Genomic DNA, 144,179 nt, shown 5'->3' on the forward strand with positions numbered 1-144,179 from the left:
TGAATTTTTATAAAGATTCATCATCTTTTGCTTCGCTCCCTGTGCCCCCCTAAGGCGGTGCGTTACTAAAATAACGTGCCAGATGTGAAAAACGCATACTTTTTTGCTAGAATGACGCCAAATTTCACATTAATTAACAAAAAATACCTTCTTCTCGTATGTCCCTACGAAGGATATTTATGGTTATTTTTTTATTTTTTAAGGGGGCTGTAGCCCCATTATCAGTCACTCTTACATCTAAGGAGCATTGGAGCATTAACTCTGTGACATTTGTGATTAATCTGACGCTTACTGGCACTCCGAAAATAAGTTTTGGGATTTTGGTAACACATCACCCACCACCGTTTTACGCTCCTTGCCCCCCAAAAGGGGGGGGCTTTCCAAAATAATGTTTGAGACGGCTTTACTAGCTTTGTGAATGAGTGTTTTTGCATTTCGTAACAAATACAACTCATTTGCCCCAAAATCTTTACGAATAATTATTGGAGAAAACTACTTCCAAAATTTAACATTGAATCTCCCATAAGGAAAATGAAAACTTTTGTGTTTACACTTCTAAAAGGGGGGCTAAACAGCAATGTTCCCTTATTTCCTTTACAAATTCGAAAAATTCAGATATTTCTCAATAAGACTGCCAAATTTTATATTAATAATGTGAAACCTTCATCTTCTCCTAGTGCTGTAGAAAATTACACGAATTATGGAACAGTCTGTATACGTGTGTGTGTGTGTGTAAATTTGTTTCACACTAAGAATACTGCATTTCCTTTAGAGAAATATAAAATTTTAAGTTCGGATTTTTCAAGTTTCGAAATTCGGATCACCCAATTTTCTTCAGATTCATTTTGCTCGTGGTCTGATTTACAAAATATATGAAAATCAGGTTGGTGCAGTCTGCTTCCTTGCATCCTATGTTTCTTACGTTACTGCAGTTGGCAGTTTATTAAATAATGTATCCACAACTCAGACATTAAAGCAGTGTGCGTTGTGTCTTTTTGTTTGATGTATGTTTGTATATCATATGAGATAGTAAACAGTATTTGTTTCCACTTGCTTATATTACATCTTGCATAATATTAATTGATATAGAATTAAAGTTGCATGATAAGACTATGATTTAAGTATGTGTATTCTTGCGATTTGTTATTTATGATAAACAATGCTCTTTTTTGAGAATTAAATCGTCATAGTAATAATTTTTTTTAAAAAAAATACAAAATATCTAACTTTGAGGTTTTAACCAAAAAGAGAACGACTGTTATAATTTGCTAGAATATTTACTTCTATTTTCAAAAATTCGCTATATCTACTAAATGTCTTTTAACATGTGAAGCAGTATGTTTTCGTGTGTAACACGCAGCAAAGAAAAGTAGTTAAGCTAAACAAAATCCAAACTAAAAAAAGAAAAGAAAAACTTTTCTGACTTTCGGACAAGTGATAACGAATTAAAATATTCTGCTTTATTTCCTATATATTTATTTATTTACTTAATTTTGTGTGTTTGGCTTCTACATTTGAAACGAATCTAATGTAAACATGGATATTTTTTTTAATGTTAATTGGAGTCATATGTAACAGGAAAGTTGAAATATGTATAGGAAAATTACGTTTGCACAAGAAAATCAATTTGAACGAACAAATCTTGGAAAAACCTCTATTTCCCCCCTTTGAGAGAGAGAGAGAGAGAGATTTTGTAAGAATATGCACATGCACACTCCACTGATGTTTCATTCACTTGTTCCTAATAACCGCATAATTACTGAAGAAAAAAATCCGAGGACGTGTCGAAATGGGATCGTGTTCTAAATGTTCTTCTACTTAGATTACACTCTCGAATGGTCTTGTAAGGCAAGAGTAGCAATAAACTGTAGCATGTAGGGATATAGATTAAAGCTTAGATTAAAACAAGGTGTTATTTAAAAGATAACATTAGCATCTTGGTTTACGTTAATGGGTATTTCAATGAGAGGAACAATTTTATGTCACGAAAACTATTCTTATATCCACTAATTCCATCCATTTTAAGAAATCTTTTAGGCATAACTTACAGAATGCTCGTGACAAGAGTACATATTGGGGTATAAACCAGATTAATTTAACCAACTGCTCCGGAGTAATATTTCGGGGATAGCCAAGTCTGTTCGAACATGCATCTCAATGACTTAACTGTTCACGGGTATTTTGCTCTAGATGTCTATCACGTTTGACGTTACTTGACCCTCCTTATTTTCCTTATTTTTTGACAAGATGAATGCCAAGGGCCTTTACTCATCTTTATTTATTCTACTCACAAGAAAACCGATTCAAGTGTGACACGAAATTGTGGACGAGTTTATGTGCAATCGAAGTGTTTTTGTGAACAATGAAATCCACTAGAGAGAAAAACGCTCGACTTCAACCGTTCTGAAGATATAAAGAGGTAATGAGAAAGCTGGAGCTCTGGTGTTTTGAGAATTTTTGGCTATGTTGCGAGTGAATATGATTGAAAAATTGCATTTAAACGTTACGAAAGATGCACCAGAGCGAATAAAAGTGATGTTGAATGTTGAGGTGAGTGGCATAACTTTTACCTGGCGCCGGAAAAAGTAGGGGCTATGAGGAATAACAAGTGCCATTGATACGAAGAACAAAATTGTATATTACTTGCAAATATATGATGTCTTTAGTTCGTAGAAAATGAGAAAATGTAATATGAAAATGTATTAATTATATTCCCAAAGGAACAGAGACATTGTTATGTGAACAAAAATACAGTCTTATTCATTGCAAAAGTACTATAGGAAAACGAATCAAATAATATGGAACATAAAGACACATTGTTGCAAACTTAATTTTTTCGATGGATCGTTCTGATTTTCACCCTCGGCTATTATATAGTAAAACGCATTTTTTGGAGCCACTTTTCTTTCCGATCGGTTAATAATTTTACAAGTTATAAATGTTTCATAAGTTCGGACGGCCACCATTTTTTACACTTTTCATCCTATTTGACCTGACGATGTATTTTATCATGACCAAAATCAGTGTTTCATAGTTAATGAAATATTGGAATCATAAACGTTTCCAATTTGCTACATAGACGAGTGTTTCTTGACTCTTACTTAAAAGAGCAGTCTTAGAGTAGTGGCTTGAGCATTTGCTTCGTGAGTTACGGGTCCGCGGGTCGATTCCCTCCGAGAAAATTCAAGAAAATTTTATAATTTAGAATGTTGATATTTTTATGTATAATAACATGAAAAATAGTCAATTTTTCTCGTTCTTACAAGTTAGAGTTGAAACGACTACCTTTACAGGGAAAAGACTAACAACATGACGTCACGGTCTCCAATCTCGATTCCTACTGTCTGAAAACGTCGCGTGTTTCGCAAACAATTCTTAAATACAAAAAGGTCATCCTTAAGGCCTAATATGAGTCATAAATTTGTCTGAAACGTCATTGTCGAATTGTTTCTAAGTTCTTCCATTCTTAATAGAAATAATAATAATATTTTCGTTCTCCATTTTCAACACGTTCGATATATTCGTTCAACAAAAATTGATAAATAGGAACTATTCTTTTTTATATTTGTATGTATATTTTGTTAAAATATCAATATAACGCATACATAATCCAATGTTTTTTACCCAAAGAAAGGGTGTTACTATGTACCGTGATGAAGACAAATCCTACTTTTTTCTGTTAAGGAATCGGAAAGTACGATTTTCATATTGTCCAGTAGCTGACACCTTCTTTTTCTTCCTCTTTTCTTTCCAAAGTATCTTTTATAAAGCAATTCATCATTATAGAGTGCCCAAAAATTCTTTTTTATATTTCTGCAAGGCACACCTTGCTGTATATTATATAAATAGACTATTCCAGAATAAATAATTAGTAGATTAAGAGTACCAGGCCTGGTTAATAATTTACGTAAGTGTATATATATTGTGTGTGTATATAGTCTATGTAAATTTGTACTAATTCTTATTCATATTTCTTTTAGCTTTGTAAATTTCTTGTATGCAATTAGCGAAACTTCTTATAGTTGGATACACTTCTCAGGGGAACGTGAGTCGTTGTAGTTGGAAATAGGAGAAGGAATATTTTTTGCCGAGGTAAACTCATAGTCCCCGCTACCCGCAAGAAGTTCCTGCGGCCGAGTTTTGCCTAACAGCTATAAAAAGAGGTGGAATTTGCAGTTAGGTCATTCTGAAAGGAATCCTCCAGAGTGATGGAGACTTGTTTCGTTCCTTTATGTTTCTCAGAATAAAGGAAACCGTTTCACTAGAAAATATAGGGAATTAATTTCTGACTTAGAAATGTTTGTTTTGTTTTTTCGGTTAGAGGATAGGACTCGCGAATTAAGATATAATTTGAGTTTAATAAATCGGTTTTAAGATGTTTTTGGAATCGCGAAAGAAACTATCGTGAACATTACTGGTATTTGAATATGGGGTTTTTGTATAAGTAAGGCGCGAGGAGAAGTGTGTAGGAAAATTAGAGAATATTTCAGTTAGGATTAAATATTAAATAGTTTTGGATCTCTCGTTTATATAAGAACGAAGAGAGAATTGATTTTAAGTGAACTAAGAGTTGTTCACAGGGTGATAAATGGGTACCCGGTCTATTGATTGATATAAGATTCTTTTTCAGGATCTTAATACTTATTTTGAAGCGGAGTCTTGAAATATAGACGAAGCTGATAGAGTTTCCTACCACTTGATTTACCCTCGGATCCAGGTTACGGGTCCAAAAATACCTTTACCTAACCATATTCAAACCTAAGTTATTAGCTAGTTTTTCCCAGTAAAGCAGTTCACATAAGAATGTTGCTTTACGCTTAGGGCAACTAGGTGAAGCATACTATGAATAATTAGTATAGCTGATAGAAAGAATTAAGGAGTAGATTTGTCAGCTTGGAAGAGAACGCGAGGCAAATTACTCCGCAGTCCAATCCCTTATTAGTGATAACATTATATATTCTAGAGCATTTTCATTTAAGGAATTAGGTAGGAATTTTTCTTGAGTGGGAGCAATTTAGAGAAAAGTAGACAACTTACTATTATTATTGAACCAAATCCAACTTTCTTAATAATTATCTAATAAATGGTTAATTATATAAAGAAAGGCTATGTTTTTCTAATTCCTAAAAAATCGTTCCCGGGAAGGGAAATCTCTAAAGTAGTCTTACCCTAGACGAGACTAATTAGATTATAATCGAGCTAATTTGAATGCAACCTCGCTTTCTCGATAAGTTAAAGGAAAAAGAGAAAGGAGGACAACCAGGTTAAGGGTTGATAAAAATCTTCTTCTTAGTATTAATTTTAATTTATCCTTAATTATCCTATATTATGTAAATAGGAGGAAGGAAAATTAGGGAGAGTAAGAAGGAGGGTTGCATTTCTTAACTTCAGTATGCTTATTTGCATTGAAATAGGACGTAATATTGAATTCTCAAATATTAAATAATAATAATAATAATAATAATAATAATAATAATAATAATAATAATAATAATAATAATAATAATAATAATAATAATAATAATAATAATGTAGAAGCCAAATTCCATATGAGGACACATTGTATTAAAATCTGTAAAATCGTCCCTAGTTAGGCAAAAGTTACAAAATAGTGTGGATTGGAGAGAAGTGTCAGGACCATCAGGACATACCCTCTGCATATGTCCCTACAACTTGCTAAATGTTAAAACGGAAAGTTTCCAGGCAAATTTCATGTAGAAAGTAGGGATACTGAACTCACAAGAGCCGTAAGATAATTTGTTTTTAAGTAATGGTTATACCGGCAAAACTACAGAAGACGTCGATGATGAGAATGAAAGAAATATTGGAATAAAGAAAGAGGAAGGAAGCGGAACCCGGAGAAAACCTATACACAGTATTTGTTCAGAATAATGCCCACTAGGCAGGAGCTGGTTGGAACAGGGTGAACCATTAAATTAACAACACTTCAGTAATAATAATAATAATAATAATAATAATAATAATAATAATAATAATAATAATAATAATAATAATAATAATAATAATAATAATAATAATAATAATAATAATGGAATTAAAAGTTTTAAAGTTGCCATAAAATTTGGCAAAACTTACTTAAACGTAGGGATTTCGGGGAAGGGGTTCCGTACCATCAAGAGAAACCTCTGCAACTACCCAAATTTAAACGAAAACTTTCCACTAAAGTTTCATGTAGAAAGTATTCTACTGTACGTTTTAATTAAAATAACTGTAATAAAAATAGCTGAATATTACTGAACAGTAAGGTGTATAATAAGCTAACTTGTAGAATATGTAGATGTAATTATAAAAGCTTTGCTATAAATATATATATATATATATATATATATATATATATATATATATATATATATATATATATATATATATATATATATATATATATATATATATATATATATATATATATACAGACGATAATTCAGTGAGTTCTGAAATACGAAGTAACAAAATAACGTACATGATTCAGTCTACAAGGCAATTGTTAGTTAACGAGTGGCATACACTATTTCGAGAATCAAGATAAGACGAGAAATGTTTACGATACTTTTCGCCTCGTCTCGATTCTGATCTCCAAAGAGAGACGATAATTTGAGTTACCCTTGTCCCGAGTCGAATGTAAAATGTTAAGCCTCATCCGATCTTGTTTGGTTTGTTTTAGAATCAAGATGAGAAATTCCTCTTTTCATGGGCAACATTAAACAAAATCAAAATATTTTTTGCTTAATGTCACGTTTCTGCTTGTAATCCCCATGCCGTAAGCGTCGGTGGATCACCGATGGGCAACCAGCGACATCTCGCTAAATATTGGCGGTCCCGCAACGACAATCCGCGGTGGCCCCACTTCCGTTTTGTAAATTATACCATCAGCTGGCCACCTTTGGCAGAGACGCGGCGAAACGCCAATAAGCCACAAAATTACTCTTCCAAAATATCTTAAAACGCTTATATGCATAATTTGTTTACATTATAGTGAGTCTAGAAACGCTAAAAATAAGAGAAAAAAGAAGTACCCCATGGTGAACTCGAACCATCAGCCTTTTGATTACTAGACTTGTGTCTTCCGACTTAGTCACGGAGCCAACAAGAAGTAACGTCGCTTGTAGAGGGATAAATGTTGAGATCTTTTTACTTTGGCTAATCAGAATGCTCCTTTAACCGCGTATATTCGACGATAACCGTTTGGGATGAGATAAAGTCCGCTCACCATATAATTTTATAACAAAATGACGCGCATCTCTTTATTTTATTTCCTGGTTCTCCCATATTCACTTTTAAATGATCGGCGAAAGTTGCCGTCTAAATTCATACAATTAGAAGCACTCATCTCAAGATTTTTCACTTCATGATGTAGAGGCAGGTGTTATTCTTGAGCCCTGGAGCTCACTTTAGGAACAATTCGTCAGGTAATAATAATATATAATATTAACTGCATGCACATGACTGTCAATATTTCGTGTTGGTTCCTTTTCGATTCTCCGCGATTAATCGAAGGAGTACAGACCAAAATGAAGTCCTCGCTGCTACGCGGTGGTAACTTCAACACCCTGACTCGTGATATCTCTTTCGTGATATCTCGCTATATCGACGATCGACATTTACCGGCAAGTGGGCCACTAGGTGTTGGTGACGTTAACGGCATGGGGATGGTATGACCTGAGTGATAATATGTTTCTAATTTTTAATCTTCTACGAAATAATAATTATTATTACTACTACTATTATTATTCCTGAAGATTTGATACTTGAAGTATTGAAACATCCGAGTATTCAAATATCTGAATATAATAAAACATGTGTCATCGCCAATCAATTGCCATCAAAATTCCTAAAGAAAAAAATGCCCGACATGGATTCGATCCAAGAACCTCCAGATTACAGGCCAAGCGCCTTGACAGCTGAACCACGATCACTACGCTGTAAATTATTCGCCTTTATTCTGGTTACGTTAGGTTTCATTGCCTCCGCTTGCAAAGTTGTATCTTATTTTTTCTTCGTTTCAAAACGTCTTTCGTGTTTCTTTTATGGCAATATAAGTGAATAATCTTCGGCAAGGTTTATATTAATAACTTGAGTTGTTCTTAAACCTTTGGTTCACAAATTTGTTTCTTCTCCACACGAAACTACAGATATGACAGATTTAATTCTCATTCTCTGCATTTGTTTCAAAGCAGTCGCCATTACCTGGTCAAAGACTTATATCCGCTACGATACATAGGCACCTCGTGTAGTACGAGGAATGTCAAGCCGATACTCAATTTCATGCCATATGTCGCGGAACATGTCTTATGAGAGAGTTTATGACAACTCTTATGCACTGTTTCAAGTCCCGTAAGTTATTTTCTCTTGTACCATATACTGTCTTTGATGCACCACCCTCACAAGAATAGTGGGGTAATATAGGGAGAACGTGGAGGCCAAGGAATTGGACCGCCACGGCCAATCCGAAGACTTGGGTGTGTTTCACCCAAAAACTGTCGGTCTGCATGGCTCCAGTGGGGTTGGGCACCATCCTGTTAAAATATTTATGTTGGCTGCATGTCTGTTATCTGTGAGACGGCAAACTTTTCCAACATATCCAAGTAATTGTTACCAGTGACAGTCTCCTCGTGGAAGGAAAACGGCCAAACAATTCGATTTTCCATCACACCACACTACACATTCACTTCCGGACTGTTACGCACGTGTTCTATGAATGTATGGGGATTTTCTGAACCCCAAATACGCACATTGTGGCGATTCACTTTACCTGAAACATGAAAGGTAGGCTAATCTGTAAACATCAAACGCTCTCGCTTTGGTCGCTTATTAAGCTTTAGTTCTTGTACAAGTTGTATCTTGTATGCATACAAGCGCAGTCGATGGTGAAGCACTTTGTGAACTGTCGAACGTTTCATACTATGTACTATAGTTGCTTGTCTGACTGACATCTGTGGACTTCTTTCGAATGACCTTCACACATATTCTACAACCTGCTTCGCATGTATTCTAAGTTTACCACCACCGCAACGTGTCCTTTGATAACATTGGCGGTCCCCAAAAGCTGATCTCACCATTTCTTTATAGTCTTGAATCCTTTTGTACACACGATGAAAGTTTCGTTGTACTTGAATAACTGATTTTGTTTCAGCATACCACCACATCACCTGTGCACTCTCTTTTACAGTCTCCATATTCAAACAATCGATTTTGCAGCACCATTAGGGCTATTGCGCGCACTAAAATATTACCACATAAACTTTGTGAGTTGCTGCATCTGCTCCTTCACGAATCAGAGCTGTGCAATCTGAAATTAAACAAGTATAGACTTTCAAGACGTATGAATCCCATTGTGGACATGCTGTATTTTTAAAGCAAGGTTTTACTTTTAAACGTGTAATTACTTTTAACTTTATATTTCAAGTATTGTGAAGTAACCTCAGTATCTTAGAATATTGGGTTCTCTTTTTCTTCTGGAAGAATTTCTTGGAAATCCAGCAAGGAGCCAAGGAAATATTGATAGGACCGGGACCCTCGGCACCCTGGGATCAACACCTGTAGTTGACAGACGTCCTGTATGTACAGAATTGTACTGCACTTTACAATCTAGTTATCCTGTATGAAGGTTGAACATGAGATAGAAGAAGCTTCATTCCCCACACTCCTCAGCGATTCTTTGCTTCCTTTTTTCCTTTTCAGTGTAAGTTGAAATACTTTTAGCATTGGATAACAGAAGAACTATAATTTCATGTGTGATATCAATCTCTAACGCTTTTGTTATGCTAGCAGAAGTACCTGCTATTCGCACTTCTTGGCAATACAACCTGCGACAGAGCAGAGTAATTTGGGTCGTCTAACTTAGGGCTTCTGAGATACTCCATACTTTCTGATCCGCCAGAAAGTGACCCCTTATCTCCCTGAGTCGAAAATCAAAAAGAGTCTTCGTACGCGATGTAGCTCTAGGTGACTCCTTTATATGCGAAAATCTGATGACAGACACATACACACGTTCTTTTATACATTACTAACAAGGAGACTTACGGGAGTGTCACTCACCGATTTGATTGAAACTTTGAATATTTTTAGAACATCGAAAAATAATCGACCCGTATTTTTTTTATTTGTTTCGGCAATGGTGAAGATTTAAAGGTAGAAACCACCCTTTGAACGTTAGGGGTGGTCATCAAGCATAGACAGAAAACAACGATTAAATATATTAAAAACCATACTGCCAGGGGCGTTTTAGCACAGATGATTCAGAATCTGACATCAAAATTACAAAATTCAAAATGGCGGATCCAATATAGTGATTACAATTGCAAAATGTCTTCCGGTTTGAAATTCTCTGCACTTAGTCAAGAACAATTATAGCTGACAGGAGTTACTACGAGAAGGTTGCAGACCGATTTGAAATCTCTTTCTATTGATTTGAAACTTCTTTATTTTAACGGAATGCTTGATTAAATTGAGTCTCAACACTTCTTCCTATTCGAGGTGCTTATGTATAGTAAGTCCCCTCGCCTCTCACTATATCAGAACGTCACATATCCACAATTGTTATAATTATGAATTTATTGAGAAAACTCTTCACAGTAATGATATTTCGTAAAAGAAAGTTGGCATAAGCATTGGAAAACGCTTTACAGTAATGATAGTTCGTAAAAATAATAATAATAATAATAATAAAAAAAATGGCATAAGGATGCATAAACATCGTTTACACCAAGCTCATCTTATTACAGCAACAACTGTGACAAATCGCAAACTTCGACACAATCTTTTTCCAAATAACTGTTTTCGTATCGCATATATCTAGTAAGATTTACAAATCTGAGAGAAGAAAACTGATTATGAATCAGTGATTTGGATCAAAAGTATATTACTACGGAGTTGTAAATTTATGTTATAGTTGTAGAGAACAATATCAGTAAAATGTCTCAAGAAGTTTCTCCATGGCCTAAAGACAAACACATCAAGAGGATGAATCCTGCCAGTTGTTAGTACTGAATGGGTTCTACTTTGAGATACTCTTTTGTTCGTAAAATAGGTTGAAAAGTTGATGAATTATGACCACTCTACGAATCTAATAACAAAATAGACTTTGCATTAGACGCTGGGAGAAAAACCTCTTGAAAACATGATAACACGAGACCTGATGTTAATTTTCCAGAATTTGATGGTTTCACAAGGACATTTTCAGATTAAAAGAGGTTGTTTTGGACTATAGGGCCAAATGTTCCATTCTTTTCCTGCAAAATAATTAATAACGGCGATAACAGAACATCATTTTCAGAAATTAAAGGTTGTATGGTGTAGCTGTGAATCATAGATTTATTGACTATGTCACACTTTCTACTGTTTGTGTCTCTGTAAACGCTATAGTGAGAGATACAGAGACTCACTTTAATCAAGCATCCCATTAAAATAAGTACAGAAAGGGGCTTCAAATTGGTTTGCAACCTCCTTGCAGTAATCTCCGCCAACTATAATTGTTCTTGGCTAACTGTAGAGAATTTCAAACCAGAAGACATTTTGTAATTACAACCACTATATTGCATCCCCCATTTTGAACTTTGTAATTTTGATGTCAGATTCTGAATGAGCTGCCCTAAAACCCCATGGCAGTATGCTTTCTTCTAAATTAAATGATTGTTTTTGGTGTATGCTTAGAGACCACAACTGACGTTCAAAGGGTAGTTTACGCCCTTAATCTTCACCATTGCCGAAACAAAAAAAAAATATACGTGTCGATTATTTTTCGATGTTCTACAAGTGTGCAAAGTTCCATTCAAATCAATGAGTGACACTTCCGTAAATCTCCTTGTAAGATGGCTATAGTACTGGCAAATTTAATATATTTTTAAATGCCAAAATAACTCTTTAATACGTCTACGAATATTTCAATAAAAGGTTCCATTGTCTATTTGATGTAACTTGTTAAAAAATATTTTATAAGTACACGATGAACCCCAACAACGTCTACACTAACTTATGTGAGATTGATATTAAGAACTAAAATGTCTGTACTAATCTTTAGACTAAATGTTGAAGCTTTCCGGGTTCGATCCCCGCCTCCGCCAAGTGAACTTTGTGGTGGACAAACACCGTGTGCGTGGGTTTTCTCGGGGTTCTCCCGTTTCCTCCCACTTTCTTCATTCCACCATTTCATTCATTCTTCATAATCACCGTCTCCTTTAGCCTAACCAGCATAACCGTGGGACGTAAAACTCAAAGATTTCATTTCATTTTCATTTTTTTTAAATGTTGAAGGTGATCTTTATCAAAAGTTAAACACTTGTGTGCATAGTTTAAAAAATCCAAGTATCTTGCGTCAATTCCGCCAGGGGTAATGCATCTGATGCACATGTTGATATTCTCCTTACGTTCATCGATTGTTGATAATTTCTTTGATATACTCATTTCCTCAACATTTCTCTCAAACAAAAGTCACATGTAGAAAAGTCTGGTAACTGCGAAGGCCATGTGCTTCGTTTCAAGTAGTTTATAAACACGAGCAAGTAATCTCTCACATATGTAACAAGTTGGCTTATCCTGATTGATATAGCAGTACTGAAGTTGGGACAAGACATGTGCTAACTAACAAGAGTCACTTCTGGTCTGGGGAAGAATAACTAGACTATGACCGTTAATAAAATTATATTCAGAGACATAGGAAAAAATCTCCTCCCCTAGACCGGAACTAATCCTAGCACTTCCTCATCGACACTAATATTTTTTCTGTATATATACATTGGGAAAAATGGAAAGACGTGATGATAACTGATGAGAGGGAGAATCTTTTAAAACATATGGCACCATCAGCCGCCATCCTGAAATGGTGGGAACTTTTTTAAATGGGAACTCTAACATGTGATACATCAAATACGACTGAAAGTTTTCCAGGAATCCAGTGGTGAAATATTTTCGTTTCTATGACCAATCGTTGCAAAGTTTTAATCGATTTTCTTATGTTTCAAGCGGCGTAACACGGAATGACACTAACAAGGGATGAGCGAATATAGATCTTGTTGATCTTAAGAGAGTGCAGCAGCAGACAGATTGCAGACGATTTCAACGCTCGTCACCCAGAACAGAAGCCCATTTCTCATAGTGCAGTGTGGAAAGTTATAGTGAAATTTAAGGAAATTGGGGTCGGTGGAAAAGAAGCCAAAATCAGGCAAGCCTCGCACAGTGACAGACGAAGCAACATCCATTGCTGTGTTTGCATCATTCGCGAGAAGTCCCACCTGCAGTACCGGTCGCCTGGTCCAAGAATGTGGCGTATCCTGTACGTCCATACTGCGAATCGTATCTGTGCATAAGTGGCACCCATACAAGAAACAGCTATTCCAACATCTAACCGAGGATGATCCATTCCGCAGAGTCGAATTCTGTGTGTAGGTCGCAAGACAAATCAGACAGTATCCCTGATTCGCACATGACGTGCTGTTACGTGAACAAGAAAAATAACCGATATTCGTATGACAACAATCCACACTCTTACGACGATTCTCGAGTCGTTGGCTTGGACAAAGTAATGGGATGGTGCGGTGTATAGGGTAACTGTGTGGTGGGCCTATTCTTCATCGAGGGCAATTTAAATGCAATTACCTACCGTAACATGCTTGAAGAGGAGATCCTGCCGTTCGTCGTATAAGAGGATGGCTCGATGAGCAATTTCCACTGAGATGGATAGGCCGGCGGAGACCTGTGGAATGGCCACCGCATCCTCACTCCGTTGGATTATTTTTTCTGTGGGACCACGTTGTGTATGCTACCAAGTTCAGAGACATTAACCACCTTCAACGCAGGATAATTAACGTGTCAGTCAGCGTTCCTGAGGACATGCTGGGCAAGGTAGTGGATAGCTGGCAGGAGCGGAAACATTTAAAGATTGTTCAGGAGGGACGGCACATTGAACAATTGCTGTAACATTGGTCAGTGGGCCACACATTGCCCTCAACGTTATCTCCAGGTAAGTCAGAAAATCGGTTAAACCTTTGCAACGATTGGTCGTTGAACCAAACTGGATTCCTGGAAAAATGTCAGTCCTATTTGATGTATCACACGGTAGGGTTCCCATTTAAAAAAGTTCCCCTTCCCATTTCAAGATGGCGGCCGATGGTGCCATATGTCTCAAAAATTTTCCCCCTCGTCACTTATCATCACTTTTTTCTTTTTCCCAATTCTGAATGGTTTGAATTTTATTATATATATATATATATATATATATATATATATATATATATATATATATATATATATATATATATATATATATATATGGCGCTGTCGTCAGTAGGCGCTGGGGCAGTATGAGTAGGAAATGTTGTACGGAATAATTTTTGTGATTCCTTCAAAGAATAATTTCTTATGTACGACTCTACAATAGTCACTCCTTCTGATATCGAATACATCACTAACGCAAGCACAACATACCTTACCATCTTCACCTTAGACAACTGATAGTCGCAACAGGGAAGGAAGTTATGATCACGTGATTCCCCCATGCTGTAAACATCGCCACACTTAGCGGTCCACTTGCCGTCGATCCGGTAAATGTCGGTGGTCGTAATAGCGACGCGTCGAAGGACTGCCGCTGGTGTGCCACTGGCGACAGGGTTTCGTGGAGTCGAAATAGATACACTATGTGGTCAAAAGTATCCAGATACCCCCAAAAACATACGTTTTTCGTATTTGGTGCATTGTGCTGCTGCCATCTACTGCCAGGTATTCATTATCAGCGACCTCAGTAGTCATTAGACATCGTTAGAAAGCAGAATGGGGCACTCCGCGGAACTCACGGACTTTGAATGTGATCTGGTGATTGGGTGTCACTTGTGTCAGAAATCTGTACGCGAGATTTCCACACTCCTAAACATCCCTAGGTCCATTGTGTCTGATGTGATAGTGAAGTGGAAACGTGAAGGGACATGTACAGCACAAAAGCGTACGGGCCGACCTCGTCTGTTGACTGACAGAGACCGCCGACAGTTGAAGAGGGTCGTAAAGTGTAATAGGCAGACATCTATCCAGACCATCATACAGGAATTCAGGATCCACTCCAAGTACTATGACAGTTAGGCGTGAGGTGAGAAAACTTGGATTTCATGGTCAAGCAGCTGCTCATAAGCCACACATCACGCAGGTAAATGCCAAACGACGCCTCGCTTGGTGTAAGGAGCATAAACATTCAACGATTGAACAGTGGAAAAACGTTGTGTGGAGTGACGAATCACGGTACACAATGTGGCGATCCGATGGCAGGGTGTGGGTATAGCGAATGCCCGGTGAACGTCATCTGTCGGCGTGTGTAGTGCCAACAGTAAAATTTGGAGGTGGTGGTGTTATGGTGCGGTCGTGTTTTTCTTGGAGGGGGCTTGCACCCCTTGTTGTTTTGCGTGGCACTCTCACAGCGTTGGCCTACATTGATATTTTAAGTACATTCTTGCTTCCCACTGTTGAAGAGCAATTCGGGGATGGCGATTGCATCTTTCAACACGATCGAGCACCTGTTCATACTGCACGGCCTGTGGTGGACTGGTTACACGACCACAACATCCCTGTAATGAAGTGGCCTGCACAGAGTCCTAACATGAATCCTATAGAACACCTTTGGGATGTTTTCGAAAGCCGACTTCGTGCCAGGTCTCACCGACCTACATCGATACCTCTCCTCAGTTCAGCACTCCGTGAAGAATGGGCTGCTCCATTCCCCAAGAAACCTTCCAGCACCTGATTGAAAGTATGTCCACGAGAGTGGAAGCTGTCATCAAGGCCAACGCCATATTGAATTCCAGCAGTACCGATGGAGGGCGCCACGAACTTGTAAGTCATTTTCAGCCAGGTGTCCGGATACTTTTGATCACATAGTGTATCTAGAGTCGGGGTGTTGGAGTTACCACCGCGGAGCAGCGAGGATTTCATTTTGGTCCGTGCTCCTCTGACTTGTAGCGGAGAATCGCAAGGGGACCAACACGAACCATCGCCAGTCATGTGCATGCTGTTATTATTATATATTATTTTTTCCTGATGAATTTTTCCTAAAGCGAACTCCGGGGATCAAGAGTAACCCTTGCTTCTACATCTTGAAGTGAAAAATCTTGAGATGAGTGCGTATAATTGTATGAATTTAGATGGCAATTGTTGCCGATCATTAGAAAGTGAATATGGAAGAACTATGAAATAAAGTAAATAGACGAGCGTCATTTTGTTATAAAATTACATGGTGAACGCATTTTATCTTATCCCAAACAGTTATTGTTGAATATACACGGTAAAAGAGCACTCTGATTGGCCAAATTAAAAACACCTCAACGATTTATCATTCTACAAGCGAGGTTTTCTTCATCGCCTCCGTGGCTTAGTTGAAAAAAAACACGTGCCTAGTAATCATAAGGTCGGTGGTTTGCGCCCACTCCGGGCTACTGTTTTTCTATTGTTTTTTAGACTCACCTTAACGTAAACAAATCACGCATGTAGGCGATTTAACATATTTCGGAGAAGTAAGTTTGTGATTCGTCGCGTCTCGGCCGCTGGTGGTATAATTTTCAAAATGGAAGTGGAGCCACCGCGGATCGTCACTGCGGGATTGTCAATTTTTTGTGAGGTCGTTAGTTGTCCATGGGTGGTAAGCTTACGGTATGGGGTCACGGGAGAGAAGTTCTTACGTAATAATGTACGTCCCCTTCCTTTGTTCCGATTTTCAATATTATTCAATTTCTATATTCTGGTGGAGCTACTGTTCGTGGCTCACACTGTATAAAGTAAAAGCCGCATTATAGTGAATAATGCTTATTGCAAAAGCAAGCCTTAGTATGTCAGTAAAACTTCTAATAGTTCACAGCCAGGCTAAGTTGTCGCTTGCTGCGCTGCCTTCTACTTGGTGCCAAGAGATATCGGTAGCATGCAGATAATTTGAGTTGAGTTGATTTTGGGTTTAGTGTCAATTTCAGCGGCGGTGCTATATGAGACGGGATCTACTGATTAACGTAGAATGCGAACCACAGGAGCTCCCGCCAGGTACAAATAATTTACCTAAGGTTAAGCGAGTCCAGGATTGGGCAGATCAATTAAAACGTGGGGCTACGCGAATAAAACGAAGGTTGTGACCAGACGTTGCCATGTGGTAAATAGCTGTTGCTAATCAGACGCACTACAGTGCGAGCAGGTGACAGATACATCTCGTTCTCTGGCAACACTGCAGCTATCTCATTTGCTAACAGCTTTTAAAAGGCATTCGGAGCACCGCTTGCAAACACTGTTCCTTTTCCTTAGCACAGTTTAAAGAACTGTTTAACTGTTAATTATTAACTATACGTTCTCTTCCGTTATCAGTCAAGACAGTTAATAAATGTTGAAAATTGTTTGATATGTGTATATTTTTATTTAACAATGTGACGATATTGTGACGGCGTGTTGTAACAAATTAACAATACAACAATTCATATTTCTTATCTTCTAAAAATTTCACTTCCATGAGAACAAAAAAGAAGAGCAAAATATTTTTTCTATCTTTATTGTCAAACACTGCACTCTGATTCATCCCTAGATGACCCAGGATTTTACCATAATCCACGAATAGGCCTATATATCTTTGGTGTTCTATGTATTTCCTTGGTGTATTCTATAAGTACAAGAATTTTGGAGTGTCTAGCAACGCTAACAAAAATATGAACAGAATGATACACTCAAATTTAAAATTTTATGTTGCTGATAACGTCACAGCAAAGATAAATTTTCTTGAAGATATTTTAATTTCGTTCATCGTATAAAAATTTAAATTTATCGTTACATTTCATGTTCCTTCATGTCTTTTCCAGTTTAATCTACTTGAACTGTCAACAAAATTTATTAAATCAACATCGACATCATCCTATGTGAAGCCTACTCCTGGAGAAGGGAAGTAGAACGCCCCTAGTCACCGTCTATGAACTAAGTTTAGATTTATCACTACAGTGTCTCGAAAGATCCAAAAACTAAGGGATAAAATGCAAAATCTTCAGCTAAAATATACTGGAAACACCTGCTACAGGATAAGGGCTCTGCTTCAAACACAGAATAAAGTTGTATTTCTTAGGAAGCAATTTCCAGCACAGCAGCCAGAATATATGACAAAACACTCCTCCGGAAAGTGATTCAGACGACCAGATGAGAAATTGTCCCGGAGGAGAAGACAAGAACGTTCCGGACCACCAAAAATAAACAAAGTTTATACTTCTCACAAAATTAATTCCAGAGCAGCAACCAGAAGATGTGATAACCAAAACAGTCAGAAGTCTGTAGAATATACCTCAAACGCTCAAATGAGTGATACCAGATAAGAACACTACAGATCACAAAGAATGACCAAATTTAGATTTGTCATCAATTAGCTGCAGGACAAGAACAGGAAGATGTAACAACTAAAAGACTCAAAATCCCGTAGAACATGCCTGATACCCTCAGGAAAGGAGTGGTCCCAGGGGAGAGGAGGAGGACGCCCTGGACCACCCACAGCAAACCAACTTTGCATTCCAAGAGAGAGAATTTAAATACGTAGTCAACAAATGAAGACTTCAAGCCTCTAGAAGATGCCTGATACCCTCAGGTGAAGAGTGGTCCCGGGGGAGGGGAGGAGGACGCCCCGGGCCACCAACAGCAAACCAAGTTTACACTTCAGAAGATAACAATGTCCAAGGAGAGCAAACAGGAGGCGCTGCAAATGAAGACTTGTGGAGCCTCTGGAACATACCTCATATGTCTACGTGAGCAGTAGATCTAGTCCCGAAGTAGAGAAGGGGACTTCACTGGACTTGTAATACTTGTAAATAGTGTACATATGTCATTATATGTAATATTTGTAAGTAGTGTGTATATATATTGAATTATTTGTAATATTTGTAAATAGTGTATATATATATATAATTATCTGTAACATTTGTAAATAGTGTATATACCTTTGTAATTATGTAAATACGTGTAGTGATTGTAAATATTGTATTACATGTACATAAAATTGTAAATATGTAAATATAGCTATTGTTATATTTATTAAAATTATTGGTAAGTTTAACACATTGCGGTTGAGTTCCGTTTACAGATGACAATAGTAATTGAAATTGAATGATAAAAGTAATTAGTTGGCTATAACTGTGACAGGAAAGAGTAGTGTTATGAGTTGAATGGCGTATTTTGTACAAATTATTCGTTTCTAATGTGGCCTAAGCTTTGATACCACAAAAGATCAAATGGCTGTAGAGAATAGAAATTTTTTCGTGGTGCTGCTGGTGGTAAGCATGAAAATTTGTGAGGTTGCAAAACTTATGGGCTATAACAGGAAATAAAACAAGTATACGTTGTTTTCGGTGAAGTTTAGCATCCCTTTACAGAACGGATATATGAGACATAGACCTACTATATCGGATCACATGTTAAGTTTCTAAGCAAGTTTATTGTTTATAGTGATTTCTTCTTCTTTTTTAACATGGCATGAATACTTGATTGGAATTGATTTAGCGTCTCTTTTTAGCATATTTCAATGTAAGACGTGATCCTACAGTGCCATATGCTAAATTTCTAAGTGAGTTTATTGTCCATAGTAATTCCCAATATTTTAAATGGTACGAATCGAATATGTGATTGGCGTACTATCTTTTAGTGTGACTTGGGAGATCATAATTCAGAGGACTGTTTATGGGTTGCTATAATAATGGACTGCGTTTACATAGATTCAATTTTACGGTAGTGTCGTTCTGACCACTTTACTTAGTAGTATTCTTTAAGTCTTTACTCATTACATTGTGTACAGATAGTGGATCAAGACAGTATCATTTAAACATGCAAACGGAAAAGTAAAGATCTCATGATGCTACTCGGCTGTATTCTCTACACAAGAGCAGACATGTAATGAAGTGTATACCTACCTAATATTGTTTTTATAGTCCAACGTATCTCACTTAAATTTATAAAAGAACGAGCGTATTCGGATTTTGTTAGGGTGGGGGCACAGATAAATTTTCTTTCTTTGTCTCAAATACACAAGACCCTTCTTAACCGAGTTGTTAACACGTGTTTGATTCTCATTAAAGAATTAAGATTTTCGGTGTTGAGGTAATTTAAAAGCTATTTATAAAATGAATTAACTAATTTCAGTCCAGAATGCTAGAAACTAACAGCTTAGTAACTACAGTTATTTTAAAAACCTATATTTGATTTTCCGTTCAGTAAAAACTTGTTTTTATTCAGACAAAAAATACTCTCGGAAGGAACTGTCTTAGAGAATCACCAGCCTGCTGCATAGTTTTGCGGGTCTTAAAACCTGTTGTGAAGATGAACTAAGAAAATTATTGAATAATATTTAATATTAGCACATACCTGACCATCAAATTTTGGTTTCTCACTGTTCCCAGAATTTAGGGATACAAAAACCGATCACCGCATTCGCCACAATTTCCAGAGCTGTTTACCTTTAAAATTGCAGAAGAAATTTTATGTAACCACTGTCCTATATTTTTTATCTGCCCTTACTGGAAACTTACACTGAAATTAGAACAAAGACGTCTTTTTATACTGTCGGGTGAACTTGTTATAATTGGATGGCGATATCTCGAAATTCGTTGTTAGAGACATGAAATTTAGTGTTTGGACTTTTTATTTCAAATAATTAAAGCCATGTTTCAGCGTTTTGTGAGTGCGTGTTTAACTTAAAAGGGAACAAAATAGATTTAGGTTGCAATAATTGCCATAAGATGGCCATGGTCATAACATGAAATCCCTGAAGATTATAGATATGTTAATGACATGAGAAGTGTGAGGCCAGTGGCCCAGCAAATTTCGATTTCCTTACACGTGTTCTTGTATCTTCTACAAAAATTGAATATTTAGAATAATAATAATAATAAAATAAAATGTGCTATTAAATGGTGAGAAATGTTTGACGAAAGTAGTACATGTAGTTAGACCAGAGTCCACGAGAGAGCACAAGTCTCCACAGTTCGTGAATGCGTGAACTACCGCTTTCTTTTGAGCATTGTAACACTTACGTACGTTTCTCAAAAAAAAATAATTGAGAGGGATTGCAATTCTTTCTTTCTTTTTAACCGACATAAAAAAACGGAGGTTCATAATTCTATTACCTTCCATGATTTATTTTCAGTCTTTAAATATATATGAGGACTGGTAAAAATTGCAACTTTATTAGGCAGCAATTTGTTAGGTTAAGCACTGACTTGTATTTTTTTCTTTTTTTATCGTTAATAGTAACTTTTTAGCACTTTCTATTTAAAAGTTCTTATAGCGGTTTCTTCTATTAGTAATATGCACGCATAGCACTGCCAGTCTAAGAGCCAAATGGTGTGTGTAAGTCAGGAACAATATTAAGTATACGATGGAACTATCATTTCTTATACCTCCAACCTATACTTAATATTGTTGTGACTGGTGCAAGATTGAATTTTGGCGCCCCTCATATCGGGTGTTTGGAAATATGGAATTCCCTCAAGCAAAAACATGGGGGACCGCGGTGCCTGCCTCGGATTTTGTTTAAAAATTAATACTTGGAATTGGCATTTCAAAGCTATTTGGACCTAAAAACTAAAGTGAAATATGTTTTTTTTTTTTTTTTTTTCGATATGCAAATGTATATAAAAGGCCTATCACATGGACCTTTGAAACACGTTTCCTAAAAGATCCTCAAATAAAATAACTGATATACCATAAAATGTAATTTATTATTAGTATTTTGTTAACAACTTAATTTAATGTTTTTTTCTATAAAGCAGACTTCAAAATTAAGTCATAGCTCACTGTAGCGCACAATGTGTTCAATGTATTGAAAACAAAGCAAATAAATCGTTGACTATTACAATGTTTGACAATTTTGCCATGGTAGAAAGTAGAACTGCCAGTATCTTTTAGCATAACATTTGCTATAGTTTGAGTACAAAATCTCGCGGCGACAACCTCGCGCACCAAAACCTCGCCGACCAAAACCTCGTGGCCCAAAATTTCGCCGGGCCAAAACCTCGCCTGTCCAAAACCTTGCGTCCCATAATCTTGTCATACCCAAAATCTCGCTTGGCCAAAATCTCGCCGTCCTGATCTCGGGACACAGAATCTCGTCTGGTCTAAACTACGCGGAACGTAATCTCGCCTGGTAAGAAATGTCGTCAGTATAAAACGTCCTCACAACGATTTCTTCGATGTAGAATGCTCTATATATTGCTATAAGTATATACTGTATATATTTTTAATAACACATAATTGCATTAAAATAATGAGAGGAAAAATCTAACCCGTGCTTTGAAATTCTATCCTATATTAAAATGAAAATGACTATGTTTGTGACATCATACCTCTTGAGCCACCAACCAATATCGATGAAATTTTTAACATAGATGAAGTTCTGGCCTGGCATGTATTTTATAATTTCAATTTGATGGCACAACGAAGGGGAGGGGGAAATAGACCCCTTTATAAAAATAAATAAAACTTAATAACTCTTGAACCACGAGACCAATTTCGATCATATGTTCAACATATATGGGGTTTGAGCCTGGGATGGTTTTTAGTTCACTTTGACGGTGACCTTAGGAAATTCTAACAAAATCGAATAATATTTATGAAAGTATGAAATAATATCTGAGATTTTATCTTGCTTGATTATGTACTGTAGGCTAAGGGAGACGTAGATGATCAGGATGAAGGAAATAATAGAATGAAGAAAGTGAGAGGAAACGGGAATACTCCGAGAAAGCCCACGCACACGATATTTTGTATTATTATTATTATTATTATTATTATTATTATTATTATTATTATTATTATTATTATTATTATTATTATTATTATTATTATTATTTGTAATATGGAATTGCATATTAAGAAACTCATTCGGTAAATTTTAAGGAAGGGTTTCATTCTGCAAGGTTTTGGTCAAGCGAGATTTTGGTCTGCGAGGTTTTGGGAGGCGAGGTTTTGGGTGGCGAGGTTTTGACCACGCGAAGTTTCGGCCCGTGAGATTTTGGGCGGCGATGTTTCGGCCGCGAGATTTTGTCTGTATCCCATTTGCTATTTGATATACATGCGTAGCATTTGCTATAACACTTATGTAAGTTAATCTAAATATGTAAAATAAATTAAATATATTTTAGAATAGGATCGACCCTGTTATTTGTTTTAGTTTACGAAGTAATAAAGACAAAATGCATACAGTTATTTCAGTAAACAGCAGACTTGTAACAGGCACGTAGCCAAGGGGGGTCCGGGGGGTCAGGACCCCCTTCCAGACCAGAAATGAAAAAAATTAAGGAAGAATGAAAAAAATGAAATGAGAAAAAGAAGGATCAGTGTTAAAAATTTAAAAAAAAAACTACAGGAAGCTTTTGGTTACTCTTTCTTATGAAGAGATTTGTATTACTTGCAATACATCGTGGCGAGGTGAGCGACATATCCTGGAAGAGTCAGGGAATTTGAAATTGCTAGAAAAGTTACAGAATTCTCAGAATTTCTGCTACTAGTCAAAGAGATTTCAAGCTTCTGAAAGCATAGTGCCGTTGAGTAACAGTGTGGACATTTTTATCATAATTTTTCGTCATCGCATCCTTGCAGAATCAAACATGTTATTTCAAAAACAATTTTCTACTGCTCCTTTAACCTGTCATTTGGAACCGACAGTAGTTGACGGAATATTAAAAACAAAAATTTATGTGGAAAAGGAGTTCTATTAGCATTTGATTCAACAGAAAAAGGAACGCAGATATTGTAAAATATTTTACAAGACATTATTGAGTATGTACTTTTTATAATAGTGAATATGTACTTTTCATAATAGTTAAGATCTTAATGAAAGAAAAATTGTTATATTCGAATGAACAAAGAAAGGAACGTAAATATTGTAAAATCTTTTTCAATACTTTTTTTATTCTTTTATTACTCGAGATTTCTTCATAGTTTGTTATTAAAATACTTACTAACACATCCTCATTTTATTCTCGTAACAAACCAATATATGTTGTTGATAGTAAAGTAGTTTACATTGATCAAGCTCCTGAGCCTTCAGAATTTCATATCACTCCCCCTCCCCCTCCCCCGTTACGAAATGCTGGCTAAATAAATATTCCAGTAAAATAGTTTAGAATGATCGAGCCCCTTGTGTGATGATCACAGTATTTCATGTCATGGACTTCCCCCCCCCCCCCATTCACGAAATCCTGGCTATGTGCCTGCTTGTAAGTAGAGAATATATACAAAATATTAGGTAGGCCTAGAAATTACTTTAATATTACAAAAGCATTAAAAAGGTATTTCATGAAAAAAGGAAAATAAGGTTCGTAAACCTACAAGTAATAAAAGTATTGTATACTGCAAAACAAATTTGCTCTAAAATTTGTACTTTTCTTTCCCTCAGTTCACCCTTTAAATCAAAAAATTTACTTTCTTTACAAATAATTTCTGAAAATGCTGAAAATGTCTTTTACACATGGCCGTCCGCAGCAGCAGGCAAGGGGGAAATTCTTTCCCCCCTCACCAATGTTTTCGAAGGGTGTTCTGATCTTGGAAGTATATGTCTTGGAAGTACTTTCACATACTATAGTACTTAATATATTTATATTAAATATTATAGTACTATTGGGGCCGCGGTGGCTCAGTGGTAGAGGGTTCACCTCTGGTGCATGGAGTCCTTAGTTCGATCCCAGCTCCCGCCAAGTGAGTTTGGTGGTGGATAAACACTGTGTGCGTGGGTTTTCTCGGGACTCTCCCGTTTCCTCCCACTTTATTCATTTCACAATTTAACTCATTTGTCACTATCACCGCCTCCTATAGCCTAGCCGACAAAATCATGGGACGTAAAATTTAAAGATTTCATTTCATATGGTACTATAGTATAAAAATATATTTCTATTCTATCAGGCCTTGTTTCCATCTTGTACTAATACACAATAATACACTGAGCAAGGCTATGTGATAATATGTAAAAAAACAGTATCACGACGTGATACTGTTTTTTTTACATATTATCACATAGCCTTGCTCAGTGTATTATTGTGTATTAGTACAAAAACATATTTACTGTAGTTAATGAGGATATGTGCGTAAACAATTGTTTTATACGTTGCATTTTGTACACGCGTGCGTCAAAGTGTGTGACTGCGCTTCTGTGTCGTTTTTTTTGCCATCCCCCTATGGAATCAGTCTTTTGCCCCCCCCCCCCTTGGAAAAAATCCTGCGGATGCCCCTGCTTTTACATATGAAATTTTCTTAATCTAATGTTGATGAAATGTCATTTTTCAATGTGTCTCATTTAAACAAAAGAATCCGGGGGCACAAAACATAACTCTGTCTTCATCATGTGCTTAGTCAATTCACTCATAAATATCACTGATTCGCAAGTAGAGAAACTAACGAATCGGGTACTATTAAAGACCGTCAAACCAAAACAAAACCTTCTGTCGCCGGAGGCAGTGGAATGACAAAGTGGGAGGAGGGATGCGTCGAAAAAAGATGACCCTCTTCACAACCCCATCTAGAGATCTGCGCGGATGTGGATATTAAACATTGCAGTGGCGGATGTAGCCCGCGATCGAGGGGGCCTAGCCTCTCCAGTTTTCCGAGTGGCAAAAATAATTTAAGGTATTATTTATATATTTTTGAAAGTTTATAGTAAACTCGTGATATACCTATCATAGTCTATGTTCTGTCTCCACCCCCCCCCCCAAGTGTTTGCCTTCTAAATCCACCACTGCCGCAGAGTATCGGCGGATATCCGTACAAATATAGCTTTTCTCGGACGAATTTAGTCTTTTCTTTTGATGGTGTGTACATTCACGCGTGAAAAGAGAGGTTTTATTGCATTTCTTCTAAACACAATTACTTGTTGACGTATTGTAAAAACTGGGATTACCTTTCTGGGACCAATCACAAAACAAAAAAGAATTTAAAAGATCAGATCCATTCAAAGATATGAATATTCAAATTTAACATGATGCTTCCTTGTTTAATTAATTCTCACACATTTCCATATATTTATCATAATATTTTTAAAAGCAAACTTGAAAGTAGAAGATATAACTTATTAGTCTTGTATCAAAAGTTAATGTTTATACTAACGAGTTAGACAGATGGAAGCGTCTCCACATTTTGGAACTTTAAAATATGGTAACCCAACCTTTACTGAAACAGGAAATTATAGAAATTTCTTTTTTATTTCTGCCTCTAATCTTGAGTTTTCATAGAGAAAAAGTGTAAGAGAAGCAAGGAAGTCGTTATTGATACAGATATAGTATCCCAAAACTAGATTCTCTGCCTTCCCTCCTATCCGCATATTGAAAACAGGAGTAAGAAATCAATTACTTCAGCTTTTAATATTGGCAGTGGCGGATCTAGAAGGTGAAAACTGGGGGGGGGGAGCGCAGCCAGAATCCAGACTATCATGAGTTTACTACAAACTTACAAAAATATATAATAATAGCTTCAATTGTTTTTGTCACTCAAAAAAGGGGGACCTAGGCCCCCCGGCCCCAGACTAAATCCGCCACTGAATATTGGTCACTGGTACTTCATAAGTCTACTGCAGTTTTACAATGAAAAGCGAGATTCACTTGTTAAATGCTAAATTTACGAATTTCTACTTATTTTCCAGAAATAAACACTCGAACAGAATATATTTAAAAATTAAACCGTAAGTTGTAGGGAAATTCCATTACTTCTCGTGTTAGTAGAGAGTCGAGGATGAAGGTGAAAGATATTCTTGGAACGGCTAATCAATTGCAGGAAACCGCCCCTAGCAATCTGTTATAGTTTTTGCTCTATAGTTGAGAGGCAGAATCTGCAAAAGTCTTGAAAATAAGGAGTTGGATCAACCCGAGAGAGTAAAATCAACCGGCGGTTCTAAATCATCAAGTCCACTACCCTGATCATTTCTAGACCGCCGGTTGCTTGATGTGAGCAGAAGCTCGCCCCGTATACCCCCTCCCCCTCTACTGAAGTTAAAAAAAAATGAGCGTTTCAAATAAAAGACCATATCTCCGAAACTAATCAAGATATTAATGTATTTCTTTTACCAGTTTTATCTCTAAGGTGTGCTTTATGATTTTGTCTATTCATGCTTTGGATAGACTCAACGGGTTTTCGAAAAATTTAACTCAAACATTAAAAACTGAACGGGATTTCGGAAAATTTAACTTAAACATTAAAAACTGACATATTTTGTCCTTAATATTTTCTTTTTTGCTCTGTATCTTCCCAATGAGTTGAGATATAGAAATAACATCTCTAATTAAATTTGTAGAGCATTAAATTATCTTTCCGACGGTACCAATATTGTTAGGTTTGCTTCCAAAAATAGCCGTACAGCAAGGTAAGTTTGAAAGAAAGTGCACTTTGATTCGAATGCTGATGCTCCGAATGGCACCATTGAATTTCATCTCACGTCAGTCAATAAAGGTTTTGTTTCTGAGATAAAAGCTGATTTTTCCCTAATATTTGAAGAACAATTCTCACCTTTGTCCCTTGAGCTCTCCTGCACTGTCATGATCATTTCTAGGTCTGTGGTCACTTGATACGACCGTGCGTTAAGGATCACAAAATTTTGAGACAAGTAAAGATGTCTTTTATAGTGTTAAAATCCATTTATAGTTGATATTCAGATTGATTCAGATTTTTCAACTCTATTTGTGTGCAGTATTTCCACCGGTCGTGGAAAATACTTCCCATACTGAAAAAACAGAAAATATAAATAGCTAAGGCGAAAATATAAATAGCAAGATAAAGAATAATTATAACGATGTCTTAAGTGAGGGCAGACACCATTTATAGGTGATATATAGGGTGATTCATAACATCGTTGTACACCTGAAGGGTATTTCTAAAATCAGGAATGGTCTGTATTTTCTCAATGGTCACTTAAAGAAAATTTTTATGCAGAAATCTCAATAACTCTATTGCATGTAATTTATGAGAATATTACACAGAACTTCATTAAATATTTACTAATTACTGGAAACAAACAAAACTATAATAATATTCTACATTATCGTACCAAATCTGCGCAAAAATCATATTTCTTTAATCTTTTGAATCCTCATCAGATGAATCATTTCCTGGTACAGTACATAAATGTTTATAAGTAGGTAAGTTATAACATTTGTTGCCTTTACAGCTACAGGTTTTCATGCACTCCACTGAAGCCCGCACACACTTGCAATTGTTTGTGTACCACGTATGTTTACATTAGTGATGTGAGGTGGAAAATTTTCCGTGGAAAATTTTCCATTTCGGTAAATTTTCCACTATATTTTTCCGGAAAATTTTCCGTTCTAAAAAAATATCAGCAATCAAGTAACAACTTCTCAGCAATCATAAAAGTGATTGAGTTCATGTACAGAAATGTAAAAAAGTGAAAGATCGTTTAAAGAACCTGAAAACTTTCATGGCACAGACAATTTTCAGTACTATGTAGGAACAAGTTAAACAATTTTTCATGAATCGAAATATTTTCCGTCTTATATGGAAAAATTGAAGAAGTTTTTATGAGTCGGAAAATTCTCATAATTTTGAAGCAAAAAGTAAAACAACTTTTTGTGAATCGGAAAGTTTTATTGCTCTGTAGAAAGAAGTGAAAGGAATTTTCATAGATCGGAAAATTTTCATCAAGATGTAGAAACAAGTGGAAAAAACTTTTCATAAGCCGGACAATTTTGGATATTATGTATAGTGATGTCAGGTGGAAAATTTTCCACTATATTTAACTGCACATTCAGCTACAAAATTGAATTTCTGTAAAGGAAAGTTAGTCAGCAACCAATTATAATTTTCGAATTAGCTTTCGGGAACGGGAAAATGTTCTAATATTTCATGTTGGGAAGTAAAATTTTACAGTGTTTCTCTCCCTCTCTTCACCTGCGAGCTCCTTCGTTGCTAAGCGGTTAACATACGCGCCTTTAACATGGAAGACCTGGCTTCGATTTCCAGCGGGAGCTCATGTAGTAGGGATTTCACGTTAATCAGTTGGTCCCGTCTTATATAGTCTCGCTGCTGAAAGGGACGTTAAACTCAAAATCAACTCAATTCAACTCCTCTCTGGAGGGATGGTATCGAGACGAGACGAGACGAGACTTTGTACAGTCTCGGTCTCGTCTCGATTGATAAATAACGGTCTCGGTCTCGTCTCGAGTAAAAAATCACCGTCTCGGTCTCGGTCTCGTCTCGGTCAACAGATGCTTGTCTCGATCTCAGTCTCAGTCTCGAGTACCAAGTCTCGGTCTCGTCTCGAAAGTCTCGAAATAAATAGTGTGAAATTAAAATAGTGAAAGTATTATTCTCGTACAGTCTGTCGTTTCCGCTTATTTTTTCCTTTCATTTTGACTTAGGGCCGCGGTGGCTCAGTGGTAGAGCGTTCACCTCTGGTGCATGGGGTCCCGGGTTCAAACCCTGCTCCCGCCAAGTGAACTTTGTGGTGGACAAACACCGTGTGCGTGGGTTTTCTCGGGGTTCTCCCGTTTCCTCCCACTTTCTTCATTCCACCATTTCATTCATTTCTCATAATCACCGTCTCCTTTAGCCTAACCGGCATAACCGTGGGACGTAAAACTCAAAGATTTCATTTCATTTGACTTAGAATTCTGGTATGGTGTACCTCTTCATACCTAATTTGCAAGTGCTAATGCTTTCCATGCGCGTAAATCAGGTTCAGTGATCAGTGGGTATATCAACCTAAAACCTAGAGGAACCCATATTTCACTTTCAGCAATATACTTTGTCTCATATAGCCTCAAAACTGCCTATACAATTAAACTCTATTAAATTAACTCCAGTACTATACAGTAGTATATTTCCTTCGTTTGAATCAGAATTGTTCAATACCTCTTAACGAATAACGCAACACGTAGCAGCACGAATGTATTTAATCGTTCCGAAATTGAAACTACAATTTCTCATTTATTATTCAATACATTCTGCTTTGACTGTCATTTTAAAAACAGAATATAACGTTTATTATCTTAACAAATAGGGTAAATTATTAATAGGGTAAATTATTACTACAATATACGTATTTTGTTTGAAATTGATGAAATGCTTTATTACCATTTCACATCTCCGTGTTTAATTGACACTTTATAACACGAACTTCCTGAACCTTGTGGTGGGAGCTACTACACTCATCTTTGCTATGTGAGGTCTCGAGTTGGATCACAAAACAAGTTAGATTCAAAGTCCGATGTTTCGTATAATTCGCATCTCATTTCAAGTGCATTCTGTTTCTTATACAAGTTCATAAGGTCGTAATGCATTATGTAAGCACATATCCAGTGCCGTAACATAGATTAATCTTATTCCTGAGCTCTCAACGGTGCATGCAATCTCTATTCGAGAAAACTAATCTTGCGTTCATTACGTTGAAATTTTATATTGATTAAAAGTTACTTGCGAAACTTGGACATACATATTATATAAGTATATAGGTAATTCGAGTTATCTGTAACTATTTTTTTCTCACTCGCCAAAACAAGTGATTCTTAACTTTCTAGTTTTCTTTTGTATTAATTTTCGTAATTTTGCAGCAACATGATGGATTGAATAGTCAAAAATACTTTTTTCGCTCTATGACTTTCATTAAATTTTGGATCCATTTTTACCCTACCTTACCTAGTAAAAGATATATATATATATATATATATATATATAGTCTTAGTTGAGGAACCAGTATTTCGCTTCTATAAAATTACGAAATTATGACTTGGTTTAGTTTATCTCCGATGTTTAGATATAATAAAATCATCACCATCATCATAATCAACCATTATCAATCCATTACTGGATAAAAGTCTTTCCAAGTCTTCACAACTATCTAACTTGGGCAATTCTTTTCCAGGTTACTCCTCAGTGGCTCTTGATTTCATCACCCCTTCTTGTATGCGGAGGTTTCCTAGTCTGTTTTTGTCTTGTGGTGTCCAGTCTAAAATTGTTTTCGTCCGTCGATCATAATTTCTTCTTGCAATACGTCCAGCACATTTTCCAGCTCAAATTAAATTATTTCATTAGCATCATCAGTATTCAATTATATATATTTGGGCCACAAATAGTTCGAATTCGCTACTTTCGCAGTACAGACACGCTACTTTTTAATCTTCGGATTTGGCAACACTGACTGAATGATTTAAATCAACATAATGTGAGAACCCCCATTTGGTCTAGCGGCTAGCACTCTTGATTTCGGTTCGCGTGGTCTCGAGTTCGATTTTCGGTAGGAGTAAAGTTGAACGACCGAAGTGGTTCGGATTCCACTATAATCATTAGCTCCACGTCTCCTTTAGCCGCCCTAGAATAACTGTGGGATTATCTTTACACTGGATAAAGCGGCAAATCATGGTTTAGCCCCTCCCTTGATCATATACTGGGTCCGCAGCTATATATATATATATATATATATATATATATATATATATATAGGATGGCCCATTTTAATCTTTCCACGGAGATATCTCGAAAACGGTTGAACATAAATGAACCGAACAAAAACTCAAATAGGAAATACCATGGGGCGCACTGAATGGTGTTGTCGCGGCGCCTCCCTGGGCCGCCCTTCATGGGGTACCAGAGCCAAACTTTAAAATTTTAAATGGAAACATGGGGCGAGTAATATCTCGTTCCATAGATCTTTAAAAAGTAAAAAGCGTTGTGGAAAAAGGATTTCATATTGGTCACCGTATTCAAGATGGCCGCCATGACATGGTGCCTGTATCTGATAAAACGTCCAGTACCACTAATATGAAAACAGTTGGAGATAAACGAACAGTCAGAAAGTGAAACAGGAAAGGCATGGGGCGCGACGAGTGATGTTCTCGCAGTGATCCACGGCTGCCTTTTAAGGGGGCCAAACGTAGAAATTTTGAACCGAAATATGGGTCAAGTGGTACGTTGTTGGATAAATTTTGAAACACTAAACAGTATTGTATCAAAAGATTTTTCATATGGGTCACCGTTTTCAAAATGGCCGCCAAGACATGGTGCCTGTATCAGATAAAACGTCCAGTACCACTACACCCCTAATATGAAAATAGTTGGAGATAAATGAACAGAATAAAACTCGTATAGGAAAGCAAAGAGGGTATTTATCATTCCACGGCTCGAATATAATGGAACGGAGAAAAAGATGATAGAAAATTATCTTCCCGATCTCTGTCCGTAAGTGGGTGAAGCGGGAATGAACGGTAAAATCTCAAATGAGAACTTCACTTTTATTTGCAATAGATATGGTTTGTCTGAAACACTTGTGTGTACAAATAACTGGTACTATAATGAATAAAAATAAAGTGAAATAAGGTGAATAAAAATAAGGTGAAATTCAAGTTTAACAACATTTTGCCCGCCCCTTCGCCCCTGATAATTTAACGCAATGCGTGCAAGATTTTTGGGACATATCTGCATCAGTATGTACCGTTTCGTTACTAAGGATCACAACTGAAATTACCGTTGAAAGTTATTCGGAATGTAACTGTGGACATCTCAGTGAAACTCATATTCTATCACATGCAAGAAGACATAGAAGGAAAAGAAGCGAACCAACATCATGCAGACGACTGTTGGACAAAACCTACAATTTGCAAAAACTAAGGCTCTCATTTGCAATTTCACCGATCCTTCCCGCTTCACTCACTTACGGAGTGAGGTTAGGATAAATTTCTAGGAGTTAGATTTCTTCCTTTCCATTATGGCACTTTCACTCTAATCATCTTTTCGACTGTTGCAACATTCCCGAGCTATAGAATGATAAATATCCTCTGTGATTTCCTACTCAAATATTTGTTCTGGTATATTCATATTAGTGATACTGGAAGTTTTACCTGATGTAGGTACCATGTCTTGGTGGTCATTTTGAAAACGGTGACCCATATGAACAATCTTTTGCAACAGCACTATTTAGTTTTTAAAGATATGTTGAACGAGGTATCACTCACCCCATGTTTCCATTTACAATTTTGAGGTTGTGCCCTGTGCCCCCATGAAGGGTGGCCCTGAGAGCCTCCGTGAAAATATCAATCGATGTGCCCCATGACATTTTCTATTTGAGTTTTTGTTCGGTTCATTTATGTTCAACAGTTTTCATATTAGTGGTACTGCACGTTTTACTGTATCTGATAGAGGCAGCATGTCTTGTCGGCCATTTTGAATACAGTGCCCGATATGAAAGATCTTTTGTCACAACGCTTTTTATTTTTTCAAGGTCTATCGAACGAGGTACCATTCACCCCTTGCTTCCATTTAAAATTAAAGTTGGGCTCGGGAACCTATGCAGGGCGGACCTGGGTAGTACCGCGACCAGATATATATATATATATATATATATATATATATATATATATATATATATATATATATATAGAGAGAGAGAGAGAGAGAGAGAGAGAGAGAGAGAGAGAGAGAGAGAGTGAGAGAGAGACAGAGAGAGAATTCTATTTGCATCAGCAGTGGTTTTTGTTTCTGGAGAGGCTTGAAGAACGAGTAAGAAACATTTGCGTTGTACGTGCAATGCAAAAAATTATCACAAATGTATTTCGGGAGGGGTTTGAGCCCGATAACCACCCCCTAAATACGCCAATGTACATCAGTCAACCGTTCTCATATTAACTAACAGAACAACGAAACAATTTTTGAGTGAAGGCAATCTTAGTATCTATCAATATCAATATTCGAGACGAGACCGAGACTTTCGAGACTGACCTAAGTCTCGTCTCGGTCTCGTCTCGATTTATAGAGGTCTGTCTCGGTCTCGTCTCGGTATTTAAAAGTCCGTCTCGGTCTCGTCTCGATATATAAAAGTCCGTCTCGGTCTCGTCTCGATAATTCGAGACGAGACCAAGACGAGACCGAGACTAGTCTCGGTCTCGGTACCATCCCTACCTCTCTGTCTGTCTCTCTGTCTCTCTGTCTCTCTCTCTCTCTCTCTGTGTGTGTGTCTGTGTGTGTGTGTGTGTATGCAAAGTGCAGAGAACATGCTTTTGTAGAGTACAAATATCCCATTCTATTATTTAAAATTTCAATGTTTTTATGAATCGGAAAATTTTCCGTTTCAAAATTTTCCGGAAAATTTTCATCACTGTACAGGACAGAGAATTTTTCGATTCATGAAAAATTGTTTCACTTTTTCCTACATAGTACTGAAAATTGTCTAAGCCATGAAAAGTTTCAAATTATTTAAACAATCTTTCAATTTTTAACATTTCTATACATGAATTTAATCAATTTATGAATACTGAGGAATTGTTACTTGATCACTGATATTTGTTAAGAACGGAAAATTTTCCGGCAAAGTATAGAAGAAAATTTTCCACCTCACATCACGGCTATACAACGCTGTAGGAATAAGTGGAGTATGTTTTTATGAATCGGAAAATTTTCCGGAAAATTTCCTCACTGGTTTACATGTACAAGACCATAACTCTGGGCAAGTTTTATCCATAGATTCTTGAGTGGTCCATTTGGGCACAATTACTACATCTTGATATATGTGTTTTACTGATTGCCTAAATTAATCTGGAGAAAGAAAGAAGTGTCATAAATCCAAAAGCAGTACAAAACTAAATTGATATCCTTTAAAGGAAAAGCATTTCCAGTTAAAACCAAAACACATTATGGAAATGCGAGGTGGAATATTTCAATTGAATAGTGACGAAGGCTTGCAGTAGTTGTGTGAAACATATGAACTTGCCTTGAAAAAGGTGTTCGGCAAAACGGAGGACCACAGTGAAACATGATACAGGAAAAGAAAAACTTCCCATGCACCACTATTTATTTTATAGGCTAATAATGTGCATACATAATATTTAAAAATAAATTTTAAATCTAAATTCCAAATGCGTAAGCCCTTCGTGTGTCATCCTGTATAAGATCTATATTCTGCAATGTTATTAGTATTTAGCAAAAAAAAAAAAAAAAAAAAAAAAAAGCCCAAAAATAAGACAAGCTGAACACAAAGCTATGTGGAGTATAAATCCTCATGCGTAGTTTTCGATTAAACCTATGTTGTACATTCACGGTACTAAAAATACACCATTTATTACGATGAAATAAATACTGAAATGTAACATCATGAAGCTTTTCATTATGACAGTAAAGAGACCACAGTACAGAGTATAGTCCAAAACTATGATTAACTCTTCAATTTTAATTTTTGTTCAGATTTAATTTTGTAATGTATGGTAGAGACGGTACACTGGTTATTTCTTTTCCCTTACCTTTTTATTACAAGTTCTTTGTACACTATTCTACTGTACAAATAAGTAGTTTCCTCTAAGTAATAGGTAGTTTCCTCCTTGCTATATGAGCTTGGACTTCTTGCCTGTAGCAACACGGAGGTCTTTGAAGTTGACGGTTAGGAACCTGCTGCCCAGTGAGTGTGGAGATGGGTTGGTATATCATGCCCAGTACAGCGTGGAGACGAAAGGAAGCTCCTACCAGTAGCAGCGCGAAGGTATGTAATATATCCTGCCCAGTGCAGCGCGGAGATATGATAGAAACCTCTTGCTCAGAGCAGCGCGGATATAAGGTTACGGAATCTTTCCTGCACAGAGCAGCACGAAGAGAAAGGTAGAATTAGCAGCTGGAACTGATGTCTTCTCGACGTTATCTTTTATAGTCGATTTTTGAGGCTGAGCCTGTGAAGGAGTTGTAGGGGTCCTTCGTAGCTCTCCGTGTCCTTCTTCGTACTTCTTCGTACGTGGCTTCTACCACCTGCTTGAAGATCCTTTTGCACATATTGTTGTTTACAAAATACGGGGGATATTGGAATATTGTCCGAAGATAAAACATACAGTATATCGGTCGATAGCTCATACATTGGTCTGAACCAAATGACACCCTTAAGGATAAATACACATACATAATTTTCGGGTAAATCGAGATAAATGAACACAAAGTGCGCATTAAGAAGTACGTCGTTCGTTGCGATCTGATGCAGTTTGATAGTTTTTACTTCCTAGAATATGTTACTTATTTATGCACTGTATATTATTTATTTATAGTATCCTGGTTAAACAATCAACAACTCTTGAGCGAAATTCATTAGACGGCCATACGAAAAGTTAAAATAGAGACCACTACCTTTGTTATATCCAGCAGCAAATCACAAAGTTTCTACATACTAGCACAGTCAATAAATTCGTAGACTGATACCCAGAATATAGGCAACCAGTAGAACCCATGATTGTTGTGCTCGATGTGAACGTCCACACACATACACACACAATTACACAGATCCACACTGACCTTCAAAATAGTTCAAGTATAATTTTCTCTTTTGACCTATCTTGTCTCGGGTTTTTGCGTTTCGGAGGTGATGACGATTTCCAGGTGGCTGCTTGTCTTGTTAGTTGTGAATCGTAGAGGAGACATCATGTTTCAACTCCTGTTATTATTCGGTCCAGAAACGTTCCATCAGCGTCAGCACTTCTGATCGTTCGTCCTGGGTCAGAATGAGTGGGCCACCGTGTTGGGTGACACGCGACATGTTCAAGTCATCCGTCAGAATGTTGTGACACGTACCATGACTGAACAATACTGCTGCTACGATATCATCTACCGACTGGAACGGTTAGCGCGCACAACCATTGCAACCTATTCGATCTTGCGTTTTGTTCGGACTGTTGTTGGCCTACCTACTGGTTCATAATCCTGTTAACTGTTTCTTTCCTCCATAAACCGTTAGTGCCACTGAAACACTGCACTGCGGCCCAGGGCGTTGTCACTCTACACTTACTTAATCATCTGCAACGTTCCTGCAGCAGATTTGCCTAGTTTTTGGTAGAACTTGATGTTTGTCCGTTGCTCAAACTGCGACATTGTCCAAGTTCCCCGCGGCGCAATCAACTCCTTTCACAACAGAAACAGTATGTCTGTTCTGTTTACACTCTATGCATGCTGAATCGAGAGATAAACTTCCACTGCTTCCTCTAGGATATCACTTATTAGCTGTAGTATAGCACTAGCGCCACACTGCATCCACTCCACGAACTTATTGACTGTAGTAGTATGTCTAGGCATTACCGGCATCTATAGCCTTAGCCCGTCACGTATAAGAGATAACGTCCCTCCGCGAGCACATTATTCAGAAAAGGAATGGGGAAGCGGCCTGGACCTGTATGTTAGGTACCATTCCGTCATTTGGCCAGTGTGAATTTGGAAAACCCAAGAAAAGTCTGATTGAGGTTCGCTGGCCTAAAGAAGCTCTTACTTGTTTTGTCCCGAGTGCAAGGTGACCAGAACTTTTACTTTCAAAAACGGGACGCATACGAATCGGCGACGGGGGGGGGGGGGGTTACTTCCACATTGCATTTTGGGACTCAGCAGTGTTTTCAATTTACAAAATACACAAGTAAGAATGATAACACAGCGTTTCTAACTTAAGTACTACACAAAAATATTTTAACTACTTCAACACTCATAATTCCCACTCAATTCCCACTTGAACGACAGAACATTCAATTCCCATTTGAATATTCAGAAGTTCTAGGCACTGCTGAACCTTCCCAATGAGTGTTGGTACGGAAGAGTGGAGAATTAGCATTGACCATTTATATTTTGAATAATAATTACGGGACACCTGGGTCATGTTTGCTTAAAAACGAATCCATTTGAGAATCAGAAAAAAACGGGACAACGGTTGAAAATAAGGGACTGTCCTGGCTAAAACGGGACGTCTGGTCACCTTGCCCGAGTGCCCTCACCACAAATGGAACCCAGGACCGCTCGCACTAAAGGCAGGAACGTTAAGTAGCTGATTGTATCTATTATTTTTGAATTCTCCTAACAGTGACACACACAATTCTAACAGTGAAGCATGTACTACTCTATAAGAAATATATAAGAGAACAACAATGTATTACTGTATAAGAGATCAACAATGGGTATTTATATATCATTTTCCTAGAAAAAGCAACACAGCGTTGCTACGTAATAGTCTTTTTAAACAGAACATAGGCCTGCTACTTAAAAATCTTACGTAATATTAAATCTTGTTTAACTTTAAAGCTTAAGTTAATATTTATTAACATACAGTGTTTTGACTTAAACATGGCCCTCTCACCAGTTAAAGAGGAATTCTATATTTAACATATCATACAACAGACATGCTTTTATAAGTGACTTTGAAATATAGGTTGCATATTGTAAGATTAAAAAAATGAACACCGTATTGAATCAAAAGAAAGCAAGTTGTTGTAGTTTTTTTCTTTTTTTTAATGGAAATATGAGAAAAACTCAACCTTTCATTTTTGACAAATGTACTTGTGGTTCAGGATTCAATTTAAGATGTTTCGATCGTGAAAGAACGTCGTTAACTCCTAAAAATAACAATTCAAGAACTCATATTTAGTAGTGATGTTTTCACCAACGTTGGATATAGCAAGAAACATTTCCTTAACCTTAGCACGTTCTCAGAAATTCAAAAGGATGCAAAGAAATAACTCTCAAAATGGAGATAGCAACATCAAAATGGCAGATTATTCTTTTTCAGCACCGGCGTCTTGTCTGGTGGTGTCTTGCACTGAAGAGCAATAGGGAATTGTGAATATAGCGGATATTTAAAGAACGGACTTCAGCTGTTCAGGATCTGCTTTACACAAGACAATAATGCAGAACTTAATCATAGAAACTCTTTGCTCATTGTGGTTCCTCCAGTTGGTCTGGTACTAAGAACAGAAGGTAAGTCGAAACTTTTTTTTAAAATATTCGTGTGTTGTGTCACAACTTAAATTTTATTTTAGAAGAATGTCATGTTTATAAACAATTCTGGCAGGGTCAGTTTACAATAAATAAGTCAGAAGGGGTTATAGAATACATTATTATGCCGCTGGAACTCTTTTAAGGAGAAATTTAATGGGAAATTATATAAATTATAGGAAAGTAGAAATCTCAGGAAATGAAGAAGAGCTCTAAGATGTTGTGCCGTCAAATCCTCCGTATGTTTCATGACTTCTGAATACAAACATTTCGAATTGGGTAATACACAATATCCAAGTGCTGGTTTTTGCTCAGAACAAGTCAAAATGTATAAGACATATGTTGTCATTAGAAATTCTGAAGCGTTTTGTTTCGCAAAAGGCTGCATAAAATGTGCCCAAGATGTGTAAAAAGTTACGCCCAAGTTCTATATATATACAAACAGTATCGCCATATATCATTGTTGTTACGCGTATTTTGAGAAGCGAAATACATTTAAGTTGAATTGTCATATACATAGTGCGTACCAAGCTCCGGTAATCTTTAATATTTGGGTGATGCCTTTTTGTCACTTTTCAACTTTCTCCACACTCCATCATAGTTTCGGTATCCAGCTTTCAAAATCATCTTCAAAGTCATTTTGGAATGTGTGTTAGAGATGCTTGTATAATGCACATCCGAGGGAACTTTTGGGTGAAAAATGTCTGCCCCGCAAGGAATCTTTCAGCTTGGGAAATAGATAAAGATCACTGGGAGCAACATATGAGGAATAGGATGTGTGTCGGAGAGATTCGATGTCTTTGTGATGGAAAAATCAAGAACAATCGTGCATGTAATGTGAACAAGTGAAATCCTTAACTTATGAGCTGTGGTCGATTTTCTTGCAATGCAACAAGCAATCTTTTCTCCAAAACTTGCACACAGAACCGCCTAATGCATGTCCTTTTGCTAAAGGATCAGCTAGGATTATCCTCTTTTATCCCAGAATATGACAGATAATTTTTCGTTTGAGGGAACCGTACGAAAGTTTTGCGTCAGCATTGGGAAGGAATGTTTCCACTGTTTTGACTAATGTTTTGTTTCAGGATTAACAGAGGAATAAAAGTTCTACCTATGGTGATCAAGGAGTCAAATAAACGTTTGTTGGCAGCACTGTTTTCTTTTTTATCAGCACGCCACTGGCAAATTGTCTTGCGGGATGTCTTCTTCATCTCATCCAACTGCCTACAATTTTAACGTGAACTGACCTTTCTCAGTTTCAAGTGATTAGTTTTTATTCCAAGAGTCACTTTATGCCTCTTGCTTGTATATATTAAAAATTTTAATATCGTAGGTATACATATATATTATTAGTATTATTATATGTTTAATTATGATAAAATAAGATGAGGATCCCAGGTCTGGGTAGCATTTAATTCATATATTCTGATTAGCATGTAAGAGTTATTATGAATATTATTATTGTATTTGTTTGTATATTCCATGTATTTTTTTTTCTTAGGCCCCTTTTAGAAGTTATGATAAATCATCAAGGGTAGAGATTTGTGAAATGTTGAAAGCAGTTTTCTCTAATTATTTGCTAGAATTTTGCGGTAAATTTGCATTTTTAGTTAAAAAATACAATAATACTCTTTCGCTTGTACCTATGATGGTGCATGCGTCTGGAATTTTATTACGGCTATTCCTTCTTATTGGGCAACAGTAGTGACAAGAAAAATTCAAACTTTTCGTTATTTGTATTTTTGGCGTGAGCATAAAAATAATCACTAATATCACAGAATTTACATTCAGAACCTACTTCCATGTGCCAGTGGCCATTTTGGGGCTACAACTTCACCTTCCTGGTCCCAAAACCACTTTGAAAACCACAATAAATAACCACACCACCCTCTTATACGACTACGACTATAAATCTTTTAAAAGAGAAGTTTAGGGAATGACATTTCTATGGGGTGAAGTGTCGAATGACTCAACCTGATCCTTATTCCTCGCGAGACATTTGTTTTTACTACAAGCATGTGTCCATAGTATACGATTTCCTGACGTGCTTACATGTGCAGTATACGAGTAAGCTACTGCGTGGAAAGCGGGATCATACAGTTATTGTGGAAGAAGTAGGGAAAATATACGCTTTTTTTTTTTTTTTTTTTTTTTTAGGAATAAAGAAAACATTATTGAAACTTAAAGGTAACCTATTACACTTTTAATTTTTAAAATATTACTTCTCATTAAGATTTTTTCGTTCGTGGTACCCGCGGTATTTTCCATTGTCATTTTGTGTTCGAGTTGGTTTGCTTAAGTGGACAGAAAATATACAGGTGACTTGTATGTGTGATTTTATGCTATAAGAAGAGTCCAATTTGTTTTATAAAAACGCAAAAATCTTTGATTATATTCCAGTGATGCCAAAACAACGAAGTTATATCCTCAATCTGGTACACTGGCAGACGATATTCATTTACACTAGATTCAAGATTTAAAAAAAAATCCAAACATTATTCTACAATAATGACAAATTTCACATTAATTGTAAAGCATACTTACCTTCTTCCCGTACGTCCCTGCTAAGAATATTTATCGTAAATTATATGAATTTTGGAAAAGTAGCTGTAGCCCAATATCAGTCACTGGTACATGCAAGGAGCATCGGAATATTAATTTTGTATCATTTGTGATTAATCTAACGCTTCCTGGAATTTCCAAAATAAAATTTGAAATTTTTATAAAGATCCATCAAATTATGCTTCGCCCCCTCTGCCCCCTTAAGATGGTGCGTTATCAAAATAACATTCCAGATTTCATAAACGCATACTTTTTTTGCTACAATGCCGCCAAATTTCACATTAATTAACAAAGAAATACCTTCTTCTCGTATGTCCCTACTAAGGACATTTCTGATGATTTTTTTTTATTTTTAAAAGGGGGCTATAGCCCCATATAAGTCACTGGCACATGCAACGAGCATTGGAATATTAATTCTGTGACATTTGTGATGCTTACTAGCATTTCCGGAACAAACTTTTGAATTGTTATAAAGATTCATCATCTGATGCTTCGCCCCCTGTGCCCCCCTAAGACGGTGCGTTACCAAAATATCATTCCAGATTTGAAAAACGCATACTCTTTTGCTATAATGACGCCAAATTTCACATTAATTAACGAAAAATACCTTCTTGTCGTATGTCCCTACTAAGGATATTTATGGTGATTTTCTTACTTTTGAAAGGGGGCTGTAGCCCCATTATCAGTCACTCTTACATGTAAGGAGCATTGATTCTGTGACATTCGTGATTAATCTGACGTTTACTGGCACTCCGAAAATAAATTTTTGGATTTTGGTAACACATCACCCACCACCTTTTTACGCCCCTTACCCCCAAAAGGGGGGCCTTCCCAAAATAATGTTTGAGACGGCTTTACTAGCTTTGTGAATGAGTGTTTTTGCATTTTGTAACAAATACAATTCATTTGCCCCAAAATCTTTACGAATAATTATTGGAGAAAACTGCTTCCAAAATTTAACATTGAATCTCCCATAAGGAAAATGAACTTTAGTGTTTACACCCCCCAAAAGGGGGCTAAACAGAAATGTTCTCTTATTTCCTTTAGAAATTCAAAAAATTCAGATATTTCTCAATAAGAGTGCCAAATTTTACATTAATAGTGTGAAAACTTCATATTCTCCCAGTGCTGTAGAAAATTACATGAATTTCCCGACCTTAATTTTCAACATACAGGATTGAAACATTGCACACGTATTGTCTACATAACTACGTTAAAAAAATCATATCTCTACTTTAACTCAGGCCCGGGCCAGAAGGACGCAATAATTTCGAAAAAATCGAAACATCTCCTGGTTTTCCTCGATTTTTACAGTTTCTGGTGTATAATACGGACAAATGAGTGGCACTGTTGAAAAGGATGCTCTAGCAGTGGCGGATCCAGGATATGATAAAGAAAGGGACTAAATCGTAGTTTGTAGCTTTATCCAGTGTAAATCAGAATTGAACCCCATTTTATTCAGTGTAGGGATGGCCAGACGGATCCGGAATTTCGGATCTTGGATCCGGATCCGGAATTTCGGATCTTAGATCCGGATCCGAAGTTTTGGATCTTGGATCCGGACCCGGAATTTCGGATCTTGGATCCGGATCCGAAGTTTCGAATATTGGATCCGGATATTCGGTTCCTGGATCCACACCCGAAATTTCGAAGTTCAGATTCGGACTCCTGATTTGAATATTTTAGGCCTGAGAATGAGACCCAGAACTAAAATATCCATATGTATAAAATTTACTAGGTGAATTTTATCTAACTCAGTGGGAAGACAATTCAATTTAAATGACAAAGGATTACATGAAAATCTCATTTTTACATTTTTCGGGGTTAGACCACTGTTGCGCACACCCCATCATTTAGTCTTTAGTATATCTTTAAACGTACTACAAGTATGCCACTTTCATCTCAAGTCAGTAGCTGTATAGATCTGCCTTTTGTTATATATTAATAGAGTTAGGATTAAAACTCGATTGTTTGTGAGACCTATGATAATATCTTCAGAATGAGTTATAACGTTGAAAAACTGCATAGAATGCTGCATATTTTCTTTGTGCCACATTGGAATTGAATGTAGTCTATCTTATACAGTCGGCTCTTATGATTAATTCAATGATCTGAACTCCTGCAGCATTACGCTAAAATCATGGATGTCTTTGAATTTTCGTCATTATTTCTATTTTTTATTACAAGCAAAATAAATATCATAAGCGGCATTTTACATAATACATATAGACGCAGTTCAGTCAGTTGATTGCTTAAAGTTTATAGCAAAGCTATTACATTTCTAAGACACTGGCGGCCTTAGGACAAAATCCATGGCTTTCCCATAAAATCTTAAATCTCTCTATATAAAAAGGGCAAAGTCCTGAGTGAGTGAGTGACAGATCACCGTACAGGCCAAATCGCTTAAGCTATAAACTTGAAATTTGGACAGTTTATAGGCTTTGTGACGTAGGATACCACTAAGGAAGGACTTTGGGAAATTCGACGAGGATGGGGGGAAATGAGGTGGAAAATAATGATGATTCTTGACGTTAGATACTTCAAATTCGGTATTTGGGTTTCTCATTGAAAATAATTTGATACTTGTTAAAGTGCTTTTTGATATGTAAATTAGAAGGGGCAGGGAAGATGTAGAAAGTAAAAGAACGGGTGGTAATTGCAATTATTGCAATTAGTATAATAATATGCCTATATCTCGGAAACTTAAAGGGTTAGAAACATGGAATTTGGTATTTGGACTTCTCACTTAAAATAATTAGATACGTATTTCAACGTTTTTTTGATATGTGGCCCAGAAGAGAAGAAAAAGGTCGAGAAGAAAATTAAGTGGAGATTACAATTATTGTATTAATATGTTCAATCCTTTAAGGTTAGAGACTTGAAATTTGGTATTTGCATTTCTCATTGAAAATAATTTGACATGTGTTTCAGTGTTTTTTGACGTTTTAGTAAAAAGGAAAAGAAAAGAGATGGAAAGGAAAGAGGGTGGGGATTGTAATTATTATAATAACATGTCGATATCTGGGAACCTCTGAAGGTTAGGAGCATAGAATTTGGTATTTGGACTTTACATTTGAAATAATTAGGTATGTTCTTAAGCGTTTTTTGATGTATGTCTTAGAGGGGAAGAAAAGGGGCGGGGAGAAAAGACTTTTATATCTCGGAATCCTGGAATGTTAGAGAAATGAAACTTGTTATTTGAACAAAAAATCGTTATGAAATGAAATCCTTGAGTTTTACGTCCCATGATTATGCCGGTTAGGCTAAAGGAGACGGTGATTATGAGAAATAAATGAAATGAAGAAAGTGGGAAGAAACGGGAAAACCCCGAGAAAACCCACGAGTACGGTGTTTGTCCACCACAAAGTCCACACGGCTACCAAAATGTACTCTTGAATGAGTTGTATATTATGTTTGCGCAGGGGCGAATCCAGAACGAACTCCTGGAGGGGGCGGATGGATTCTTAGGGGGCGGTTGGGGAGGCTAGCAGTGAAAAATTACTTAGATGATCTGAAATTGCCACAAATTACTACTAAAGTACACTGTTAATGGTGGCCCTGGGTAGAGGCGAACGACTTTTCGCCCTCCCCCTGCATCCGCCTATGGGTTTACATGAATGATATAGCTCCTTATACAACCTATGCAGAGTTAATAGTAGTGGATTACTAATTACAAAGATACATGTTACTGCTCGAGGCTCCATATGGTATTTTGTATACACATACAGTACATTAATACATTGATTTTGATACATTAATTGCCATTTAGAACTTCATCTCTACTACAATTTTTAATTCTAACTGAAGTGGTACGGTCACAGAGAAACGTATTTTTAAAGAAAGAAAAAAATCTCATCAAGAGCAAGAAAAGGAAGTTGCTCCTTAATTTGATTTGATCTATATTTTATGGGCTGTTCAATTAGCAATGGCCTAGCCCATCACGACTAGGAAATGGCCTCATTCAGTGACCACAATAACTCAGAAAGAATGAGAAAAGTAAGCAGCCTGAGTCTAATGAAGAAGCTTGGGCTTGAGACTAAGGTTTCATCCCAGCATTTGACTAGTGTTACAGAAAACAAAGGACAAATTTCCATCAGGACGACCGCTTTAAAAAAGATTTACTACCTTTTCGGTCAAGTATTTCCACTAGGATCGAATCTGACAATGAGATTGCTCTCACCTAAGTCGACAGTTTTACTCAATCAAATTTGGAGTAATTGTGACATATTAAGGCACGAAAACCAAATATCAACAGAATGAAGAGAATGCAAGGCTGTCACACGATCAGATACCAAAAGTGTCTTAAAATCTTATTTTAAGCATAGGAATGAAAATCACTTTGTCAATAATTTCGAAAATTTTGCTAATTCGGAACACCCGAATTTTCTGACACGGAGTTTCGAATCCGGATCCAAGATCCGGTTTTTCAGGTCTGCATCCAAGATCCGAAATTTCGGATCCGGATCCAAGATCCGGTTTTTCGGATCCGGATCCAAGATTCGAAATTTCGGATCCGGATCCAAGATCCGTTTTTTCGGATCCGGGTTCAAGATCCGTTTTTTCGGATCCGGATCCAAGATCCGAAATCTCGGATCCGGATCCAGTGTCCGGATATCCGGATCCAAAAATATCCGGATCTGGCCATCCCTACTAAGGACCCTCACGTGGAATATCAATGGCTAGGTACCACCTATTCTGCTCTCTAACTTCACCGTTCCAACAAAAATGCGTTTCATCCGAAAACTAAACCTGATCCAACATTATATGGTTTTATCCCAACAAATAAAGTGCGCTTCATCTTCACACTCTTTATTCTATATTCCTATCTGTTAGTGCTTTATATACACTAAATTTTATAGAAATAAAAATTTAAATCCTTAGCAATCCTGTCAACTTCTCGAAGTGATATGTTTAGAGCTATAACGTGCCTTTTAATTGACGTACATGGGGTTTCGGTGACTGCATCCAGTCTGTTAATGTAGCGATTAAACTCCCAATGAGGTGATATCAGAGGGTGCCTCCACTCTGCTACTCAGTGCTGCACTAGTTGTATCTCCATTGAGTTACTAAAACCAAGGAGGTGTTTCCAAGTAGAATAAATTTCAGATAGTTGCACCCAACAAATGCATCATAATTATTAGTTGTTTTGTTGAGACCTATATAATACGTTACGTAGATCATTATAATACGTGTGATTTCTCTTTATTTTTTAATTTAGGTATTGCCAAAATCAAATCTCTCGAAACGAAATTAGTGACAGTTCTGACGCAGGCTCAATACAAGTAAAAGTAAGTTGATTCTAAACTTACACACAGGTAAAAGAGCAAATTAATTTGTTTTTCTCTAACTTATAATACTAACAATAATATTAATAGTAATAATGATGTTACTGTAGCAATCTAAGAAATTATAATAGTAGTAAAACATTAAACCTCTTTGAGAAGAAAACAATCTGCACTACATTCCTATACAATATCTGCATTTAGCTTAAGGGCCGACTCCACTTGTAATACTATCTAAAATTGTGAAGATATCCTGTGTACACTCATTATTAAACTCTTACTTTCTGTGCACCTATTCTCAGATTCAGAGAATCACGCAGGGGGAGGAGTCCTGAGGGTTTGAACCCCTTCTCCGAAATCTCGACACTTCTGTAAATTTAGTCTACTTTTTGGAGTGATTTTACAAATTTTCCCATAATTTATCTTCATATTGAATTTTAACCCCCTCCTTCTCCTAAAAAAGCTTTGGACCCCTTCCCGAAATGTTCATGCGTACGTGTCGGTAAAAACTCGAGTAGTGGTTTGAATTTCGCTTCAATATTGGATTTCGTCCTTCGTAGCTTTAGTATTGGAAAAGGCTATGGCGTAAAATAAAGAAAACACTTAGAGACACGTTTTAATATTGACATGATAAACAAGTATCACTTTTGGGTTTTACGTATTTGATACGAATTTCGACAAAGACTGTAACACCATCTCTACATTCATTTTATTCATTCTTTACCATTTTGTTCTTACTATACTGTCCTTCGTCACATCGGAAACCTTTCCTCACATGTCAAATTTGATATGTAATCTCTTAAATCTGATGAAATATTCAATCATATCCTTCGGAATTCTCTTCGTATCTCACGCACATTTTCCAATATCAATGAAATACACTCAGCAGAAAAACAAACAAAAATTGTGTTTTTCAGACGTTTCATGTACTTTAGTACTTTCCGCCTGGAGAACTGTGACGAAACTAAAAATGATCAACGTCTACACGCTTTCACACATACACACTCAACGTAGACATTGCAGTTTCAGGTGCATGCAAGTCGTTCAAAGGCGTACCACTATTTTGAGAAACACTAAATGCATTCCCAGCCAGTACTTACTAGTTAAATAGAGGGTTAAAAGTCAAAAACATTGGGACGCTTTTTTCTTTTTTCTTTTTTTTTTTGGGGGGGGGAGGACTACCTCTTACCGTTTTTTGTGATAGTCATGCGGACATTGCCAACTTACGCATAGCACGTTCTGAAAATCGAATACTGCTAATAAAAACAAACATTTTAATTCCAGTCATTACAAAAATATTTAAGGCTTTATTAAATTAACTTCATCAAATTTTTTCGGTTCCATTCCCGGAGAAAATCTAAATAGTTTCGATTTCACTTGGAACTAGAAAGTAAAGGGAAAATGGTGCTAGAGGCACTGTTGGAGATAGTTGATGATTCGTCAATGCGTTAAAGTATTGATAGAATAAGGCTTAAATTTAAGTAAATTAAGGTTTGCGGGCCCACAAACCTCTACAAAAAGTACTAAGAGAGGACACATGTAATTTCATACAAATACATATATTTTCTGAAGTAGAGAAATCACGTTAAAGTAACCACCGGACAGAATTAAACATCCAAAATAAAACTAAACTTTTCAACTTGGTTCTTATTTTGAAATTCACTATTTATGAGTAATATTTCTCAGCATTTTATGCAATCAGAGAAAATATGTAGAATAATAACGTGGAAACAAAAATTTTGGTGGAAAACACAATTAAGTAATTGCGTCATCTCTTATGAAACTTTAACACTAAAATGTTTTACTACACATAAATGTATAGTACCTACCTAGGGTAAATAAGTATCATACAAGACAAGTAACTACAAACGTAAGCTTCGATTCATATTAAACTTTAAAAAAAATGTACTGCAATCAAAGGTAAAACTAGGTTGCAAATAATTTACAACAAGCCAGTGGAACCATTCATCTATGCGGAACTGATCTGAACGTAGAATTCAGAAATCAGTAGTCAATTTAATAGCGATAGGCATAGAATTCAGTGGGGTCATTTCAGGTTATTCCAGAGTGGGCAAGATTGTCCACTGGCACAAGAATTTCACGTTTCCAATTACTATTTTAGCACATTTTTTTAAAAGTATGTGTTTTTGAAACGGAGGGGAAAATCACGAAATGGAGCTCCTGACGGAAAATTTTAACCGATTAATTTCGGTTATTAACAGAGTAACTTCAACAGCTGAAAAATTGAACAATGAAAAGTGAGAGTAAAACTCAGTAAACCTCTGTTTCAAAATTCATATCAGTCAATTCAATCATATGTATTTGTATTGAGGACAAACAAGCGAACAATACCCTATTCTAGAAATTGCCTTCCCCTCTTCTCTCTTGAAAACGAAATTTAAAACACGCTTCGACACGGGTCCAGTTACTTTCAATGAAGAGTATAGTGTATGTACTGAGTTTCATATGCCTAACTTGAGAAGTATCTAGAACATACTATTCTTGGCATAAATTTTTAACCGCTTTCTCTCCTATGAATCCATCGTCCTCCATTTGAGATAGGAGGCCATGGTGGCGTAGTGGTAGAGCGCTTACCTCTGGTGTGTGGTGCTCTGGTGATACCTCGCCAACCTCGTGTGGGCTTTTCCGGGGACACCACCGTTTCCTTCCACATTTTCATGGGTTAATCATCCGTCTCCCTTAGCCTACAGAGCATAATTGCGAAATGTTAAACTGAAAGATTTTATTTCATTTCATATTCCATTTAGATACATATAAAAAATTCTACATGGTGTATTCCTTTTGAATATTACATATTTTGTATTGTTAAATAGTTATTGAAAACTAACTAACATTCCTATAATTATTATCATAGTTTTAAAGTAATGTTCTATCTTAGGTATTTTGTAATTTAATAGAAAACAAAGTAATTTGTTCATGTACTGTGAGTTTTTTTTTTTTTTTTTTTTTTTTTTAAGAACTTGAAGTTTAATTGGCTGGTGAAGATTGAAGATTATCAACCAATTTGAAAAGGTAATTATTCTTTAAGTTACTAATGCAGAAAATAAGTCTTAGAAGAAATAAAGTAGGTCAAGGTAAATAATTAACAAATTCAATAAATAATTGTATATCAGTGCTGTTCATTTAATTCCCTAGCTGTTGCTGTAAAGAGTTACAGGAACGACTTACCTATTTGTGCATGTTCCCTTGAAGGTACTGTAGTGTTGGATCTACGAATTGATTCCAGTTGTCGGCATCACTGGAAGGAATCCTGAAATACCAGTTTGGAATGTGCTAGGGTTTGCACGTCGAGTTATTCTGGATGTCCTGGCTGGAGTCAAAATGTTTCTCTTTTAAGGGGGTTTTCGGTTTATGAAACAGGAAAAGACACATGGAGCTAGATCCAGAGAATAGGGAAATTGGTGCTCGACCGGGATGTTGATAATGGTCAAGAATTCTACTTTTTGAAGCCTGACACGGAGTATTACCATGCTGTAAACACTACTGTCAAGTTCCGTCGTTTATGATGTATGAAATAGCACAACCGTTGTAAGACAACAATGTAGACCTCCTTATTGACAGTTTGATGATGTAGAACAACAAATTTCTGATGTTCAATCTCGAACATGTAACCAAAAAAAAAAAAAAAAAAGTAACACCTCAGCCGAGGTTGGATTTGTCTGGCCTTCTTTTATGTGTCAGGGCTTCTGATGACTTCCGTTGGGATAACGTTACGTTTAGGTTCGGACAAAAAGAAGGTTATACCAATCTCGAAGAATCCTCCTTCTGCAGTATGTTTCCCATCTTCCGTGCGCGATAAGGACGGACAGCATTATCTATAAAAATGAATGAAGGACCAATTTTTGTAACCAACACAGTAAATGAGGCGAAAGAATCTAATCTCTACACATCTCCGTAGCGCTGAGACAATGTTACCGTTCCAGTTGGAACTTCAGTATACTAATTTATTCTGTGGCAGTGGGCTCAGTGATAGAGCGTTCACCTTTGGTTCATGAGGTCTCAGATTCGATCCCAGTTCCCACCATGTGCACTTTGTGATGGACAAACACCGTGTATGGGAGTTTTCTCGATCTCCCGTTTCCTCTCAAATTTCACCATTTCAATCATTTCTCATCATCTCCTTTAGCCTACACGGCATAGGCGTGGGACGTAAAACTAAAATTTATTCTGTGGCATTTGTTTTGTGCTTTTAAAATAATGTCTTCCTAACGGTTTCTATTATATTAATTGCTGAAGTCGCATCTTAAGTTTTCTACAGCACAGTATGACATATTCTGCGAGTGTTTTCAGTCACATGTGTTATGCAGTGTTTGAGATCTAGGAGTGTTGCCGGCTTTCATTTGAATAATACATAGTTTCTTTCAAATGGCCCCAACCATTAAAAAAGAAGTCAGGAGAAGTAATATCTGAGAATATGGAGAGCAAATCTTATTTCCAAATCGTGAGATCACGTGTCTCGGGAACAACAGAAATGCTTACATGTGCTTTGTGGGTTCTACTTTCGTTTTTCTGGAATCACGTGTTTATCCTGTTAACTCAGAGGCCCACAAGGCTCACAATTCTGGGCGCCTACAGTAAGATGTGGCCCATTTAACTTTCGATGATTAACTTAGGGTATTAAAATCTACTTTTTAGATTTCAAACTTTTTACTATTCATTATTGTTCTGTAGTCTTCTAATATTATAAGGTTAGTGCTTAGAAAGCCATTTAATTTCCTTAAACATCTGTGATTAAGTCATATATTTACATATATAAAATGGAAAACACAAAATAACGTTGTAATTCTGATAACTAATGTTTAAAATTGTGTTATTTGTTGTGGAAATGTATAGAAAAATGCAAGAATAATTATTGGTAGCACGATCGTAATGAAAAATCCTCTTTATGGTAGAACAGGTTCAGTTCACGTAAGAAAACAAATAGCTCAGTTAGTTAGAGCAACGAGTCTGTATGACAAAATTAATTGGTTCGAACCCCCATAGAAGGACAACTGTCATTTTTATTACTATGGTTATTTTATTCATTTTTTATGTGGAAAGAATCAAATTGTAACATATGCAGTGATTTATTTGTGGATTTTGTTGAAGGGGGGAATGTCTATACAAGATTGTGTTCCGTATAACAGAATAACTTTAAAGTGGGGTTGGCAGAACGCTATTTTTAAACCTACCTACTTTAAAACTATGCTAGTAGTTTGATAGCGGTCTCCAAATTCATAGTTTTTTTCACTTTTTTAAAAACAATTTTATAATAAATACGTTAAATAAGATTTGGTTAGGTACATTAGATTACATGCGTTACTTGCCTTGCTACTTTTCGTCCTACTACTGACAAGGGAACCTTCCGAAAATGATAGTTGCAGTGAAAGATGTGGCCTATGCCAATTGAAAGAGCTGTAACAGAGATGAGCATTCCCAAAAAATTAGCTGCCCATAGCAATAGGTTCAAGAAATATAAGGGGTGGAAGTTCGGGAAACAGCAAGGTTGGCCAAGGGGGAAAAATTGCAAATTCCACAAAAAAAAAAAAAAAAAAAAAAAAAGGCACGGCAAAATACAATGCTGACAAGTGATGTATAGAAAGAGACTTGCTACAATAGGGAACAAATGAAGGCCACCAGTAGGGTTAACAGTGTTGCCAACTGCACTAAAAAGTACATGTTTTGCAAAGAGCACCATATGAAGTGAGTGCAATATTCAGTGTCATGTAGAACATAAGATATGACGTGTATAATCAGTGGTACAATCTAAGAAAAGAGAATAAAAAAAAACAGAAGTACGAGAAATACGGAAAAGACGAAGTTGGCCATAATGCGCCACAATTGATCACGAGCTGTGCATATTAGAATGAACAAAACAAGAGAGCACAAACTATGCAGGAAACCGACGTACCTAGAGTCGAAAAGAAAAACGAGTTCCAAAGTTGGCAGCACTGGCCATGAAAATCCAGACAATTCTAATATAGTTAGACCACTCGCTTCACAAAAAGAAAATTCCGGCAAGAGGCATCATTTGTACATGCTCGTCCACATTGTACGTGCAATTGTTCGATGAGACAATGGTCCAAACAGAAGATACATTTGCAGTGAGCACAGCGGAATACTGCCAATCCGTCACACATGGTACAATGATCGCCTGTGAATGTCTCGAAACAGTACTCTAGAGGTGTCGGAACCTTTGGTGGTCTTTCTATCACATATCCACACCTGTAGAAAGCAAACATAATCAAAGGCTTGATCTGCTGTGTGCTGCTGTCTGCAGTACTATCACCGCCTATATGATATATCCAGAGTGTCCCACCTAACTCTGCGACTGAAATAGTTTCAAAGCGAAAAAAAATGTGGCACATCTAGTTTTGCAGGAATGTACCCATGTCAGCGGGCGACAAACTTCTGTGAGACGCAAGTGCCCCCAAGTCCCCCATCATAGGGTCCCAGGGGCCAACTTCAAAATTTCAAATAGCACCATCGGTCGAGTTATATTTCTTTCGATAAATCATGGAATATGCAACAACGCAGATCAGAAGTATTTACTATATAGGATTTCAAAATGGCCGCCAAAAATATCTGCTCGGCGACAAGAACAACGTGCATTTTTGGCGTCCATTTTGAAACCCGTGCTTCATATGGCAAATGTTTCTTATAGGCGGTGTTGTATCTATCCAGAGAAATATCATCCGCCCCCTGTTCTCATTTGAAATGTTCCGGTTGACCCCTCGAGTCTTATGATGGGGACCCTGGGGGACTTGCTTCTTACAAAGTTTTCTTGGCCCGCGACATGAGTACATTCCTGTGCAATTGGATTTGCAACACCTCTTTTCGCTTCGCAGCAACTTGAGATCACAATGTTCGATGCCATGTTAAGACACAACATATATTTGTGGCGGCCATTTTGAAAAACATGCTTCATATAGCAAATGTTTCCTATATGTGTTGTTGCACATTCCATGATCTATCGAGAGAGGTACCACTCGGTCCCTGTTGCCATTTGAAAGTTTGAAGTTGGCTCCTGGGGCCCTATGATGAGGATCCTGGGGGCACTTGCTTCTCACAGACTTTTATCACCCCTGACATTGGTACATTCCTGCACAACTGGATGCGTTACATTTTTGTTCGTTTCTCAAATCTTTCAAGTCACAAAGTTTGGTGGGACACCCTGTATATTCCCACATACGACCCAACCATGACATAATGTTTACTTCTACTATAGGTTGTAGACTCAACCCAACCATTTCATGTTCCCGACTTGACATTGCCTCAATCACTCTAGCATTGATGTATTCCGAGTGATGCCTGTTGCCAGAATTTTCTTTTTGTGAAGCGAGTGGTCTAACTATATTAGAATTGTCTGGATGTTCATGCCCAGTGTTGCCAACTTTGGAACTAGTTTTTCTTTTCGACTCTAGGTATGATCTGTCAGGAAAGTAAATGTACACCTATTTTTCGAGGCTGGCATTCCTGCGCTCCATCCATGGAGAGTATGAGAATTAAATTAATCAAATATTTACTGAGGGGCAAAAAGAAAAGTTTAATCTGAATAAGACATTGCAGAGGAGCACAAGCTGTGAATACGAATAGTGCATAGTGTAAATAAAGGACGACACCGAAAGAGAAAGCCAGATACAACTGTTAAACTTAGAAAAAAGAGTAAAAATTGTCGAAGTGGGAACAAAAAAACACAAATACAAAAATACGCCGACAACTAAACGTTCACCATGCCATCAGCTTGGTGCAGTTGTTAAGATGCTGGCTTACAAATGCAAAGGACGCAAGTTCGAATCGTCGGCAAGGACATTTTTAAAAATTTTTGTTAATAATACATACAACTCATGAGAGATGGTAAAAGAGGTCGTTTTTAGTTTTTCGTAGCAATTATTATTGGTAATGTTTAGTACTGATAATACTTTTTGTCTTTGCGTATTGCTTTTGTTCTTGTCTTCATTTCGAAAGAGAAGAATATCCGAACAAATGCCACCAAAATTCCTCATATTTTGAATGTAAACGCCATTTGCAATTAGTGAAGAATAAAAATTGAACGTTCCGATGTAGCTGCAAAAAGTAAAAAGAAAAAGATGGAAGTCAACCATACTCATGGTTACTAAAAATACAATTTCTACATGCCTTACACCTCCCGACCACGTTTCTACGTTAGCAAGTAAGAGGCTTGTGTTTAGGTTAGGCTCGTCAATACGTTTTGCAAAGGGGCCCGGTTTAGCTCTGACGAACCACAGGTGCGAGAAGGGAGAAAAAAACTTTTTCTCTCTCCCTCTGTGTGTCTATTTATCTATCTATTTGTATATATATAACGCTATTTGTGAATGCCATAACCACCCTAATTTTCAGCGGATTGAGACGAAACTTGGCACAAACATTAATTGTTGAAATATCTTGATGAGTTCGTTAACCAGAATAATCAGATGAAAATGTTCAAAATGGTGGCCCTTCAAACTCTTAAAAAGTTCCAAGGGAACCAAATTTCGCCCATAAATAAGTATTCAAAAAGTTTGAATAAATTTTCCTCTTTTACTGAAATATTTGTGTGCAGGGACTTATTGAAATATTGGACCCGATTAATCGCCTAAAGAAGGTTCACGCCCTTTCGCTACGATCAGTTTTTTTTTTTTTTTTTTTTTTGCAGGAGGGGGTTATTTTCCTATCGGAACAAGATGATTGTTAGTGATGATATGAAATTACACATTGAAAGTGAAGTAACTTGTGTAACGTGTTATTTGAAAGAATAATATAATAAATGTGCTTTCCTCTAACACAGAGAACTGTAAATCATGTATTTCGAGTTCGGGAGCCTGAATGGCGAGGAGTGTTATTTGATTTGCTTTTTAGTAACACATTGCATTGCAAATAAAGGTAGGCAACATTAGTGGTAAGTAAAATAATAATAATAATAATAATAATAATAATAATAATAATAATAATAATAATAATAATAAGTGTTGTTTGTGGCAAGGTAATATCTTCCTCAGTTCTTCTTCAACCGTAATGATTGTAACGCCATATCACCCTTGCAAACAAAATATTAGCAATTTATATCGAGAGAACGGGAAACTGTAGAGCGATGGGACCAACGTGTGACAGTATGCACTCATAGTACTCAGAAAAGTAAGCGATTTCAATGCAAAATGAACGAAGAGTCATTGTCATGGGTAGTCATGGAGCCACGGCAGAGCCCTCTTTAGACAAAATGTCGATAGCTTATATCGAGAAAACAGGAGGTGATAGTGGGATGGGACCAACGTTGGACACCGTGGACCCATAAGGCGCATCGAAAAAATTAGGGAGGCGGGCGCCAGCCAGCCTTACTTATTTCCACATAATAATATAAAATTATATTGTCGAAATACACACACGAGTTAGCTACTAATATTTCATATTATTATTATTATTATTATTATTATTATTATTATTATTATTATTATTATGTTATTATTATTATTATCTACAGCGTCTTTTCATTACGTGAGTATGTTTGACATGAAACCAAAGAGAAAATCCATCCTGTAGCCAAAAGAAACAATACTTTCTCTCAAATGGATAAAAAATCAAGCCGAGATTGATTCGAACTCGCATGGACGGCGCGAAAAGCCAGTACTTTGTCCACTATTTTTATAACTGACTCACCGAACGCGCTTCAGTAACTTACTTATTGCTAATTTTACTTGCTTCACTCGTTTAACTTGCTTTTTCTAATAACTTATAACGACAGGGACACGAACACAGAAACATCGAGAACAGTTAAAAATGATAGATGCTCTCCTGCCGAGAATCGAACCCGGGACTCCATACACCCAAGGCTCACGTGCTAGCCTCTAGACCAGCGGGGATGGCAACGCTCACTCCCTGTGTCGTTAGGGATTACGACCACTGTATTGCCAGCTATCACTTCTGTGGATTGTATACTATGATCACATGTTTCTTCTTTGCTGGAAGAACCTACATTATATGTAATACATGAGGTATTTAGACCTACATGCTCTTCACATAATGTAATAAAAGGGTCATGCTGTCGGATTTTAATACGGAAACTGCTGTCGGATTTTAATACATGACGTATTGCAGGATACAACATGCTTTGCATTACTTGTTTGTTTGTAGACAGCTACTAGCTTAGTGTTCTGAAAGGTTGTGTATAAACTAGGGATAGCCCGTTCCGAAATTATTAGTTTTCGGACTCCCGAAAGTAGAGCCGGACAAATTCTGGAATTCGGAAAATTCCAATTTTGTAATAATTTCGGATTTCGGAAAAATCCGGAATTTAGAAATTTCTGATTTCGTTAACATTCCGGAATTCAGAAAATCCGGATTTTTTCGAAAGTCGGAGTTTTTCTCAATTCCGGAATTTTCTAAATTCCGGATTCTTTCCGAGTTCCAAAATTCTTCTGAATTCCGGAATTTAACTGAATTCCATAATCTTGCGAAATCCGGAAAGTGAAAGTTCCGCTTCCGAAAAATGAATTTATTTTGGTTAATATGAATCGTGGCGGAAATAAGTCTTTGACCAGGTAATGGCGACTGCTTTGAAAGAAATGGGGAGTATGAGAATTGAATCTGTCATATTTGTAGTTTCGTGTGGAGAAAGAACGAACTTGTGAACCAGTGGTTTAAGAAAAAGTCAAGTTATTAATGTAAACTTTGCCGACTTCATAAAAGAAATACGAAAGACATTTTGAATCGAAAAATATAACATACAAGTTTGCAAGCGGAGACAAAGAAACCTAACGTAACCAGACTAAAGACGAATCGTTTACCGCGTAGCGATCGCGGTTCAGTGGTCAAGGTGCTTCTGCGATTGCACGTTGCAATTTTTTTTCTTTACTTTAGAATTTTTGATGGCGATTGATCAGCGATAACATACGTTTTATTATATTCAGATATTTGAATACTCGGATGTTTCAATACTTGAACTATCAAATCTTCAGGAATAATAATAGTAATAATAATAATTATTATTATCTCGTAGAAGATTAAAAGCTAGAAGCTAAATTATCGCTCAGGTCATACCATTACAAGCAGAAACGTGACATTTGGAAAGAATATTTCGGTTTGGTTTAATGTTGCTCACGAAAAGAGGAGTTTCTCATCTCGTTTCTAAAGTAAATTTTGTGGTGGACAAACACCGTGTGCGTGGGTTTTCTCGGGGTTCTCCCGTTTCCTCCCACTTTCTTCATTCCACCGTTTCATTCATTACTCATCATCACCGTCTCCTTTAGCCTAACCGGCATAACCGTGGGACGTAAAACTTAAAGATTCCATTTCATTTTTTCATCTCGTTTCTAAAACAAATAAAATAACATGAGAATTAACATTTTGCATTCGAGACGGGTCAGGGCTAAATCAAAATTTTCGTCTCTCTTTGGAGATGAGAATCGAGACGAGACGAAAAGTATCGTAAACATTTCCCGTCTTGTCTCGATTCTCGAAATAGTGTATGTCCATTCTTTAAGTAACAATTGCTCTGTAGACTGAATCTCATAGGCTATTTCGTTACATTGTATTTCAGAGCTCATTGAATTATGCTCTGTGTAGGTATTTTTGTAGCAAAGCTTTTATATTTACCTCTGCATATTCTAAAAATTAGTTTATTATATGCCTTACTGTCGCGTGATATTCAGTTATATTTATTACAGTTATTTTCCTCAAAACATACTTTCTACATGAAACTTCAATGAAAGGTTCTAGTTTAAAATGTTGGTAGTTGCAGAGGTGTGTCTTGAAGGTACGGAACCCTTTCCCCGAAATCTCTACTTTTAAGTAAGTTTTGCCAAATTTCAGGGCTAGTTTAAAACTTTTATTATTATTATTATTATTATTATTATTATTATTATTATTATTATTATTATTATTATTATTATTATTATTATTATTATTATTATATCAACACCATGTATAATCTTTAAAAGATATACGGTTTGTATCTGAATAGTAAAAGCTAATTGACTGTCGATCTCGGTCGTCTGGAAGTCTTCAGGAGGCAAGGACATCGGTCACGTTCTGGGTTTGAGTTCCGAAGGGGCAAGTATTCGGGCTCGAGCAAAAAATTGTTAAAAGTTATAGGCTTCAGCCAAACATATTCAAAACAGCTGGGACCGGGTCAATTGAGCTGAGTCGATGGCTTGTTCCAACTAAGGCGGCTCGGGTCATCGGCTCATCTCAACCGAGCCGACTCGAGCTGTTCGCTCAGTTGATACGAGCCGAGCCGGTTGATATCACTACCCGAGTTGGTATTCTGCTTGGGCTCAAGAATTCGACCGTGCAGATCTCAGCCTTGATTTTAAGAACTACAGTATATACTTATATTGGTGATTACGACATTTGAGGCTGTCTCGTAATAATAATAAAAAAACTCTTGTCTTCTCGTTATCTAGACGAGACGAGATACACTAAAATTGCCCCACGAGATGCACTAAAATTACGAGATGAGACGCACCTCTGTCGTGAGCAACACTAAAAGTATCCCACATTACTGCTTACATTTCTCATGGCTTTTGCTTTCCAGTCTGATCAGGCCAATATTTCAAAACGAGTTAAAACGAGCTGAACGAGTGAGCGAGCCAATATCAAACTCAACTCAACTCGAAACTCGACCTCGAAAACAGCGACTTGGCTCGGAACTCAATTCAAGCAAATTACCTTTGACTCGACTCAAATTGTACTCGAGTCGAATTGAATTTTGACTCGACTTGAGCTCATCCCTATTCGTGTTTGTATTTTATGTTTCCACTTCAACAATGTCTACTCTTTTTTCTCCTTTTACCTGCTGTTTCTGGATTTCTCTTTCGGTGTCGTCCTTTATTTACACCGTGCACTATTCTTATTCCCAGCTTGTGATCCGCTTCAATGTCTTATTCAGTTTAGGCTTTTCTCCTTACCTTGACTACACATGTGATTGATTTAATTCTCACTTTCCGCGCAGGACCGATGAAAAATTTTTATTATTATTATTATTATTATTATTATTATTATTATTATTATTATTATTATTATTATTATTATTATTATTATTATTATTATTATTATTATTATTATACTATTGAACTTGCACGGCGAAATAACTGTATAATACGATATCATTTCTGTAATTTTACTCCATTGTATGTTATTTAGTTTATTAATGGGCACTAAATTGTCTCCAGATCAATGAATAAATTATTTACGGCATGCACTTTGGTGGAAATATCATTACAATAAGATTATTGATTCGTTCCAAACATGTTCATGTAATGATATTTCCACCAAAGTGCATGCCGTAGTTAATTTATTCGTTGATCTGGAGACAATTTAGTGCCCATTAATAAATTAAATAACATACAATGGAATAAAATTACTGAAATGATATCGTATTATACAGTAATTTCGTCGTGCAAGTTCAATAGTATAATAATAATAATAATAATAATAATAATAATAATAATAATAATAATAATAATAATAATAATAATAATAATAATAATAATAATAATAATAATAATAATAAAACATTTTCATCGGTCGTGCGCGGAAAGTGAGAATTAAATCAATCACATGTGAAGTCAAGGTAAGGAGAAAAGCCTAAACTGAATAAGACATTGAAGCGGGTCACAAGCTGGGAATAAGAATAGTGTATGGTGTTAATAAAGGACGACACCGACAGAGAAATCCAGAAACAATAGGTAAACGAAGAAAAAAAAGAGTAGAAATTGTTGAAGTGAAAACAAAATACAAATGCGAATAGGGATGAGCACAAGTCGAGCCAAAATTCGACTCGACTCGAGTTCAATCCGAGTCGAGTCAAAGGTAATTTGCTTGAGTTGAGTTCCAAGCCAAGGCGCTGTTTTCGAGGTCGAGTTTCGAGTTGAGTCGAGTTTTATAATGGCTCTCTTGCTCGTTCAGCTCGTTTTAACTCGTTTTGAAATAATGGCCTGATTAGACTGGAGACCGAAAGCCATGAGAAATGTAGGCAGTAATGTGGAATACTTTTAGTGTTGCTCACGACAAGGGTGCGTCTCCTCTCGTATTTTGGTGCATCTCGTGGGGCAATTTTAGTGTATCTCGTCTCGTCTAGATAACGAGAAGACAAGAGTTTTTTTTTATTATTATTACGAGACAGCCTCAAATGTCGTAATCACCAATATAAGTATATACTGTAGTTCTTAAAATCAAGGCTGAGACCTGCACGGTCGAATTCTTGGGCCCAAGCAGAAGACCAACTCGGGTAGTGATATCAACCGGCTCGGCTCGTATCAACTGAGCGAAGTTGTTGTATTACTATACATCTGCTTTCGCCCCTGTCAAATCTGGTCGATCTCGTTGACGCGACATATTTGCTTTTTAATACCCCTTTCTTCGTTTACTGAACAAAACAGAAACTATTCTGAAATATACTACTGCGCATGCCTCGTAGATAAATATTTCTGATGCCAATAGTTTCCGTTTTGTCCAAGGAATGTTCTTTTTCTTATTCCCAGCATGACCCTTTTATTACATTATATGAAGAGCATGTAGGTCTAAATACCTCATGTCTTACATATAATGTAGGTTTTACTCTTCCAGCAAAGAAGAAACATGTGATCATAGTATACAACCCACAGAAGTGATAGCTGGCAATACAGTGGTCGTAATCCCTAACGACACAGGGCGAGAGCGGTGCCCTTCCCGCTGGTCAGGTCGCTAGCACGTGCGCCTTTGGTGTATGGAGTCCCGGGTTCGATTCCCGGCGGGAGAGCATCTTTCATTTTTAACTGTTCTCGATGTTTCTGTGTTCGTGTCCCTGTCGTTATAAGTTATTAGAAAAAGCAAGTTAAACGAGTGAAGCAAGTAAAATTAGCAATAAGTAAGTTACTGAAACACGTTCGGTGAGTCAGTTTAAAAAAAAAAAAGTGGACAAAGCACTGGCTTTTCGCGCCGTTCGAATCAATCTCGGCTTGGTTTTTTATCCATTTGAGAGAAAATATTTCTTCTTTACGCTACAGGTAGTCCACTCTTCGTATTTTTCGCTGTCGTTCACAGTTAAAGTAACTGACTATTATTCTTTCTACGAATGATGGATCTTCTCTTTGGCTTCATGTCAAACACGCACACGTAATGAAAAGACGCTGTCGATAACAATAATAATAATAATATGAAATATTAGTAGCTAACTCGTGTATGTATTTCGACAATATAATTTTATATTATTATGTGGAAATAAGTAAGGCTGGCTGGCGCCCCCCCCCCCCTATTTTTTTCGATGCGCTTTATGGATCCACGGTGTCCAAAGTTGGTCCCATCCCACTATCACCTCTCGATATAAGTTATTGACACTTTGCCTAAAGAGGGCTCTGCCGTGGCCCCATGATTACCCATGACAATGACTCTTCGTTCATTTTGCATTGAAATCGCTTACTTTTCTGAGTACTATGAGTGCATACTGTCCAACGTTGCTCCCATCGCTCTACAGTTTCTCGTTCTCTCGATATAAATTGCTAATATTTTGTTTGTAAGGGAGATATGGCGTTACAATCATTACGTTTGAAGAAGAATTGATTAAGATATTACCTTGCCACAAACAACACCTATTATTATTATTATTATTATTATTATTATTATTATTATTATTATTATTATTATTATTATTATTATTATTATTAATTATTAATTATTATTTTACTTACCACTAATGTTGCCTACCTTTATTTGCAATGCAATGTGTTACTAAAAAGCAAATCAAATAACACTCCTCGCCATTCAGGCTCCCGAACTCAAAATACATGATTTACAGTTCTCTGTGTTAGAGGAAAGCACATTTATTATATTATTCTTTCAAATAACACGTTACACAAGTTACTTCACTTTCAATGTGTAATTTCATATCATCACTAACAATCATCTTGTTTCGATAGGAAAATAACCCCCTCCTGCAAAAAAAAAAAAAAAAAAAAAATGCCTGACCGTAGCGAAAGGGCGTGAATCTTCTTTAGGCGATTAATCGGGTCCAATATTTCAATAAGTTTCTGCACACAAATATTTCAGTAAAAGAGGAAAATTTATTCAAACTTTCTGAATACCTATTTATGGGCGAAATTTGGTTCCCTTGGAACTTTTTAAGAGTTTGAAGGGCCGCCATTTTGAACATTTTCATCTGATTATTCTGGTTAACGAACTCATCAAGATATTTCAACAATTAATGTTTGTGCCAAGTTTCGTCTCAATCCGCTGAAAATTAGGGTGGTTATGGCATTCACAAATAGCGTTATATATATATACAAATAGAAAGATAAATAGACACACAGAGGGAGAGAGAAAAAGTTTTTTTCTCTCTTCTCGCACCTGTGGTGCGTCAGAGCTAAACCGGGCCCCTTTGCAAAACGTATTGACCAGCCTCACCTAAACACAAACCTCTTACTTGCTAACGTAGAAACGTGGTCGGGAGGTGTAAGGCATGTAGAAATTGTATTTTTAGTAACCATGAGTATGGTCGACTTCCATCTTTTTCTTTTTACTTTTTGCAGCTACATCGGAACGTTCAATTTTTATTCTTCACTAATTGCAAATGGCGTTTACATTCAAAATATGAGGAATTTTGGTGGCATTTGTTCGGATATTCTTCTCTTTCGAAATGAAGAAAAGAATAGAAGCAATACACAAAGACAAAAAGTATTATCAGTACTAAACATTACCAATAATAATTGCTACGAAAAACTAAATACGACCTCTTTTACCATCTCTCATGAGCTGCATAGATTATTAACAAAAATTTTTAAAAATGTCCTCACTTAGGATTCGAACCGGCGACCTTTGCATTTGTAAGCCAGCACCTTAACTACTACACCAGATCACGGCATGGTGAACGTTTAGTTGTCGGCGTATTTTTGTATTTGTGTTTTATGTTCCCACTTCAACAATTTTTACTCTTTTTTCTAAGCTTATCAGCTGTTTCTGACTTTCTCTTTCGGTGTCGTCCTTTATTTACACTATGCACTATTCGTATTCACAGCTTGTGCCCCTCTGCAATGTCTTATTCAGATTAAGCTTTTCTTTTTGCCCCTCAGTAAACATTTGATTGATTTAATTCTCATACTCTCCACGGATGAAGTGCAGGAATGCCAGACTCGAAAAATAGGTGTACATTTACTTTCCTGACAGATCATACGTCGGTTTCCTATAGTCGATGCTTCTTGTTTTGTTCATTCTAATATGTACAGCTCGTGATCAAATGTAGCGCATTATGGCCAACTCCGTCTTTTCCGTACTTCTGTTTTCTCTATTTTCTTTTATTAGATTGTACCACTGATTATACACGCCATATCTTATGTTCTACATGACACTGAATATTGCATTCATTTCATATAGTGCTCTTTGCAAAACATGTACTTTTTATTGCAGTTGGCAACACTGTTAACCCTACTGGTGGGCTTCATTTGTTCCCTATTGTGGCAAGTCTCCTTCTATACATCACTTGTCAGCATTGTATTTTGCCGTGCCTTTTTTTTTTTTTTTTTTCGGAATTTGCAATTTTCCCCCTTGTCCAACTTTGCTGTTTCCCGAACTTCCACCCTTTATATTCTTGAACCTATTGCTATGGGCAGCTAATTTTTTGGGAATGCTCATCTCTGTTACAGCTCTTTAAATTGGCATAGGCCATATCTTTCACTGCAACTATCATTTTCGGAAGGTTCCCTTGTGAGGACAAGTGTGCAGCATCCAGTAACAGCCATATAGTTACATTGCAATCTGCACAACTTGTTGTAACAAGTGTCACACTCCTACGTAGAACAGTTTTGTTATGACAAATAGTTCTTTAGTCCGTTCTGATCTGATCTTTGAAAACCAAATTTCTCGCCCGAACAATAAATACGATAAAAAGTAAGAGTTTACTTTGAGCAGAACAGTAATAGGTGCGCATACACTTGAAGCTGATTTTATTAAATAGAAGTTGAAAGACGGTACTAGGTGTCATTCCTTATATCATAAATGAGTTTTGGCACTTGCCCCTTGTACTTAATAAAATTAGATTCAGGGGTGTGTGGCCCTAGCACTGTTCTGCTGAAAGTAAAACGTCTGGTCGACAAAACATACTGGTATTAAAATGAATCCAGAATTCAACAAAGACTGTAATCTGGTCTCCGAAGAATCATGAGCATATATTAAATAATTACCAATATGATGCTACCTTGGAAAAATAATAATTTACCTTTTCTTTCACTTTTACTCTCAAAATTGAAACAGCCATTGTAGCCTACAATATTTACAGTTTTTACAACAAAATCACAAGTAAAGATTGACTGCCGATTTCACCCTGAGTTAAGCTGAGGCATGACTTATGGCGTGTTATCTAACACTGTCTTAAGAAATTAACAACACTTTCACAGCGTACCTCACTTTGAATAGTGAAGCAATAGGAGGTTGGTTTACATTGGACACCGTCTTTTTCAATTGGTTTGTCGGTAGCAGCATGATATCCACTTTTTATCCAGCTGAAGGCATACTTTTTTGCATTGAAAGAAGTAATGTCTAGTCCATTAACGTTTATGGAAAGAAGAGATTCGGGGGTTTTTATAGATAAACGGTTTTTAGCGTCAGTATGCTGTAAGTTTAAGTTGGAAAAGCTTCTCTTACACTCTGCAGAAAGAACTGGAAGCAATTCTATGAACAATTCTTCGGGAAGCAATGCTATAAACAAGACTAACATAGCTCGCGACAAAACATACTGAAAAAATAAAGAATCGCTACTAAAACATCAAGTTGAATCATTGTACTTCAAAACAGATTATATCTTGAGAAAGGGGGAATATATCTTCCCAGGCTGGGAAGACTGAATTAAATCCAGAGACAGGGAAGTAAAAACTTAGAAGGGGGGAAATTCCCAGGCTTCCCTGGCTACAAATAAATCCTTGAACATATGTACAAAACTCATGATGATACCAAAAAGAAATTCGTTGTCGCACTTGCATTAGTGTCCCTAATTTTTGTTTGCAAACAGTTTCGTAATTATTTCCCCCGTGCTCACTGCTCACTATATGCTCACTGGTGCATAACGAATGTTTTCCAGTAAATGTTAATTCAAATTTGGAGAATTTTATAAAGTTTCACAATGTTTATCACTTAGATAGTCTTCTATCTACTTTTTTGGACACTTTGATAACAGATTTCCCCATTAAATGTTTAATTTTCCTTATATATATTTAATTATGGAAAAGTTTTACAATGTATTTGTTTTAAATTGAAATTGTTTTGAATTTACCACATGAGGTAAGTAGCCCGAAGGAAGAGAACTCAAGTAACTGATATTCTATGTAAAAGCAACCAATTTTAGATTGATGACGCTTTTTACCTCAAGCACATAATCTTTACGTTAGAGAGTCAGACAGAAAAATCCTGTTTTTTCCTCCCCTATGACCACTCATCTTAAACTTCTACGTACCATGGTTCGTTTCACACAATTTCGGTGTTCCTCCAAAGACATTCGTATAATAATAATAATAATAATAATAATAATAATAATAATAATAATAATAATAATAATAATAATAATAATAATAATAATAATAATAATATGCCACCCTTATATAATGTAGTAACCTTAGAGATCTTAGTTTAAAGTGCTGTCTTTAGTAATAATTTGAGCAACCACGTAACAAAATTTAAAATGTAGGAGGGGCACGACGTTTTATTTTGCCCCTTTCTTTTCAGCACCCTCCCAAAAGAAAGTATTTAATTTCTGACAAGCAGGGCAGATAAAATGAATAAGAAATACATTTAGAGCATCCTTTCCTCCGTGAATGGAATATTACTTAGCATTTTTATTCTACCGAAGGTGACCCTAGGCCGTTATGGTTAGGTAACAAAAGAAATACGTAATATATTTATAGCGCCCCTTAATTGTAATATTACCGCTTCTTTATTTGTTCGAGGGCGCCCTACACAACCAAGGGTGAAAAAAGAATAGGAAAAGTGTCTAAAGATTACAAAACATTTTATATTTTGTCAGAAACATAGCAGTAGGCAGAATAAACTTTTGCCGATCATTGCTCTAGAGGGATTTGTCCAGGATCTTTTGGTGTCGGGCTAATAACGATGAGTCTGTTTATTCATTGCATTGTCTCCTAATCCCGTGAGCAAATCTGCTGGTATGTCATCACATCCAATAGCCTTCCTCTTTTGCATGTCCTTAATGGCTTGTACTACAGTACTTCACTTTTCAATATACTGGGTCCTTTTTCTTCACCATCCACCTCTTCCTCTGCTTCGATCGCAATATCTTTGGAGCGGTTCTTCTGGCCATACAGATCTTTTATGTATTCCTCCCAAACGTTAAGAATTCTTCGATGATTAATGACTACATGGCCTTGTTGATCTTCGATTCCAAATGTCCGTATGCATTTGTTAGCTTTCCCTCCTAATTCTTGTGCTTTCCGATACATCAGATCATATCTGCCGCGCCGTTAAGTTCCATTATTTCGTCACATATCTCCTCCATGTACTTTTCTTTGGCTTTGTCCGTCTCTCTTCTCAATTCATTATTCAGCCTTCTGTATTCTTTCATGTCCGTGCTTTTCGCCCTTCTGCATTCTTCCACAATTTTAAACATCGCTTCAGTTACCCCCGGTTTTCTCTGTGTTTTTCCCATCTTGCCAATGTTGTTGTGGAATGTGTCATGCAGAATCTAAGTTTTCCCCAATTATTTTCTACATTGTCTACCATATCGCCAATCACAAAATTTTTCTTCAATCTCTTGTTTCACATCACTGTCCATACTTCTTAGTCAGTCTAAGTTCCATTTTCCATTTCTTCTCCAACGTTTCTTGATTGTCTTAACCAGGTTTGCACTTCCGCCACTAGGGGGTTGTGATCTGAATCGATGTCTGCTTTTTTTTTTTTTTTTTGTGGGAACACTACTAAAACTGGCGTTCTGTATGGAAGATGGTGTCTATCGTAGTACGAGTGAAACACCTGTATTTAATATAGTGCCACAAATAGCAACACTGTTATTCTGCATCACTATATTAAATACAGGTCTTCTACGATAGTACGATCGGCACCGCCGTTCTAGAGCGTCGAAACCATAATCTTGGCATGATGTTCCCACCAAAAATCTTTTGTCTAAGAATTGCCTGTAACTCTGGATCTCAAATGATATTAACAACAATACAAGCGGTAACCTCAGTTCAGGACTTCGTCATGTAGAAAGAGAAAAATGTTTCTCCTTCAGTTTGGAGTAAGTGGTTAGCTATCTCCACCAATAAAAAAAAAAGCTGACTCGGCCTTAAAACTGTATCTAGTGCACCCAGTAATTTTCCGCTAGGGTTAAGGTCTGTGATCTAACCACATCATTCTAACCATAAGTATTTCTCCGGTATGTGTTGTAGTCATGACATTGGACACTCTCGTTCCTAAACGGTTTCATCATGGTCCTGACAATTAGGAAATACATCCAGCATGAAGTCTACATCTGCAAATTCATGCTGCCGTTAAGTGCAACAGATTATCAATGAAATACTTTCTGAAACGGTATATTACTTCAATACCTCAATACTTCAATACTTCAATACCATAGTATATTACTTCAATACCTCTATGGTTTATGGTACACATACTGTATATCAGGTATTGGAATTTAAATGTATCAATTTATTCTGCGGCTTTTGTTCGGCACGTATTTAAAATAATGTCTTTCTAATTGGTATCCATTATATTGTACGTATTGTTGAAGTTGCATCTTAAGTTTTCCGTAACACTGTGCAACTTGTTCTCCGAATGTTTTCAGTCATCTAGGTTATGCAGTGTTTGAGATCCCAAGAGTATGGCAAGCTTCTGTTTGTACACAATCTGTTCCAAATGGCCCCAAAAGACAATAAGAAAAATCACGAAAAGCAATATCTGAGATTATGGAAGCCAAAGCTTACATTCCAAATCGAGAAATCGCGTGCCTCGGAAACAACAGAAATGCTTACATGAACTGCAGCTTCGTCTTGCTGGAACCACAGGTTTATTCTGTTAAAGGATAGCTCTGATTCTCGAAGTAAAATTATTCAGCACTGCTATGTAGCGTTTGTCAGTTACCGTCGGTGCGTTCTCATTATCATCATCTTGCCCCTCCAAAACAACAAACCCAATAACAGTAGGATGAATAAACACAAACCATGCACTAATCTTCTATGTAAATAGCACTAAGGACCCTCACGTGGAATATCAATGGCTCGGCACCACCTATTCTGCTCTCTAAATCCATCGTTGCAACAAAAAATGCGTTTCATCCAAAAACTAAACCTGATTCAACATTATATGGTTTTATCCCAACAAATAGAGTGGTGCGCTTCATCTTCGCACTCTTTATTCTATATTCCTTTCTGTTAGTGCTTATTATCAACTAAATTTTATAGAAATGAAAATTTAAATCCTTAGCAACCCTGGCAACTTTTCGAAGTGATATGTTTAGAGCTATAATGTGCCCTTTAATTGACGTACGTGGGGTTTCGGTGACTGCATTCAGTCTGTTAATGTAGCGCTTAAACTTCCAATGAGGTGATGTCAGAGGGTTGCCTCCACTCTGCTACTCAGTGCTGCACTAGTTGTATCTCCATTGAGTTACTAAAACCCAAGGAGGTGTTTCCAAGTAGAACAAATTTCAAATAGTTGCACCTAACAAATGCATCATAATTATTAGTTGTTTTGTTGAGACCTATATAATACGTTACGTAGATCATTAAAATACGTGTGATTTCTCTTTATTTTTTTATTTAGGTATTGCCAAAGTCAAATCTCTCCAAACGAATTGGTGACAGTTCTGACGCAGGCTCAATACAAGCAAAAGTAAGTTGATTGCAAACTTACACACAGGTAAAAGAGCAAATTAATTTGTTTTAATCTAACTTTAATAATAATAATAATAATAATAATAATAATAATAATAATAATAATAATAATAATAATAATAATAATAATAATACTGTTAATGCTACTGTAGCAATCTAAGAAATTATAATAGCAGTAAAATATTAAACCTCTTTGAAAAGAAAATGATCTGCATTACATTCCTATACAATATCTGCATTTAGCATAAGGGACGACTCCACTTGTAATACTATCTAAAATTGCGAAGGTATCCTGTGTACACTCATTATTAAGCTCTTACTTTCTGTGCAACTATTCTCAGATTCAGAGAATCACGCAGGGGGAGGAGTCCTGAGGGTTTGAACCCCTTCTCCGAAATCTCGACACTTCTGTAAATTTAGTCTACTTTTTGGAGTGATTTTACAAATTTTCCCATAATTTATCTTCATATTGAATTTTAACCCCCTCCTTCTCCTAAAAAAGCTTTGGACCCCTTCCCGAAATGTTCATGCGTACGTGTCGGTAAAAACTCGAGTAGTGGTTTGAATTTCGCTTCAATATTGGATTTCGTCCTTCGTAGCTTTAGTATTGGAAAAGGCTATGGCGTAAAATAAAGAAAACACTTAGGGACATGTTTTAATATTGACATGATAAACCAATATCACTTTTGGATTTTACATATTTGATACGAATTTTGAGAAAATCTGTAACACCATCTCCACATTTATTTTATTCATTCTTTACCATTTTCTTCCTGCTATGTTGTTCTTTTTCACATCGGAAACATTTCCTCCCATGTCAAATTTGATACGTAATCTCTTACGTATGACGCAGTATCAATCCTATCCTTCGGAATTCTCTTCGTATCTCACACACATTTTCCAATATCAATGAAATACACTCAGCAGAAAAACAAACAAAAATTGTGTTTCTCAGACGTTTCATGTACTCTAGTACTTTCCACTTGGAGAACGGTGACGAAACTGAAAATGATCAATGTCTACACGCTTTCAGACATACACACTCAACGTAGACATTGCAGTTTCAGGTGCATGCAAGTAGTTCAAAGGCGTACCACTATTTTGAGAAACACTAAATGCATTCCCAGCCAGTACTTACTAGTTAAATAGAGAGTTAAAAGTCAAAAACATTGGGACGCTTTTTTCTTTTTTCTTTTTTTTGGGGGGGGGAGGGCTACCTCTTACCGTTTTTTGTGATAGTTATGCGGACATTGCCAACTTACGCATAGCACGTTCTGAAAATCGAATACTGCTAATAAAAACAAACATTTTAATTCCAGTCATTACAAAAATATTTAAGGCTTTATTAAATTAACTTCATCAAATTTCTTCGGTTTCATTCCCGGAGAAAATCTAAATAGTTTCGATTTTACTTGAAACTAGAAAGTAAAGGGAAAATGGTGATAGAGGCACTGCTTGAGATAGTTGATGATTCGTCAATGCGTTAAAGTATTGATAGAGTAAGGCTTAAATTTAAGTAGATTAAGGTTTGCGGGCCCACAAACCTCTACAAAAAGTACTAAGAGAGGACATATGTAATTTCATACAAATACATATATTTTCTGAAGTAAAGAAATCACGTTAAAGTAACCACCGGACAGAATTAAACATCCAAAAGAAAACTAAACTTTTCAACTTGGTTCTTATTTTGAAATTCACGATTTATGAGTATTATTTATCAGCGTATTATGCAATCAGAGAATATATGTAGAATAATAGCGTGGAAACAAAAATTTTGGTGAAAAACACAATTAAGTAATTGCGTCATCTCTTATGAAACTTTGACACTAAAATGTTTTACCGTACTTAAATATATAGTACCTACCCAGTGTAAATAAGTATCGTACAAGACAAGTAACTACAAACGTAAGCTTCGATTCATATTATACTTAAAAAATATATGTACTGCAATCAAAGGTAAAACTAGGTTGCAAATAGTTTACAACAAGCCAGTGGAACCATTCATCTATGCGGAACTGATCTGAACGTAGAATTCAGAAATCAGTAGTCAATTTAATAGCGATAGGCATAGAATTCAGTGGGGTCATTTCAGGTTATTCCAGAGTGGGCAAGATTGTCCACTGGCATAAGAATTTCACGTTTCCAATTACTATTTTAGCACATTTTTTTAAAAGTATGTGTTTTTGAAACGGAGGGGAAAATCACGAAATGGAGCTCCTGACGGAAAATTTTAACCGATTAATTTCGGTTATTAACAGAGTAACTTCAACAGCTGAAAAATTGAACAATGAAAAGTGAGAGTAAAACTCAGTAAACCTCTGTTTCAAAATTCATATCAGTCGATTCAGCCCTGTGTATTTGTATTGAGGACAAACAAACGAACAATACCCTATTCTAGAAATTGCCTCCCCCTATTCTCTCTTGAAAACGAAATTTAAAACACACTTGGACACGGGTCCAGTAACTTTTAATGAAAAGTATACTGTATGTACTGAGTTTCATATGCCTAATTTGAGAAGTATCTAGAACATAGTATTCTTGGCATAAATTTTTAACCGCTTTCTCTTCTATGAATCCGTCTTCCATTTGGGATAGAAGGCCATAGTGGCGTAGTTGTAGAGCGCCTACCTCTGGTGCGTGGTGCTCTGGTGATACCTGGCCAACCTCGTGTGTGCTTTTCCGGGGAAACTACCGTTCCCTTCCACATTCTCATGGCTTAATCATCCGTCTCCCTTAGCCTACAGGGCATAATTGAGAAATGTTAAACTGAAAGATTTTATTTCATTTCATTTTCCATTTAGATACACACAAAAATATTTTACATGGTGTATTCCTTTTGAATATTATATATTTTGCATTGTTAAATAGTTATTGAAAAGTAACTAACATTCCTATAATTATTATCATAGTTTTAAAGTAATGTTCTATCTTATTTTGTAATTTAATAGAAAACAAAGTAATTTGTTCATGTACTGTGAGTTTTTTTTTTTTTTTTTAAGAACTTGAAGTTTAATTGGCTGGTGAAGATTGAAGATTATCAATTTGGATACCAATTTGAAAAGGTAATTATTCTTTAAGTTACTAATGCAGAAAATAAGTCCTAGAAGGAATAAAGTTGGTCAAGGTAAATAATTAACCTATTCCAATTGTATACAAGAGCTGTTCGTTTAATTCCATAATTGATGCTGTAAATAGTTACAGGAACGACTTACCTATTCGTGCATGTTCCCTTGAAAGTACTGAAGTTTTGGATCTACGAATTGATTGCAAAGTTGTCGGCATCACTGGAAGCAATCCTGAAATACCAGTTGTGTAATGTGCTGGTGTTTCCACGTCGTGTTATTCTGGATGTCCTGGATGCAGTCAAAATGTTTCTTTTTTAAGGGGGTTTTCGGTTTATGAACCAGGAAAAGACACATGGAGCTAGATCCAGAGAATAGGGAAATGGTGCTCGACCGGGATCTTGGTAATGGTCAAGAATACTACCTCCTGAAGCCTGACACGGTGAAAACACTACTGTCAAGTTCCGTCGTTTATGATGTATGAAATAGCACAGCCGTTGTAACACAACAATGTAGACCTCCTTATTGACAGTTTGATGATGTAGAACAACAAATTTGTGATGTTCAATCTCGAACATGTAAAAAAAAAAAAAAAAAAAAAGAAAGAAAAGAAAAAATCAAAGGCACCTCAGCCGAGGTTCGATATGTCTGGCCTTCTTTTAGGTGTCAGGGCTTCTGATGACTTCCGTTGGGATAATGTTACATTGAGGTTCGTATAAAAAGAAGGTGATATCAATCCTTCTTCTGCAGTATGTTTCGTACGTCCATCTTCCGTGCACGATAAGGACGGACATCATTATCTATAAAAATGATTGAAGGACCAATTTTTGTAGCCAACAACTAAATGAGGCGTAAGAATCTTTTCCGGAAAAACGGAAAACGGAAAATATTTTTTCCGGAAACCGGAAAATTGAAAACGGAAACAGAAAATTTTCCGGAAAAACGGAAACGGAAAATTTTCCGGAAAATCAGAAGGCGGAAAATTTTCCGGAAAAACGGAAACGGAAATTTTTTTCGGAAAAACGGACCGGAAAATGAAAATGTTCACTTGGAATAGTGACATTGGTCGTCTTACATTAAGAAATATAACGAAAAATGCTACGCGAAAACAACCTGTAAATGAGGCAATGCTCTTCACCATCTAGTGCTAAAGAAACGCAACTCAAACTTAACACTGGACAGGAGAGAAAAGGTCGAGTAAATCAGCGACGAAACATTCCTTCCTCCTACATCTATTTGTACACTTGCTTAATCATGTACTTTTTTTTTTTTTTGTTTGTTTGCGTGAGGGCTTGCAGATCATTCGTTTGCACCGGGAAATTCCCATCATGCGTGTGTTTCGGGGAATCCCCGGCAGTAGAGCTGGCAGTTTGTTATTAACACAACTGGTATGTTTATATTCCAACCATTTCTTCATTGCTTATCGTGATCACGGTGATCTGTCAAGGTCACAGATCCTGGGGGGCCGGGGACAGCCCCCTCAAAGTTCATGTGGACCCCGCATTCTATTTATAAATATACAATATTTTGCACAATTTGAATTCAGTTTGTCTTAAAACCCTCATATATACCTTCTGCATCTGAATGGATCCCCAAAGTTACAGAGAAATTGGCGCCCTAGATTGATTCTATAGAATCCACACGCAGTAGTATTGGCGGGAGTACACTACGTGTTCCAACTGAGCTCAGGCGTTAGAACATCGGATTAACATTCAGAAGGCCGATGTTCGATTCGAGCACCCTATCGTCCCGATGTTTTTTTTTTCTGTAAGTTTATTACATCCGACCTGTGCCATAGACTTTTTAACCCTAACAAGGGACATCACCCAATTGTCCGGCTCCGATTTCAATGAAATTTTTGTTGCTGATAGAGGACATATATTCATTACTTGTGATGACAGAAATTTTTGCCATGGTGCATGTTTTCTATTTTTTAATAATTTTTAAAGGTTGTGATGTGGTTAATAGAGATTACTGCAGAAGTCCCTTACTACCCTTTGTAAACAGAGTGATAATGAAAGAACAACCATGTAGATACGTATAGGGCTTAGGGGGAAGTCGTATGGTACGTATGACCTTGACAGCAGCCATCTTGAAATCTGCCATTTTGAATTAAGTTCAAGTTTTTTAAATGAGAATAGGGTAATATGATACATAATTTCGGGCTAGAATTTAATCAGGAAGACAATGGTGAAGTTAGTTTTTAAATGCGCTCATTTGGTGAAAAGTTACAGGATATTAATTGTTTATACTTACTATGTGCGTAAGTCCCTTACCTCCGCTTCTAACCCGCGTATTAATGATAATAAGTCGATAAAGGTTTCGGTAATACATAGTATGCCTAGAGGGAAGTGATACGAATAGGGTATCATTGACGGCAGCCATCTTGAAATCCGTCATTTTGAATTAAAGTGAAGATTTGAAAACTGAACACCATAGCATGTGGCACCAAATTTTAATAGTAAATTTTCCCCAAAAACCAATGGTATGCTTATTTTTATTCTATAGTTAACCAATATGAATTTATGACTCTTCTAATGTGCACGAAACGTCCATTATTCGATCTTTCAAACTGGCAACACTCCTAATTTTCACCGCATGTTTTAAGATTCCAACTGGCACTTTTCAATTGTTTCCATGGCTCATGTTTTCTAAATTTATTACATTTTTTAAGAGTTGCTATTTGTCAGTTCATGAATACTGTTGGGATAAGCATCCAGCAATCTTTCTGAATTTTGAAGACTTGCCATGTAATTATTAATTTAATAGGCAATGTAATTATTTATTTCCTATACCTGCCCTTCAAAAACTCGTTTACTGACATGAATCATCGCAGAACGAAAGAACTCCAACTTTGCATTCAGGTAATACCGGAGACATAGCTTGTAATGGATAGTAGATGAGACGAGAAATAAGTTAAAAATTCACTTCAAAAAAGGAAATAAAATATAATTGTTGTGTAAATCAATGGTCTTTTGTTTTATTTATTTGTTTATTGTATATTTATTTATTTATTTATTTATTTATTTTCTATGGCAATATTTTAGCTCGTCAGACAAAAAAGTCAATCGTTTTCTAGCGATTGTTGTCGATGGTTCATGTTTGTAAGATTTATAATCAATATTGATCGGGAACTCGATTAAGTTACACCTCTTTATAAACAAGTTACCTGTTTTCATATTTTGTTCACGGTACAAACAGTGTGTTGGGAACAGTCATATTATGTCTCTTTGATATTTTCTATCATTGCTGCTGTTCCTTTAAAGTTGTATTTATTTAATAATAATAATAATAATAATAATAATAATAATAATAATAATAATAATAATAATAATAATAATAATAATAATAATAATAATAATAATGTTTGTCGTTTGCGCAACATGTAGGCTACATTTCATGATAATTTTGAGTTCGTGTTACACCAATTTCTTACAATTTCATTTGTATTTCTTTACATCACATAGGTCCATAGGTTCCTCATGTACTCTGGGTTAAAATAAATAATTACACTGCCTAGGAAATTAATAATTACATGGCAAGTCTTCAAAATTCAGAAAGATTGCTGGATGCTTATCCCAACAGTATTCGTGAACTGACAAATAGCAACTCTTAAAAAATGTAATAAATTTAGAAAACATGAGCCATGGAAACAATTGCAAAATGCCAGTTGGAATCTTAAAACATGCGTGAAAATTAGGAGTGTTGCCAATTTGAAAGATCGAATAATGGACGTTTCGTGCACATTAGAAGAGTCATAAATTCATATTGGTTAACTATAGAATAAAAATAAGCATACCATTGGTTTTTGGGGAAAATTTACTATTAAAATTTGGTGCCACATGCTATGGTTTTCAGTTTTCAAATCTTCACTTTAATTCAAAATGACGGATTTCAAGATGGCTGCCGTCAATGATACCCTATTCGTATCACTTCCCTCTAGGCATACTATGTATTACCGAAACCTTTATCGACTTATTATCATTAATACGCGGGTTAGAAGCGGAGGTAAGGGACTTACGCACATTGTAAGTATAAACAATTAATATGCCTGTAACTTTTCCCCAAATGGGCGAACCTTAAAACTAACTTCACCATTGTCTTCCTGATTAAATTCTAGCCCGAAATTATGTATCATATTACCCTATTCTCATTTTAAAAACTTGACCTTAATTCAATATGGCAGATTTCAAGATGGCTGCTGTCAAGGTCATACGTACCATACGACTTCCCCCTAAGCCTTATACGTATCTACATGGTTGTTCTTTCATTATCACTCTGTTTACAAAGGGTAGTAAGGGACTTCTGCAGTAATCTCTATTAACCACATCACAACCTTTAAAAATTATTAAAAAATAGAAAACATGCACCATGGCAAAAATTTCTGTCATCACAAGTAATGAATACATGTCCTCTATCAGCAACAAAAATTTCATTGAAATCGGAGCCGGACAATTGGGTGATGTCCCTTGTAAGATAAATTCAATTCTACTGATGTAATTCAATTTTACACTTTACCCTAGTGTTACCATCTTGCAACTATAAGCGTCACAAATTCCAAATACCGGTACTATTGAGATAAATACCATAGTATGTAGCACTACTTGAAACTAGCGCCTATGATTCTGTATGCATTTGAAAGTTTTACTTATTATTAGAGCAACCCAAAAGCATACAAAAGCATAAAAAGCATAATAGCTATTTACACATATGGTTGGTACCTTGAACATGGTTGTGGCTGTCTAAGGGTCCAGAAGAAACTAATTTTAAAAGCATAATTTTAGAAAATAAAGCATAAAACATAATTTAAAAGATATAGCACAATTCTTTAAAAAATCTCTTTAACTTCAAGTTTAACATATTGTATTAATATTTTTAAGAAACAATATTTACAGTGCAAAATCATTGAGAACATAACAATACAACAATGAAAAGCTTATTTTTATTTTTGTAAACTTTTTGGTCTAATCTTTTGACGTGGAGAAAAGAATAAAGGACAAAAAGAAGAAAACTTCCACCAACAATGAATAGTACACAAGAACTCCACACTGTAATGTTATGTGTACCTCTTGAAGTTGAGCACTTTCTGTACTTATTGGTGGCATCTTTTACTTTCCCTTTCTGTATATATGCACCTCTAAGGCGCACACAAGTGATTAAAAAAAACTGACTCGAGTAAAGCCTCTCTTTACAGTGCATTAGGTAGAAAGTTCATTAAATATGAAAGAAACTGGTTGCATAAAATATTAATAAATAGATCAAGATATTTAGAATATTTAATGTATAGTAAATATTATACGTTATACACGATTGATGTAGAACAATGATTGAAATTAATAATAAAGCATAATAAAGCATAATTTGGAAAAAAATAAAGCATAATGTGGGTTGCTCTACTTATTATTCTACATTCATGTTTTGTTACTAAATTGTGAACTCCTAATGCAATCAAAGTGTTTTATTATTATTATTATTATTATTATTATTATTATTATTATTATTATTATTATTATTATTATTATTATTATTATTATTATTATTATTTCATAAACGTAGATGATAATCTAGGTGCTGCTACTTCTATATCTCAGATTATCGCTTCACCTGGCGCACGCTCAAATGCATCTAAAGTAACAGAAAGATCCCAGAAAAAATGTTTTACAAATAAGGGAACATAGTAGTATGTAAGAAACAGAAAAGAATTCTGTCTGATCTCAGAGACCCTAAACCTTGTTCTTCCGCAAGAGCAGAGGTGCTTGATAGTAAAATAAGTAATACGGTACCAAAGGATTCTTCTCCCTTTGTCTTTCGTTGAAGCAATTCGGTTTCTTGAATTTATGAATGAAGTAGAACCAAGTTACCACTCACCATCCAGGCAAACTGTAACTCGCCGTATTGAGGCCTTGTTTTCTAAGGAGAAGTGTGGCTGCGGAATCGATTGATTTGACAACAGATAGCTGGGCTTCGCAGGCTACGGAAAGTTATATTACAATCACAACCCACTATATGCTTCCATCTAAGTTCAATAAGTTCAGTCCTTCAAATAATTGAAATAGAAGTGAGGCACACAAGGGTAAACCTAACTCAGCACTTAGCCCTTGTTGCAGAGTAGTGGAATATTTTAGATAAAATACATGCTATTGTCTATGACAATGCTAGTAATATCACAAGTGCGGTACGAGAACTTCCGTATGCAAGCATATGTTGTTTTGCTCAGACCCTAAACTCTCTATAATGAAAGGGACTTGCAATAGAGAAAATCGAGAAAATGTTAAGTGTTGTCAGTCGGATTGTTTCCCACTTTAAATATAGTACGTTGGCAACGTCAGAACTGGAAAAACAGTAAAGGTTATTAGGATTGGAAGTACATTTCCTTATACAGCAAGTTAAAACTCGGTGGAACAGCATACATGAAATGCTTGAGAGATTGATAGAACAAAGAAGAGCTCTTAACAATGAATTATCAGATAGAAATGTAACAAAGACGTCAGATTGCAAGAAATTTAACCCTTTAATATGTCCAAAATTTTAGACTTTCACTCAAACAGCTACTGCTTCCTTACTATTTATCGTAGGATCATGGTTCATACCTCGTTTTTCTCACGATAGAGCATACTTACCAACGGTACCACGTGTCGGTATCATAAACCTTAACCGGAAAATCGAAAAAAACCGGAATTTTTCTGAAAAAATCACCCCTTTGTAACACTTGCGCCCCTCGGGCCCGTCCCCGGTTTCACGTAGGGATCTAAAAAAATTGATAAATACCCAAAGGTAGGTCTACACATAATCCTTATGCAAGTTTCAACCTGATATCTTGAAAACTAAAGACGTGAAAAAATTTTGAAATTTGCCTTAAGAAAAAAGTCACGTCCCTTCGCACCACTTGGCGCCGCCAAGTTGACTATCCGGTTCCAAAACGCATCTGCGGTGTTCTTTGGTCCAACCTTGACTTGAAAAATAAAAAAAATCCCGGCTTAAATACCTGTTATAGAACCTAAATAAGCGGTCAAAGACGATAGTACACCATGGTATATAAATATACCAGAACTCTTTAAAAGGTTAAACTTCCTACAGACTAGGGATGACTACATTTTCAGGGAAAACGGAAAACGGAATATAATTCTTCCGGAAACTGGAAAATTAGAAAGACGGAAAATTTTCCGGAAAAACGGAAACGGAAAATTTTCCGGAAAATCGGAAGACGGAAAATTTTCCGGAAAATCGGAAAACGGAAAATTTTCCGGAAAAACGGAAACGGAAAATTTTCCGGAAAATCGGAAGACGGAAAATTTTCCGGAAAAACGGAAAACGGAAAATGTGATTTCCGGAAACCAGAAAACTCTTTTTCCGGAAATGGCCATCCCTAATCTCTACACATCTCTGTAGCGCTGAGTTATAACGTTACCGTTCCAGTTGTAACTTCAGTATACCAATTTATTCTATGGCAGTGGGCTCAATGGTAGAGCGTTCACTTTTTGTGCGTGAGGTCTCAGGTTCGATCCCAGTTCGCGCCAAGTGCACTTTGTGGTGGACAAACACCATGTATGGGAGTTTTCTCGATCTCCCTTTCCTCTCAAATTTCACCATTTCATTCATTTCTTATCGCCATCGTCACCTTTAGCCTACACGGCATATGTGTGGGACGTAAAACTAAAATTTATTCTGTGGCATTTGTTTTGTGCTTTTAAAATAATGTCTTCCTAATGTTTTCTTTTATATTAATTGCTGAAGTCGCATCTTAAGTTTTCCACAGCACAGTATGACTTATTCTGCGATTGTTTTCAGTCACATGTGTTATGCAGTGTTTGAGATCTAGGAGTGTTGCCGGCTTTCATTTGAATAATACATAGTCTGTTTCAAATGGCCCCAACCATTAAAAAAGAAGTCAGGAGAAGTAATATCTGAGAATATGGAGAGCAAATCTTATTTCTAAATCGAGAGATCACGTGTCCCGGGAACAACAGAAATGCTTACATGTGCTTTGTGGGTTCTACTTTCGTTTTTCTTGAATCACATGTTTATCCTGTTCTTCAGAGGCCCACAAGGCCCACAATTCTGGACGCCTACAGCAGTGGCGTAGCAATAGGGTAGGTAGGGTAGGCATTGCCTACGGGCGCAGGGCCTTTCGATACATTAGGGGACGCGACGGGTTTTTAATTTTAAAGAAAGAAGCAAATTATATAAATTGAGCTCCATGTTTTCGCGGTCTTCATCTTCGAACATGGCGAGAATAAAAATTCCTGCTCATATCGCTCGCAGTTTATTACATTTGCGTATCGAATTATTTGCATTACTGTAAATTTGTCGAGATCATAGCACTATATGATTAAGAAATTAATCCTGCTGTATTAATACGATATCAGCCCTATATTTCATGTAGTGAGCTTACTAAGTAAATAAACTTTCTGTGCAATTGGCTTTCAACAATAATGACAAATTCTATGACCTGTAAGATCTATTCTCTGTTTCACATAAGCTGATAGGAAAAAGAAGAAGTTTTTTCCCCACCACGCTCAAGTACAGGTGAATGTTGGTGTTCCGTCTTCCATCGTCAGCCGCCGCATACGGAAGTATAGAGTGTATCTAAATATGTCTGGGCCTAAATAATAAATTACATCTTTCATAATAACACTACGTATTTTAAAACACTTAATTACATTTACCTGCATTAGTGAGTAAGTAGTACATGTGTCATTATAATGAAAATTTTATCGAACAGCTGTATTGTTTATTTTCCTTCTCTTTTGGCAGTCGGGGTTGTGACATAATGTTGGAATGGCAATGGATGTCAGGGTTGGTAATTGAATGAGTATTTACTGCTTTGATACAATAATTTCATCCATGCCTCTCGCCCCGGGCGCCTCAACTCAGGCGAATGTCCTGGTTTCAATTGATTATTTTTCAATGAAATCAGTTTCTTACGTTTGTCTCTTCGTGCGTGCACCTGATCTGATGGTATCAAAGTATATTTTTTGTTTGTTTGTTGTTTATTAACACGCGGCGATAAATTTACGTTAAAGCATCACACATCATTCATCAAGATTGAAGTCTTTTGAGTGTATTAAGAAAGGAAAATTTGTTATGGTGGACTTAGAAAAACAATCTCAGATTGATTGAAGCCTGACACGAAGTAGTAACTACAGATGCCACGTAATTTGAATAGGTCCATGTTTGAGTCTGCCGTTTGCAAGCAAAATTATAATTATTGGAGCTTAACCATCATAGTGAATTTGACGCCCCGAAAATCCCCTAAAATTTGACGCCTTGTGCGGTTGCGATCCTCCCCCGGCCCTTTCGTCAGCCTTGAATTTAGTCAATTGATAATAAAGGCAATTGACTTTTGAATTGTTACTTGACTATTTTAATAAAAACGGAGTTGTCAACAGTACTGACAACCGTTGAGGGAGAAGGAGAGTTTGGAAATGAAATTAAATATTTGAGTTTTACGTATCGCAGTTATGTCGGATAGGCTAAAGGAGACTGTGATGACGAGAATGAATGAAACTGTGCAGAGAAAAAGTAGGAGGAAACGGGAGAACTCCTAGAAAATCTGCAAAAAGAGTGCTTATCCGCCATAAAGCCCGCTTAGCACGAGCTGGGATCGAACCAGGGCCTCATGCACAAGAGGTGAACGCTCTACCACGGAGCCACCACGGCTCCGACAAAAGTTTGGAGTTCTCAAAGAACTCTTGTCTGGAGGTCAATTCAATTAATGGGTGACTTCAAATCCTCTATAAAATCAACATACATAAATACACACAAAAGGACAAATAATACTGAGTAAAAGGTATTAGTATCAGTTGCTGCTCTCCAGAGGTTCTGTATTCATACTTTAGTCACTCTCGTCAGAGTCGTCACTGTTCTCTTCAAGGTTAATAAAGATTTTTTTCTGTAATTTCGTCAGATATCCTGTCAAGTTCCCAGTATTTCGTTTCTTCCCTCTCCACTACATGTTGAACACAATATTTCCACTTTTCACCTGTTACCATTTCTAACCCTTCCTCCAAAAGAGTATTCACCTCACTAAATGTAAAGCGTTTATTGTTTTGTGCCACATGTCCCTTTACTTGACTACAAATAAGTTCAATTGGATTAATTGTACAGTAGTATGGGGGTATTCTGAGAACTTCCCTTCCTGAAGAGGCCACCATTTTGTTCACTTTATACTTGCGGCATTCACTTTTGACTGCAGAAAGTATAAGACTAATTAACTTAGTTTTAACGAACGAGTCGTCATAAGAAATGGTTTTATTTTGAAGCCATTCTTTTATTTCTTGTCCAAGATATGGTGGGAAGCCGATCTACCTTTACACTGTAATAAGATGCGTTATCCATGACTATCACGCAGTTCGGTTTTAAAAGTGGAAACCCCCAATTTTAATACCTACATTTGTTTTCCTGATTTTCCTGAAGATATATTGTCTATAAATTAATAAATAAGATGACAATGGAGTGCATCCTCATCGAATTTCTTTCCCAGTCTTAAGCAATGTAGTTTTTACAAATTTGCTTCTCACTGTAGCTCCTTGGTCAGAAGACAGGTTCTTGAGAAAACGAATCATATACTCTGGTATTTCCATCTCTTGGAATGCTTGTCATATGTTATACATTTATTAAAATGTTTTGTTTAACCGTGATGTGTGGTGAAATTTTACTTTAGGTAAGCAATTGTGTCAGATTCAGCTCATGAAGAGAATCACGCCGGCAAAAATTATTGTTTTTTTTTTCCTCGAAATTAAGATATTACAAACTTACTAAGGTGCTAAATGTTGCATACAACAAATAATATATTAGTTAGACCTTTATTGCCTTAATTTCAAGCGATAATACTGTACTTTCATTTTTTACCAATGTGACTTCCCTAAAGACTCGCCTCTGAATTGGTATAAAACTTGCTAGTTCCTTTTCTCTAAATTCTAAAAGCATTTAACAGTTCCTGACACCAACTAATCCATAATCAACTAATCTAGCTTCCGTAACGTGTCTTATGAAGGCGCTGATACATTGCCGAAACTGCACAGGTGATAGTTATATTTGTTACGTTGGTCAGTTTTTGTTTCATTAATAAATGTTGAATATTTTTAAAGCTATAATGACCAAATTACCAACTTTAACTAATTTCCTCTGTTTGAAGAATTATTACTCTCATTATGACCCCCTGAAAACCCTTTCTTGTTTGCCCAGAAAACAATCATCAATTAAACGTTTCATAATGTATCTCTGTCTATGAAAGTGCTCATTATGTTGTTCAGGGATATAAGCAGGGGTGGGTTCTGAGGATCCAGACTTCCCCCGGAAATTTTCAAGTTAGTTTTTTTTTATTATTATTATTATTTCTAATATAATATATCCTCATATTGAATTTGAACAACCAAAAAGCTTTTGACCCCTACTGAAATAAATTCCTGCCTACATGTCTAGTGTTACGGATCGCTTATTTTCTTTTGTTCATGCATATAGGATTATCCAATTTTATATATAATTACTGTTTGCAGGTAACATTGAGAAAGATTGTTCTTTTTTAAAGCTTCGTGTACATTAATAATATAATTATATCCTTCGTTCTTCCACATAATATTCGAAAAGTAGACAATGCGAACAATCAGTGGCGTATGCGGAATTTCATCAAAGGTGGCTTCAAGTACTCAATCTCGTATTGTTTCAGGACGAGCGTGATTTTGGTACAAAAAACTTAACATGGTAAATCTTACATAATATCTTGCTCAAGATAGTTTAAACGCCGCACTTCTACTACCAGTAAAATTAAATTGGCAAATACCACAAATGATACAGTCAGAATTGTCTTTGTTGCTAATTCTTAAGTTTCTGGCTTGCTTACATTTCACAGGCTTCTCGGTTCTACTGTAATAATCAGATATTGTATATCTTCCTTCCATACGACTGCATAAGATTGCAGTATATCATTACTCTAAAAAAACACAGGCCGCTAGCCAGCCCAAAAAAATTAAGGGGAGCCGGTAGAAGTTAGGGGGCCCCGATCCAACCATACTATAGTTCATCACCATATTACAGTTCATTTGCAAGCCTACCGTGAATATTTTAGGGGCCGAATACTTAGATACGGGCCCCCTAGACTCCCCTTGGATACGGGCCTGATTAAACATCGAATATCGCAGTAAATTCGTACGTTAGAACAATTTTTAAAGAATTATTATTTTACTAACTTTAGTATAAATTTTGTTCAACAGTAGCACGAAGATGACACTTTTTTATAATCTAATCCAGCGTTTCCGAACCTTTTTCAACTTGCGGCACACTACTATTGTAGCTTGAATTCTCGCGGCACACTCATAGATATTATTATTATTATTTGCAAATATAAAATAGCATGGTATTTTTTTCTGTGATTACTGCATAGGCGTCTCTGGCGGGGGGGAACGAGGGGGTCGCGTCCCCCCAAAATTTTGAAGTACAAAATATTCAATATTTTATTCTAATTTAATTTCTTTACTAACGACAGAATAACAAATAAACTTTCTTCGATGTCCCCCCAAATTTTACATGCCAGAGACGCCAGTGGATTACTGATCTCTTTCTCACAGAGATGAAAGCTCGATCACTGGTTTTTCCACGTGGTAATTCATTATGCTTATTTTTTATTCTAATTTTAAAATAGAAAACAATTGCAATGAAATTAGGACTCAGATTTTTAAAAATACGCTTTCTTTTTCGAAAACTGTATCCAACCTTTCACTGAGATGAAGATAACTAAATAACGAACGGACAAACAAATGTCTGGTACTTTTAACTTTGCTGTTTTAACCAAAACCGGTGCATATTATTGCAATCACACAGCTTGCGATGCGTCGAAGTCAAAACACAGCTGTTGAACAAAGTGTTGTTCTGTCATTCACGTGCGAATGAGTGCTCTACGAACGTTCACTTGACGCGTACCGTATAAGTGCTTCCATTTCTCGCTGTTAGTATGACTTTCAATTGAAGCGTAACATAGAAGCTAACCGTGGAAATGTGTACGAGCCGAAATTCTGTCTGCTACACAGCAATAGATGTAGAATAATATATTACAATTACAGTATTTTTTTCCATGGTAGAAATTCATAGTAATGTGAAATACAAAAATATACATTTTTTCCCTATGTCTTGCAATTTGGTTGCTATAGAATTAATAATTTTGTTTCGATTTCCTCACGGCACACCGGTTGGGAAACTCTGATCTAATCTCTATGGTTTAAATTTCGGCGCGGGTAAGCAATATGAAGAATTACACCCAGACTCACAAGCAGTTCCAAAGAATGACGCTAGAGGACACGCTTATAGCCTAAGCTATTGTGCTGCTACTAGTGACAGTATAAGGAACTGTCAGCAACAATTGAGTTCCAATATCAAGGAAGGAAAGCAAACGAGCAATTTTCAAAATCACTTTGAATAAAATAAATTAAAGAAATATTAACGTTAAGTGTGTGTGCTTTATTTTTGGGTATGCACTGCTTACCTTACATGCATGAGATAATCGCCGCTGTGTTTAACATACTTGAAGGTAGGATGCGGTATATTAAAACTCGTGTTACCCCTATAAATATTTGGAGTATTGCTTTAATTGGCCCGCCTCTCTTTGAAATATCCTAGTTACTTATATAAGGGTAGAACTAAATCAAACAAATGTGAATCCTCCTTGGCGAATTAAAATCTTCATTTCAAAAGGAAGATTTAAAATTCTGTTTGTGCTTTTACGAGAATATCACTTTTTAAAAAGAAGTAGGTGGCCACTTTTTTCAAATAAGAGTGTACATTATATTTCATACTGTAAACTTCCAAGTAGTTATCATTTTCTCATTTAATGCTAAAATGATCGTTCCCTCGTGAGAGTCCCGTTAATACCACTTTAAACATTTACACCAATCACATGGATATCACAAGCAGTGATGACTCCAACTTCTTTACGAGAGGGAAGTCACATCGGCAATGACGATGAAACCGACTTTGGAACTCTCCGTCCGCAAAGGCAACTCCTAGTTTTCGGGCTTAGAGAAAGATATTATACAAAATAAATATTTATTGTATTAAGATATATATTAAATATTATAACATTAAATGTCTAATAAATCACACACACGACCTGATTGAAAGATTGCGAGTTTGGACCTTGATGAAATTCTGCGTACGCCACTGAATGTGAGGTATAAATATTACAGGAAAAATAGCTACGAATTTTGCATTGCACTATATCTCCTACTTACAGAACTATTCAAGTTAACTTTACAGAGCACAAATAATTCAAGCTATTCAAAGAGTGGAAATACAGCTTAGCGTGTGATTTGAACCACATGACCTCCCACCGGCAATCGAACCCGTTTCTTCCACACCGAAGTCACATACACTGACCATATTGCCACGAGGGAGCCCCAGAACCAAGACTTAGACCTACCGAATTATCTTAATTCTCCGTGAGCTTTCTCTGCCTAAACCTATTCTGTATTGGTATTTTATAATTACTTACTCGAATTCTATGTGTAAAATTATATATTTGTCTGTCGCTTCTCATAGTTATTTCAGAGATAAATCAATTCATAATGTAGCTCCCGCCAAGTGAACTTTGTGGTGGACTAACACTGTGTGCGTGGGTTTTCTCGGGGTTCTCCCACTTTTTTCATTCCACCATTTCATTCATTTCCCATAATCACCGTCTCCTTTAGCCTAACCGGCATAATCGTGGGACGTAAAACTCAAAGATTTCATTTCATTTCATCAATTCATAATGTAGTTACCTAAATGCTAGCAAAAAAAAGTTTCATATATCATTAAATTCCCAAATTGTAAAGTGCATTATATATACTTTTTTTATTCATTCGAAACTCCCGGGATTAAAGTCACCTTTCCAAGTCATAATAAACCAGTACTGGGGGCAAGGTGGCCAATAATTGTCATATTTTCCTACTTCAAAGTCCTAAAGCAAACTCTATTTTCTCCCTAAGTGTTCTTTTATTTAAATAGTAGATATGTTATTCTCTCTGTGTATTTTTAATTACTTTGTAAATTTCTTTTTGTATAATACTAACTGTAGATAAAGATATGAGAAAAAATGGATTGCAATTGTATGTAAAATATTTAGATTAGCACAATAATTATCAGTCTGCCGCACTGAGAAATATCATTCTAGAGTTGCGGGAAATTCTTGGATATTATTATTATTATTATTATTATTATTATTATTATTATTATTATTATTATTATTATTATTATTATTATTATTATTATTATTATTAAGTATTCTGACTTTTGGCAGGTCCTGAGACTAGTGTTTTTTTCTTTTTCTTTTTCTTATTTCTTATTTTTTCTTAATTTTAAGTTTGGGCCTGGAACTGTTTCTTCAATTTTTCTCGATCTTCAGCTTCCTCTTTTAACTCCCAATATTTCCTTCTATTTTTCAAATCGTCTATCACTTGTGTTCTTCCTCCTACTCCTTGCATTCCTTCCATCTTTCCTCCTATGGTGGTATGAAGAAGACAATTTCTTCGCACGATGTTTCCAATCCAATTGGCTTTTCTACGAAGGATGGTGGCTAGAAGCGTCCTCTTCTCTCCTATCCGTTTTAAAACGTCTTCGTGTGTTACTCTTTCAGTCCATTTTATCTTCTCCATCTTCCTCCAACACCACATTTCGAAACTCTCTAAATATTTCCTCTCTAACTTCCGTAATACCCAAACCTCTGAAACATACACTCCAATTCTCCATATAAATAGCACATGACCAATTTCTTCCTTACTCCAATATTAAGGCCGCTAGTTAAGAGTGACCTTTTCTTGTTGAATATTTATTTGGCTATGGCAATCCTCGCCCTGATCTCTTTGGTGCAGTACGCGTCATTAATCAAAATACTTCCCAAATTTGAAACGGTCAACCTCTTCAAGTACTCTTTGTTCTACTCTGACCCGTAACGGCGCGTTTCCACGGAATATTCTCATGACTTTCGATTTTTCGATGTTAATTTCCATTCCATATAGTTTCCCAATGTCAACTATTTGGCAATCGTCTCTTGTACTCCTTCTCCTGTTCCAGCTATAATAACCATATCATCTGCCTATCTTATCTTGTAAATGATCTGCCCTCCAATCTTGAAATCCCCAATTCGCATTAATGTTTCCTTCATTAACCATTCACTGTAAATGTTGAATAATTTGGGCGAAATACTTCACTCCTCTTCCAATCTCCATACTATTGGTTTCTCCTTCATTCAAGCGCATCTTGACTCGTTGTCCTATGTACAGATTGCGAATGAGCCGTCGGTCTCTTCAGTTGACTCCAATTTCTTTAAGTATTTGTAAAAGTTTCGTCCAATTGACCCTGTCGAATGCTTTTTGCCAGTCTATGAAGCACCAACACAACTCTTCCTTTGAATCCAGAACTAGTTTTGAGATAATTCTTATCAAATCAATGGCATCTCTGGTGCCTTTTCCTTTCCGGAATCCGAATTGATCTTCTCCGTCATCTCTTTTATTTTATTTTCCAGCCGTCTGTTCAGTAAGCGCGCAATTATCTTTCCAATGTGGGAAATAAGGCTAATAGTTCTGTGATCGTTGCACTTCTTTGTTTCCTTTTTCTTGGGTAATGTAACATCAAGAAAATCCTTTGGCCGTTCTCCACTCAGGTAGATCTTGTTAATAGGTGAAGTCAGTACTTTCATTGCATTGTCTCCTAATCCCTTGAGCAAATCTACTGGTATGCCATCATCTCCAATAGCCTTCCTCTTTCGCATGTTCTTAATGCCTTGTACTACTTCACTTTTCAATATACTGGGTTCTTTTTCTTCATCATCCACCTCTTCCTCTGCTTCGATCGCAATATCTTTGGAGCGGTTCTTCTGGCCATACAGATCTTTTATGTATTCCTCCCAAACGCTAAGAATTCTTTGATGATCAGTAACTACATGACCTTGTTGATCTTCGATTCCAAATGTCCGTATGCATTTCTTAGCTTTCCCTCCTAATTCTTGTGCTTTCTGATACATTAGATCATATCCGACGCGCCGTTAAGTTCCATTATTTCGTCACATATCTCCTCCATGTACTTTTCTTTGGCTTTGTCCGTCTCTCTTCTCAAGTCATTATTCAGCCTTCTGTATTCTTTCATGTCCGTGCTTTTCACACTTCTGCGTTCTTCCACCATTTTAAGCATCGCTTCAGTTACCCCCGGTTTTCTAGGTGTTTTTTTCCATCTTGCCAATGTTGTTGTGGAATGTGTCATGCAGAATCTAACTTTTCCCCAATTATTTTCTACATTGTCTACCATAACCCCAATCACAGAATTTTTCTTCAATCTCTTGTTTCACATCACTGTCCATACTTCTTAGTCACACATAATATACTTAATATAGTGACACAAATAGAAACACTGTTATTTGCATCACTATATTAAATACAGGTTTTCTATGGTAGTACGATCGGCACCGCCGTCCTAGAGCGCCGAAGTCATAATCTTGGCATGTTGTTCCCACTAAAAAGCATGTTATCTAAGAATTGCCCGTAACTCTGGATCTGAAATGATTTTCCTTAAGATATTAACAACCATACAAGTAGTAATCTCAGTTCAGGACTTCGTCATGTAGAAAGAGAAAAATGTTTCTGCAGTCTGGAGAAAGTAGCTAGCTAACTCCACCAGTAAAAATACCTGACTCGACGCTAAAACTGTATCTAGTGCACCAAGTAATTTTCCGCTAGGGTTAAGGTCTGTGATCTAAACACATCAGCCTAACCATAAGTATTTCTCCGGTATGTGTTGTAGTCATGACATTGGACACTCTCGTTCCTAAACGGTTTCATCATGGTCCTGACAATTAGGAAATACATCCAGCATCAAGTATACATCTGCAAATTCATGCTGCGTAAAGTGCAACAGATTATCAATGAAATACTTTCTGAAACGGTATATTACTTCAATACCTCAATACTTCAATACTTCAATACCATAGTATATTACTTCAATACCTCTATGGTTTATGGTACACATATATCAGGTATTGGAATTTAAATGTATCAATTTATTCTGCGGCTTTTGTTCGGCACGTATTTAAAATAATGTCTTTCTAGTTGGTATCCATTATATTGTACGTATTGTTGAAGTTGCATCTTAAGTTTTCCATAACACAGTGCAACTTGTTCTCCGAATGTTTTCAATCATGTGGGTTATGCAGTGTTTGAGATCCCAAGAGTGTGACAGGCTTCTCTTTGTACACAATCTGTTCCAAATGGCCCCAAAAGATAATAAAAAATCACGAAAACAATATCTGAGATTATGGAAGCCAAAGCTTACATTCCAAATCGAGAAATCGCGTGCCTCGGAAACAATAGAAATGCTTACATGAACTGCAGCTTCGACTTGCTGAAACCACAGGCTTATTCTGTTAAAGGATAGCTCTGATTCTCGAAGTAAAATTATTCAGCACTGCTATGTAGCGTTTGTCAGTTACCGTCGGTGCATTCTCGTTATCATCTCCCTCCTCCTCCAAAAAAACAAACCCAATAACGATAGGATGAATAAACACAAAGCACACACTAATCTTTTACTTAAAGAGCACTAAGGACCCTCACGTGGAATATCAATGGCTAGGTACCACCGATTCTGCTCTCTAACTTCACCGTTCCAACAAAAATGCGTTTCATCCGAAAACTAAACCTGATCCAACATTATAAGGTTTTATCCCAACAAATAAAGTGCGCTTCATCTTAGCACTCTTTATTCTATATTCCTATCTGTTAGTGCTTTATATACGCTAAATTTTATAGAAATAAAAATTTAAATCCTTAGTAATCCTGTCAACTTCTCGAAGTGATATGTTTAGAGCTATAATGTGCATTTTAATTGACGTACATGGCGTTCGGGTGACTGCATCCAGTCTGTTAATGTAGTGCTTAAACTCCCAATGAGGTGATGTCAGAGGGTTGCCTGCACTCTGCTACTCAGTGCTGCACTAGTTGTATCTCCATTGAGTTACTAAAACGCAAGAAGGTGTTTCCAAGTAGAATAAGGGTTCAGATAGTTGCACCCAACAAATGCATCATAATTATTAGTTATTTTGTTGTGACCTATATAATACGTTACGTAGATCATTAAAATGCATGTGATTTCTCTTTATTTTTTTCTATTTAGGTATTACCAAAATCAAATCCCTCGAAACGAAATTGATGACAGTTCTAACGCAAGCGCAATACAAGTGAAAGTAAGTTGATTATAAGCTTACACACAGGTAAAAGAGCAAATTAATTTGTTTTTCTCTAACTTATAATAATAATAATAATAATAATAATAATAATAATAATAATAATAATAATAATAGTAATAATAATAATAATAATAATAATAATAATAATAATGTTAATGCTACTGTAGCAATCTAAGAAATTATAATAGCAGTAAAACATTAAACCTCTTTGAAAAGAAGATAATCAGCATTACATTCCTATACAATATCTGCATTTAGCATAAGGGCCGACTCCACTTGTAATACTATCTAAAATTGTGAAGGTATCCTGTGTACACTGATTATTAAGCTCTTGCTTTCTGTCCAACTATTCTCAGATTCAGGGAAGCACGTAGGGGGGAGTCCTGAGGGTTAGAACCCCTTCTCCGAAATCTCGACTCTTCTGTATATTTAGTAAATTTTTTAGAGTGATTTTACAAATTTTCCAATAATTCATCTTCATATTGAATTTTAACCCCCTCCTTCTCCTAAAAAAGCTTTGGACCCCTTCCCGACATGTTCATGCGTATGTGTCGGTAAAAACTCGAGTAGTGGTTTGAATTTCGCTTCAATATTGGATTTCGTCCTTCGTAGCATTAATATTGGAAAAGGCTATGGCGTAAAATAAAGAAAACACTTAGAGACACGTTTTAATATTGATTTGATAAACAAGTATCACTGTTGGGTTTCACGTATTTGATACGAATTTCGACAAAGTCTGTAACACCATCTCCACATTCATTTTATTCATTCTTTACCATTTTGTTCCTGCTATACTCTCCTTCGTCACATCGGAAACATTTCCTCCCATGTCAAATTTGATATGTAATCTCTTAGTTGTGATGAAGTATTCAATCCTATTCTTCGGAATTCTCTTCGTACCTCACACACATTTTCCAATATCAATGAAATACACTCAGCAGAAAAACAAACAAAAATTGTGTTTTTCAAACGTTTCATGTACTTTAGTACTTTCCACCTGGAGAACTGTGACGAAACTAAAAATGATCAATGTCTACACGCTTTCATACATACACACTCAACGTATAGACATTGCAGTTTCAGGTGCATGCAAGTCGTTCAAAGGCGTACCATTATTTTGAGAAACACTTAATGCATTCCCAGCCAGTACTTACCAGTTAAATAGGGGTTAAAAGTCAAAATCATTGGGACGCTTTTTTTTTTTTTTTTTTGCTACCTCTTTCCGTTTTTTGTGACAGGCATGCGGACATTGCCAACTAACTCATAACTCGTTCTGAAAATGTAATACAGCTAATAATAAAAACAAACATTTTAATTCAATTGAATTGAATTGATTTTAGTTTAGCGTCCCGTTCAGCAGCGAGGCTATATGAGACGTGGACCTACTGATTAACGTGGAATCCGAACCACATGAGCTCCCGCCGGGAATCGAACCCGGGTCTTCCACGCCAAAGGCGCGTACGCTAACCGCTTAGCCACGAGGGAGCTCCATTTTAATTCAAGTCATTACAAAAATATTTAAGGCTTTATTAAATTAACTTCATCAAATTTTTTCGGTTCCATTCCCGGAGAAAATCTAAATAGTTTCGATTTCACTTGGAACTAGAAAGTAAAGGGAAAATGGTGTTAGAGGCACTGCTTGAGATACTTGATGATTCGTCAATGCGTTAAAGTATTTGATAGAATAAGGCTTAAATTTAAGTAGATTAAGGTTTGCGGGCCCACAAACCTCTACAAAAAGTACTAAGAGAGGACACATGTAATTTCATACAAATACATATCTTTTCTGAAGTAGAGAAATCACGTTAAAGTAACCAGCGGGCAGAATAAAACCTCCAGAAGAAAACTAAACTTTCCAACTTGGTTCTTATTTTAAAATTCACGATTTATGAATATTATTTCTCAGCTTTTTATGCAATCAGAGGATATTTGTAGGATAATAACGTGGAAACAAAAATTTTGGTGGAAAACACAATTAGTAATTGCGTCATCTCTTATGAAACTTTGATACTAAAATGTTTTACCGTACTTAAATGTATAGTACCTACCCAGAGTAAATAAGTATCATACAAGACAAGTAACTACAAACGCAAGCTTCGATTCATATTATACTTTAAAAAATACATACTGCAATCAAAGGTAAAACTAGGTTGCAAATAGTTTTCAACCATAAGCCAGTGAAACCATTCATCTATGCGGAAGTGATCTGAACGTGGAATTCAGAAATCAGTAGTCAATTTAATAGCGATAGGTACAGAATTCAGTGGGATCATTTCAGGTTATTTCAGAGTGGGTAAGATTGTCCACTGGCATAAGAATTTTGCGTTTACAATTACTATTTTAGCATATTTTTTTAAAGTATGTGTTTTTGTAACGGAGGGAAAAATGGTGCCCCTTCTCTTCCGAAATGGAGTTCCTGACGGGAAATGTTAACAACGATTAAGTTCGGTTATTTTCTGAGTAAATTTACAGCTGAAAAATTGAACAATGAAAAGTGAGAGTAAAACTCAGTAAACCTCTGTCTCAAAATTTATATCAGTCGATTCAACCATGTGTATTTGTATTGAGGACAAACAAACGAACAATACCCTATTTAGAAATTGCCTCCCCCTATTCTCTCTTGAATACGAAATTTAAAACACACTTGGACACGGGTCCAGTTACTTTCAATCAGGAGTATACTGTATGTACTGTTTTTCATATGCCTAACTTGATAAGTATCTAGAACATACTATTCTTGGCATAAAATTTTAACCGCTTTCTCTCCTATGAATCCATCGTCTTCCATTTGGGATAGGAGGCCATGGTAGCGCAGTGGTAGAGCATTTACTTCTGCTGTGTGGTGCTCTGGTGATACCTGGCCAACCTCGTGTGGGCTTTTCCGGGGACACTACCGTTTCCTTCCACATTTTCATGGCTTAATCATCCGTCTACAGAGCATAATTGCGAAGTGTTAAACTGAAAGATTTTATTTCGTTTCATTTTACATTTAGATACATATAAAAGATTCTACATGGTGTATTCCTTTTGAATATTACATATTTTGTCTTGTTAAATAGTTATTGAAAAGTAACTAACATTCCTATAATAATTAGCATAGTTTTAAAGTAATGTTCTATCTTATTTTATAATTTAATAGAAAACAAAGTAATTTGTTCATGTACTGTGAGGTTTTTTTTTTTTTAAGAACTTGAAGTTTAATTGGCTGGTGAAGATTGAAGATTATCAATTTGGATACCAATTTGAAAAGGTAATTATTCTTTAAGTTACTAATGCAGAAAATATGTCCTAGAAGAAATAAAGTAGGTCAAGGTAAATAATTAACATATTCTAATTGTATACAAGAACTGTTCGTTTAATTCCGTAATTGACGCTGTAAATAGTTACAGGAACGACTTACCTATTCGTGCATATTCCCTTGAAAGTACTGTAGTGTTGGATCTACGAATTGAGTCCAAAGTTGTCGGCATCACTGGAAGCAATCCTGAAATACCAGTTGTGGAATGTGTTTGTGTTTCCACGTCGTGTTATTCTGGATGTCCTGGATGGAGTCAAAATGTTTCTCTTGTAAGGGTGGTTTCAGTTTATGAACTAGGAAAAGGCACATGGAGCTAGATCCAGCAAATAGGGAAATGGTGCTCGAAAGGGATCTTGGTAATGGTCAAGAATTCTACTTCCTGAAGCCTGGCACGAAGTATAATGATGATGAAAACAGGCCTCCCCCAAAAAATCTAAGCTAAAACAATTTAAACCTTTTTAGGTGCTTAATATCATTATTTAATCAACTGATCAACTTATACCTGTTACTTTAAAAAGTAATAACATCTTCTTTATTTGCATTGCTTCCTAACCATTTTTCACGATTGTTACTGAAAAATATAATTCGTTCATTATCATAAATGGATTAAACACATCTTTGAGGCTACCCAGTGTATAGGGTTTTTTTTTTTTTTTTTGGTCGCTGCAGGGAAATGCAACATTAGCAACACTGAGTGTCAAACACAGATACTGAGTATATCCCGCGCCGCCAACCCCGCCATTTTTGTCAGTTCAGTAGTTCAGTGGGGGGCGCGGTGGCTCAGTGGTAGAGCGTTCACCTCTGGTGCTTGGGGTCCCGGGTTCGATCCAGCCCCCGCCAAGTGAACTTTGTGGTGGACAAACACCGTGCTCGTGGGTTTTCTCGGGGTTCTCCCGTTTCCTCCCACTTTCTTCATTCCACCATTTCACTCATCTCTCATTATCACCGTCTCCTTTAGCCTAACGGGCATAACCGTGGGACGTAAAACTTAAAGATTTCATTTTTTTCAGTAGTTCAGTGTAAGCCGTCATCTCGTGAGTTTTAGACAGTGTGGTGTGTTATGTGTGTACAAACAATAAGCAAAAAACCTATGCCTGACATTCGTTCGTTTTTTAAACAAAGAGAACAAAAACCTATTGCAAATAATAGTATTTCAACTATGGATAACACTCCAGCAGTGCAAAGTGATGCTTGTAAACGACTCCTAACCTGCAAACGCTGCCATCTCGTAATGAAGGAAGAAAGACTGAACTTGCGCCTTCGCTTGGAATTTCAGCAAATGACCTAGGTGATCGTTGTAGCGGACCAGCTCGTCCAATCTTGCAGCATTTTCCTTTGACAGACTTTCCAGGTAGTAGAAAGCGCAACTTTTCTGTTTTGTACTACAAAAAGCATGAATGGGTAGAATACAGCATTAAAAACGATGCAGTTTATTGCTTTGCCTGTAGGCAATTTCCCTCAAGCAACAGAGAAGAGTTATTTGTTGAAAAGGGTATGAAAAATTGGAAAAAGGTTGGTGAGAAATTGGATAAGCATGCCATTAGTATAGCACATTCTTTTTCTATGACAAAATGGGTTGAATACATAAAACCATGTCAGTCCGTGTAAACATAATTGTCCGACAACCACAAAGAACTAATACTAGAAAACAGAGACTATATGAAAAAGTTAATAGATATATTGCTATATCTGTTAAAGCAGGGTTTATCTCTAAGGGGTCATGATGAGTCTGATATGTCAGGCAACAAAGGAAATTTCTTGGAATTATGTGACTTTTTTTCTAAGTACGATGAAAATTTCAAAGAAAAATACAATAAGTATCTTAACATGACTAGCCCTGATATCCAAAACGAGTTGTTGTGCATCATAAAAACAGAAGTTTTAAGAGTGATTGTAGACGAAATAAATAGCTCTGGATTTTTTGCACTAATGGTAGATGAAGCAAAATCCCATAGAACTCAGCAGCTTTGCATTTGCGTCAGGTATTTAGTAGGACAAGAGATCAAAGAAAGAGTAATATCCATTGAAGATGTGTCACTTTCAAGGTCTGCTATTTCATTAGCTGATGTTATATTTAAAAAAATTAGGAGATATTTTATTAAGTGCGTTGATGTTTGGCCAGGCATATGATGGAGCGAGTGTAATGTCTGGAATAAACAATGGTTTACAAGCTATCGTCAAAAAAAAAAAAAAAAAAAAAAACCCTACGCAATCTATGTCCATTGCTTGGCCCACAAAGTAAACCTAGTTCTAGTTGCAGCTTTCAAGTACAACGATTTAAGCTGCAATTTCTTTAACATTATGCAATGTCTGTACCAATACTTCAGCTATCCTGACACACACGCTGAGTTTCATATAGTTCAGAGAGAGCTAGACATTACCAGCCCGGGACCTCATGAAATTCACAAACTAAGCGATACTCGATGGCCTTGCAGAGCCAATTCAGTTTTATCTGTAAAAAGAAACTACTCCGCAGTTATCGCTGCACTCACAGCTACAGCTTCTGACATAAGGAATCCCAAAAACCCTGAAGCAAAGGGTCTGCTTTCGTCTGTAACCTCACTGGATTTTATCGTAGGTTTGTCAGTGTTTTCTCAGTGCTTGCCATTAATCAATGTACTTAGCCAAGCTCTACAAAAAGCTGACTCATCAATTGCACAAAATTCAAATGTTGCTAGGAGTGTGATCCAAGAGCTAACTAACAATCGAAACCAAGTCTCATGGGACAAGAAATGGCTAGACATAAAGGCTTTTGATAACGAGTTTGACCTAAGGATTTTTTAAAACAAAGATGAGAGTGGTATAGCTACAGATAATAGCTCCAAGCTTAAGCGACCTCGAGTGATATCGAAAACCCTAGATGATTTTGTAATTTGTAGTTCAGTAGGCCAGAGAGATAGAGATGATATGTGTCCTGAAACCACTAATTTGCAGAAAAGGGATGAGTTTGTCAAAAATAAGTACAAAAATGACTTTTATTACCCTTTGCTAGACATTTTAACAGAAGAGCTTAAAAGAACGTTCAGCGGCGAAGCTTTGGAAATAGCTGATGCCAGCGAACGGTTTATCCGAGTAGATGAAACTGGAGCAGAACCATTCATCAAAATATTTTCTATACCTGAAGTTGATAGAAATATACTAAAGGCAGAAATTGTAGTTTTAAGAAGAGTTATGGAAAGTTCTGGTATAGATCTGCAAAGAAACCCGCTAAAAGAAATTGTTGCAAAATTAATGGAAGTTGTATTAACGACCGGCTCAGAGACATACACAAGTTTTGGCACCCTTTTGAAAATTGCTCTCGTTTTGCCATCAAATAGTGCCACCTGTGAGAGATCCTTTTCAGCAATGAGGCGGATTCACAACTGGTTGCGGTGCACTATGGGCCAAGAAAGGATGAACAACTTAATGGTCCTATACTCAAAATCAGATGTTGTAAGAAAATTGGATATAGAGAGTTTGGTTGATATCTAGAGCTCAAAAAAGGAAAAAAGAAAGATAACCCTTATGTAAAAATAGGCCTAAAGCCTCAAAGCATTGATCATTTACTCAATAATTAAAAATGTGTTTTTCTCGAAGTTCTCAATGCAATAGTTAGACCTATCATTTTCAATGTCATGACTGAATGTTTTTGTTTATCGTTTAATACGTTTTCACTAATAAAGAAATTAAATCCTTAACTTAATACTCGTTTAATACTTTTTTTAACTATTAAACATTTAAAATTAATGCAATTCTTTATTTATTTTACCCTTTTCCACTACATCTTTTACATATCATTCCAAATATTACCATGATAGTAAAGCCGTTGAAGCCATTAAATACCCTTTACCTAGACCCCTTGGATGGCCCACCCCAATATGCTATGGCAAACTCCGCCTATGGTTGTAACACAACAATGTAGACCTCCTTATTGAGTTTGATGATGTAGAACAACAAATTTCTGATGTTCAATCTCGAACATGTAAAAAAAAAAAAAAAAAAGGAAAAAGATCAGTAGCACCTCAGCCGAGGTTGGATTTGTATGCCCTTCTTTTAGGTGTAAGGGCTTCTAATGACTTCCGTTGGGATAATGTTACGTTGAGATTCGTATAAAAAGAAGGCTATATCAATCTCGAAAAATTCGCCTTCTGCAGTATGTTTCCCATATTCCGTGCACAATAAGGACGGACATCATTATCTATAAAAATGATTGAAGGACCAATTTTTGTAGCCAACACACTACATCAGGCGAAAAATCTAATCTCTACACATCTCTGTAGCGCTGAGTTACAACGTTACCGTTCCAGTTGGAACTTCAGTATACCAATTTATTCTGTGGCAGTGGGCTCAGTGGTAGAGCGTTCACCTTTGGTGCATGAGGTCTCAGGTTTGATTCCAGTTCGCGAAAAGTGCACTTTGTGGTGGGCAAACACTGTGTACGGGAATTTTCTCGATCTCCCGTTTCCTCTCAAATTTCACCATTTCATTCATTTCTTAACACCATCGTTTGCTTTAGCCTACAATTTAAATATATCAATTTATTCTGCGGCTTTTGATCAGCAGGTATTTAAAATAATGTCTTTCTAATTGGAATCCATTATATTGTACGTATTGTTGAAGTTGCATCTTAAGTTATCCATAACACAATGCAACTTGTTCTCCGAATGTTTTCAATCATGTGGGTTATGCAGTGTTTGAGATCCCAGGAGTGTGAAAGGCTTCACTTTGTACACAATCTGTTCCAAATGGCCCCAAAAGATAATAAAAAATCACGAAAACAATATCTGAGATTATGGAAGCCAAAGCTTACATTCCAAATCGAGAAATCGCGTGTCTCGGAAACAACAGAAATGCTTACATGAACTGCAGCTTCGTCTTGCTGAAACCACAGGCTTATTCTGTTAAAGGATAGTTCTGATTCTCGAAGTAAAATTATTCAGCACTGCTATGTAGCATTTGTCAGTTACCCTCGGTGCATTCACGTTATCATCTCCCACCTCCTCCAAAACAAGAAACCCAATAACGATAGGATGAATAAACACAAACCACACACTAATCTTCTATGTAAAGAGCACTAAGGACCCTCACGTGGAATATCAATGGCTAGGTACCACCTATTCTGCTCTCTAACTTCACCGTTCCAACAAAATGCGTTTCATCCGAAAACTAAACCTGATCCAACATTATATGGTTTTAACCCAACAAATAGAGTGCGCTTTATCTTCGCACTCTTTATTCTATATTCCTATCTGTTAGCGCTTATTATCAACTAAATTTTATAGAAATAAAAATTTAAATCCTTAGCAATCCTGTCAACTTCTCGAAGTTATATGTTTAGAGCTATAACGTGCCTTTTAATTGACGTACATGGGGTCTCGGTGACTGCATCCAGTCTGTTAATGTAGTGCTTAAACTCCCAATGAGGTGATGTCAGAGGGTTGCCTCCACTCTGCTACTCAGTGCTGCACTAGTTGTATCTCCATTGAGTTACTAAAACGCAAGAAGGTGTTTCCAAGTAGAATAAAGTTCAGATAGTTGCACCCAACAAATGCATCATAATTATTAGTTATTTTGTTGAGACCTATATAATACGTTACCTAGATCATTAAAATACATGTGATTTCTCTTTATTTTTTTTCTATTTAGGTATTACCAAAATCAAATCTCTCGAAACGAAATTGATGACAGTTCTAACGCAGGCGCAATACAAGTGAAAGTAAGTTGATTATAAGCTTACACACAGGTAAAAGAGCAAATTAATTTGTTTTTCTCTAACTTATAATAATAATAATAATAATAATAATAATAATAATAATAATAATAATAATAATAATAATGTTACTGTAGCAATCTAAGAAGTTATAATAGCAGTAAAACATTAAACCTCTTTGAAAAGAAAATAATCTGCATTACATTCCTATACAATATCTGCATTTAGCATAAAGGCCGACTCCACTTGTAATACTATCTAAAATTGTGAAAGTATCCTGTGTACACTCATTATCAAGCTCTTGCTTTCTGTGCAACTATTTTCAGATTCAGGAAAGCACGTAGGGGAGGAGTCCTGAGGGTAAGAACCCCTTTTCCGAAATCTCGACACTTCTGTAAATTTAGTCTATTTTTTGGAGTGATTTTAAAAATTTTCCCATAACACTAGTTAACAAAGGTTTTGTTACATAAAAGGAAATACCTGTTCTTAAAGGAACTTTTTGCGCTGAATTCGGATATGCACTCAGTTTTTCTCCATCACGTACGATTTTCCCGTAACAGAGGGGTTTTCGGGAAAATCCCTCAAAAATTTCCCTTTTCGTTTATTTTACACCCCAAGATCTTGTCCCCTTGCATATACTAACATAGAAATTATACCTAAGTATACTTTGATTCATATTTAACAAACCCTCCAAGTTTCGTAATAATCGCTTTATTCTTTCTAGAGATATAAATATGTTTGTATGTATACTGTGTGTACTGTTTATTGCACCTTATAGTAATGCTTTCAGATCTCTTAAGTTGAGGTAAAACGTTTTGCTTTATTACCACAAACACATATATAAAATATAATACAATATAATTTACAAGTGTGACAATTTACAATAAACAATAATACAAATGTACCAAAAGGTCATGAAAAGACATTCAAAACTATCACAATATATGAAACTTCCATTGGGTTACAAAAACGTACACTACTTCCCTCTTTTGTAAGAAATGTTGCATTCTCTAACAAGACCCCAACAATAGTCTCCCATCATTGAAGGATCCCATCGTCCCTGGTACCTTTTTTCCATTGCCATTATATCTTGGTGGAGTCTTTTCCCCTGTTCGTCGCTGAGAGCACCTAGGTTAGCAGGAAAGAAGCTGAGGTGGGAGTGCAAAAAGTGGATTTTTAAAGGCATCCTACAACCCAACTCTTTGTATTTCTGTATCATGTCCTGTACGATTTCTGTGTAACTCTCAGCTTTGTTATTGCCCAGAAAGTTGCGCACAACACACTTAAATGCTGTCCAGGCAGCTAGCTCAGCACTGTTTAACTTGCTGTCAAAGCTATCATCAAGCATTAATTTCCTAATTTGGGGACCAATAAACACTCCCGCTGAAATCTTAGCATCACTCAGGTTAGGGAACTTATGTCGCAAATACTTGAAACCTTCACCAGATGTGTCCATGGCTTTGACAAAGTTTTTCATAAGTCCTAACATGATATGAAGTGGCGGTAGTAATATCTTATTAGGATCTACCAAAGGAGCGTATTTGACGTTGCATTCTCCAGGTACGTAATTCACTCTAGGTTCCCATTCCTTCACTTCATAATGTTTGTCATCAGCTCGGCTATCCCATAAACATAAAAAACATTGGTACTTCGTGTAACCGCACTGCAGTCCTAATAAAATACCAACTACCTTGAGATCACAACATATTTGCCAACAATGGTCCTTGTAATTTATAAGATTTAGCAAAGTTGACATGGTGTCATAGGATTCCTTAATCTTCGCTGAGTGCGCAAGTGGTATAGAAGGTTTTTTATTTCCATTATGTAAAAGGACAGCTTTAAGGCTGACCTTTGACGCGTCGATAAATAACCTCCATTCTTCTGGAACGTAAGGAATTCCTAGCTCCGCCATCAACCCATTTATATCCGTACATACGCACACATTATCTTGCATTGAGAAATAGCTTGAAAATTGAACATGCCTTTTCCTGTACACTGATATGTTCGTTTCTGCATCCAATAAGTTCCACTGCTGGAGCCTTGATCCCAGAAGTTCCGCCTCTTGTTTTGTCAGATGCAAATCACGGACTAGGTCATTAAGTTCACATTGCCGGATGAAATGTGGCTCGCGAACACAGTCAGGGATGAACGTTGGATCCTTGGATGTACATGTTGATGTCGATGGTTCATCAAGGTCATGATCATCATCAGAGTCTTTTGGCCATATCTCTTCCCAGTTGGTAGGGGGCTCGGGAAGTGGAAGTTCATCCCCGTGCGGAATAGGTCTAATTGCGGATTTAACGTTGGGATAACTTATTGTGTATTTGCTTTTTTTAGAATGTTCCTTAACTACTGTGAGACAAAAATAACAATCATCCAGATGGTTGGTGGGTTCTCTCCACACCATTGGTACAGCAAATTTCATGAACCTCCGTTTCCCTTTGGCCCATGCAAGTAAAGTGACGTAGCACGACGCACAAATTATGTTGGGTGCCCAAGTTTTGTCCTGATCTCCCACACGACATCCGAAATATATATATAATATACTAGTTTCACCGATGGCGTAATGGATCTACAATGTCCTTTAACTACAAACTGGCCACACACATAACAAAAACTATTTGGTGAGTTAACACACGAACGCCGTCCTCTTCACGCCATTGTACGGATCACAAACTAAACTTCTGGTCTTAGTTGGGTATAATGCCGTTAAGATCAAACATGAAAGCACTCTTAGCAGCAAAGACAACTTTGAAAGTGAAGTAGTGTTAAACCACACGTCAATATAAAAATGTACAAAAACAAACATTTTAATTCCAGTCACTACAAAAATATTTAAGGCTTTATTAAATTAACTTCATCAAATTTCTTCGGTTCCATTCCCGGAGAAAATCTAAATAGTTTTGATTTCACTTGGAACTAAAAAGTAAAGGGAAAATAGTGATAGAGGCACTGCTTGAGATAGTTGATGATTCGTCAATGCGTTAAAGTATTTGATAGAATAAGGCTTAAATTTAAGTAGATTAAGGTTTGCGGGCCCACAAACCTCTACAAAAAGTACTAAGAGAGGACATATGTAATTTCATACAAATACATATCTTTTCTGAAGTAGAGAAATCACGTTAAAGTAACCAGCGGACAGAATTAAACCTCCAGAAGAAAACTAAAATTTTCAACTTGGTTCTTATTTTAAAATTCACGATTTATGAGTATTATTTCTCAGCTTTTTATGCAATCAGAGGATATTTGTAGGATAATAGCGTGGAAACAAAATTTTGGTGGAAAACAGAATTAAGTAATTGCGTCATCTCTTATGAAACTTTGATACTAAAATGTTTTACCGTAAGTATCGTACAAGACAAGTAACTACAAACGCAAGCTTCGATTCATATTATACTTTAAAAAATACATACTACAATCAAAGGTAAAACAAGGTTGCAAATAGTTTACAACCATAAGCCAGTGGAACCATTCATCTATGCGGAAGTGATCTGAACGTAGAATTCAGTAGTCAATTTAATAGCGATATGTACAGAATTCAGTGGGATCATTTCAGGTTATTCCAGAGTGGGTAAGATTGTGCACTGGCATATGAATTTTACGTTTACAATTACTATTTTAGCATTTTTTTAAAGTATGTGTTTTCGAAACAGAGGGGAAAATGGTGCCCCTTCTTGTCCGAAATGGAGCTCCTGGCAGAAAATGTTAACAACGATTAATTTCGGTTATTATCTGAGTAACTTTAACAGCTGAAAAATTGAACAATGAAAAGTGAGAGTAAAACTCAGTAAACCTGTTTCAAAATTCATATCAGTCGATTCAACCATGTGTATTTGTATTGAGGACAAACAAACGAACAATACCCTATTCTTGAAATTGCCTCCCCCTATTCTCTCTTGAAAACGAAATTTAAAACACACTTGGACACGGGTCCAGTTACTTTCAATCAGGAGTATACTGTATATACTGAGTTTCATATGCCTAACTTCAGAAGTATCTAGAATATTCTATTCTTGGCATAAAATTTTAACCGCTTTCTCTCCTATGAATCCGTCGTCTTCCATTTGGGATAGGAGGCCATGGTGGCGTAGTGGTAGAGCGCTTACCTCTGGTGTGTGGTGCTCTGCTGATACCTGGTCAACCTCGTGTGGGCTTTTCCCGGGACACTATCGTTTCCTTCCACGTTTTCATGGCTTAATCATCCGTCTCCCTTAACCTACAGAGCATAATTGCGAAATGTTAAACTGAAAGATTTTATTTCGTTTCATTTTACATTTAGATACATATAAAAGATTCTACATGGTGTACTCCTTTTGAATATTACATATTTTGTATTGTTAAATAGTTACTGAAAACTGAAAAGTAACTAACATTCCTATAATTATTAGCATAGTTTTAAAGTAATGTTCTCTCTTATTTTCTAATTTAATAGAAAACAAAGTAATTTGTTCATGTACTGTGAGTTTTATTTTATTTTATTATTTTTTTTAAGAACTTGAAGTTTAATTGGCTGGTGAAGATTGAAGATTATCAATTTGGATACCAATTTGAAAAGGTAATTATTCTTTAAGTTACTATTGCAGAAAATAAGTCCTAGAAGAAATAAAGTTGGTCAAGGTAAATAATTAACATATTCTAATTGTATACAAGAGCTGTTCGTTTAATTCCGTAATTGATGCTGTAAATAGTTACAGGAACGACTTACCTATTCGTGCATGTTCCCTTGAAAGTACTGTAGTGTTGGATCTACGAATTGAGTCCAAAGTTGTCGGCATCACTTGAAGCAATCCTGAAATACCAGTTGTGGAATGTGTTTGTGTTTCCACGTCGTGTTATTCTGGATGTCCTGGATGGAGTCAAAATGTTCCTCTTCTAAGGGTGTTTTCAGTTTATGAACTAGGAAAAGATACATGGAGCTAGATCCAGCAAATAGAGAAATTGTGCTCGACCGGGATCTTGGTAATGGTCAAGAATTCTATTTCCTGAAGCCTGACACGAAGTATAATGATGATGAAAACACTTCTGTCAAGTACCGTCGTTTATGATGTATGAAATAGCGCAACCGTTGTAACACAACAATATAGACCTCCTTATTGACAGTTTGATGATGTAGAACAACAAATTTGTGATGTTGAATCTCGAACATGTAAAATAAAGAAAAAAGAAAAAGATCAGTAGCACCTCAGCCGAGGTTGGATTTGTCTGGCCTTCTTTTAGATGTCAGGGCTTCTGATGACTTCCGTTGGGATAATGTTACGTTGAGGTTCGTATAAAAAGAAGGCTATATCAATCTCGAAAAATTCGCCTTCTGCAGTATGTTTCCCATCTTCCGTGCACGATAAGGACGGACATCATTATCTATAAAAATAATTGAAGGACCAATTTTTGTAGCCAACACACTAAATGAGTCGAAAGAACCTAATCTCTACACATCTCTGTAGCGCTGAGTTACAACGTTACCGTTCCAGTTGGAACTTCAGTATACCAATTTATTCTGTGGCAGTGGGCTCAGTGGTAGAGAGTTCACCTTTGGTGCATGAGGTCTCAGGTTTGATCCCAGTTCGTTCCAAGTGCACTTTGTGGTGGGCAAACACCGTGTATGGGGATTTTCTCGATCTCCCGTTTTCTCTCAAAGTTCACCATTTCATTCATTTCTTATCACCATCGTTTCGTTTAGCCTACAAGGCATAGGCGTGGGACGTAAAACTAAAATTTATTCTCTGGCATTTGTTTTGTGCTTTTAAAAGAATGTCTTCCTAACAGTTTCTATTATATTAATTGCTGAAGTCGCATCTTAAGTTTTCCAGAGCACAGTATGACATATTCTGCGACTGTTTTCAGTCACATGTGTTATGCAGTGTTTGAGATCTAGGAGTGTTGCCGGCTTTCATTTGAATAATACATAGTTTCTTTCAAATGGCCCCAACCATTAAAAAAGAAGTCAGGAGAAGTAATATCTGAGAATATGGAGAGCAAATCTTATTTCCAAATCGAGAGATCACGTGTCTCGGGAACAACAGAAATGCTTACATGTGCTTTGTGGGTTCTACTTTTGTTTTTCTGGAATCACGTGTTTATCCTGTTAACTCAGAGGCCCACAGGGCTCACAATTCTGGGCGCCTACAGTAAGATATGGCCCATTTAACTTTCGATGATTAACTTAGGGTATTAAAATCTACTTTTCAGATTTCAAACTTTTTACTATTCATTATTGTTCTGTAGTCTTCTAATATTATAAGGTTAGTGCTTAGAAAGCCATTTAATTTCCTTAAATATCTGTGATTAAGTCATGTATTTACATATATAAAGTGGTAAATACAAAATAAAGTTGTAATTCTGATAACTAATGTTTAAAATTGTGTTATTTGTTGTGGAAATGTATAGAAAAATGCAAGAATAAGTAAAAGTAGTTCTACCTTCGATCCTCCGGATCGAAATTCCATCGAAGTGAAAAAATGCCTATCAATCTTGTTTACATCTTTTTCCTTTTTCCTACACATTAATCAGATGTTTAACTAGATAATTGTATATATTTCAAGTTTGTCAGTTAAGTTGTTATACATACGTACCGCGGGTCTTGTGCCGTCAGATATGTATATGTTATATGTGGTGTGTAGCATGGAGAATTCGCTCACATTGTTTTGAAGTTATACTAATGAGGAACTGCTGCAGGAACACGTATGTTAATTCTGACGCTGCGCTTGATGTTCCTAGGAAGATATGTTAAATTTTGTACTGGCTTAATAACATTACAAAATAGTATAAAGGGAAGATGACAATAAAACCAGATGAAAGTCAATCCAAGTTGTATGTATCTTTTTATTTGTGTACTAATAGGTTGCACTTCTTAAACAGGAGTATCTTGAAGGAGTATCTTACCTTCCACGAGCTGGCAATTTTCGTTGACGAATAAGTGTTTAATTCCTGAAATACCTGTTCTACTTGTGTCAAGGATGCAAGTTCAGAACAGAAGACTCTCCCACGGAAGTGGAGGTAACAACATCTAGTGCTTGTTATTCCTACTTGAATGCGGAACTGGCTGTCTTGATTGGTTTTCAAACTGGCATTACAGTTCTTATCAGCAAGTGTATGTTATTCGCCCACCATAACTCAAATGTCAGTTTGGTCGCCTAGTCAATTCATCAAGTAGGGGAGACCGGGGCATGTTTTCTACAGGAGCACGTTTTCCAACTGGCTTTAGTTCTGAAAGGATCTGATAGATCGCTCATGCGGGTGGACTGGCTGAAGCAGCAATGCTTGGCACGACATCTACGCAAGTTTCAATTGAGTAGATGTGTTGGCGTAGGCAGGAGATCTTGTGAAATCATTTTTTCGAAAATGAGTAAAGTAGCAGGTCTGCATTAAAACAAAATAAATGTACTAGTGTTAAACGTACTGCTTTGACATTGCATGTACTAAAGATGGTGTTCTTCTTTTACGTAATGATGTGTTTGTTTTGCAAATAATATACACCATTACTAGTCAAGGTTATGTCGAAGTTAAAAAATGGCGATGGGGCAGGTTTTCCAACAACATACAGAGCACGTATTCCAATATTTTTCCGGTCTCAATCAGTTTCTCTAATTTTAGTAGGACTATAATAAATTCATGTAGGGCCTACTGTGTAAAGAAATCTCCGAAATAGCAATGTATGGTACAAAATACGTAGCCCGTGACCAGGCACGCAGCCAGGGGGAACATAAAAAAAGCTAATGTTATTCTATGCTGACATTTTTTTGCAAAAATGACGTCCGAACAACCTCCTCGAAATATTGAAGCGGCTATGGCCCTATCCCTCACCCAAAAAACAATACTGAATACGTGCTTGCCATTGACTATATAGTCTATTGTGTAAAAAAACTTCGAGTGATGAAGGTGATGAAGATTGTTTATGCATTTATTGCTTTGAACCTTTCTCCAACTCTCAGGCAAAGCAGAAGTGAGTCAGGTACACAAAATGCAACAACTGGGCACACGAAAACTGTACAAAGGACAATGTTGTATTTTTTTGTTCGCGTTCATTGTGATTCAGACAATAATGACTTTTAACTTGTTGATTAGTCCTACCATAATCTCACTTCTCTATACTGTCCAAGCAATAAATAAAAGGTACATTTTCAGTAAAAGCAACGATTTATTACCTGTGTTTTAGCATGTGAAGTAGTTGGAACACTTGCCCCTGTATAGTTTTAGTAGGTTGGCCAACTTGCCCCGCATACGGGGCACATTTTCCAACGTCACATTTGTGAACAAATACCTGTTCCACTTCGTTCATAAAGGTATAAGGAAGAAAATGATATCCTGTTTACCTCTAAATAGGTTTCAGATAAAATACCACATATGCAATTTTAAAAAATTGGCAAATGTTCCCCGGTCTCCACGACATAAAAATTGTACATCTTAAGTACATAGCAATTGTACATCTTAATATATCAGGTGTATGTATAAATTTTCAGTGTTTTTTTTCTGAAAATGAAAGAAAAAACGAAATAAAATCATAATCATCGAAGTATTTTCCTTGACCATCATTTTAGCTTGTAAGTCAGGTACCTTGCGTATTTCCTGCTCAAAGAAAGACTGTGATTTAGAGGCGATGAAGTTGTCAAAGCATTTTTTATATTACCAATATTTGCAAAGCGCTGGACAGAAAGTGTATGCTCTAGTGGCCTAAACAGATGATAATCTGAAGGAGCGAGGTCAGTCAAATGTGCCGCATATGGAAGAACTTCAAAACCAAGACCGAAGTTTGTTTGTTTGTAGACAAAGCGTCATGTGGATGAACATTGTCATGCAATTGTATGAACTCTTGCGTTCCTTGCGCAGTAGAAGGTCGAGTTTCCTTGAACATTTCACTAAAACGTTTTTGTCGTTGAACATTATACTAATAGCTCTATAAACAATTCATTGGATTTTTTTTTTTTTAATAAACACTGCGTCCACAGATTGGCACTTATTTTCTTATATCGAGTGATTGATTTCCTTTGATTCTTAAACATTTTCAGCTTTTTCTCTTCAGAATTCGGTAATTAAATGTTTTCTCGTGTTATACGGGAGATGGTACGTATTGTTATCTCTTTAGTAAAATTGAAATATTTTTAAAAGCCTAAAATTTCCCAGGCAAAAAATCACAGGAAAATACTTCGTTTAAAAAATGACTTTTTTTCGAACCCTTGAATCTCTACCTGAAAGTGAATTTGTTCACTTTCTTGCTTCGTTATTAAAAAGATCAAAATCAAACCGCATACGCAATACGCAATCAATATGCAATATTTGTTTTAAAAAAGCAAATAGATAGGATTAGAATTAAGAACTTGATTTCTAAGCCTTCGACATCCATGGCCATATTAGCCCGTCACATATGGGAGATCATGTCTCTTGGTGAACATACTACCCGGGGGAATTGGAGAGGAAGAAAGGAATGGGGAAGGAAGGAAGCGTCCTGGGACCATTATGTACGTACCATTCCTGCATTTGCCAAGTGGAGTGAAGAACATCCAGTAAAATGTCATTCATGCAATTTTTTCTATGTGGTACGTGTCTTCATGAACACCTTTTAACATCACCTTTAGTTAGGCAATTGCTATTAAGAAATAGCTCTGATTCTCGGAGAAAGGAAATTGTTCAGCATTGCTACGTAACGTTCGCCGGTTATTGTCAGTGCATTCTCGTTATCGTCTCCTTGCCCCTCCTAAGCAATAAGCCCAATAACGGTACAATGAGGCAAAACACCACACAATAATCTTCTATATGAATAGCACTGAGGAACCTCATGTGAAATATCAATGGCTACGTACCAGCTATTCTGCTAAGTTCACGGTTCAATCAAAAATGCGTTTCATCTGAAAACTAAATCTGATCAAACATACTATGGTTTTCTCCCAACAATTAGAGCAATGCGCTCCATCTTCACATTCTTTGTTCTATGTCCCTATCTGTTAGTGCCTGTTATCAATTAAATTTTATACAAATGGAAATTTAAATCTCTGGCTACCCTGGAAACAATTCGCCGTGGCAAATTTAGAGCTGCAATGTGTTTTTTAATCGTCGTCCGTGGGGTGTCGGTGACTACATCCAGTTTGTTAAATTAGCGCTAAAATTCCCAATGAGATGCTATCAAAGGTATTCAGTACTACACTAGCTAAATCTTCATGACTACTAAACTTCAAGGACGCAGTTTGCACGTAGCATGAACTTGAGGCAGCTGCATTCTACAATTACATCATAATTATTAGTAGTTTCCTTGAGCCCTACATAATATATTACATTGTGTAGTTTATGATTAAAATACGTATGAATTTCTGTTTAATGTAAAACTTTCTTTCTAGGTATGATCAAAATAAAATGTTTGGAAACAAAGGTTGTGAAAGCTCTGACGTAGGCGCAATACGAGTGAAAGTAAGTTGATTTATAAACTTACTCACAGGTAAAAGAGTAAATTAATTTGTTTTCCTTTAATAATAATAATAATAATAATAATAATAATAATAATAATAATAATAATAATAATAATAATAATAATAATAATAATAATACTTCAATTCTGGTCACAACAAAAATATTAAAGCTTTATTATATTAACTTTATAAAGTCCTCTGGGTTCTATTCCGGGTGAAAATTCACTTAGTTTGGATCTCACGTAGAACTAGAAAGGAAAGAGAAAATGATGTGAAGAGCACTGTTTGAGACATTTTCCTACGACTCGTGGACGTTTTAGTGAATGATTTCTCAATCGCATTAGATTAATGGGTGTTAACGTAGTCTAAAGATCTGATATCTTACTTGTTAACCTCTTAATGTCTGCATTATGTAAATATTTACATGATATTACTGAAAAATCATGCGTTGAAGTATTGATAGAAAAGACTTAGGTTTAAGTAGATTAAGGTTTCCGGTCCCAGAACCCTCGCCAAAAAGTAGGATATGGTTTGGAAAAGCAACCTGGTAATGATTTGACTATTTCATACAAACGTATATCTTTTTTGAAGTATAGAAATTACGTTAAAGTCATCAGCGGGCAGAATTAAATCCTCAAAAGGGAAATACACTTCGGAGGAAATATCACTAAAACTCTAAACGTAAAAGTATTATGGCTCCTGTGTACTCTCATGATTTAAGTTTCTTTCTTTCTGTTCTTCTATTATCAGATTCAGGGATGTGTGCAGGTAGTAGGCCTTCAGGGTTGAACCTCCTCCTACCCGAAATCCTGACACTTCTGTTAATTTAGTCTAACCTTAGGGGTGATCTTACAAATTTTAACATAATTCATTCTCATATTGAATTTGAACCCAACAAAAAGCTTTGGACTTTTCCCGAAATACACTCATACGTATGTTGATAATAACTTGAGTATTGGTTTTGGGTCTCACTTCAATATTGTATTTCGTCCTTCATAGCATTAGTGTTCGAAAAGGCTATGACGTAAAATAAAGAAATCACTTAGATTACGTTTGAATATTAACATTATAAATCAAGATAATTTTTGGGCTTTATGTACTGAAACGTCTCTAACACCATCTCCACATTCAATTTGTCCCTTCTTTACCATTTTCTTCTTGCTATGCTGTCCTTCCTCACATCGCACACCGTTTCTTTCGAGTCTTACGTAATCTCGTAGTTGTGACGAAATATTTAATCCTGTCCTCCGCAATTCTCTTTGCATCTCAACACATTATCAATGAAATCCACTTAGTAGAAAAAAGAAAGCTTTTCTCGCGTTCCATGTACTTTAGTGCTTCAGGCCCAAAGGACTGTGACGGAACTAAAAAATGACAAAATATTTACACGCATATACACATACACACTCAAGCTAGACTTTGCAGCTTCAAGTATACTCAAGTAAGTCGTTCAAAGTTTAACCACTATTTTGAAGCACTGTATGAATTCCCTCTACCTGCTGCTTGAATAGAGCGACAAAAGTCGAAATAAAACTCATCCTTGAGACGCTTAATTCATCATTTAAAAAAGTATTTATTTATTTATTGCTATCTCTAATTGTTTTTGCTAATTGACATGAGGACATAGTCGACCTATGCATAGCACAGTTTGAAAATGTAATGATGCTGAAAAATAAAAGCAAATATTTCAATTCCAGTTATTACATAAAATTTTAAGGCTTCATTAAAATAATTCTGTCAAACTTCTTAGGTTCTATTCCCGGTTAAAATCCAAATAGTTCAGATCTTACGTGGAGCTGGAAATGAAAGGGAAATGCTGCAAAAGGTACTCTTTCAGACATTTCTCTAAAATTCGTGGATGTTTTAGTAAATGCCATCTCAATCGAACTAGATTAATAGACGTTAATGTAGTAGAAAGATCTAATGTCTTAGTCTCATAGTTTCTGTATTATGTAAATATTTACATGACATTGTTAAGAATCATGGGTTAAAATTAGGGATGGCCAGAACCGGTTCCTAGTGAAACCGGTTTTCGGGTCTGAACGGATCCGGTTCTAGAAGATCCGGAACCGGTTTTTCGGATCCAGGTCTGGAACCGGTTCCGGAACCGGTTCTGAAAACCGAATCCCCAACTGAACATCCCTACGCTAAACCCGAGCTGCTGGCAGGCTGTGAACAGTGTGCTAGATGAAATGATGGAAGCGACAGGCAGGCGCCCAGGCGGCGGCCGTTTGTCTCATTTGGCTAAATAAACTGGGTAACTGGCAAACTCATTGGCTAAACAGGCAAACTGGCCAACTCATTTGGCTAAACACCCACTGGTGGACCAAATTTTTTTTCTGGGGGCACAAGCGGATCTAGGCGGGGAAGGCACAAGCGCATGGTTCTCTTTGCATTTTTTGAAGGTGAACTTTGTGTCTCCTTTAAGGGTCTTTGGGGGCTTTCGGATCCAGGTCTGAAACCGGTTCTGAAAACCGGGTCACCAAGAACCGGAACCGGAACTTTGTGGCCATCCCTAGTTAAAATATTGATAGAATAAGGCCTTGATTTAAGTAGATTAAGGACTGCGGCGCCATCTTTTTTGAAGTAGAGAAATTAGGTTAAAGTGATTAGCGTTAGAATTAAATCTCCAGAAGCAAAATAAACATATAACTACTTACTGTTTGATTGGATGGATAAAAGTTGAAATAAACTAATTCTCACGATGCTAAATCCATTTTTAAAAATTGTAATATCTTACTATTTCTGGTGACACGTATGTTGACATAGCAGACCTATGCATACCATAGTTTGAAAATGTAATACTAATACCACTACCAATAATACCATACTAATGAAAGTAAGTATTTCAATTCCAGTTATCACAAAAATATTTAAGACATCATGAAACTAACTTTATCAAAATTCTTAGGTTCTATTCCTGGTGAAAATCAAAATAGTTCGATTCATGTGGAGATGGAAAGGCAATAAAAAGCAATGTTTGAGATACTTGTCTATGATTCGTCGACAATTTAGTAAATACTTTCTCAATCAAACTAGATTAATAAATGTACGTAGTCAGGAGATCTAATGCCTTAACCTTTTGGAATCTACATTCTGTAAATTTTTACATGACATATTAAAAATCATATGTTAAAGTATTTATAAAATAAGGCTTAGATATAAGTAGATCAAGGTTTGCGGGCCCACAAACCTCTTCAAACAGTAAGAGAGGACACACGGAATTTCCTATAGATACATATCTTTTCTGAAGTAGAGAAATCACGTTAAAGTAACCAGCGGACAGAATTAAACATCCAGAAGAAAACTAAACTTTTCAACTTGGTTCTTATTTTGAAATTCTCGATTTATGAGTATTATTTCTCAGTGTTTTATGCAATCAGAGAATATATGTAGAATAATAGCGTGGAAACAAAAAATTTTGGTGAAAAACACAATTAAGTAATTGCGTCATCTCTTATGAAACTTTGATACTAAAATCACCTAATTAAAATTGTGTTACCATCCGCAGATGTATAGTACCCACCCAGAGTAAATTAATATGAGACAAGGTACGTAACTATAAACATAAGCTTCGATTCACATTACACTTAAAGATCATAATATCTCCCCGATAAACATCCCCGGTAAAACCTCTGAAGATTTATTTACGTGTCAGGTAGCAAAGCAATGCTTACTGCAATAAAATGTAGAGCTAAGCTGGAAATAGTTTACAACCAGAAGGCAGCGAAACCATTGGTCTATTCGGAATAGATTTGAATGAAGAATCCAGAAATCAGTAGTCAATTTGGTAGTGGTTATTACGGGAACCAGTTGCGTTATTTCAGGTTTTTCCAGGGTGAGCAAGACTGTCTACTGCCATAAAAGTTTCACGTTTTTTGTTAGTATTTTAGTATACAATTTATTAAAGTGAATGTGTTTCTGAAACGCATGATGAAATGGTTCCCCTAACCTTCTGAAATGATGGCCCTGACGGATGTTTCTAAGAACAATCAATTTCGGTTATGATCTGAGTTACTTTAACGGCTGGGGAATGAAAGGTTACAGTAACTTGTTACTTTTATTTTCTCACTTAACTGGAAATACTTATTAATATTCTCTCTCCTTTCCTCACTTCTCTACTGCACTCCAGTACAGTAACAGATAAACTGAAGAACATTTGCGAGAAGAAATGTTACCGACTTATAATATATCTGTACATTTGGATCTCCAGGTGGGGAAACTATTTATATATAGGGAGATGCAATTGGTGGGAAAGCGTAACAGGAAATGATAAACAGTAGAACAAATGGAAAAGAAACTAATTGAGAACCGAAAGATCTCTTGTTATAGGGAGAAAACCTTAGAACATTTGAAAAAAGAGATGAAGGGAATATTCGTATGTGAAGTTGGATTTAAGTTATTGGAGAGTTCGCAATGAACAACATAGAATGTACTCTTTGGATACAGTAGAATTATGGTATGGGGTTGATTCTGGGGAGGTAACTAAAAATAGGTAAAAACTAGAATTTTAGACAATAGTAGTATTATTACTTAAGATGATCAGGAAGTTGGAAGATTTCGTAACAACACAAGCATTTTTGCCAACAACTGCGCAGACAACGCAGAAGTACAAGAAAGTTAGGTCTACGTAGTAGTATGGAGGATGATTTTATTTTGAATAGCGTCTTAAAGGAAGGAGAGGAAGATTGATGAATATGATTTAGAAGAATAAAGTAACAGCACAGAGGGGTCGGTATTTTTCGTAGACAAATCACACACTAATAAAAAGGAACATTTGGTTCAATTAGCAAAAAAGATGGAGATATAACTTGAATTTTCAATACGTGAACGTTATAAAACATAAACCTAACCATGATGTAGAAAAAGTGCCGAAGTACTACTCCACAAAGATTCTCCTGGAAGAGATTATCATTTGAAATTCAATCTGGTGGAGGTCCAAGTGGATGTTCAGTTAAAGAATGTCACGTAAACAGACAATATATATTTTAACTAGTTACTAACTTTTTGTTCAAGCCATTAGACGGTAATATGTATATTGGAGTTATGCAATCAAAAAAATTTCAAGAGAATTTGTTTTATTTCTTCAGTAGCTCATGAAGTACCCGAGGTTCTTCGAGTAAAATAGAAGTCTTTTTTTTAACACAGTAATTTAATGTATACTCTTACCCCTTCCTCCTTTTGAAGCGGAATCTTCGCAAACACTAGAACACTTATCCAATTATTTTTAGAAGAGGATTTATATACCCAGTTTTATATTTCTAAGTTAAGAAGCTTCTCAGATACTCTACTTTCTTTGAAATTAAAACAGAAATTAACCCTTTCCCTTTTAGAAGCGAAAATTCAGGACTATATGTCCAATTTGAGGACTTAAGAAAACCTTGTTTCAGGTGCGCACTAAGAATGTTCCTAAATTGATTTCAGTTGATTCAGCCATATGGATTTGTATTGCGGACAAACATACAAACAATAGCCTATTGTAGAAATTGCCTCCCCCTCTTCCCTCGTAGAAGCGAATTAAAAAAATGTTTGGGTACCTGCCCAGTTACATTTAATGAGGAGTTTATATACGAGTTTCATATCCGTAACTTGAGAAATTTCTGGAATACTCTAGTCTTGGCACAAATTTTTAACCTTCTCCCCTTATGAATCACTCGTCCTCCATTTAGGATAGGGGACACGGTGGCTCAGTGGTAGAGCGGTTACCTCTAGTGCGTGAGGTTTCTTTTCCGATTCCTCGCCAATTGACTTTGTGGTGGATAATACCGTGGCTATGAGTCTTCTCGATGCACTGCCGTTTCCTTCTACATTCTCATTTGTTCCATTATCATTCACTTGCCTTAATCATTTGTTTCCATTAACCTACAGGGTATAATCGTGGGACGTTAAACAGAAAGATTCCATTTTATTTCGCTTTCCATCTAGGATCGCATAAAAACATTCTAAGTGGCATACACCTTTTGAATATTAGATATTTTGTATTGTTAAATAGTTATTAAAAACTAACTAACGTTACTATATTAACTTAGTTTTAAAATAATGTCGTATCTTATTTTCTAATTAATTAGAAAGCAAAGTAATTTGTTCATATACTGTGAGAACTTTTTTGTTTTTAGAAGCTGAAATTTCATTCGTTGGTGGAGGTTGAGAAATAATAATCTGAATACAAATTTGGAAAAGTTAATGCAAGTTACTAATTCAGAAAATAAGTCCAAGAAGGAGTAAAGTTGATTAAGGTAAATAATTAACATATTCCAATTGTATATCAGAGCTGTTCATTTAATTCCCGGTTGCTGTTGTAAATAGTCATATGGACGACTCACACCTATTCCTGCGTGTCCCCTTCAAAGTAGTATTGTTTACATCTACATGTCGATTTCAAGCTTATTGGCATCGTTGTGAAATGTTGTGAAATGTGCTGGTGTTTCCACGTCGTGTTATTCTGAATCTCCTATATGGTCTCAAATTGTTATTCTTTTAAGTTTTATTTCGGTGTAGGGATAACGAAAAATACACATGGAGCATCCAGCGAACAGGAAAATGGTGCATGACGGGAATCTTGATTTTGGCGAAGAATTCTATCATTCCTGAATCGTGACTCGGAATATTACCATGATGTAAGAAAATCTCATCCAACATTTAGTGGTGCTATTCAGCCGGTGTGCACTGGTTTCCTAGACCTGGTTGTTAAAATATTTCATTCACTGACTGAATTCTGGAAAACAATTCTCTAATTTTAACGGTTATATAGAATAAACTGAAACCTTGTGATAAAATAAAATACTGGCTTTTTAAATTAATTTTGCTGAGAAACAAGCTGACATATTCCGTAACGGTTTGCGTCAACGCAATGCAAAACTTGCTATAATCGGTATAGCAGTTCCAATGACTTTTTGCATAATTTACGTTGTATTCTGTACGCAGGATTTTGCGAAGATTTGTACGGAATGACCTTAGATGTCCTAACACACAATTTCTTCACTACTCATCTTGTCGCAATATTTAATGGTATTTGATTCGGTTCTATTGTTGATTGTAGATTGATGAATACACTTGCTAATATGTGTTTCAATGAATACATTTTCTCTATAATTACGTAGTTAATAGACTATATTACAAATGATATCCTTACCTTCCTTATCTTCTACTAAAAAGTTGTATTTTGTAGTCAAAGAAATGTTCATAACATAATCCAGTTACTCAAACTGTATAAACTGAGTCCTGTGTCCTGTGTGAGAGTATCCAGGATCTCAAGAGGAAGAATTGCTGGTCGTGAGATACGAGGAACACGCAGGAAAAAAAAAATCGAAACCAAAAGTGACACCCAGAGCATCGTCTCCTGAGCGGAATTGGTAAGGGGCGTTATCGTGGAGAAGCAGCATTACCTTTCTCAACATTCCACAACATTCTTTCTTGATTGCATCTGGCAGCTTAGTTAGAAAGTACCGAGGTTCTGTCCAATGAGGATTTGCCCTCTAAAAGCCTAATCCTGCAGGTTCACGCCACGACTTCCCCAAAAGTCACTATTCAGCATCATCTATTCTTGCGATGTCACAACCTTGTCCTTTTCGTTAGTTGGTGATTTATGGTGTTTGTGTTGTTTCTTCGTGTCTTCGCCTCTAGCTCGAAATCAGGTATGATGCCAGGATCGCATGATAGGGTGGGTAGAGGAAGGGCGAGCCTAGTTTCTGGGTGGGCGGGCAATGAAAATGAGAATTGGATTATGTAGACGTTTTCGGACGATAATATAGGTATGTATTAAATGGAGGAGAGGCTAATTGGGCTTAATTCTTTAAATCGCTTACTTTCTCCCTTCAAGCAGTCCTTTCATATATTCAAATGGATATATAGAAATAAATAAATATTCAAACAACACAACCTGATCGATTATTCCCTATCTTTAGTTAATAACATGGAATTCACAATAAATGGGCAAATTGAAACTACAATTTAGAAAGGAAATAAGATACTGTAAACATTTTTATCTTTGAGCAATTTTATTATAAAATAGCTAGAGAGTAAACATTATTATTTATGTTTTTTAACGTTCTTACTTTGTAATAATTGTATTTTTTGGAAGTAATCTCTATGTGCAACGAAGACCTATGTTGCTGAAAAAATCAAGAACGCGACAGCCTAGATGTGTTAGCATTAGAGTCTTAAAAGTACACATAGAAATCTGAAAATGATACTCAAAATAGCAACAAAAGACTGTAAATGAAGACAATTATACATTATAAACTAGAGTTTAAAAAGTATACAGAATTAACAAAATTGTACCATTGGCACCTAGAAATCTCAATATATTTTAAAATATTAAGTTTTGATCACATTTGAAATAACACGAATTAGCTTACAATCAAATTTTACAACTGCATTTTAATGAAGTGCTATGCATCGATTCCAGTGGTGCCAATTTCTGTGTAATTTGGGGGATGATCATTCGGGTATGTGAGTTTTGTTTCCAAATATCCAAACAAAGATGTAAGCAAAACTAGGAGGCACGGTGGTAGATTGCTTAACTCTGGTGCGTGGGGTTCTTTGTTCTATCCCCGGTCAAGTAAGTTTGTGGTGGCCAACATCGTGTCCGCGTGTTTTCTCGGGGTACTCCCGTGGGTACTCCCGTCCAAGTAATGTTCAGGGGCGTCATATGGACAGGACAGGAGGGTGTAATTTCCCCCTCCCTTGAATTTGATAAATACATATGATGTAGTCAAATGTATAGTAAAACACTGATATAAAAAGTAACTCTCATGTCGGCGGAGAATCCCCAGCCCCCGAACAAAATCTAAAATGAAACTGCTTTTAGCAACAAACCTATAGAGTTACGACAACACATTGCTAGGGCGTTACATTTGGTTTCAAGAGTGAAAGGTTTGATCCCAAGCCATGTGCATTAATAGTGGATGATATTGGAACGGAGAGATTTGTTTAATTACTGGAAACCAAATGAAATTAATAATCGAATAACACTCATTTCTGTCAGTAGTTTTTAGAGCTCTGCGCCTGCATTATAGACTGAGAAGCACAAAACCTACTGCCGTGATTGACAATTTCCATAAATTTCACAAGGAGCATCTTGCTAGCTTAATGTGATATGAAGTCTTTGAAGAAGCGAAAGAATACAAATAAAGGTGTTTATGAAGCTATGGAAACATTTTGTGATTCTTTTTTACTGAGGCTCTAAAAAGTAATTTCAGAACAAACAAACGAAAGAGACGGTTTTAGAGATACAAAGCTTGTAAACATACAGTAGAACTCCAATTATCCGAATCAATTGGTACCGGACCCCATTCGGATAATTGGATTTTCCGAAAAAGGGGTCTATTAATTAATTACTATATGTACTGTATGCTACATTATATATATATATATATATATATATATATATATATATATATATATATATATATATATATAATATGAGTGTGTGTTGAAAATGGGAGGAAAAACTATTCTGAAAGAAAAAGAGTTTTTAATTAATTAAATGAAAAGCTAACACTTTTACATGTTAACCGTACCCACAAGTGCATGTTCACGCTGCGCCTACACTAGCTTCGCGTATGGAAGGACAATAGCGCGTGTAGACAGAATCATTATTTTGCAAATCGCAGTACGTTTTCGTTTATTTTTTTCTGAAATTCTGAAAGCGATTCGGATAGTCGGAATTCGGATAATTGGAGTTCTTCTGTAGTTCTTTTTCCGTCTGAATCACAAGAGTATATTATGTCATACAGACTGATTTAGACAAGGAGAGGGGAAGGAGGAGCAGGGCGAGTTGTATTGAATACCAGAATAAATTAGTCGATCAAGTCGTGTGTCTCTGGATGCATAAGCACACGGCGCAACATTTGTTAGCAATTTGGACTTGATTTTTTAAACACCTTTATTGCTTCGATCGGTACCAGTCAGATAGAAACTTTCTTTTGGAGATGGGTCGCAGACTGTTGGGGACGCAGTGCGACAGGAAACGCGGAATATCGCTTATAAAGAATCGTTTTATGCGACATTAATAAAACACATTAATGTATAATCTTAGTTTTGTTAATGTGTGAGCGACATTAATAAAACATCGATTTATTAATGAATGCATTTAATAAAAGTTTTTTTTTTTTTTTTACATAATTTAAGTGAAAAATGACTGTATCACATATTGTCTGATGAAGCCAAAGAGTTAGTTGGCGAAACTGTAACACATGGTGAATTTTAATGAAAATATATAGTTTTGCTCAGCAAATATTTAGTTTATAAATAATTAGTTTATATTGAAAAATGAAGTATAAAATAAGTTCATATGCTGTGCATAGTTTCTTTAACCCACAGGAACATGAAGATTTTGAAATTTCTACGTTCGTCCTTGAATTCACTTGACATTGAGCCACAACACTCATTTTGCATTTTGCCTAAGGAAGAACAAAAGGTTATTATTCCAATACCAAAGAGTGTTTGTAAGATACAGTATTTGGAAATAAAAAATTGACAACAAGGAAAAATTTTGATTCAATGAAGTTTGTACAAACATTAGAGTTTATATTTCATTTTTTAAATATTCTATTTATCTTTTTACACAATTCAAATATTTACGTGTAATGATTACAATAAACTTGCTAATGTTTACTACAAACCTCCATGAGCTCCCTCGTGGCTAAGCGACTCTCGTACTCGCCTGTGGCGTGCGAGATTCGGGTTCGATTCCTGGTGAGAGTTCATGTGGTTCGGATTCCACGTTAAGCTGTAGTCCACATTTCAGCCTCACTGCTGAAAGGGATGCTAAACTCAAAATCAAATCAACTGCAAACTTCCGACAAAATGTTTGCAACAAACTTGCTTTCAGTTGCCATCAAACTCTGCTGGAAACTTTAAAATATGCCTTAAGTTGCTGCTAACCTACATTAATAAATTTATTGTATAAACTTGTACTTTTACCTTTATACAAATTTCGTAGAAAGATTTTTCTCCACAACAAGGAACTCATCGAAAGTTAGAGACAAATTAAAGAAGAGCCCCAGTCAACACCATCAAATTTGTTAAAACTATCATATGTCATTTGTAACCATAAAATTTCCCGGAAAAAATGGAAGGTTGTTATGTGTTTCTATTGATTGAAAAATCTCGCATTAGGTTAACCAACTCCAAAACTGACCTAGCATCACTTCACTGAGTAACTTCAGGACTCACAAAAGATGACAGATTGTTTTTCTTCCTTCGTCATTATCGTCATCTTTCGTTATCAATTATTTAATAAAATTTTAAATGAAAGTTTCTGTATTACCAAACTATTAATTATAAAGAAGCTCAGTGCCTAGAACCTAGATTTGCATCTAAAAATATAAAACATCAATTCTGTTTTGTTTCGGCAAGTCTTAAGATGCTAGCTAATAGTGCAGTAAATGAAGCTCAAATTTTAATGAAGAAAGGAACAAATTAGTGACAAGCTGAAAATTGGTACAGATGTTGGGAATGATGTTCTAAATAATATACTGAAAGTCCCCTAACATCCCAGGTGATCTTCGCCGCCATTTCGGAAAATGGCCGCTGGAAGTGTCAAATGAACAATACCCAGATAAAAATAGCAATATCTTCTCTATGGTTGAACATAAAGAGATAAACTTTGTGTCGTTTTATAGAACATAGATAACACAATATTTTTTAAAGAGAAACGATTTTTCATAAAACGCATACTTTTAGAAATATTTAGCTCTAAATTCCAAAATTCCGAAAACTACCGTCAAACTGATTAAAAATTTTATTAAACTTAGGAAGTAATTATTAACAAGTTAAAATTTGACATAGATGTTGATAAAGATTATTTAAATGACATACTAAAATCCCACAACTTCTTCGTTCGCCATATTGGAAAATGTCCAAATCTCCGATGTAATTGAAAGATAATATTTTGTTAAGTGAAATACAAAATCTGGACCGGGCTAAATATTTGAGAAACTGTAAATGCAGTCGATCCGAAGTCAATTGGGATCCATGGTGGTGCGAGGGTGAAAACATTATGACGTGATTAAGATTGTCCTCCACCATCTTGGTGACCGCCATCTTGGAATCAACTTGTTTATTTTAAATGGCAACATAGTCGTTTGATATATTAAACAACATCCTCGTTCGAAGACAAACACAATGGTAAGGTTATTTTTCCAAAACCTGCAATAGGTTTGAAGTTGTGTATAGATTTAGGATATGTTATATGTGAAATGCTGTGAAATGTGCTGTGCGAAGTTTCGAATTGAAGGATAAAGATAAAGTAAAAAAAATAATAATAATAATAATCTTTGTAACACCTCACATTACGTATTCTTTAATAACCAGGAAAAGAGAGAGCTAGCACATATGAGACAATTACAATCACATGACATATTCAGCATGCCCACCGTTCTGTTCTTTGCATATCCTTAACAGTGAGACCCAGTGCTTGTGCACTCTGTGAAGCATAGTTGGGTGATATTTGTTCACAAACAGTAGTGATTCTCCTTTTCATGTAGCAAATGTAAATAATTTTACACTGGTAGACAATAGCTTTAAGATGCCCCCAAAGATAGAAATCCAACGGAAGTAGGTTGGGGGACCTTTCTGGCCACCCAACTGGTCCATGCCGACGTATCCAACAATCGGGAAAGTGTTCATTGAGCCATCGTTTCCATTACGATTATAATGAGGCGGTGTCCCATCTTGTTGCCAATGTTAATGAAATCACCCCTGTTCCAACAAAAGTGGCATGACAGTGTTTTCAAGCATATCTGAATATTGTGCAGCATCCAAGGTCCCATCAATGACAATAGGTCCAATAGGTCCCATCAATGAAAGCATCCAATAAGTTTTTCGCCCCATATTCCACATAACACTATTAACTTACCTGCATCTTGCATCTTTGATGCATCTCTCCAATTAAGATTTGTATTAGCCCAGTACCTGACATTTTGGTTGTTAGTCTCACCTGTTACATAGAAATCTGCCTCATCACTAAAAACAATGCTATGAGGAAACACTGGGTCACTAGCTATCTGAGCCAACGCCTACACACAAAACTCCATTGGACTATCTAAATCACCCTGTTTCAACTTTAATTTTTAAGGGTGCCATGTTTCCCTTTTTAATATTAATGGAACACTTTTAACACTAACACTATGTTCACTTGATAGACGTCGCACTCTCTTCGTAGGACTTTTCACCAACACACCCAACACAGCTGCTGATGTGACTGGGTCAGTTGCATTTCGTGGTAGTCCTAATCGAGGTAAATCAACAACATTTCCCTTTGTCATGAATTTGCGGATTAGTTTTCGTACAGCAGTGTCTGTCACCGGCTCGCGATTAGGATGTCGCTCTTTGAAGACGGGTGTTATTGCTGAACTGCATCCTCCAGCCAAAAGAAAAATTTCGATTATTTCCTCTCGAGTTAGTATCCTGTCCTACCTACAAGAAAAATCAAAAAGATACAGTCGGTTCCCGCCTATACAGTGTTCCACACATAACAAGATTTAAGTTTAAATGATAACATATGCTAGCCTAAATCCATTCACAAATTCAAAACCGTCGCAGATTAAAAAAAAAGAAAGAAAGAAAGCTTTACCGTAGGATTTCTCGGTATTGAGCAAAATGTTCGGTGCAGGACTAATACAAATCTTAATTAGATAGATTCATCAAAGATGCAAGGTGCAGGTAAAGTAATAGTGTGCTGTGGAATATAGGGCGAAAAAACTTATTGACCTGTTTTCATTGATGGGACCTATTGGACCTATTTTCATTGATGGGATCTTGGATGCTGCACAATATTCAGATATGCTTGAAAACACTGTCATGCCACTTTTGTTCGAAGAAGGGTGATTTCATTAACACTGGCAACAAGATGGGGCACCGCCGCACTATGATCGTAATGTAAACGATGGCTCAATGAACACTTTCCCGATTGTTGGATACGTCGGCATGGACCAGTTGGGTGGCCAGAAAGGTCCCCCAACCTACTTCCGTTGGATTTCTATCTTTGGGGGCATATTAAAGCTATTGTCTACCAGTGTAAAATTATTTACATTTGCTACATGAAAAGGAGAATCACTACTGTTTGTGAACAAATATCACCCAACTATGCTTCACAGAGTGCACAAGCACTGGGTCTCACTGTTAAGGATATGCAAAGAACAGAACGGTGGGCATGCTGAATATGTCATGTGATTGTAATTGTCTCATATGTGCTAGCTCTCTCTTTTCCTGGTTATTAAAGAATACGTAATGTGAGGTGTTACAAAGATTATTATTATTATTTTTTTTTTTACTTTATCTTTATCCTTCAATTCGAAACTTCGCACAGCACATTTCACAGCATTTCACATATAACATATCCTAAATCTATACACAACTTCAAACCTATTGCAGGTTTTGGAAAAATAACCTTACCATTGTGTTTGTCTTCGAACGAGGATGTTGTTTAATATATCAAACGACTATGTTGCCATTTAAAATAAACAAGTTGATTCCAAGATGGCGGTCACCAAGATGGCAGAGGACAACCTTAAACACGTCATAATGTTTCCATCCTCGCACCACCATGAATCCCAATTGACTTCGGATCGACTACATTTACAGTTTCTCAAATATTTAGCCCGGTCCAGATTTTGTATTTCACTTAACAAAATATTATCTTTCAATTACTTCGGAGAATTGGACATTTTCCAATATAGCGAACGAAGAAGTTGTGGGATTTTAGTATGTCATTTAAATAATCTTTATCAACATCTATGTCAAATTTTAACTTGTTAATAATTACTTCCTAAGTTCAATAAAATTTTAAATCAGTTTGACGGTAGTTTTCGAAATTTTGGAATTTAGAGCTAAATATTTCTAAAAGTATGCGTTTTATGAAAAATTGTTTCTCTCTAAAAAATATTGTGTTATCTACTTTCTATAAAACGACACTAAGTTTATGTCTTTATGTTCAACCATAGCGAAGATATTGCTATTTTTATCTGGGTATTGTTCATTTGACACTTCCAGCGGCCATTTTCCAAAATGGCGGCGAAGGTCACCTGGGATTTCAGGGGTCTTTTAGTATGTTATTTAGAACATCATTCCCAACATCTGTACCAATTTTCAGCTTGTTACTAATTTGTTCCTTACTTTTTGCTAATTTGACTGCACTATAATCGAGTCTTTTATTTTACTCCTAATTCCTGATTATTGGTTGTATTCATTGTTCTGGATTAAACTAGAAATGATTCTTCGACACTGCTGTGTTCATCTTAGTAAAACATTTCTCGTGAAAATTTTGCAAAATATTTGCGTTTTCTACATAAAGAAAGTCTTGTGTTTCTTTTCACACACTATAAATATTGATTTTGATGGGATTCGTGTTAATTTCATGAAAGGAAAGGAATTTATCTTATTCCCTGCCGCGACATTCTAGTTAAGAGTTCTGATGCCAGTCGAATGGACTGCCATACACTTCTGAAACACAGTTCTTGTTGTAAGCTGCCCTCAGTTTGAAACTTCTGGAAAGCGTCCCAACAATAAGCGTCTCCTTGAAATTTACAATAAATAAATAAATAAATAAATAAAAAGGCTTTACCAGTGAAAAGTGCGCCATCGGGCAATCATCAAAAGTGCTGGTTCTCCCATAGAATACGATAGGTACTGAAACATTTGACTGTCATAGGATGAACACTTCAAAGTCGTCTATAGGATACTGTCAACCTTTGTAGTTACAAAAAGCCAGCGATAAAACGGGGTCACTTGGGTGATTTGCTGTTCTTATTTGAGATATTAAGTTTCTTATACTTCAGATCATGGCCTTTCATTACAGTTGAAGAAATTGAAAAAATAAAATAAATAAAAAGAGAGAGAGAGAAAGAGGCGGAAATTTAAAAAGATAGCTATTTTACTGATTCATTACGAATTAGTATAGTGTATGAGGTTAATTCTTCATGTAGGTTTAATAATTTCTATATTGCCCTTTAAAAGTACGATCAGATTAAATGATTATTTAAGAGATGCAAAAGCTGAATGTCTGGTGTTCTGACTGTCAGAATCATAAAGATGGAAGAATTTTATACTGTTAAATATAGGGGCAAAAGTGAGGGGGAACGCGGGCGGACGTCGTTACCCTACTTCCAAAAATTTCTATAATAAAATAAAAAGGAAGGTGCTATATGCATGTTAGATTGTGTTTTTCTTTATTCTCTATACGGTTTCTTAGAATTTGATGAACGGGGTGTCTATAGATTTTTCATAGTCTCACTACTGTCCCTTGGGTTGTGGGGTCACATTTTCTGTTGAATATCAAATGAAAAGATTAGTCGCGAGGGTTCAAATAATAATTTATGGGTATTTTATTATGTGTGACAAAGGAAATAAACGAAGATCCGGATTCGATTCCTGGGAGCTCATGTATATGATTCGTGCATGTTACGCTGTAGGTCCATTTCTCATAGAGCCTCTCTGCTGAAAGAGACGCTAAACTCTAATCCTCCATCCAACCATAGATCTGCTAGATGGGCCACTAACCCATTAAGCACAGGTAAGGGTAGTTCTGATTCAAACATTTTATGTTGGTTCGCAGCTGGCAGAAACATTAGGAGTAGGCATTATAATAAAATTTAGTTGTGGCAAACTGTAGCTTTTAGGTCAGTAACATAAATTCTCTGATATACAGAGGAGATAATGGCTAGTCACGATTACCTATAACTTACAATGGCAAGATAAATTTGACGTATGTTTCTTACCTTCTTCCTGCTAGTGCGTGCATGTCTACGTGTATATACTAGTTCAAAGATTAAGGAGAGAGAAAATGGCTCCTGGTCCTGCTGTCACAAGCCCTGTCATTTCATTTTTAATCTTCTTATTTTCCCCCCTCTGGTTTGTTTCTTCATTTGTCATCAGAAAATAATATAGTCTATAAATATTTTTATTTCATTAGTTGACAACATTTCTATGCTGCAGACTGCATTGTTTACAAAGGCTGCAAAGCATCGTGAAAAACGATTTAACGTTATTGCCTCTAATACGGAGGTTTCGGGTTCAAATCCTCCGGCTAGGGGTTTCTCCGTCCCCCGCCCACTCAGTTTCAACAGCAGTACGCCGGATAGGACAGATCTCTTAATGGCATAAAGTAAACAGAACGCCCGTTCTTCGCACGGGAAGGATAATGTTTATGGAAGTTAAGACGTCGAACAAAATGTAACCAATTTAAGAATTCATTTGACACAGTTTACCTGTTTTCCTGCGATGGTAAAATACACAACGGCAATGTCATTTGTATATATTTTTTTTTAAAAAAACAGAAATTTCCCATTTCCTCATTTAGGAGTGGAATTTTCGAAAACATTGACATGTGTCCTAACAGGTTTAATAGGATTTTATAAACCAAGTTTAAGTTCCCTAATTTGATGAGCTTCTAAAAAATTCTACTTTAGCCATAAATTTTGAATCTTCTTTCCCCCTTAAGACAGGAGCGGATTAAGGGCGGAGCCAATTGAGCCCAGGCTCTAGGGCCTCCAAGCTCAGGGGGCCCCCAAATCCCTCTCTTTAATACTAAAATATAGCAATCAACTTATTATACTATAGGCTTCAGACCCATGCTAATTTTTTTCCCGCTCGCTACGCTCGCGGCATCGCTAGAGCTAAGTCTTCTTCCACTATCGTCTTTACAATACGTATTTAGTGACGCAGAGAGTTATTTTGGGCCTATATTACAAACCAAATTATCAGCTTCTGACAATTCCTTTGAAATATGTCTGTCATTACTTAGAGCAAATCTAGGAGGTTTCCCAAATCTCCTTTACTCTATTAGTGTTTTTACAGGGACTCATGACCATTTGGCTTGTATTTGGCATTTATGTGTTGCACTGCAGTATATGAGCATTTAACTGTTAATAATGAATGTAATTAAACTAATTATTGTAAACTTGGAACATATTAAAATATTACAGCATAGTTCTCGGTGTTTGGATAAGCCTATGAGGCTGTGGAAGGTAGCGAAGAAAATGTATGCACTGGAATTATTCGTAACATAGATCCCCCTTGAAATAGTTGGCTCCAGGGCCCCAAAAGCCTTAATTCGCCCCTGCCTTAGGACACCAATTTTAATCACAATAACATGATAAATCCCACGTCAAAGTATGTATTGTGTTCCAAAATTTAATTCGAACGGTTGGGTATATACAATGTAGCTCTGTGCGGGAGACAAGCATACAAACATATCATACATTCATCTTCATACAAATAGATAAGAAAATAACGAATCTTGAAATGGTTGTCTCTATCATCTAAAACGTAGACTTCTTTTTTTTTAATGGACCATTTTTGGCTACAAAAGAGAAGACGTGTCCTGCTAAATAATAATAATAATAATAATAATAATAATAATAAAAGGACATTTGATGACCCTGCGCCGGGATGATACCTTTAAATATATCTTCTCCGATGATCGTTGTTGGTGACAGTTAAAGAATTCTGAGTCAAATGTCCTTGTAAGCTATATGTATACCTGAAAGTCTGTTAATTATTTTTTAATTAATTAACAGAAAACTGCAATAAATTTAGCATATTTACTGAAAGTGGTTGAAAGAAGATATACATTGGAAGAAAACTTTGTCGCAGGGAATTCCCTGTACGAAATAGCTTGCTTTCCACAATCCACTCTTCTATTCTCACTGCTCCAGTAGGAACTAGTTTTAACCGCCTTGATTTGATTGTGCGTTCGCAACATACACTTCGTAGTGCACGACAAAAAGAGAATAAAGGAGCAACATCTAACTTACGTAACACTATATACGTGCATGTTTTACAAACCATGATAAAGCAAAATAATAGTCAAGTGATTTCAAGTAAGTTTTGCTATCTTTAGTGCTTGGCAAGATTTTTTTCTTCCGCTAACACTTATGAATGAATGTCTAGTAACGTGTATCAAACATATTATTTTCAACAAGTGTCAATTGTTTATGAAAGATTGTGCTTATTATAGTGAACAGGAAGTGATAAACAATAAAAGGCCAAGGATACACTTAGTGCAGATATTTTGGGTACAACTATTTAACGATTCCAATAGTTGATTCATTTCCGAATCTATGTATATTTAGAAAATATTTATCTAAACGTGGTCTGATCAATCGTATGATGCTCAGGTTATCAGGTTTTTATTACTCCATTGTTTCATACATAATAAAGACAAATATTTAACATAGACAGGGACGACTACAGAAATTTTTTCCATAAGGGGACAAGAAACCAATACATAAACACAGTTCGGGGATATATATATATATATATATATATATATATATATATATATATATATATATATATATATATATATATATATATATATATATACACACTTTCATGCATGCGTGAATATTAGGGTGGGCCGAATTTCAACTTTTTTCGAAAATCGGTTCGGCGAGGCGGTTATAGAGTATCTTTTAGTGGGCAAAGTGTGCCAGATCTTTTTTTTTTTCAGAATTTTCATTCAACGCCTTCATGTGCCGCATCGAGGTTGTAAGGGAAATGTATGCAACCCGCACTACACGACGATACAATATTTCACGTTTTTGGCTATGTAAAATACATATATTCTCGTCTTTTGTAGATTCAGCCTTAGGGCAGCTTGAACTATACCTAATGCATCTTTCCAAAGCCCGCTTATGTGCAATTGTTCGCTTTTATTGGCCAAATTTCAACGCTTAAGGCAAGAAGATTGCGTTTTTTATTTGTATGTACAAAAAGTTTATTTATTTTGTTTAGCCTAAGAGTAGAGTTTATTTACTTATTTATTTAAATATTTATTTATCTTTTGCTGTAATGCAATTCATTATCAACATTCTTGATCATTTATTCTTTGGCCTAAAATAACCCTAGGGATGGTACCGAGACCGAGACTAGTCTCGGTCTCGTCTCGGTCTCGTCTCGAATTATCGAGACGAGACCGAGACCGAGACGTACTTTTATATACCGAGACGAGACCGAGACCGAGACGGACTTTTAAATACCGAGACGAGACCGAGACCGAGACAGACCTCTATAAATCGAGACGAGACCGAGACGAGACTTAGGTCAGTCTCGAAAGTCTCGGTCTCGTCTCGAATATTGATATTGATAAATACTAAAATTGTCTTCACTCAAAATTTGTTTCGTTGCTGTGTTAGATAGTATGAGAACGGTTTACTGATGTACTGTGGCGTATTTAGGGGGTGGTTATCGGGCTCAAACCCCTCCCGAAATAAATTTGTGATAATTTTTTGCATTGCACGTACAACGCAAATCTTTCTCACTCGTTCCTCAAGCCTCTCCCGAAACAAAATCCACTGCTGATGCGAATAGAATTCTCTCTTTCTTTCCCTATCTCCCTCCCTCCCTCCCTCTCTCTCTCTCTCTCTCTCTCTCTATATATATATATATATATATATATATATGATGTGAATGGGGTGAATGATACCTCGTTCGACATATCTTTAAAAACTAAATAGCGCTGTTGCAAAACATTGTTCATATGGGTCACCGTTTTCAAAATGAACACCAAGACATGGTATCTGCATCAAGTAAAACGTCCAGTATTAGCCTACTAATATGAAAACAACAGAACAAATATTCGAATAGGAAACCACAGAGGATATTTATCATTCTATAGCTCAGGAATGTTGCAACAGTCGAAAAGATGATTAGAGTGAAAGTGTCATAATGGAAAGAAAGAAACCTAACTCCTAGAAAATAATCGCTCCAACCTCTCTCCGTAAGTGAGTGAAGCGCGAAGGATCGGTGAAATTGCAAATGAGAGCCTTAGTTTTTGCAAATTGTATTTACGAAACAAAGTTATTTGAAATGTGTTTTTCTAAGAGATAAATGTCTCTGTAATGGGATAAAGTATGTAAAATTATTGTTAAATGGTACCTTCCATTTTGATTGTAGGTAATAGTTTGATGCAAAAATGAATCAACTGAAATGCGAAACCAATTTGTCGAACAATGCAATTTTAGAACAATGTTTACAAACGTTGGTTTTGTTCAACAGTCGTCTGCATGATATTGGTTCGCTTCTTTTTTTTCTATGTCTTCTTGCATGTGATAGAATATGAGTTTCACAGATGTCCACAATTACATTCCGAATAACTTTCAACGGTAATTTCAGTTGTGATCCTTAGTAACGAAACGGTACATACTGTTGCAGATATGTCCCAAAAATCTTGCACGCAATGCGTTAAATTATCAGAGGCGAAGGGGCGGGTAAAATGTTGTTAAACTTGAATTTCACTTTATTTTTATTCACCTTATTTCACTTTATTTTTATTCATTATAGTACCAGTCATTTGTATACACAAGTGTTTCAGACAAACCATATCTATTGCAAATAAAAAGTGAGGTTCTCATTTGAGATGTTACCATTCATTCCCGCTTCACTTACTTACGGACAGAGATCGGAAAGATCATTTTCTATCATTTCCTCTTTTGCATCAATTCAATTATACTTTAATAATCATTTTCTCCGTTGCATTATATTCGAGCCGTGGAATGATAAATACCCTCTGTGCTTTCCTATACGAGTTTTATTCTGTTCATTTATCTCCAACTATTTTCATATTAAGGGTCTAGTGGTACTGGACGTTTTATCTGATACAGGCACCATGTCTTGGCGGCCATTTTGGAAACGGTGACCGATGTGAAAAATCTTTTGCCACAACACTTTTTACTTTTTAAAGATCTATGGAACGAGGTATTTACTCGCCCCATGTTTTCATTTAAAATTTTAAAGTTTGGCCCTGGTACTCCATGAAAGGCGGCCCCGGGAGGCGCCGCGACAACACCATTCGGTGTGCCCCATGGCATTTCCTATTTGAGTTTTTGTTCGGTTCATTATGTTCAACCGTTTTCGAGATATCCCCGTTGAAAGATTAAAATTGGCCATCCTATATATATATATATATATATATATATATATATATATATATATAGCCGCGGACACAGTATATGATCAAGGGAGGGGCTAAACCATGGTTTGCCGCTTTATCCAGTGTAAAGAAAGTAGGATTGAAGCCCATTTTATCCAGTGCATACCTGAGCGTTAAGGGGGGCTATGGTCCCTATAGCCCTCCCCTAGGATCTGATATATATATATATATATATATATATATATATATATATATATATATATATATAATATTAAAAATGCTGAAATTTTGTACCAAGTTGGGAAATTCTTCTTGATACTCTGGAATAGGGCGGAGCGAAAAATCACTTTTTTATATATCGAAGACGCAATAGTGCGGAAAAGTTGCCAATTGATATTGATAAAATACTGTAAAAAGGAGGTGGGCGGATAAGGGCCATTTTTCGCCCATCAGACAACGGAAAAATGAAGTGTCCGATTCCTACAAGTTTGCAATGTATTTTTATACTAGAAGATATGTTACATATATAAAGTTAATAGATACGTGATAAAGAAAATAGTAAGTCATAGAAATGAGTGCCCGAAAAGAGTTCGTTTCAGCGTTTTGCGACATTTTGGTACTGTTTGCTGTCTTTGATGGAGGCTCATAGGAAGAAGGAGTCGATGAACCAAAATAAATCTGACTCGTCATAATATAACGCTGTGTAACCTTTGATATGAGTACTAATTGATTTTGGTTCAGTGTGTCCTTCTACCTATTAGAGAACAAAATGTATTGCGCGAGAGTATAGAGCGATGACTACCGTTTATACGCTGTAATGTACGAGTTTAACTGGAGACTCCAGCTCTGATGTTATTTACCGATTGTGACTGAAAATACATGCTCAGCATGTCAATAAAATCTATATATATAAAAGAGAACGTACAAATCCTTTGTCCGCTCATCACGCTAATACGGCTGAACCAATTTCTTTTATTTTTGGGGGGTTATTAGGATTTGGACCCTAGATGGTTTTTATCATATCACTTTAATTTTCAATTACCAGTGTCTTGAGATAATTGACCATTCAGGTGTCCATTACGTACAAATCCTTTGTTAGTTCATCATAGGTATAAAAATAAACGTATTTATATGCAACCCGCATGACCGTGTCACTCGGCGGGTTAACATACATGACAGGCGTTATAATGGTTTTTATCATATCACTTGAAAGCGAAAAAGTAAAAATTATCTAAGTAACAAAGTTTATTGCGTTCGGGGGTGACCGCAGCGAAGCGGGGCGGGTTAACATAAATGACAGGCGATATAATGTTAACATTTACTGCAATCTTCTATGGTTTTTATCATATCACTTGAAAGCGAAAAAGTAAAAATTATCTAAGTAACAAAGTTTATTGCGTTCCGGGGTGACCGCAGCGAAGCGGGGTGAACGCTGCTAGTATATAAAGAAAATGTATTGTTTGCGCGGATGTGTGTGTAGGGCAGTAAAAATAGAGACAGCACGTTCTGGAGTATTGAGAAGGCCTGTCATTTCTGAAAGTGGTATGAGTAAAAGTGCGAGCAGGAAAACCAGTCGCAGAATGGCATGAAATTCTGCGATATATATATATATATATATATATATATATATATATATATATATATATATATATATATATATATATATATATCGAAGAATCATACATACCACCCGTCAATGAAGTAGCGATGGGAATTCATTGATGCGTTATATTGCAATACTGAGGGAAAGATGAAAAACAACGACCAACAATAGCTACCTGATGCATCCGATCCAAGCTAATACATACCCATACTCACAAACACCCTCCACCCCACCCCATATATATATATATATATATATATATATATATATATATATATATATATATATATATATATATATATATATATATGAAGCACTCCTATGCCTTCGTCTGCTGTACAAAGAGATCGTGCGTCTACGAGTACTGCCGTTGACACCACCTGTAAGAGTCCTAACATAGAGTTAGCAATACCTCGTTGTCACTACTCTAATAGCTGTTGTATAATATGTAAGCGTAAGAAATACTTAGTGGCTGTACCAAAAGCAGCTCGAACGCAGGCCTTTACAGAAACGGGAATCTATATTTCGTCGGGAAAACGCTGCTGTTAAACGCATCTTACGGAGTCCGTATTCTGTGAGGAGGCTCTGCAAGCTGTGCGCCCTGTAAGTGAGAAGACAACAATGTCTGCCAAAGATATTGAAAGTCTAATAAACGATATCAGAAAGGTAGCACAGAAGAAAGGTATCGATTTCGACTTACCGGGACAACTTTCTGACTCCGATTATTATACTCTTATGGGTATATTAATGTCTGATTTTAACTGTATTTATGACCTAGTAAAGTCCAAAATGCATTCCTCAACAGAGATCCTCTCGTACTTGTTTGGCAGTGTTACTTGTAAGCTTCGAACGGGTCTCTCGAATGCTATTCTGTCCACATTATTCAATGTCAGAAAACGAAGAATATCATCTTCTGTGCACTCTGCACGTGAGGCTTTTATGCAGAACTTTGTTCCACTATATCTTGGAACGGAATACAAGGTTATTGAAACCATACGAAGCCTTTAGCACCACGATTATTCATTTCCGACGACGACAATGATACTGTAACACTTGTTTCTGATGGCACGTACATTTATATCCAGAAGAGCTCCCACTATTCCTTTCAGCGACGATCATTCTCGTTACACAAAGGAAAACCTTTGGTGAAGCCTATGATGTTGGTCACGACGGCAGGTTACATTTTGGATGTCTTTGGACCTTACTTCGCGGATTCAAAGAACAATGACGCTAACATACTCACTCATATCTTAAAAAAGATGCACACAATATCAGAGAGTGGCTGCAGCCAAAGGATGTTCTGATTGTTGATAGAGGCTTCCGTGATTGTTTGACACTTCTGGAAGAAATGGGTCTCGGACCTGAAATGCCTAGATTACTCAATAAGCAGCCACAGTTTACAACAGCGGATGCTAACGAGGAGCGTCTTGTGACGAAAGTTCCATGGGTCGTCGAAGCCATTAATGGACAGTTGAAAAACTGGCGCACATTCGATAAAGTGGTACCCAATACGCAAATACCTTATATTGGTGACTATGTGCGAATTATATGTGTTCTTCTCAATGCTTTCTATCCTACAAGGATTCACAACACCGAAGATGACGAAACAATCGCTCAGTGGATGCTGGCTTTAGTTAAAAACCTAATTACTTAAAACAGATGGTCGACCAACAAGGCTGGGCGCGAGAAAAAGGCAATTTGGGCTAAATTAACCTATACAGATCTTCAAGATTTTCCACGGCTAACTTGGGATGAGCTACGGCAATTAACTCTTGGCATATATCAACTTAAACAAAGCCAATCTTACACTCACGAGCACTTAAGTGACGAAGGTATGTACTCTCTGTACATACATCATGACGATGCTTCTGTTCTCCAAGTTCAAGTACGATCACGACACATAAGATCCAAAACCTATAATATTTGGATCAAAACAGAGCAAAGCAACATCGCACACATACAGCGGTACTGCCAATGTAAAGTAGGCGCACGGGTCGTCGGATGTTGTGCGCATGTTGCTTCCGTACTATGGTTTCTGGGTTACTGGCGCCACAATTCCAGCGCAGTTAAGAAACCAAGTCTAGAATATACTCATACACTACAAGATGCCGCCTGCAGGATGGTCCAGTGGCGATTCGGATGACGACAGCAAGCACGATGCCTAATCTGCAAACTAGCTACAAGTGTCTCCAGCTGTCTGATTATTATCTATGCTTGATTATTTCCGATGTAATATATTGATCTCATAGTCGTAGTAGACTTCATTCTTCTTATTCTTGCCGTTAGTGTTCTATTTACTATTGCTTTCTCGGATTCCAACTCATGACATTAGTGTTTACGTTCCTTCGTTAACACACGACTTACGTCTTTGTTTATTTTATTTGTTTTACATCTCACTTATAGCGCTTTCCGTCAAAATATATTTGTTTTCTTATTTTTATGAGGTATACTATTGAAAACCATGCATTTCATATCTCGGGCCTGATGGTCGAAAAATGGCCCTTATCAGCCCACCTCCTTTCGTTTCTGAAATCAAATATCTTCCGGTGGCGAATCGCCAAAAAAGATTTTGTATCTTTATAGGGTATGCAAACCCGCCGTACACATCACTTTTTTGTGTTTCTACAATAAATGAACGAATTACTACCTATATTTCTTAACGTAAGCAGTCTATAAAATCGAAGAAATAATTTCTAGATGATTTAGGCAGATTTGGAACCATAAAATAGCCCATTTTAGCAAAATATAGTATTGCATATCATATAGTGTACTTGTGGTTTCCTATAAGGTTCTAGCATTAAATTAATATGCCGATAAATGTGTTCATTGTTCGTTATAATTTTTCCTTCAACACTCTTTTTCCTTTTAAAAATTTTCGTACTGCTTTATAGAATTTAATTTCCTCCCCTGAATATGAATTCAATTTGGATTAGTCCAATTGATAGTAGTAGTATTAAAAAGAAACAACGTTAGTACTCGATAACTGTTCGAGTGTGGAAGACGATCTTTTCAAGGTAATTTTACGGTGTTAACATTTCGTTTCAGTGTTTACTTCGTTGTGCGTAGTTGGTAAGTGTATAAACAGTTTGTTTTTGTACTGTAAATTAAACTTCATGTAATGTGTGTGAGATCTGTATTTTATATCAATATTGAAACTCTAACCATGGCGAAGATAAGAACAAGATTAATAACGACTCACCCCGTGCTTGGACATTCAGCTGAACTTTCAGGTGTGTAGTTGCCCACAAAATTAGATGTAATGAAGCATTATTTTCAATTGGTAGAGCTGGAAAAGTGTGAGAAAGGGCATGATCCATCTGTAAAGAAGTTGATGAGAGACGTTGCTCAATGTGTAAAATCTGTTTAGGGCAAAGCTTCCATCCCTACTTTGTCGTTAGAACGTGTAGTTCAGTTTCTACTTGCTTTGCACGGAAAGTATATAAGAAGTTTGTTAAATCTGAGAAGAAAACGAAAGCTTCTGCTAGCTTCCAGAAAAACTGGATATATTTAAACAAGATTACACGAAGTCTTTTGATATATGTTCCTGAACTTTCCATGTGCTTATGTGAATTAAGAAAGAAAATACCTAGGAAGGAGTGGACATTTCTGCAAGATCAGAGAACAACACAAGTAGCCAGAATAGAGGGAGCTGACTACGAGGAGACTTTAAAACTAATCATACTCACTAAAAGTAAATCACGAGAGACCACCTGCCAACAGTCTGCTTACACATCACAAACGAGTATTTCTAATGAACTCCAGACATCATCTTCTGATGGTGATGAGTTAGGTGTTGATTATTAATTTGCAAAACAACAGAATATTAGAGAGAAAAGAAGCAAGTAGCAACGACATGTCCTTATACTTCTTGGTATGCTGGCAGACCGATTTCGAACATCTGATCGTGCAACTGCTTTTGATAGCAACAGCTACATTGCAATCTTTTGGAATAATTGATCCACAAAATGCTGGCTATATGACAGACTGCCCAAAAGCCCGGCGAGAAAAGTAAAATATAGGACAAAAGGAAATGCTAATGGCCAAAGGAAAGGATCTTAGAGACTTGTACCTTGATGGTCTTAAAGATCAAACTCTATGCAGGAAAGAGACTGGAGGTCGTTGATTTTCAGTAAAGAGATACGCTATTTGTAAAGATGGAGCTAAACACGTGTGGTTAATGAGAACTTCTTCAAGGTACATATCACAAAAGGAACGGCAATTGATTCAAGAAGTGCATAATCCAAAATAACTGCTATTTCGCACACCCGGAGAATTTATATTGCCTTCTATGGTTGACGATGAAAGACTTCACGTCAGAAAAGAGGCATAGAGAAAGATAGTCAACGTAATGGGAAAAGCTAGGAATGAGAAGAGTAGATAATATGACAGTAGTATCAGTAGGAAGACGAAACGAGGAAGACCAGCTAAAGAAGACAATGAGTCACTTGTAAAAAAATGTATGCTACCAAAGCTCAATTTCAATGCAAATGATTATACAGACCTTATTAATTGGGAATCAGTTGAAGTGAAGCATCCTCCAGCGTTGTCTTGTTTTCCAACAAAGAACTTGAAATCTACAATAATAACCGTGAACATCCAGTCATAAAAAGAGCTTTAAAATATTCCTGTCACATTACGAGTACAGAACGCTGCGTGAAACTTGTAACAGAAGCATCTGCAGCAGTTTGTGGCAGTAATGGTTTTATCAGACTTAAACTAAAAATACCGATTTGTAAACACAAAAGTAGAAACAAAGGCAAACTATGCTCTGCAAATAGCCAAAGATCTAAATTTGAACATACGTGTATCAATGGTACGATGAGCATGGTAGGGACCTGACCGGCACCCACGTCCTCGTCGTGGGTCCTGGCTCGTTTCGCTGAAACAAGCAGAGAGGTGCAGAAAAAATATGTATTTTGTGTTAAGTATGTTGTTATTTTGATCAAATTGACTAGTGTGAGATCCAAAATGCGCCTAAATCATGCAGAAAACATTTCTTAAATTTTATATATTACTTAACTTAAGAAATGTAGATTATACTTTTGTTCATTTACCGTAGAAAGGCAAAAGAGTGATGTGTACGGCGGGTTTGCATACCATATAAAGACACAAAATATTTTTTGGAGATGCGCCACCCGAAGATATTCGATTTCAGCGACGAAATTTTTACAGTATTTTATCAACATCAATTGACAACTTTTCCGCACTATTGCGTTTTCGATATATAAAAAAGTTATTTTTCGCTCCGCCCTACTCTGCAATATCACTAGATAAACAAGCAATGTTGCTGAAGCAAAATAAAATTGTATTTTCTCAAATTGCGCTACGTAAAGTATTACATATTTAGTTATTTAACAAAACCACAATAGCCCATACATTATTTATGTAGCTTGGAAATCTCTAATAACTCAAAGGCATGGACGGTGCAATGCGCATCAACTGTACCTTAGCGTCAAATACTGTGATCATGATATAATATATTTCAAATGAATGAAGGAACAAAGTTACAAGAAACGGAAAATTTAAATGTTTCTAAAGACTTTACTTCGAAAACGCGCTGACATATCAGGTCTCATCATGCAGATGCTTCCAAAAGACTTAAATGCTTATAACGCCATTTACAACAATTGTGATTTCAAATCAATCAAATCAATTGTAATTTCAGAAATACCAAACACATTGGTAGTGATTCTTATACTGCTTAAAATGACGCATTTTTATTAAATTTTTATAATGGTTATTGCTTTCCTTTGCTTCTATAACATTACAACAGTTTTCGGTGGTTTTAATTACAAGTCGCAGTTACATTATTTTAAGCAGTGTTGCCCACTTAAATAGATAGCTAAATATTATTCTAAATATGTGCAAATAACGTAGATAAACTGCAAAATATGATTATAGTGGAATCCGAACCACTTCGGTCGTTCAACTTTACCTCTACCGGAAATCGAACTCGGGACCACGCGAACCGAAATCAAGAGTTCTAGCCGCTAGACCAAATGGGGGTCCTCACATTGTGTTGATTTAAATCATTCAGTCAGTGTTGTCAGATCCGATTATTAAAAAGTAGCGTGTCTGTACTCCGAAAGTAGCGAATTCAAACTATTTGTAGCCCAAATATATAGAAATGAATACAGATGGTGCTAATGAAATAATTTAATATGAGCTGGAAAGTGTGCTGGACGTATTGCAAGAAGAAATTATGATCGACGGACGAAAACAATTCTAGCCTGGATACCACGAGGCAAAAACAGCCTAGGAAACCTCCGCATACAAGAAGGTGTGACGAAATCAAGAGCCACTGGAGGAGTAACCTGGAAAGGAATTGCCCGTTAGATACTTGTAAAGAAGACTTGGAAAGACCTTCATCCAGCAATGGATTGATAATGGTTGATTATGATGATTGTGATGATTTTATTATATCTGGACCTCGGAGGTAAACTAAACCAAGTCATAATTTCGTAATTTTACAGAAGGGAAAAACTGGTTCCTCAACTAAGACTAAATATATAACTTTTACTAGGTAAGGTAGGGTAAAAATGGATCCAAAATTTAATGAAAATCATAGAGCGAAAAAAGTATTTTTGACTATTTAATCCATCATGTTGCAGCAAAACTATGAAAATTAATACAAAAGAAAACTAGAAAGTTAAGAATCACTTGTTTTGGCGAGTGAGAAAAAATAGATACAGATAACTCGAATTACCTATATACTTATATAATATGTATGTCCATGTTTTGCAACTAATATTTAATCAATATAAAATTTCAACGTAATGAACGCAATATTAGTTTTCTCGAATAAAGATTGCGTGCACCGTTGAGAGCTCAGGAATAAGATTAATCTTATGTTACGGCACTGGATATGTGCTTACGTAATGCATTACTACCTTATGAACTAGTATAAGAACAGAATGCACTTAAAATGAGACGCGAACTATGCGAAACATCGGACTTTGAATCTAACTTGTTTTGTGATCCAACTCGAGACCTCACATAGCAAAGATGATTGTAGTAGCTCCCACCACAAGGTCCAGGACGTTCGTGTTATAAAGTGTCAATTAAACACGGAGATGTGAAACGGTAATAAAGCATTTCATCAATTTCAAACAAAATACGTATATTGTAGTAATACTTTATCCTATTTGTTAAGATAATGAACGTTATATTCTGTTTTTAAAATGACAGTCAAAGCAGAATGTATTGAATAATGAGAAATTGTAAAGTTTCAATTTCGGTACGATTAAATACATTCGTGCTGCTATGTGTTGCGTTATCCGTTAGTAGGTACTGAACAATTCTGATTCAAAGGAAGGAAATAAACTACTGTATAGTACTGGAGTTAATTTAACAGAGTTTAATTGTATAGGCAGTTCTGAGGCTATATGAGACAAAGTCTATTGCTGAAAGTGAAATATGGGTTCTATTAGGGTTTTAGGGTGATATACCCACTGATCATTGAACCTGGAATACCCGCATGGAAAGCATTAGCACTAGCAAATTAGCTATGAAGAGGTACACCTTATCATAATTCTAAGTCAAAATGAAAGGAAAAATAACCGGAAAAGACAGACTGTACGAGAATAATACTTTCACTATTTTAATTTCACACTATTTATTTCGAGACTTTCGAGACTTTCGAGACTTTCGAGACGAGACCGAGATTTGGTACTCGAGACCGAGACCGAGATCGAGACATGCATCTGTTGACCGAGACGACACCGAGACCGAGACTGTGATTTTTTAGTCGAGACGAGACCGAGACTGAGACCGTTATTTATTAACCGAGACGAGACCGAGACTGTACAAAGTCTCGTCTCGTCTCGTCTCGATACCATCCCTAAATAACCCAGAACTCACCACGAGGAGGTGACTGCACTTCGAGTTCCGCCAACTCTTAGACTCACCCTGTTTAATTATCTGTCATGGCCTTACTTGCTTGCGTCCTCACTTACTTGCTTAACTTTTCTAGATGGCATAGTCTTTTTCTCGATCCGAATGTTGGCATTTCCTTGTTAGAAATCAAGACACAGTGTATGAATCTGTCGCGACTTGCCGGCCCACACATGGAGTGAGAAACTTGCGCTACCAAACGCACCATTCGCTCTACTGCTTGGGTATGGCATGGAAACGCAGTTATTTTTTCTCTGGGCAGTTTCACTAATCGCTAGTGCAGCAATTCAAGATGCAGGAGACATTTAAACGGAGCACAAAACCTTGTTATTGATTAAAATATGATTAGGAGGGAAGAGAGTAAATTCCACGCAGCTGTTCAAGAAAGTAACGACATAGCCGGAAAATCTCTTAGAAGAGTCTTCTTCGGTGGAAAAAAAGACCAGATTCTAACGCAAGCGAAAAAAGGAAAACATTGGTATCGACGGGAGATCGAAGAATAACACTTAACAATAGTAGAAGAACCAGGTTCAACATATTTGGGCAACGTCGTGCTTAAGTCTGGTAGTGGAGAGGACATCGCCGCGTCTGCGTACGAATTTCTTGAAGAAAACGGAACTGATCTGTCAACGGTGGTAGCAGTTGGCTATGACCGTACACCAAACAACACGGGAGGATTTAAAGGGGCTCTACATTGTTTAAAAAAAAAAAAAAAACTAAATCGAGAACTTCAATGGACCATTTGTCTTCTTCACGGAAATGAATTACCGCTTCGTTACTTAATATGACATCTCGACGGGGGAGCATCGGGTCCAAAAAAAACTTTCGGGACCCATCCGAAGAAAGCTCGACAAGTGCGAGGAAGCGCCCTTGTTAAAATACCAAGCAATAAATCTTGACTGGTTGGATGAATTCGCAAAAGTTGAAGACCTCAGTGCGGACTATTTGCTAGAAATCTTCAGAGCAATTCACTCAGGATACTGTTCTTCAAACTTGGCGAACAAGAAACCCGGTCCAGTGGTCCAGTCACGTTGGCTCAACAAGGCATGTCGCGTTCTTCGTTTGTACATTAGTACAGCGAGACCTTGCGAGGCATTCATGTGTCTTGTACAATACATGTCATGGTGTATCCCCGGGTCTGGTTTGCCATCCAGCAAAAGCCATCATGCTGTGAAGGACCGCGGCATTTATGGAATTTGCGAATCTAGCCCAATTTCTACCCACGGAACCTAGCAGATAGTCTTCTCTGTATCTTCCAATAATTCGCAGTTCTTAAAAATAATTTTTGACGCGGACGATTACTATGACATGGTGGAGTGGATGACCTTGTCCCCCGCACCAAGATGCTCTCCGACGATGAGATTGAAGAAAATATTTAGTCATTTGCAATGCTCGGATAAGAAATAACTACGTTACCGTGCCATACCCAAGCAGTAGAGTGAATGGTGGGTTTGGTGACGCAAGCTTCTCAATCCGTGTGTGGGTTGGCAGGTTGTGATGGATTCATACGTAGTGCCTTGGTTTCTAGCAAGAAAATGCCAACACTCGGATCGAGAAAAAGACTATGCCATCTAGAAAAGTAAAGCAAGTAAGTGAGGACGCAAGCAAGTAAGTGAGGACGAGAGCAAGTAAGGCCATGGCAGAAAATTAGACAAGACTTAACTAAAATGAAATGAAATGAAATCTTTGAGTTTTACGTCCCACGGTTATGCCGGTTAGGCTAAAGGAGACGGTGATGATGAGTAATGAATGAAATGGTGGAATGAAGAAAGTGGGAGGAAACGGGAGAACCCCGAGAAAACCCACGCACACGGTGTTTGTC

At 36.3% G+C, this 144,179-nt stretch overlaps 1 long non-coding RNA gene across 1 annotated transcript; it reads left to right on the plus strand.

Annotated features, from left to right (window-relative positions):
- Positions 1-37,949: 37,949 nt before the first annotated feature.
- On the plus strand, positions 37,950-121,460 carry LOC145662029 (uncharacterized). The gene is made up of 12 exons (XR_014126953.1): positions 37,950-38,676; positions 46,475-46,544; positions 49,517-49,571; positions 69,270-69,338; positions 72,340-72,402; positions 91,531-91,600; positions 94,791-94,853; positions 100,527-100,596; positions 105,083-105,145; positions 110,916-110,985; positions 117,101-117,220; positions 121,308-121,460. It is a non-coding gene; the product is annotated as an uncharacterized LOC145662029 (long non-coding RNA).
- The last annotated feature ends 22,719 nt before the right edge of the window (positions 121,461-144,179 follow it).

Source organism: Thermobia domestica, chromosome 10 (assembly GCF_964235325.1).
Source record: "Thermobia domestica chromosome 10, izTheDome1.hap1.1, whole genome shotgun sequence".
Taxonomy (NCBI): domain Eukaryota; kingdom Metazoa; phylum Arthropoda; class Insecta; order Zygentoma; family Lepismatidae; genus Thermobia; species Thermobia domestica.